This window comes from Dendrobates tinctorius, unplaced genomic scaffold, assembly GCF_039654945.1.
Source record: "Dendrobates tinctorius isolate UK_male_01 unplaced genomic scaffold, ASM3965494v1 ptg000018l, whole genome shotgun sequence".
Classification (NCBI taxonomy): domain Eukaryota; kingdom Metazoa; phylum Chordata; class Amphibia; order Anura; family Dendrobatidae; genus Dendrobates; species Dendrobates tinctorius.
In genome coordinates, this window is record NW_027361686.1 from 14420240 (window position 1) to 14561793 (window position 141554).

The 141554-nt window shown below is 47.4% G+C and overlaps 2 protein-coding genes across 5 annotated transcripts; one reads left to right on the plus strand and one right to left on the minus strand.

Annotated features, from left to right (window-relative positions):
* Window positions 1-3720: 3720 nt before the first annotated feature.
* DPAGT1 (dolichyl-phosphate N-acetylglucosaminephosphotransferase 1) lies at window positions 3721-37631 on the plus strand. Of its 3 annotated transcripts, XM_073566473.1 has the most exons (9): window positions 3722-3954; window positions 6491-6611; window positions 8287-8500; window positions 9274-9420; window positions 11460-11544; window positions 14353-14541; window positions 15140-15227; window positions 15316-15468; window positions 37331-37631. In XM_073566473.1, the coding sequence occupies exons 1-9, from the start codon at window positions 3809-3811 to the stop codon at window positions 37394-37396; spliced, it is 1209 nt and encodes a 402-aa protein (XP_073422574.1). In that variant the 5' UTR covers window positions 3722-3808; the 3' UTR covers window positions 37397-37631. The 3 variants fall into 3 exon arrangements, 2 of the variants coding, with proteins under 2 accessions (XP_073422575.1, XP_073422574.1); XM_073566474.1 differs by lacking the exon at window positions 37331-37631 and having other exon boundaries at window positions 3721-3954; window positions 15316-15504; XR_012230533.1 differs by lacking the exons at window positions 3722-3954; window positions 6491-6611; window positions 8287-8500; ... (3 more) ...; window positions 15140-15227; window positions 15316-15468 and adding exons at window positions 19945-23059; window positions 23183-23293; window positions 23741-25733.
* Window positions 37632-40337: 2706 nt separating this feature from the next.
* HMBS (hydroxymethylbilane synthase) lies at window positions 40338-76171 on the minus strand. 2 transcript variants are annotated; one of them, XM_073566476.1, is made up of 15 exons: window positions 75991-76171; window positions 70903-70928; window positions 67991-68032; window positions 67590-67662; window positions 66545-66594; window positions 66044-66099; window positions 65718-65795; window positions 63917-63994; window positions 63322-63397; window positions 58799-58912; window positions 58057-58095; window positions 57787-57906; window positions 50538-50591; window positions 50374-50460; window positions 40338-40960 (listed from the first exon to the last, which is right to left on the minus strand). In XM_073566476.1, the coding sequence occupies exons 4-15, from the start codon at window positions 67627-67629 to the stop codon at window positions 40787-40789; spliced, it is 966 nt and encodes a 321-aa protein (XP_073422577.1). In that variant the 5' UTR covers window positions 67630-67662; window positions 67991-68032; window positions 70903-70928; window positions 75991-76171; the 3' UTR covers window positions 40338-40786. The 2 variants fall into 2 exon arrangements, with proteins under 2 accessions (XP_073422577.1, XP_073422576.1); XM_073566475.1 differs by lacking the exon at window positions 70903-70928.
* Window positions 76172-141554: the final 65383 nt, after the last annotated feature.

A 141554-nucleotide genomic window follows, 5' to 3' on the forward strand; every position in this document is an offset into this window, starting at 1 on the left:
TATATATCGGGGACAGTGATGATAATGTGTGCAAAACTGTAAAGCGCTGCGGAATATGTTAGCGCTATATAAAAATAAAATTATTACTATTTTCCACAGGATATGTTGGCACTTTATTTTTTTTTTTTGTAATGTTTTTCATTTCTTTTTCAAACAGAACCTGGAGCAGCACCGCTGAACCTGGATCGTCCTCTGTTGGAGCATCCACTCATCGAACAGCCACCATACAGTCCCAGTCATCCACCAGCCATGCAGCAAGTGGGCAGGCTTCTTAGGCTGGAGAACAGGAAGCTGGTCATTTAGATTTTCCCCTGTCCCAGTCCTCTTCCACTGTTTTTATTTGCTCAGGTAAAATATACCTGATGAAGGCTTTTTTTAAGCCGAAACGCATTGTTGTTTTTACTGCTACACTTCAGAATAAAAATCTTTTAAAAAAACTTTTTTCAAGTAAACCGATCTCTCACATTTCACTTTTTTCGGGAGCACCGGCATCATACTGGATTTTTTTCTTTTATCGACGTAGCTGTGTGTGATGGATCCTCGGACACATTGCAGCAACTCATCGAAGCTCTGTTTCATCATCCTCGTGTAGTCGAAAAACCTCTGAGGGTTTTGCTGCAGCTCGGTGTATGAGTGGTAGGCTCCACGGCTCTCTCGGACTTCTTAGATGGGGTGTTGCCAATAGCGATGATGACGTCTTCTCCGTCTTTTTCTTTCTTCATAACAAGCCACAGCAAAGGCAGCAGTCAAGTTCAAATCCAGATTACGATATAAGCTCTCCATGCGTAGATCCATCTTGACGCAGGATACAGCAGCAAAAGTTGAGGATTTAATCTGTGCAGGGTCTATGTCATGGCTGTCATGCCGCTTGCGCTGCATTATCCCCACTGTCATGCCACTTGCACAGCATGATGCCCGGAGCCGGGTCCTCGCGGCCATTCCGGGGGCCCTCTCTAGTGCGCACGCGCATCTCACCTTGTGGCTGCGCACCATTGCTCATGCGCACGCTGATCTCCTGTGCTGGATCCTTCAGCTGGACGCCCAACGTGCGTGCGCTCATCTACATGCCACCTGCAACGGTTCCTCTTGATGATCCTGGAGGATCCGACCTAGAAGTCCTCTCTATCACCCTGGAGGACTCGACCTGGAAGTCCTTTCTATAATCCTGGAGGACCCGACCCAGAAGTCCAATCTATGATCCTGGAAGACCCAGAAGTCCTCTCTATTATCCTTGAGGACTGACCCGGAAGTCCTCTCTATGGTCCTAGAGGACCTGACCCAGAAGTCCAAGTGTTCATGCCCTATATCAGGCCGCCTCTTCCTATAGGAGGGGCCTGATTATTGTGTTGCTTCCCTGCTAGACCTGCTTGGTCTCTGCTCGGTCGCTCCCTGTATTTTGTTCCCCTGCACTCTGCCCTGTTGTGCTCTCTTGCACACGCTTTGTGCTTGTACCTTGCCTCATGTCTAGTCTCCTTTTCCTGGTTCATGTCCTTTTTTCTCTGTGCTCCCACACAGGCTCTGCTTTCCTATTCTTTTTCTCTCTGTGCTCTCTTGCACAGGCTCTGCTTTCCTATACTTCCTCTCTCTGTGCTCCCTTGCACAGGCTCTGCTTTTCTATACGCTTCCTTATTTCATTTTCTTCCTTGTCCCGACTCTGGGCACTAGCATACGTTCCGCTTCTCTTCCTTTTACCTGGCTCTGTACTTCAGCCTACGTTCCGCTCCTAGCTCTGTACCTAGTTTCTTCCTTGACCCGGCTCTGGGCTTTAGCATATGCTCCGCTTCTTTCTTTTACCCGACTCTGTGCTTCAGCCTACGTTCTGCTCCTAGCTCTGTACCTAGTTTCTCCTTGACCCGGCTCTAGCATACGCTCCGCTTCTCTTTCTTGTACCCGGCTCTGTGCTTCTGCCTACGTTTTGCTCCTTCCTCTGTACTCAGTCTGTACCTGTCTTTTCTTTGCGTGCCCTTTGCACGCGCTTGATCTTGCCTCGCCCGCCTGTTAGTGCCTCAGCCGTGCCCGCCTGCTTGTGCCTCAGGCGTGCTCGCCGGCCAGTGACTTAGCTGTGTCCGCCTGCTTGTGCCTCAGCCGTGCTCGCCGGCCAGTGACTTAGCTGTGTCCGCCTTTTTGTGCCTTAGCCGTGCCCGCCTGTCTGTGCCTCAGCCCGACCAGCCTGTCAGTGCCCCAGCTGTGCTCTCTGTGCTTCCTTGCACTCCCGCTGTCCCTGCACTGTACCCTGGCGTGCCTCCTGGAACGCGCAGGCCCTTGCCTGCACCCTGGCATGCCTCCCCTTGTTTCTCTAAGCATGCGCAGGTCCCAGCTAGAACCCTGGTGTGCCTCCTAGCACGCGCAGGCCTTTGCCTGCACCCTGGCATGCCTCCCCGTGCTTCTCTAAGCATGCACAGGTCCCAGCCAGAACCCTGGTGTGCCTCCTAGCACACGCAGGTCCTAGCCTGAACCCTGGCGTGTCTCCTAAACACTCACCATGCCTTGAACCCTGGCGTGTCTCCTAGCACACACCATGCCTTGAACCTTGGACCCTGGCGTGTCTCCTAAACACGCACCATGCCTTGAACCCTGGCGTGTCTCCTAGCACACACCATGCCTTGTACCTTGGACCCTGGCGTGTATCCTAACATGCACCTTGCCTTGAACACTGGCTTGCCTCCTAGCATGCACCATGCCTTGGACCCTGGCGTGCCCTCGCACGCGCCTTGCTATGTATCAGTGTCCTCGTAACTATGTCTTGTACCTGGTGAAACCCTGAGACCACGCTTTACTAAAGAAACCCTGTAACCACGCTTTGCCATGTCTTGTACCCTGCATGTTCCCTGTTGCCAGACCCTCACACTTGTCTTCCATGAGCCGGCCGTCTGGTTCCTGCCCCTGACACTTCCTGTATAGGGGATAGTCCTCACAAGGTCAGCTCGCCCTAGGTGGGTGGGTGCCACGAGCCAGAGGGTCCACTCTAGAAACCGACTCAGCAGACTCCGTCACAGTCTATAAATAGAATTTCCATGAGATATGCCCATTGGACGTGGCTTGTGTCAAGGAAATGCTCCTGGAAAAGCATTGTCCTATCGAACGCATGAGCATAAATAACGCAAATGCTCGAAAACACATGCACACGCAGCTTTTGTTTTTTACTTCATGCGTAAGATGATGCAGATAAAAACCGCTGCGTTGGCATGCAGATGATACGCTGCGCACATATACGCAAATGTGACCCTAGCCTCACTGTGATGCTCCGTGTCACCCATCAAGCGGTGTCAGTGCCACAAAACTGTGGTGTAACCGGCAAGACCCGAACCTGCCTCCTCGCTGCACCTGGGCCCTTGGACACTTCCACACATTATGTCTCAGCCTCTCAGGGAATGGGTGAGCTCTTCCCGTTGTCTGCGCCATCACCGCACCACTCTCACATTGAGAGCCACGTCTGCGTCCAGTACCACAGCACTATGGCATCTCCCCTATTCAGGAGTGCACCCGCCATTGCTACATCTCACACAGGGTCTCCGATGGTGACAGCAAGGAAATCTAGGATTAAAGTGCAAATACCAGGAAAATGACCACTGTGACTAGATGGAATGGCGCATCCACCATCCAGCTGTCTGTAAACGTACCTCCTCCCACCACCAGGGGGAGCGCTGCTCTGCTCTGTGGCTCTCGCCACAGTTGTGTCACTTTAATTCAGAACACGCCCTTCCCTCTCGCCAGCCAATCACAGGATGGAGCACGTGTCTTCCACACTACAGCAGTGACAGCGCTGAGCTGGGGAAGCCGGAAGTGTTGTGGTGCAAGCCCGGGGAAGATGCCGGCTATACCGCTGCTGGTGAATGTGCTCTTCTCGCTGTTGGGCGGCCTGGCAACGGCGGCTCTGATCCCCGCCTTCCAGAATCATTTCATAGCGGCCAGACTATGCGGGGTGGACCTAAACAAGCCGAGCAAGAAGGAAATGTACGTCGCTGCACTGGAGGACTGTGCAGTGCATGAGGAGCAGTGTGCAGGGCCGGGGGACTGTGCAGCGCTGGGGCTGTCCTATCCCGTGTGCCGGGGGGGGGGGGACTGTGCAGCGCTGGGGCTGTCCTATCCCGTGTGCCGGGGGGGGGACTGTGCAGCGCTGGGGCTGTCCTATCCCGTGTGCCGGGGGGGGGGACTGTGCAGCGCTGGGGCTGTCCTATCCCGTGTGCCGGGGGGGGGGACTGTGCAGCGCTGGGGCTGTCCTATCCCGTGTGCCGGGGGGGGGGACTGTGCAGCGCTGGGGCTGTCCTATCCCGTGTGCCGGGGGGGGACTGTGCAGCGCTGGGGCTGTCCTATCCCGTGTGCCGGGGGGGGACTGTGCAGCGCTGGGGCTGTCCTATCCCGTGTGCCGGGGGGGGACTGTGCGGCGCTGGGGCTGTCCTATCCCGTGTGCCGGGGGGGGACTGTGCGGCGCTGGGGCTGTCCTGTCCCGTGTGCCGGGGAGGGTCTGTGCGGCGCTGGGGCTGTCCTATCCCGTGTGCCGGGGGGGGGGGACTGTGCAGCGCTGGGGCTGTCCTATCCCGTGTGCCGGGGGGGGGACTGTGCAGCGCTGGGGCTGTCCTATCCCGTGTGCCGGGGGGGGGGACTGTGCAGCGCTGGGGCTGTCCTATCCCGTGTGCCGGGGGGGGGGGGACTGTGCAGCGCTGGGGCTGTCCTATCCCGTGTGCCGGGGGGGGGACTGTGCAGCGCTGGGGCTGTCCTATCCCGTGTGCCGGGGGGGGGACTGTGCAGCGCTGGGGCTGTCCTATCCCGTGTGCCGGGGGGGGGACTGTGCAGCGCTGGGGCTGTCCTATCCCGTGTGCCGGGGGGGGACTGTGCAGCGCTGGGGCTGTCCTATCCCGTGTGCCGGGGGGGGGACTGTGCAGCGCTGGGGCTGTCCTGTCCCGTGTGCCGGGGAGGGTCTGTGCGGCGCTGGGGCTGTCCTGTCCCGTGTGCCGGGGGGGGGGACTGTGCAGCGCTGGGGCTGTCCTATCCCGTGTGCCGGGGGGGGGGACTGTGCAGCGCTGGGGCTGTCCTATCCCGTGTGCCGGGGGGGGGGGACTGTGCAGCGCTGGGGCTGTCCTATCCCGTGTGCCGGGGGGGGGGGGACTGTGCAGCGCTGGGGCTGTCCTATCCCGTGTGCCGGGGGGGGGGGACTGTGCAGCGCTGGGGCTGTCCTATCCCGTGTGCCGGGGGGGGGGGACTGTGCGGTGCTGGGGCTGTCCTATCCCGTGTGCCGGGGGGGGGGGGACTGTGCGGCGCTGGGGCTGTCCTATCCCGTGTGCCGGGGGGGGGGGGACTGTGCGGCGCTGGGGCTGTCCTATCCCGTGTGCCGGGGGGGGGGGGGACTGTGCGGCGCTGGGGCTGTCCTATCCCGTGTGCCGGGGGGGGGGGGGACTGTGCGGCGCTGGGGCTGTCCTATCCCGTGTGCCGGGGGGGGGGGACTGTGCGGCGCTGGGGCTGTCCTATCCCGTGTGCCGGGGGGGGGGGACTGTGCAGCGCTGGGGCTGTCCTATCCCGTGTGCCGGGGGGGGGGGACTGTGCAGCGCTGGGGCTGTCCTATCCCGTGTGCCGGGGGGGGGGACTGTGCAGCGCTGGGGCTGTCCTATCCCGTGTGCCGGGGAGGGTCTGTGCGGCGCTGGGGCTGTACTTGCGGGCTGGAGGATTCTAGGGCTGGTCTGGCTGGCTGGCTGACTATGTAGGGGCTGGGGGTCTGCACTGGGCTGCACTGTTCTGTGGGGCTGGATGACTAGTCTCTGGGCTCTCCTGTGTGCTGGAGGAGTACTGTATGTTTACAGCAGTGCCGTCCAGTCTGCAGCTCAGATGCCATGATGCTGTGCTTCATTATGTGGGCCCTGTGCAGACAGTAACGTCCTCCCATACAGCAGTGTACATCAGCAGCACAGGGGGCGCTCCTGGGGCTTAGGCTGGAGACTACAATTCATGTCAGTTGTTTAGTCTCTAAGCTGTAAGACCGAAGCTATAAGGATTTCTTTTTTTATTTCATAAATTAATGGTGCACATGATAATAAGCATCTGTGTAATATCCTTGTTAGAGCAATCTGCTTCTTTTTCCTCTTGGACTGATTACTTCTCAGTTCATGGATAAAATGGGTTTTCAATCAAGGCAAACTGTCCCATTACTGAGATGGCAGGAGCTGAAGGAGGACACAGACATTCTGCTGCAAGTTCTCCTGAAACATCACTTACAGTTCTTCATAGAACGTTATGAGCACCAGCTGTATCTCCTGTGTCTGTAATGGGAAAGTCTGTATTCACTGAAGACAAATTTACATGTGAATTGAGAATTTTGAGAACTAAAGTGGATTTCTCTGATAAGAACTTTTCTTTTTCTTGTGTACTACTGATTTTGGAAAAAGAAATTAAAATACCAGGCACTCTTTCATATCTTTTTTTTCTAAACTGACTACCATGCTGACTGATGTAACAAACAATTGGTGATTGTGCTGTTCTTCACTTCTTGTTTCCACAGCCCAGAGTCACAAGGAGTGATCAGCGGCGCGGTGTTCCTGCTCATCCTGTTTTTCTTCATTCCAGTGCCATTTTTGAGTTGTTTCATTGAAGAGAAGTGTAAAGCGTTTCCCCATCATGAGGTGAGATTATTTTACCATTTTATAAGCACATATATGATCCCTGACTCCAGGGCATGCCTCCGCATGATGTAAATGATGAAAAAACAAGGAGAAGGGAACAGACCAAAAAGTCCAGAATCAAAGCAATTGCTAGAAATATACAGTGAAGGAAATAAATATTTGATCCCTTGCTGATTTTGTAAGTTTGCCCACTGACAAAGACATGAACAGTCTATAATTTTAAGATTGGTCATGTCTTTGTCAGTGGGCAAACTTACAAAATCAGCATGGAATCAAATACTTATTTCCCCCACTGTAGTTGGTTCCAAAACCAGGGAGGTAACAAGACGTACAAGAAGGAAGAGGAGCACATGCAAAGTGTAAATGGAGTAGTCAAATAATTTCAAGATTAGATGGAATATAGTAACGAAGGTTAACACGGAAACACGCGTCGGGGTGGGTCCATGCTTCCTGGGGTCCCCTGATTATCTAAGTGTTGTAAGTGTAGTTCACATTATTGCTTTACCATATTCTATTTCTAGGATCACTGCACCATGTATTTACTGGAGTTGTATACCTGAATCACATGCAATGTCGTAGATACATAATGTAGTATACAATATTTGCTATATTCCATCTAATTCCTAAGCATTGTCAATATCTACAGTGCAGTATATATACATGTCTGAATTGGCTCGCATGATGTGTGACTGCGTATTTTTTTTGTTGAAAATAACTGAATACTCCTTGCACGCGCGCCCCTTCCTCCTTGTACGTTTTGTTACCACCCTGCTTTTGGAATAAACTATATAGCAATTGCTTTGATTCTGGACTTTTTGTTCGGTTCATTTCTCCTTTTTTCCAGTGTTTTTACTGACTATCTAGGCTGCCATTACCATCCTACATAGGTTGTAGCCTGACACCTTTTTATTGTAGTTCTCACAATTGTTTTATACTGATTGCTAACTTTGTGTCATTAACCCATGTGATCCCTTGGCCTCATTTATCAGGAGGTAAAATGATATAGGAGATGAGGGTCCATACACATTAGGCAGCTGTTAGCCGAACCATTGATGACTCTTCCTCTTCCAACTCCCCCCTGCACAGAAACACTCAGATCTTATGTTCTCTACGATTATCTCTGCATGGAGCAAAAACATTGACTGTTGAAATTCCACTGACCACCTCTGTTGAGAGATTTGTGAGGCCCCATACACCCCAGACTGTCAGGTGAGACCCCCAATATAGGTGGGTTTGGCTAACTTTACGGTAATGCGTAGGTGGACAGTACTTTGTATTGCAAGGGTGAAAATCCCCTCCATTACTTTTAAAGGGCTATAAAGTTACGGAGGAAGCTGTGGGAGGGGGGGGGCTGTTTCTGTACCTATGTATAGATGTGGCGCTCGTGACACATGAGACCCATTGCTTTTCCTCCCCTGTGTGTTAAGATATGGTGTAAATCCACAGCTTAGTAAATCCACGGCCTGCCCTACATAGTGTGTGGGCCTCGCCTGCCCAGCCTCAGGCACTCGTGTTCTACTTTCGTGGAAGATTTTCAGTATAGAAATTTGATCTTTATTTGTCTTGTTCCATGACAAAGCCAGAGCCCCTCGTCAGAGCTCCATGTCTTCTGTGAGCTATCACCTACCTCCTTCATCACTGGCTTCTGTACTAAGATTTTTATGTCTTTTTCCAGTTTGTGGCCCTTATTGGATCGCTTCTTGCCATTTGTTGCATGATCTTTCTTGGTTTTGCTGATGACGTCCTAAATCTACGCTGGCGACATAAGCTGTTGTTACCCACAGCAGCGTCGCTGCCGTTACTGATGGTCTACTTCACCACGTTTGGCAACACTACTATTGTAGTGCCCAAACCCTTCAGGCCGATCCTCGGGCTTCATGTGGACTTAAGTAAGTTTATTCACCTGCATAATTGTGTGTGTGATAATTATACCTATAGATGTAATGTTGGGCAGGGATTTCTTTCAGTTCTATTAACATGGGACCAGAACTGCAGATTTGGAGGCATAGTGGGAGAAATTCTTTTTTTATTGCTTCCCTCCTATTAGGATTCCTGTAGAGCTGTGCAACATGCCATTGCCCTTTTTCTTGTGCTCTGGCACAGCTCAGGATAATTAATTGATGCCTCCCAATGGTTTTGTAACAAAAATAATTGCAATAATTGGTTGCAGGACTTGACTGTTATCAGCAGTCAGACTGCAGCCAAATAAACAAAAACCATCAGAGCAGCTGTGGATTTAGCAAAAAATTGTTGCTTTCCTTGCCCATGTTTTTGATAGCCCTGTAACCGTATCCTTTTGGTTAGCTGCGCCAATATGGATTGACTATGCTATGCAGGAGTGCCCAGTGCACCCCACCTTCCCTTAGAGGAAGCTGCAGACTTTTGCATTGGGAAACACTCTTATAATATCCCTCCAATTAAATGAAAATTGGTATGAGTTAATTTAGTCCTGTCGATGACTGGTGGCAGTCCGAGCTCTGTGACCTTCTGACATCTGTGACATGATACAACTACTGACCAGATACTTACCAATCAGTGTGAGCAGAGTATGACCACTCTACATTCCTGGGATATCAGCACTCAAGTTATTCCTTTCTCTGCTTTACAGTTTAGATATTTCTTTATTCTGATTAGCTCTGTTATATATCTTCTCCCTTCGTAGGCATCTTGTATTATGTGTACATGGGCATGCTAGCAGTTTTCTGTACCAATGCCATCAATATCCTGGCTGGAATCAACGGTCTGGAGGCCGGTCAGTCTTTGGTCATTGCTGGTTCTATAATCATCTTTAATATTGCAGAACTGAATGGTGAGTACTGGGGGGTCTTGTGAGTACAGGAGGTAGTCTCACTTTTTCATGTGTTTAGAGCTCCCTACTCCAGGACAGGAGGTGAAAGGGTCACACATACTTGGGGCTATATGCGTTAGAGGGTGTTCTGGAACTCCCATAAACTATAATAGAGAGACACACATCCTGGAGATACACCACAAATGTCTCATATACTGCTATAAATCAGAACTCTTCCTAAAACTGATGCACACGTTTTGCCTGCTGCACGGTCTAAGCAGTACTGTACAGGACTCAAGGAATCTGAGCACTAAAGAGAGAATGCCAGTCATGGCCTTACCAGGAATAACAAGACAGCAGCTTCTTTAAAATGTTAAAACTACAATTTATACAGCCTCACAATACCCCATTACAGTGCTCGTCTCGTGGCAGGAGCCTCACAGTATAATCATGGACCACAGGTTGCATACCCCTGAAATATTGGACAGCGAAACAACCTTAGCTAACATTGCAGGAAAAAATATTGCTTGGGAAGTCCAGAAGGATAGCAATCCACCGTACGCCATCACTATATGGAGCGGGTGAGCTGACTCAGTGGCTGAGCCCGCTCCATACAATACAGGTTTGTTACATAGCCGTCACCGAAGAGTATCTGATGAAATCAGAGCTAGCGCCTGTCGCTGCGGTTTAAACTTTTAAATGCCATTGTCAAGCATGATAGCAGCATTTAGACATGTGCCCATCCCTCCTGTCGGCCATTAGTCCTTGGCACAATGCCACAGCAGGGTCCCGACTGGTTTCCATGTCAGCCAGGGGATTACTGAAGGTCTCCCTACCCCAGTGTCTGCCATGATAGAACTCCTATAGAGCCCAAGCCATGCAAAAAAAATCCTGGAAAACTATATAAAGGTATCCTGGCTCTTTGAAGATAACCACTAACCATTATTACCATGCTTGTATATATTTATAATTCACTATTATTGCCGCAAATGATTGCGCTTCCTGATTGATGGGTGCCTTTATTTTATTTTTTTTTTTTTAATGGTCCAAAGTTAAAACCATAATTTAATGTCATCTCACACGTAGCATCGATCTTTTGTTACATCTCCTTTCTGAAAAAGACCTGAAATTACAAGACATAAAAGAGCAGGAAAAGGTCTGACTGGTTACAATATTAACAGTTTTGACACAGTGGAAATCACTGGGCAGAGTGGTGTCTTGCCTTATCTAGTGATTGGCAGAGGTGGCATTTCTCATGGATCGACACAGGTCCAGGTAGTGTAAACCTTGGAACGGCGGGAGCTGTGGCTGATCGGTGAGATTTGTTTACCAGTCAGACCACTTTAGTAATATTTAACCCTTCGACCACATTAGCCCCTTCACACCAGATAACGTACTATTACCTCACATGTCGGGTCCCTGTCTTTGATTTAGGCTCAGGAGATTGACCTTGAACAGCAGCAAATGGAGCTGAGCTCCTCTCGCTGCTGTTAACCACTTAAACGCTGCAGTCAATCTCTTAAATCAGGATTCCCCAACTCCAGTCCTCAAGGCCCACCAACAGGTCATGTTTTCAGGATTTCCCTTGTATTGCACAGGTGAAGCAATTATCAGCTGGGTAATACAAAGGAAATCCTGAAAACATGACCTGTTGGTGGGCCTTGAGGACTGGAGTTGGGGAACCCTGTCTTAAATGATAGCGGCATTTAAAGCACACTACCAGGGGCTCTTTGGTTTGTGCACTAATCACCCCCACAACACAATAGTGGGGTGCTGATGTCTAACTGCCACTGCTTCCAGGCAGAAAGAAACATAAAGGAGAACGGAGGCGTATAGAAATGGTAAGTAATCGTAAACTTACTTTATCTCTCACCGCCTATTGTTAGTTCTAATATTTAACATGAAAATAACCCTTCAAAGGGTGGAATGTTTTCCCAGGTTTCTGAGCTTTTTCATGTATTGCCATTTTCCTGCCATCTCATGTTTGTATATTTCGGTGTTTTTGGTGCTTGTTACTTCCCAGCGCCTCCAGCGTTTTCACCTCCCTTTCTGCTTTCCAGGTGACTGCCGTGATGACCATCTCTTCTCCCTCTACCTTATTATCCCTTTCTTTTTCACCACATTGGGATTGATGTACCATAACTGGTAAGAGCTGTTTTCTCTATAACTTGCACTACGCATTTTAAGAAAGTGCAAAGTCTGATTAGGATTGGAAATGATTGATGAAGTTTTCTGTATTGGTTTATGCTGAGTTCCCACAATGAGTTTTTGACGCTGCATGTTTTTGTTGCACAAAAAAACCGCTGAATCTTACAGTTGTAGGAAAGTGGAAGGAATTTATAGACGTCTCCTGCCCACTGTGCTTTTTAGTTTTGAAGAATAAACTCACATGTGGTGCCTGTTTCAAATCTGCAAGATTTTAATTTTTCTTGTGGATACGCTAAGTTTTATGTGTGGATTTTCTCCATAGAATTTCATTTGAAGCAGAAAATCTTACAGGAGCAAGGGGGGATCCCAGGGACCTTCCCCCTCTATTTTCACATTTTCGTTTATTAGCTGGAAGGGTGCCAAGCAGAAATAAGTAAATTATTCTTGTTGACTTGACCTTGAATTTCACCCCAAGTTTTGTGCAGAATGTCTTTTTCATTAATTCTGCAGCATGCTATGCAACTCTCACCATAAAAAGTAACCAAAGCCAGACAGAGCATTAGTAGGCTGTGTACACGCATGTATTATGTCCTGTACCTGAAAACCCATCTTTTCAGGAAAGCTTACAGCCTGCAATGCCCATTCTGCTGCCTCACCACCGCCTGAGCTGCCGCCTCATCACAGAGCTGCTGCACCCCCAACCTTCTGTCTCTTCCCCACTATCCCGTAGAATGTAAGTCCGCAAGGACAGGGTCCCCTCCCCTCTGCACCAGTCCGTCATTGTAAATTTGTTTACTGTTAACGATATCTATAACTTTGTATGTAACCCCCCTTCCCATGTACAGCAACATGAAATTAATGGCGCTATATAAATAAAAAAAAAATACCAATAGTCACCATTTTGATGCATTTAAAAGAGGCTAGAACGGGTTAAAAAATGACTCTCCTCTCACCCAGTCATCACAGTTCTGGTCATCTCTTCAGACCTTTGTTCTTCATCTTCACAGTTCCCATCCTCTCCTCCGGTGCTGACTAGACCTCGGGATGTCATGTCCTGCATCACCCCATGATGTTATTTGGTGAGGACTAGTTAACACCAGATGTGCTAAAGACTGGACCGGAAGCTGTGCAGGGAAGATGAGGACAGGGGAGAGGTTAATAGAATGAATATTTTTAAAACCATACATTTATTATGCTCTGGGTGTGGAGAGACCTCAGTGAAAATACTAGAGAATATTCAATTCTAAGTTGGTAGGGACCTTCTGGGTCGTCGTGTCCAACCCCCTGCTCAAAGCAGGATTCACTAAATCATCCCAGACAGATGTTGTCCAGACTCTGGATTAAGACTTCCATTATAGGAGAACTCACCATCTCTCGTGGCAGCCTGTTCAACTCATTGTTCAACCTCACTGTCAAATAGTTTTTCTAATATGTAATCTGTATCTTCTCCCTTTCAGTTTCATTCCATTGCTTCTCGTGCTTCCATGTGCAAATGAGAATAATGATGATCCCTATACTCTGTGACAGCCCTTCAGATATTTGTAGACCGCTATTAAAGAGGTTGTCCATTACTTCTACATTGATGCTTTATCCTCAGGATTGGTCATCGATGTCTGGCTGGGGTCCGACACTCAGCTGTTGTCGGCAGCGCCAGACGGAAGTGCTTACTTGCCGAGCTTGGCTGTCAACATGTAGTGGCCATCGCGGTGTACTCAGCCTTGGTGATGTGAGATCAGTGTGGGACCTACCACTGGCTTGAAGAGGCTGAGCATTGCAGGCATCTGTGCCATAGACATTGAGTGGAGCACAACCAGCCACTCCATTTATCTCCCTCTTGGCCTAGGTTTAAATCTTGAGGAGGAAGACACACATGATGTCTTAAGACCTCAGTGAGACCCACCAAGGTTTTCCTAGGCTAAGTTGCTGTAAGAAAACTTAAGTGGTCTTTTTCCTGAAGTGGCATTCAATGGTCATCTTGCCAAAGTGTTATGCTGCAGCTCCACCATCTTCTTACAACTATAGAGAGTGGGCGATTTCCAAATGAAGCTGCTTGAAAAATGAATGTTACTACTTTATAACCACTTAAAGGGACTCTGTCACCACATTCAACCTGTCTAAACTATTAGTATGGCCATACAGGTTATAGACTGCTGAGAACAGTCCTCCCTGTGTATCTCATATCAGATGTGGTGTTGATAAATCAACTTATCACTTTATATAAATGACCTCTTCCAGGCTACGGGGAGGACACTTCCTGGAAGATAACTCTGCATCCAGAGCTTATTATACATGAAGAGGGAGTCACCAGTGTGAGACAAGTAACAAACTCATTTTTTGCAGCTCTCACAGCTCTGCTGTATTGCAACAGTATTGCAGCCCTGTCTGCCCGGAAACTGAAGCCGAGAGGAAGCTGCAGATATGTCAGGTATGGTCCCACACAGCTCTGCAGTGAGAGCAGAGAGTGGCCTTCACACTGGGGAACCATTACACATCACACTGGTATCGTCCCCTTAATGTACAATATTCTCTGGGGGCAGAGTTATCTTCAGGCACCATCCACCCTGGAGTCTGGAAGATGTCACTTATATAAAGTGATAAAAGAGGATTTCTCAGCAACGCCACATCTGATATGAGACACACAGGGAGGACTGTTCTCATCAGGCTATAGCCTGTAGGCCCATAGTAATAGTTTATATAGGTCACATGTGGTGACAGTCCCTTTAAAGGTTCCCTAAGCCTGATATTTGATGTATGTGGCTCTGGAGTGTTTTTGCCTTTATGTAGATTTGTGTCCACTTTCCCCAGGTATCCTTCCCGAGTCTTTGTTGGTGACACGTTTTGTTACTTTGCTGGAATGACTTTTGCTGTGGTTGGAATCATCGGACACTTCAGTAAAACTATGCTGCTGTTCTTCATTCCTCAAGTACTGAACTTCTTGTATTCATTGCCACAGTTACTGCACATCATTCCTTGTCCACGTCATCGCCTGCCGAGGTAACACTTCATCCCTGGTGCACTCGTTTTATTATAGTTAACCCCATCATTTTGGGAGGCGCAGCTGTTTCTCCTCTGATCATGTGCACTGACAGGAGAGGTTGTGACAGAATATCGCATTTTAGGCCAGGTTCACATGAGTGAATTTGATGGTCCGAATGTGGACTGCAATGCCCAAACTGACTGGGGGTCTCTTATGTTTGGCTATGAGACTGAGTTTAGGTCAGGGCGTTGCAGTCCAGTTATGGACACTGATACGCTCGTGTGACCCTGTCCTTGGTCTCACTGGTGTTACAATCTCCATTTGTACACCAGTGATGAATGATAAACCTAACTCTTCATAGTGGATCATCATAGCTAAGACTATATTAGTTTTTTCTTCTCCATTGACTTATAATGGACCAGTCCGGTGTCTGTCAGCTACACTACTCTCACCATGTGTGTGGAGAGCTGAGGTCCTGTACCCATCATATGGACTGTACCCAAACTGTATACACAAGCTTGTTACACACAGGTATAAGATACGAGTGGTATCCAGCACAGAGGAGCATCCCCTTATACAGCACATGCCACCATTATTCCCTGTATATTTCTTCAGGTTTGACCACAGCACAGGAAACCTGAATATGAGCTACTCCAAATTCAAGATCAAACATCTGTCAGTAACAGGATCTCTTGTCATAAAGGTAACTACAGCTGTGCATTCATCTGCACCATGCAGTGAGCTCTGCCAGTACCTGATTTATGTCCTCTCCTTCCCATCATTATGTTTAGGTTGCCGAGGTTCTTTGTGTTGTGGACACCAGACGATATCAGGGCGATGAAGAATTCATGGAGATCAGTAATTTGACCCTCATTAACTTTGTGCTGAAGATCATTGGGCCAATGAAAGAGAAGTATCTGACCATGCTGTTACTTCTGATCCAGGTGAGCAGGGTTAGCTTCTGATTGTGTTACTCCCAATACACTACATGGATGCCCCCCAGGGTACAGTCAGATGGCCGCATCCCCTCTCATGACCTGAGCGCTGCATAGAAATCTATGCGGTCTCACTTCGGTCAGGAGAGCTACTGGCTAGTCCAAGGATTACGATGCGATCCCGGGCGAGTAATATGTCCGTCTTTCTGCGACCTTACACAGAAGCACACTGACCCGGGAGCACCTCATTGTGTCCGTTGTATTGTCACATGCGAGCCTGCACCAGGGATAGTAACACATTGATGTTACACACCCAGCACTCTACTTGAAAAATACTTTTTTAGCGATGTAGAATTGAATATCTGTCGGTGTCAACCCCTTCACCCACCCCCAGCCTGTTTTCACCTTCTTGACCAGGCCAATTTTTACCACTCTGACCACTGTCACTTTAGAAGGTAATAACTCTGGAACGCTTCAACGGATCCCACTGATTCTGAAATTTAGTTTTTTTTGTGACATTGTACTTTGTTACTGGTAAAGACAATATTATTTTCCGTTTATTTGTGAAAATATTAGAAATTTTGCAGTTTTCAAACTTCTAATTTTTATGCCCTTAACCCCTTACTGACCGCTGATGGGATAGTACATTAGCGGTCAGTGTCCCTTGCTTTGCGGTAGGCTCCGGCGGTGAGCCCACCTCAAAGCCGCGACATGTCAGCTGTTATAAACAGCTGGTGTGCCCACAATAGGCGCGGGCAGAATCGCGATCCGCCCACCCCTATTAACTAGTTAAATCCCGCTGTCAAACGCTGACAGTGGGCATTTAACTAGTACTTCCGGCGCCCGGCCGGAAATGAGTGCATTGCCGACCCCCGGTCACGTGATTGGGGGTCAGCGGCGCATTGCCATGACAACCAGAGGTCTCATAGAGACTTCTATGGTTGTTGCCGGCAGATTGCTATGAGCGCCACCCTGTGGGTGGCGCTCATAGCAATGCTGTATTTCTGCTACATGTGGGCGACCATCTCATCGCCTCTATGTAGCAGAGCCGGTCAAGTATGGCATGCTTCTAGCCTCCTATGGAGGCTATTGTAGCATGCCAAAAGTGTAAAAAAAAAAAAAAAAGTTTAAATCGCTCCCCTTTCACCCCAATCAAAATAAAAATCAAACCTACACATATTTGGTATCGCCGTGTTCAGAATCACCCGATCTATCAATAAAAAAAGGATTAACCCGATCGCTAAACGGCATAGCGAAAAAAAATCAAACGCCAGAATTACGGGGTTTTTTTTAAATTTTTTTAATAGCCACGACTTTGCATTAAAATGCAATAAAAGGCGATCAAAAGAACGTATCTGCAAAAAAGTTGTATCATTAAAAACGACAGCCTGGCACGCAAAAAATAAGCCCTCAGCTGACCCCAGATCACGAAAAATGGAGACACTATGGGTCTCGGAAAATTGTGCTTTTTTTTTTTTTTTTTTTTTTTTTTTTAGTTTGTATTAGCAAACTTTTGGATTTTTTTTTTTCACCATTTAGATAAAAGAGAACCTAGACATGTTTGGTGTCTATGAACTCATGACCTGGAGAATCATAATGGCAGTGTGGGATTGCACTTTTTTGCAATTTCACCGCACTGGGAATTTTCTTTCCCATTTTCAAGTACACTACATGGTAAAACCAATGGTGTCGTTAAAAAGTACAACTCGTCCTGCATAAAATAAGCCCTCACATGGCCATACTGATGGAAAAATAAAAAAGTGATGGCTCTGGGAAGAAGGGGAGCGAAAAACGAAAACACAACCGAGAAAAGCTCCATCAAGGGGTTAAACCACAGAAAATAGTTAACAAATAACATTTCCCACATGTCTACTTTAAATCAGCACAATTTTTTAAACATTTTATATTCTTTTGTTAGGTAGTTAGAAGGGTTACCCCCTTTCCGACATCAGGCTTAATAGTACACCGTTGTCAGACTCCCTTCCTTTGATGCGTGCTCCGGTGGTGAGCCCACATCTTTCCCGGGACATGTCAGCTGTTTTGAACAGCTGACATGTGACTGGAACAGCCACGGGTGGAATCGCGATCCACCCGAGCTGAATAACCCGTTAAATGCTGCTACCAAACTCATTTAACAAGCGCTTCCAGCAATCGCGCCGGAAATACCCACCGGTGACCTGCATCACATGATCGCGGGTCATCGGTGTGTCGGCATGACAACCGTAGGTCTCCTGGAGACCTCTATGGTTGTCAGTGCCGGATTGCTGTGAGCACCACCCAGTGGTCGGTGCTCATAGCAAGTGAGCAATTATACTACATAGAGGTGATCTGCCCATCGCCTCTATGTAGCAGAGCCGATTGGGTTGTGTCAGCTTCTAGTCCCCCATGGCCAAAAGTTAAAGAAAAATGTAGTTAAAAATGTAAAAAAAAAAAAAAAAAAAAAAATTTCAAATCGCCCCTTTTGCCCCATTCAAAACATAAAAAAAAAAATCAGACATACACATATTGGGTATCACTGCATTCAGAATCACCCGATCTATCAATAAAAAAAAGGATAAACCTGATCACTAAACGCTGTAGCGAAAAAAAAAATTAAACACCAGAATTAAACTTTTTTTTTTTTTTTTTTTGTTAAAATGCAATAACGGGCGATCAAAAGATTGTATTGGCACCAAAATGGTATAATTAAAAATGTCATCTCTGTGCTCAAAAAATAAGCCCTCACTCAACCCAGGATCATGAAAAATGGACACGCTACGGGTATTGGAAAATGGCACTTTTTTTTTTTTTTTTTAACAAAGTTTGGAATTTTTTATCACCACTTGGTTAAGAAAAAACCTAGACATGTTTGGTGTCTATGAACTCGTAATGCCTGGAGATTCATAATGGCAGGTCAGTTTTAGCATTTAGTGAACCTAGTTTAAAAAAAAAAAAAAGTAGGATTGCACTTCTTTTGTAATTTCACCACAGTTGGATTTTTTTTTTTCCCTTTTTCTAGTGCACAACATGGTAAAACCAATGATGTCATTCAAAAGTACAACTCATTCCGCAAAAAATAAGCCCTCACATGGCCATATTGACAGAAAAATAAAAAGTTGTGGCTCTGGGAAGGAGGGGAGCAAAAAAACGCAAACCGAAAAAAGCTGCGGTCATTAAGGGGTTAAAAGTTGCTTGTCAATTTCTTTTTTCCCAACAAAACTTACAATTTTTCTTTAAGGACCCAAAAGTGACACCATTCTAAAATCTGCACCCCCCCAAGGTGCTCAAAATCACATTCATGAAGTTTATTAACCCTTCAGGTGCTTCACAGAAATTAAAGCAATGTGGAAGGAAGAAATGAACATTTTTACTTTTTCCCACAAAAAGGTTACTTTAGCCCCAAATTTTGCAGGGTACCAGGAAAAAATTCACGAATCAACTTGTGCAATTTATCCTGAGTAAGGCCAGCTTCACACTAGCGTTTCTCAGAGCTGCGGACGTCCTCCTTGAAGCTCTGCCCATTGTCACACCTCCTCCGGTCAGCTCTGCATGCGGCCTGCGTACCCATCTTTAACATTAGGTACGCAGGCCGTGTGGATGCGTCCACATGCGTTGTTTTGACGATGCGGTGACCGCATCAAAAATTGCAACATGTTGCGTTCGATGCGGGTCATCACATTTTGGAAACTATGCATGCGGACGCATCCACATAAATTTGCACAGCCTACATACCCAATGTTAAAGATAGGTACGCAGGATGCATGCGGACGTAGGCGGAGCTGACCGAAGGAGGTGCGGCAATGGGCGGAGCTTCATGGAGGAGGTCCGCATCTGAGAAACGCTAATGTGAAGCCGGCCTAAGCTGACCCCCATGTGTGGAGGGAAACTACTGTTTGGGTGCACAGAAGGGAAGGAGCGTGAATTGTTTGCAGCACAAAATTGGCTGGAATTGATAGCGCACACCATGTTGCTTTTGTTGAGCCCCTGATGCTTATAAACAGCAGAAAACCTCCACAAGTGACCCCATTTATGGAAACTACACCCATCAAGGAATTAGCTGGAGGTTTAGTTATGGTTTTACTCTTCGCCACGACAGCACCCACTTGGAGAGAGGGATCCGCCCATAGGAACAGGAAACCTACAGAGATAAAAGAGGGCGGTCCGCCTCTCCTCCTCAGTTGGTTTCCTGTTCCTAAAGGAACCGCAGGATCTCTACAGAGACATACCTGGGCCAAGGAACCGCCTGTGCAGTGTCCATGCGAACAGCAGGGGCTCCGGTCCAGAAGCAGCGTCGGGGGAGTACTGGAATCCGGCTCCCCCCTCGTCTGAGATAGCGGCAGCGCAAGAAGAAACGCCGGTTCCGGATAGAGCCGACCGGGAGTTTTCTTATGTGGATACACGTCACCGGGATCTTGGAATACAGCCATCCCGGTCCGTGTGGGAGTGCAGAGCCGAGAGGAAACGGGGGTCTCTGGCGTCCCGGGGCTTCAGCGTCCTCATGGGCTTCAGCGTCCTCATGGGCAGCGCTGCCAGGAGGTAAGGAGGAACTTCCAGGTTACCGGAGGTTCCTCATTGTAAAGCGCATGCGCGGTCTCGCGGAACCGCGCAAGATTAGAACTGGAGCTGCACTCCCTGCCCCCTCCAAAGAAAAAAAAAAAGGTGTTTAATATGGCGGCGTCGGCGGCTGTATTGCAGGCCGGTTGAAGATTAGTGGCGCCGCAGGCAGGCGCACCTGGGAGGAGGGAGGTACCAGGTATAGAAGGGGCTATATAAACCGGTGGGGATAAGGATAAAGCGTGCAAGCATGTCTTCCCCAAGACAGGACACGCATCCCCAGGCAGGTGATACAGCGGCTGCTAAAGAACGTCGTGGCTCCTCGGATAGAAGCCATGCCAGCAGAGCCCCTTCTCAGCCTGAGCTGGTACCTACAGCTTCTCTGGGTGAGTGGACGACTCTCTGCCTATCAAGCTGTTAAATTCTCTCTCTCTCTCTCTCTCTCTCTCTCTCTCTCTCTCTCTCTCTCTCTCTCTCTCGTGCGCTGTAGGCTAAGAGGAAGGAGAAAGCAAAAAATAAGGAATGTGCCCTCTGTACGCGTCCCTTACCGGACTCTTATACAAAGAGGTTGTGCAAAAAATGTATTAACGAAACAGCAAAGCAGGCTTCAACATCAGCCACAGATACAAGGGTGTTGTGAGTTCATTTTCCCCTTCATTACTGAGGCCCGAGGAACTCCCTCTTCTGGTAAAGAAAGGTAGTGAGCCTGATTATCAAACACCTGAGGCTGATGATCATGACTGGATATAAGGCTGCCGATGCCCTTCTGCCCTGCGGGTGATTTCTCTGTGGGATCCTTGGAGACCAGTCTGAATTCCTGCTCCTCTAAAGCTAAGTTTGCTGCTCGGCCTTTTGCTTTTGTGCTTTGACTTTGTTTTGCTTTGTTTTTCTGGATTTCTGCCATTCCCTGCTGGGGTGTGCTGAATTCATTTAGCTCTGTCTTCTGAAATTACCTGAGTGCTGATTTTAGTTTTTGAAGCCTAGCTGCTTCAGGGCCTTTTTCATATCAGCTTGTTGGCTTATGTCTTTGATAGGGTTTTGGCAGATTGCAGACAGCAGCCTTCCTGTCCTTTCCTGTCTAGATAGTTGCGGGCCCCGTCTTTGCTCAGACTATCTTTCTGTCTGTGTTGGTATTTTCATCTTGCTTCACTGTCATTATATGTTGGGGGCTGCCTATTGCTTTGGGGTCTGCTCTGGGGCAGTTTAGATTTCCCCTTTCTTTCTTTGGGCCTATGTAATTCTCCGGCTGTGATCGAGGGGTCTAGGGCTTCGTAGGAGCCCCCCACGGCTACTGCTGTTTGTGTTGATGGGTTCAGGGGTCTGCAATCTGATGATTGCCAACTTCTCTGGTTTTCTGGACTTAGCTTGTATTTCTGCTTTTGCCTCCTACGGTGACTCATTCATAACATAAGGGCTATAATAAGGGAGGAATTACAGGCCCTAACCCGGTCAGGCGGCCTACCTAAGGAAACTAAGACTAACAAGCCAGCAACAGTTAGCTTAGATACGGACGAGGACGAAGCAGTGGTCTCGGACAGTTCCAATGCGTCCACATCATCATCTTCCTCTGATATTGAGGGGCATTCATGTTTTTCGTTAGATAACATGGACAACTTGGTGAAGTCGGTGAGAAACACCATGGGATGCACGGAAACTAAGGAACCGCAGACAACACAGGAGATTGTTTGCGGGATTAACAGGAGGAGGAGAGCTTTTCCTGTTATACCAGCTATAAAAGCCTTAGTGAAAAAGGAGTGGGAAAAGCAGGACCAGAGAGGTTATCTTCCCTCGGCGTCAAAAAGAAGGTACCCCTTCAGCGATGAGGAATTGTCAACTTGGTCTAAGGTTCTGAAGGTTGATGCGGCAGTCGCCTCAGCCTCAAAACAATCGGCCTTACCAGTGGAGGACGCAGGGATTCTGAAAGACCCACTGGACCGGAAAGCTGATGCCTCACTAAAAAGGGCATGGGAGGCAGCTACGGGCACGTTCAAACCAGCAATAGCCAGTACGTGCACAGCTCTCTCTATGCTGGTATGGATTGATCAGCTGGACCAGCAGATAGGACAAAAAGTCTCCAGGGACAAACTACGAGCTGCTATACCACTAATTCGGGGCGCAGCGGCATACATGGCGGATGCTTCGGCCGATTCCCTACGCATGGCAGCCAGAACAGCAGGCCTGCTTAATAACGCCAGACGTAGCCTGTGGCTTAAGAGCTGGAAAAGTGACACCCAATCCAAGGCAAAGCTATGTGCCATACCTTGTGAGGGTGAGTTTTTGTTTGGGAAAACCTTAGACGAAATCCTTACAAAAGCAAAAGAAAGGAAAAAAGGGTTCCCTAACCCCTCTCCCGTTTTATAGGAGGGCGTTTAGGAGACGACCATTTGGCAGGGGAAGACCAGCAGAGAATCAAAATCGCTGGGCCACAAAAGAAGAAAAAGGCAAAGGTGCTATGTTTAGAGGATCCTCCTTCCGCAGAGATCGGAACTAAGGAGCCGGTCCCTCCAGTAGGGGGGAGACTAAAATTGTTTCTTCAGGAATGGGAAAAAATCACAGCCAGCCCTTGGGTCCTAGGCATTATTAGGGAAGGATTAAAATTAGAATTCCATCACGTACCACGTAATTCAGTCATTGTAACATCCCTCAGCTCCCCAGTCTAACAGCGGGCCTTAGAGGAGGAGATTGTCAGTCTGCTGGACAAAAAAGTCTTGGTCCAGGTACCTAAAAGGGCAGGAAGGGAGAGGATTTTACTCCCCTCTCTTCCTGATACCTAAACCAGATGGCTCATTCAGGACAATAATTAACCTGAGGAAACTAAATTCATTTGTAGTAAATCATAAATTTAAAATGGAGTCCATTAGATCGGCAATTAAACTCCTCTTTCCCAATTGTATGATGGCAGGCCTGGATCTGAAGGATGCCTATTATCATCTTCCCATCCATTACAGATTCCAGAAATATCTGAGTGGCGGTCTTCCTCGAGGGCACCATACGACACCACCAGTTCACAGCCATGCCATTCGGCCTTTCCATCGCACCAAGAGTCTTTACAAAGGTGATGCTGGAGGTAATGGCTTTCTTACGCTAAAAGGACACACTGATAGTTCCCTATTTGGATGATTTTCTGATAATAGGGAACTCGGCTAGACAATGTAATAAGCGAGTGGCTGATGCAATCTTATCCCTACAGGCTCTTGGTTGGATAATAAACTTCAAGAAGTCCAGAATCGAGCCACAGTCAGTTCAGTCCTTCCTGGGTCTCCAACTAGACTCCATAAGCCAAAAATGTCTGCTGCCACAGGTAAAAATTACAGCAATTAAAACGAAGGTCAGGTCAACAATAGACAACCCACACATATCCTTAAGGGAAGCAATGTCCCTTCTAGGGTCCCTTACGTGCTGCATCCCGGCAGTTCGGTGGGCTCAATTCCACACGAGAGAATTACAACATCAAATTCTCTTAGAGGAAGCTGAGGACCATGGAAATTTGGGGAAAAAGATCACTTTATCTCACACGGTCCTAACCTCCCTAGCATGGTGGCTAGAGGAGGATAACCTATCGGGAGGAGTACCATGGGTGATAACACCCTCCCGTATAATTACTACTGATGCCAGCCCCACAGGATGGGGAGCTCATATGGGAAGTACCTTCGCCCAAGGCCTATGGGATATAAGTGAGAATCAGGATTCATCAAACTTGAAGGAACTAAAAGCAGTCAGTCATGCATTATATCATTTTCTTCCGCAGTTACAAGGAGAAAACGTGAGGATCCTGTCAGACAACACCACAGTGGTCGCATATCTGAACAGGCAAGGCGGGATTCGATCAGTCGCATTAATGTCTTCTGCAAGAGAGATCTTGTCTTTAGCCGAAAAACATTTTTTGTCTCTCTCGGCCATCCACATAAGAGGGAGAGACAATGCAGAGGCAGACTTTCTAAGCCGCCATACGCTTCGGCAAGGAGAGTGGTGCCTGAGCCAACAAATATTCACACGCATTGTGTCACTATGAGGTCTTCCCGAGATAGATCTCTTCGCCACCAGGGAGAACAGGCAGCTGCGAAGATTCGCCTCTTTAAAAATGGCAGACAATCTGGAAATTCTGGATGCCCTCCAAGTCCCATGGCGGTTCAAACTGGCATACGCATTTCCCCCAATCATACTACTACCCCAGGTGATCAGGAAGATCAGGGCGGAGAAGGCACGAGTTATCTTGATAGCGCCATTCTGGCCCAGGAGGCCATGGTTCTCTTGTCTCCAAGCAATGTCAGTGACCGACCCTTGGGTGCTTCCTTCAACCCCCAAGCTCCTCTCGCAGTGGCCATTCTTCCATCCTCAAGTGGACAATCTCCACTTGACGGCTTGGAACTTGAAAGGGAAATGTTGAGAGCAAGAGGATTCTCGGAGGGGTTAGTCAATACTCTCTTGCAAAGCAGAAAATTGGCTACGACAAAAATTTACACCAGGGTGTGGAGAAAATTCTTGGAGTTTCACACAGCTCCTGATTCCAGAGAAATTCCTATAACAGCAATCCTAGAGTTTCTACAGAAAGGGAAAGATTTAGGACTATCGGTTAACACACTAAAAGTCCACGTGTCGGCTCTAGGGGCCCTCTATAGTTATAACGTGGCAGGCAACAGATGGATAGGCAGATTCATCTCTGCCTGTGAGCGGCGTGAACCAGTACACATACCCAGAGTTCCTCCTTGGGATTTGAATCTAGTGCTGGAGGCCCTAACACGTCCGCCTTTTGAACCATTGGACTCAATATCCCTTAAACGCCTATCTCTTAAAACAGTACTGCTAGTTGCACTAACCTCAGCCAAAAGAGTTAGCGACATACAAGCACTTTCAATAGAACCCCCCTTTCTGTTGACATTTCAGGATCAGTTAATATTAAAACCAGACCCCTCATACTTACCAAAGGTAGCAGGGAAGTTTCATAGATCACAAGAGATCCACCTCCCTTCATTTTTTTTAGTAACCCTTCTACTCCAGAAGAAGAAAAGTTCCATACACTAGACGTTAGAAGAGCAGTATTACAATACATTGAGAGGTCTAGTAGCTGGAGGAAGAGTAGGGCTCTATTTATTTCCTTTCAGGGCCAAAAGAAGAGATGAGGTCACAAGGGGTACCTTGTCTCGGTGGATCAGAGACGCGATTAGTCTGGCATACTCTGAGAGCAATGAAGATCCTCTGGAGGGTATCAGAGCGCATTCCGCCAGAGCTATGGCTTCCTCTTGGGCAGAAAGAGGAGACATCGCAATCGAGTCTATATGTAAGGCGGCTACCTGGTCTACACCCTCTACCTTTTATAATCACAATAGGCTTGATTTATCATGCTCATCCGACCTAGCCTTTGGTAGAGCGGTCCTCGGCACGGTGGTCCCTCCCAGGTGAAGGTCTCTGAAAGTCTCTCCAAGTGGGTGCTGTCGTGGCGAAGAGTAAAAAGCCGGATTACTTACCGGTAATGCTCTTTTAATGAGTCCACGACAGCACCCGTTCACTAACCCTCCCTAGAAGTTAACATAATGTATATACACCTTCTTAGTGGTAAAATTAATAAATTTAGAATATTGGATAATAAAATGGCCTAATAATTGGCGGTCCTCTGAGTACTCTGAAATCCAACTGAGGAGAGGCGGACCGCCCTCTTTTATCTCTGTAGGTTTCCTGTTCCTATGGGCGGATCCCTCTCTCCAAGTGGGTGCTGTCGTGGACTCATTAAAAGAGCATTACCGGTAAGTAATCTGGCTTATTGACTGTAATGCTTTTTTTTTTTTTCCTCTGGTGTATGAATTTATAATGTGGCGTTATGTGTAAGTTGTGTGGAGTACATCTAATATATAAAGCTCAATGTGTGTATGTACTGTATGTATGTGTGTATGTCAGGGATTGGCATCCGCACCGTCGCAGCTACAGCCACAAAATTTGGCACAGTCACACGTCTGGACCCTGAGAGTGTCCTAAGCTATGTTGTGAGGCGAAATTTTAACCCCGTGCGTTCCAATTCACCAAACAATTTTGCCCCTATCTACATAATGGGGGGGGGGGGGGGAGTGTGTATCAAGCCCCGCCCCTCATTATGATGTCATAATGGTTGCCATGGCGACGCTGATGTCATCATAGGTTGCAAGCCCCGCCGCTCATTATGATGTCATAATGGTTGACTATGGGATGGAGGATGTGTGATTGGTATATGGGCATGGGACTATGGGATGGAGAATATGTATGATGGGTATATGGGCATGGGACTATCGGATGGAGGATGTGTGATGGGTATAATAGGCATGGGACTATGGGATGGAGGATGTGTGATGGGTATATGGGCACTGGACTATGTGATGGAGGATATGTATGATAAGTATATGGGCACGGGACTATGGGATGGAGGATAATAATTTGTTATAACTAACCACAGTTAGTTACTATGCCCGGGCAGCGCCGGGCTCTTCAGCTAGTCAGATTATGAAAGTGTGTTGTGTCAACAGGGTAAAACCACATTTTATGAATTTGTGGATGTGCTTTGAAGCAATCCTTAATGCAAAGGCCAGGTTTCTCAGTCCAGGTTTCACAATGGTAAATTGTGTCCTTTTTGATTCCCCTCTTGGCGCATACTCTGCACCTTTTCTGTGATTTTTCCCTTCCTTGTAGTTTGGGGAACCTCTCCTGAAATGGATGGTGTCTGTATTGTCCCAGGTCAGCATTTTCCCGAAGCACTGGGACCCTCACCAGCCTTAGTGCCAAACGTTACCTCCTGAAACTGAAGGAAGGTCCCCGTATTGCCTGCAGATCGGAACAGCACAAAAACATTGTACAGTGCCATCTGTACAGAATGCATGGCCAATGTTTTGTACCATACTTACCGTATTTTTCGGACCATAAGACGCACTTTGGGGGGTGTCTTATGGTCGCAATGTACTAACCTGTGAGGCTGGTGCGGGGGGCTCTGTAGTGCGGTGGTGGCAGCGGGCTGTGCTCCGGTGCAGGGGTAGCGGCTCTCTGTGCTCCGATGCAGGGGCGGCGGCTCCGCCGGCATTTCCTCCAAGCCCGAGGCCCCCGCACATCCCTTGCTGGCCGCCGTCATGTTGCGGTGGCCTCCGGGAACATGGATGTCGGGAAGATGGCCGCCGGTCCGGGGACGGCGCAAGCGCAGGTTCAGATCTCGTCCCGAGATCTCGGGGGACGAGATTCAAATCTCGGCAACGAGATCTCGTTGTACCTCGGACAGTATTAAGGGAGCTGTTGTCATGGTGTATGGTGGTCAGGATAAGGATATCCCTCTTGTCCTTATACTTGACCACCAGCATGTTGTCGCTGCATTGGGCTCTGCTTTTGCCTTTTTTCAGTGTTTGACCAATTAGCGGCTTAGGCTACTTTCACACTAGCGTTTTTTTTGCGCTGCGTGCGCAGTCCAAATGCATACAAAAAACGCATCAAGCGTTTTGCATGCGTTTGCTTTTTTTATGCGCATGCATTTTAACCAGTTTGTAGCCATATTGACTCTTAAAACGCATGCGATTTTTAAACGCTGACGTGCGCTTGTCCATGCGCACGTCTGCGTTCCCATAGGCTGTAATGTATTATTTTGTTGCATTCCATGCGCACGCGTTTTTTTGAAACCGGTCGGACGGACCAAAAATGCAACAGGTTGTGTCCGGTGCGCCTGGGTGCACACCACAAAATAGGGATTTTTGTGTACTCACCGTAAAATCCTTTTCTCCGAGCCATTCATTGGGGGACACAGAGACAGTGGGGTGTTATGCTGCTGCCACTAGGAGGACACTAAGTAATCAGAAAGAAAAAAGTTAACTCCTCCCTTGCAGTATACACCCCGCAGCTGGATGAGACATCTCCAGTTCAGTGAAAAAAGCAGTAGGAGCTTAAACAGTCAACAGTAACGAACTTTGTCAAAACCTAAGAATGCTACAAATGAGCCAGTAGGCTAAACAGGGCGGGTGCTGTGTCCCCCAATGAATGGCTAGGAGAAAAGGATTTTACGGTGAGTACACAAAAATCCCTATTTCTCCTACATCTCATTGGGGGACACAGACAGTAGGACGTCCTAAAGCAGTCCCTGGGTGGGGAGCATACATCTGCTAATACCCCATGTACCTCTGAGTTAAGACTGAGGTACTGCCGCTTGCAGGATGCATCTGTCGAGAGCTGCATATGCAGAGGCCTGAGAATGAATTTGGTAATGTTTTGAAAAAGTATGCAGACTGGACCAAGTCGCAGCCTTGTTCTGCCGTGGTCTGGTGCCGAATGGCCCACGAGGTGCCTACTGACCGGGTAGAGTGCACCTTAATCCCCGCAGGGACGGGCGCGTTCCTGACACGGTAGGATTCCTGAATCGCAGAGCGAATCCACCTGGCTAGCGTTGCTTTGGACGTGGCTAGGCCTTTCCTATGCCCCTGAGGAAGTATGAACAGGGCATCTGACCTGCGGAAGGGAGCAGTCCGTGAGATGTACCGGTCTCGGCGCCCTAACCACATCCAGGGTGTGGAGGGCCTTCTCAATGCGATGGACTGGTGCCGGACAAAAGGAAGGCAAAACAATTTCCTCGTTGAGATGGAAAGAGGAAACGACCTTGGGCATGAAGGACAGGGACGTTCTGAGAACCACCTTGTCCTGATGAAAGTTCAGGAACAGAGAACGGCAGGACAGAGCTGCCAATTCCGAAACTCGTCTGATTGACGTGATGGCTACTAGAAAAACAACTTTCCAAGAGAGGATGGTCAATGATACGTCCTGCAGCGGTTCAAAAGGATCCTCTTGTAAGGCCCCGAGAACCAGGTTAAGGTCCCATGGTTCTAATGGATTCCTATAAGGAGGTGCTACATGGGAGACTCCTTGAATAAACATCCTGACCTGAGGTTTGGTGGCAATTCTTTGTTGGAAAAGCACTGACAAGGCCGAAATTTGGCCCTTGAGCGAGCTAAGCGCGAGACCTGATCTTAGCCCGGATTAGCAATATTCTCGGAATGGAGAAAACCAGAGGGGAACGACCATGAACCTTGCACCATGAAAAGAATATTTTCCAGGTGCTGTGATGAATACGGGCTTCCTAGTACTAATCATGGTGGAGATGACGTCGGGAGAGAATCCAGCCTGTGCTAAAATCCAGGATTCAGCAGCCATGCCGTCAAGACAGGGCCCTGGAGTTCTGGTGGTAAATCGGGCCCTGAGAAAGCAGATCCGAGCGATCTGGAAGTCGCCAGGGAACGTCGGTGACTAGCTGTATTAGTTCCGCATACCATGCTTGGCGCGGCTAATCTGGCGCGACTAGGATTACAGGCACTCCCTCTGCTCTGATCATCTTGACGACCCTCGGAAGCAAGGGAAGAGGGGGGAAAGATGTACGGGAACCGGTGCCATGGCAGCACCAGGGCGTCCGCTCCGATGGCGCATGGATCGCGCGATCGGACAATGAATCGAGACCCCTTGTTGTTTAGCCTGGAGGCCATGAGGTCCACATCCGGAGTCCCCCAACGAAGACAGATCTGGTGACAGACTTCTGGATGAAGAGACCACTCTCCTGAGGCAATGCCTTGGCGACTGAGAAAATCTGCCGCCCAATTTTCCACGCCGTGGATGTGAATTGCTGAGATGGAGGAATGGTTGGTCTCGGCCCAATGGAGGAACCGCGAGCCAGGTGTGGCTGAAGGAAAGTAGACGGCCGCCTACTTTGTCGGCGTCCGCTGGATACCGCAACAAGTCATTGGGTAGATCTGAGACCTGGCTCCTTTGGAACCAGAAGCCCTAGGTCTGGGTTTCCTCTCTAAGATGTTGATGGGGAGACGTGATTCTTGGGTTGACAAACGACCCTGTGCCGTGTGGTGACGAAAGACAGCACCCCAGCCGAGAAGACTTGCATCGGTGGTTACTATCAACCATCTTACTGGGAGAAAAGACCTCCGTTGATTCAGGGAGGACTTCAGAGTCCACCACTTGAGGGCTTGCTTGACCCGCAGGGACAGGAGGATCCGACGGTCCGGGGAGAACGGGTTCTTGTCCCAAGCTGACAGGAACTGGTGTGTAAGGGACACAGATGGAACTGTGCAAACGGAACTGCTTCCATGGCAGCTACCATTTTTCCAAGGACTCTCATGCTGAAACGAATGGAGTGAGAAGCTGGACGGGAAAGAGTTCCCACTGCCTGTTGTAAAGCTTGCGTCTTTTCTGGAGGGAGAATGACCAACCCGTGGGAAGTGTCCAAGATCATTCCTAAAAAGATTTGCGGAGTCTGTTTCGGGGAAGACTTTTCGAAGTTTATCTTCCACCCCAGGCGTGAAAGTGTATTTACGGTTATCTCCACAGATTCTTCGCAAGCTGAAAGGGACGGACCCTTGATGAGCAGGTCATCGAGATACGGTAACACTACTACTCCCCGAGAGTGGAGAATGGCCATGACAGCCGCCATGACCTTGGTAAAGACCCTGGGGGCCGTGGCGAGTCCGAAGGACAAGGCCACGAACTGGAAGTGTTCCTCGTGAATTGCAAAGCGCAGGAACTGCTGGTGAGACGGGCAGATCGGGATGTGAAGGTAAACGTCCTTGATGTCGATGGATGCTAGGAACTCTCCATGGAAGCGACCACTGACCGGAGAGATTCCATTCGGAATCGCCGAACAGTGACGAACTGATTTAACAGTTTGAGATCCAGAATGGGACGCATCGAGCCGTCTTTCTTTGGAACCACAAAAAGGTTTGAATAAAATCCTCTGAACCTCTCGTGATGAGGGACCGGAATGATGACGCCGTCCCTTAAGAGAGCGTGAATAGCACGAAGGAAGGCTCTGTCTTTCCCTTGGGCGGAGAGGAAAGGAAAAAACGAGTTGGAGGGGGGAGAGGAAAACTCTATCTTGTATCCGGAGGATACTAGCACCCTGACCCACTTGTCGTGAACGTGCGCCTGCCCCGGACGGGAACTTCCATCAAGCATCATCTCCAAAGGTAGAGGAATCATCCCCAAAAACGTTGCAGGAAAGGTACGTGGAGGGTTACTCCACGTGCTTGCCTGTTGTTGGTTCGGAGGAGAGCGGGCCGTAGAAAGGAACCGTCGCCCCCTTCACTCCGTTAATTAAAAAAGAAAAACTTACAGAAAAATTCAAAGTTAAAATAAAAACGGTGGGGTCTGAAAACAGACCCAAGTGCCTCCTACAGACACTAAGCAAGAACTGGAGATTTCTCATCCAGCTGCGGGGTGTATACTGCAGGGGAGGAGTTAACTTTTTTTCTTTCTGATTGCTTAGTGTCCTCCTAGTGGCAGCAGCATACCACCCCACTGCCTGTGTCCCCCAATGAGGCGTAGGAGAAAAACCGCATGCGCATGACAACTCATACGAACGCGTGCAAACGCTAGACCATGCGCCCCCATGTTAAAGATGGGGGATCAGGACGCATGCGCATGTATGCGCACAATGCGCTGCGTTAAACGCTAGTGTGAAACCAGCCTTAGGGAGGCCTCGCTGATTTCTTTGCATGGTACCAAATGCAGCAGTTTTACCTCTGGCAAAGAGGGTCTTGAAGAGTGGGATGCTGGGGTAAAAGTTATCAATGTAGAGGTGATAACCCTTATCCACCAGTGGGTGCAGCAATTCCCACACAATTTTCCCACTCAATCCAAGGACTGGGGGGAGGGGGGCTTTCGGGCACGGTTTATCTGGGTGTCCTTCCCCTTGTAGACCATAAGTCTGTGGGTGTACCCTAAGGTACTCTCTGAGTTTGTATACTGTAATCCCGTGCCTGTCCCTCTTACTGGGAAGGTATTGTCAGAATTTTAGCCATACTTTGAAATGAAACAAGAGATTCATCTATAGCAATAACCTTTTCGGGGTTGTACGCCTCAGCAAACTTTCTGTTGAAATGTTTAATTACTGGCTGAATTTTTTTTAAAAATCAATAGAAGTTTGGATCGTCTCGGGGGAGGACACTGCACATTATCACTATAATGCAAAAATGTTGCATTTCTTCAGATCGTGTCCTTGTCATGACCATACGGAATACCCAGTGTGCTGGAGAGTATATCAGTACTCCAGTATTGCTGAATCTCTGGTTTTCTGACTCTGCCCATATGGAGCATAATGCCCCAAAATGTCATCATCTCTGCTACATTTACAGGGGTTCATCTGGTGTAGGATGACATGGGATCTTGGGTGAAAAATTGATGGGCATACAAGTTTGTCTGGGCCACCATAACGTTTATTATATCCTTGCTGAAAAAGAACTTTAAAAAGTCCATTTCCATGAGGCCGGTACCATCAAATTGGATTCCTGAGCTGATGATGAAACCCAGAATAACAGGCTGATAATTTTTGGGGGTGCAGTCCATATGGAGTTGATTGCTGTAGGTGTTGTCTTGGTTTTAGGGCGCCTTGCTAAGGAGCCATCCTCACTACATGAGGAATAGAGGAATGTGGGACAGCGTCTTCTTGACAAATGGGCCATTTTTTATTCTGTTCTTCAAAACACTGGGGCTGTGTGTGTGTTTAAGTGGTGATTTTACACTTGTGTTGTGTGGGGCTTGTGTAAAGGGTCCCTTCCCCCCCCCCCCCCCTCTACTTTTTATAGTAAATTTAATATTAAAAATGAACCATTTACAAACAAAAGAAAATTAGTAGAAGTAAACTCAGTACACTAATGCACTGTGTATAAAGCTTCTGTTTAACTTTTTTTTTCTGCAAAAGAAAAACATCCTCTCCACTGTGACCGCTCCCTGCCTATAACGCTACTACTACGAACTTTTTTGTCTACAACAAAACTGGATGTCACTTAAGACTGCCGCGTCCGCAAATAAAGAAAGTTCCTTGATAAGCAGTTAACCATACTGATAAGATCGCTACAGCAACAGGAAGTGAACATGTTAGGTCGGCTTCACATTTGCGTTCATCAGAGCTGCAGAGGACTGCATAGTTCTTCTGTGAAGCTCCGCCCACTTCTGCACCTCCTCCTGTCAGCTCCGCCTATGTCTGCGGGCGGCCTGCGTACCTACCTTTAACATTGGGTATGCAGGCCGTGCGGATGTATGCAGATGCATCCACATGCGTCGTTTTCACGATGCGGCGACCCGCATCGGACGCAACATGTTGCAATTTGTTTTGTTCGCCCCATCGTCAAAACGACGCATGCGGACGCATCCGCATGGCCTGCGCACCCAATGTTAAAGATAGGTACACAGGCTGCATGCAGACGTAGGTGGAGCTGACCGGAGGAGGTGCGGCAGTGGGCGGAGCTTCACTGATGAACACAAATGTGAACCTAGCCTTAGTGTTGCAAAAACAGTGCTCTAAAATGTGAGCAAAAATGCTTAGCGCAAAATACAATTTTAGTATGCTCGCAGGGCACACATGTAAAAGGCATCAAAAAAGTGCCAAAAAATGCAATTGTGGAGCAGGAGCTGAAACGGTGATTGGGGACCAGCTGCTGTGATCACAGATCGGTCACATAGTAAAAGCACACAGCAGGATCCCACTGGACACCAATGATTTTTCTTTCAGTTACCCCAGAGGATCTATACTACGGCTCTGCACGCCAGGTCTGAGAAAAAGCCGGTGTGCAGAGCGGTGATTGTTATAGTAAATCTGTTGGTGCCAATAGGTCAGTACCCATAGTTCAGCCAATGTTGCAATCACCCCATCCATTTTGACTGCTGTGATTGATGCTGTCTGAGACCGTGCCAATCACCACATATCACATTGATTTTGTTTTTTTTTTTTAAATCGCGGTGATTGGCTGGTGAATTATGATCAGTCAGTCACAGTGATCACCAACATGAGAGGGTTGTGGTAGACCTCAGCCCGCAGGGGCGACGTGCATCGCATGGTGACTCGAAGTAGCGGCGCTGTAGAGGTAATGCAGTTTGCAGGAGCAGAGGTCCTGCAGCGGCATACATGTACTGCAGATGTCTTGCAGGGGATGGTCATGTTCAGTCCTTTAGCAGACCTGACCACCTCCTCATTGTACTTTCATGGGGGTGAATGGGAAATCTACTTAAAATCATCATCTGATCTATAATACATATGTAAAAATAGACCATGAATGCCACTTCAAGAAGTAGTGCATGTAGCTGCCAATCACTTGACAGTTGGGGCAATGTGGGGTGAAACTTTTCGCCACCCTCCATTCTATTGTGCCGATTTTCCTGTGGGGTGCACAAGTCTGATGCTAATTAATGATGATGCTCATTTGAACTTGGCCTTAAAGTAAAAGGTTTTAGAATTGCAGTCGTACATGCCGCGTCCGGCTGTACGCACACAATCACCAGAAATGAACAGCCCAAAACCCTCAGTGATCACATGTAGAGTGGAGCGAGTTTGTTTGGATTCGGTTCCAAATACGAATATTCTTTTTTTCTATATTCATCAAACACAGCCGAACGTCATTAGTCACTGGGAGTAGAAGTTGCTGAATATGTTTGGAACCGCTGATCAAACATACATTTGGCATGAATCGGGTACCCATATGGTATAAATATGGCAAATTTAGATTCGGTGACTGAATCCGAACAAATTCACTCAACTGTAATCACATGCCAGAAAACATCTAATCGTCCAGGGGCCATAGATGCACAACTGCTCATTCACAATTCTCTTTTGTGGAGAAATTAAAAACTAAATGCTTGTCTAAATATTACAGCTTTATATTACAAATAGCATCTCCACGTGCTATAGTAGGAGAAACCCCATGTAATGAGAAAATCACTATGTATAAAGTAGAAGAAAACCGCTAAAGGAAAGAAAATGTATACGCACCCCTCCTAAAATAACAAATGGTAACTAGAACACCGAGCTCGCTCACCGGCCGGATCTGAACTTGAACTCTGCTACTTTCAAGTCCGTGATGATTCCGCACTAGCATTGAGAGGGGGCCATCTCTGCATCCGGACAGGTGGCAGCAGAGCTGGAAGGCCTTGGTGTTAGTTTATTTTGCCTAGTCTACTACCTGATGAGGCTTAGGGTCCCGTCACACCAAATGATGCACCAGCGATCCCGACAATGATACGACCTGGTCAGGATCGCTGGTGCATTGCTACATGATCGCTGGTGAGCTGTCAAACACGCAGATCTCACCAGCGATCAGGACCAGCGAGGACGCTAGTATGCAAGGTAAATATCGGGTAACTAAGCGCACCATACCCGGCGGGGAGGCTGGTCGCTGATGCCTGCCACACACAGCGAGATCGCTGATGCGTCACAAAATCAGCGATCTTGCTGTGTGTGACGGGCCTTTAGTCTAATCTATATTGTAAACATAAGGGTACCGTTACACATAACGATGTCCCAGCGATCCCACCAACGATCCCACATGGATGGGATCGCTGGGACATAGTGTGACCTGTCACATAGACTCACCAGCGAGCAAGCTGGTTTCCAATGTAAACAGCTGGTAACTAAGAGCCGCGGGGCTCTTAGATACCCGCTGTGTACATTGGAAACCAGCATCGCTGCTCTCCCGCTGCCACACGCAATGATGCGTGCTGGCCAATGGGAGACCAACGATCAAAAAACGGCCCAGGACGTTCGAGCGCTGTGGCGTCACCAAATCAGTGATCTCGCTGTGTGTGATGGTGCCTTAAGATCCCAACTGATTATTTGCAGGGGGAGTGGAGTCCCTTTTCCTTTTTTGTCTTAGTTGCCATTTTTTGGTGACAAATTACTTAAAATGGAGCAAAGGATTCATAAACTTGACACGTAGTAAGGCTACTTTCACACTTGCGTTTTTTTGCTGCGTGTTTTTTGCGCACACAAACGCATGAAAAACGCATGCATTTTTTTGCGCATACATGCGCATTACAGTGCGCTCGTATGCGCACCCATAGACTTTGGCTACTTTCACACATCAGTTTTTGTGCATCAGGCGCGATGCGGCGAAAAGTGTAAAAACCGGATCCGGCGCCTGTTGCCACCGGATCCGGTTTTTTCCCCATAGACTTTCATTATCGCCGCATCGCGCCTGATGCCTATGCGGCGTATCCGGTTTTTGCCAGATCCGGCAAAAACAGCCGGTCCGGCGTCTGGAAAAAACGTTCTCTGCAACGTTTTTTCTCAGCGCCGGACCGGCTTTTTCCACAGCGCATGCCCGGACTCTGTGAATGTTAACCCCACAAGTGCCCGGTGAGAGAGAGATCTCTCTGTCACCCAGACACTTGTGAGAGATCTCTCTCGCCGGGCACTTGTGGGGTTAACACTCAGTGTGTCTGGGTGAGAGAGAGAGATCTCTGTGGGGTTAACCCCACAAGTGCCCGGCAAGAGAGAGAGATTCTCTCGCCCGGACACTGAGTGTTAACCCCACATGTCTCTCTCTCTCTCTCTCTCCAACCCCCTCTCCTCTCCCCTCCCCTCTCCCCTCCCCTCCCCTCTCCCCCCTTTCAGCAGCTGTCTCTCTCAGCGGCTGTCTGTCCACCTCCTGCTGCGGCTCCTTTAAATCACGTCCGAGCCGTATCAGACGCCGCACACACATCCGGTGTCACGGCTGCAGGCCGGATCCGGCGGCCCGGCTTTTTGCCGCCGGACCCCACACACCGGATGTGTGAAAGTAGCCTTAAATGGGTGTTTTGCTGTAAAAAAAAAAAAACGCATTGCGTGCGCATGCATTTTTTTTGGCTAGTCGGACGCACAAAAAATGCAACAGGATGCATTTCGTGCGCCCACTGCAAAAAAACGCGTGCGCATATGTATGCGCACCCATGTTAAAGTATAGGGGGAAAAACCGCATGGGGTTTTTTTGCGCAGTGTGAAACCAGCCTAAAATATGTCTTTTTTTCTTGGTTTGAATTTTTTGTCAAAGCTGAACATTTCATGGCACAATTTTTCCTAAATACTGCCACACTCTACATCTGTTAGGGGAGGAATGGAGTAAACTTGTGCCATACTTTGCATCTTTTCACAAAATTTGCAATTGATTATTTGAAGGAAAACAATCGCTAAACTCCACCCACAAATATCATATGTACACACATAAAATAGACAAAAAAAGGTGCAAATAGAATAAATTGGGCACAGAAAAAGAAAACCCTCACAAGGGCAATGACGAATCGGGGCCAGCAAGAGTAGTGTAATCTCTTATATGTTCTTTGCTTTTACACTTTCCCTAGTATATGCTTAAAGGGATCCTGCTCAGTTCCCTTTAGGACAATGGCTATGTGGCAACACATGACAAGACACAGATTGTGATGTCTCAGCACATCTTAAGATTGTCAGTAGGGCTAGATCACAGCTGTAATACAATAATCCTATGCCTGAGATGTGACCTGTACCCCTCACCGTATTACAGAGACCAATGTAAGACTCTTGCAGTATATAGAAAGCAGTGGTCACAGCATGTTTGTTGCCTTGCAGGTTCTGGGAAGCTGTTGTGCCTTCTTAATCCGGTACCAGTTGGTTAGACTTTTCTATGATGTGTGACCTCCACCTCGGACTGTACATTACTCTCCTCGCTGCTGCTCTCAGGCCATCCCCAGGATCTGATGTGACCGTCACCAAAGGATCCATCTTTACATCGATGCACTAGCAGTTTTGCTGTACCTGCACTGGGTACCAGTTACAGATTATTTGTTTTGAAGGAACTAAAGCAGGATTATCATTTTAAATGTTAAATATTTAACATTATACACTATATAAAATTTATATTTTTAATTAACTTGACCTTTTATTTCACTTCACCCTTTATGTAAATGTGATATTTTTATGAGTGAAATTCCTAAGATCTAGTCCCTTCTAAGTAAAATATTTTATAAAGGTAATAGCTATTGCCATGCTATCAATATGATTATGGAGAAGACCCTGGTGGACCCATCTTCCTACAGATCGTTCATCCATCAAGTCACCATCGAGATCAAGCTGATAACTGGTAATATATGTAAGGAGATTTGGCTCTCCTGGGATCTATGCTTGAATACCAGAAATGGAAGTGGTGAAAGGATCCAGCGCTGATGGTGCTAGAGATACTGTTTGTACATGTTACCTAATCAGTTTAAGGCCACATTCACACTTTCAGTATTTGGAAGCCAAAACCAGGAGTGGGTGATAATACAGAAGTGGTGACGTTTATTATACCTTTCCTCTGATTGTCCCGCTCCTGGTTTAGGCTTACAGATACCGATCTAAAATACTGAACGTGTCCCTAAAGGTGTGACGTCTCATCCTTCTGACCGTCCTCTTACACATAGTGAAGGAACAGCACAACTGGGTTTTGTCAGTCACTTATTTATTCACGCCGATTTAAAAACAAAGTATACAGGCCCCAAACCAGTGTGGACTTTGTACATAAAAGGTTACTAAACTTTCTGAAAATTGACCAATTCTTGGGAGATCATCTCCATACTCTGGTGTCCAGGGACAGCTTCACAACTATCTGCCAAAAAAAAATCTACATTGGGGAAAAAAAAATGAATGAAAGGGTACCGCTTCATATGGAACAATAGGGGTACAGTAGGACCTCAGGCTTGTATGTGCCCTATTACCTCTCTGTACAGCTAGGAGCTGTAATACAGATGTGTGCAGTATCTTCTCTCATCACAGAGAACTGGACTGATTATCAAACCACACTCCGATCCAATTCTCTCTGATGAGGAAAAGATGGGGGAAAAAAATGTATCTACTCTATCCTGTCAGTCTGTAGAAATGGGATTGCACTCAGATGTCGTCTGACTGCAGTCTGATGGTGTCTGGGGGGGTGGGTTTATAAAACCTTGACCTGGGTGTGATCCCATGTTTTGTCAGATTGCACTCAGACCAAAGATACAATTTATGTGCACAAGCCCCAAGGAGAACCAGGTAGAGATAATTGTTCCTTGGACGAGGATAGTAACGCAAAGGATAGTGGCTCTGGAGTATGGCTGAATATTCACTACACTGACAGGAAACCAATGAGTACAATAGATGTGGGGCAAACTAATGCATATTTTCCAAGTAGGAAATCTCTCTCTGTGGCTGTGTCAATAAAATTCACTGTATGATGGCTAGCTGTGATGCGTCCCAACACCCTGTGTATGCTGCAGTAGTGAGGCACCACAATGGGCACAGCGTCTTGTATTTAGGAACAAGCAATCATTTTATTACTCCGTTCATTCATTAGTTCTCTTAAGGGGGCTTTACACATAGCGATATCGCTAAAGCGTCACCGATTTTGTGACGCAGCAGCGATATTGCCACATGTGATACTTGCCTCCGACCAGCTCCCCGCTGGCTATCGCTGATCGCGCGAGATCGTCCACGTCCATTTCTCGTCGGCTGCTTTCTTCTGGCGCTGACGAGCGACGCAGGATCGGTGCCGTGTCTGAAAGGTAAGGCCTGTTTCACACATCAGTTTTTTCTGTCAGGTAAAATCCGCTAAAATGGTGGACAACGGATCCGTTCCTGTACTGACCACAATGTTTGCCACCGGACCGTTGTTTTAACAGATCTGGTGACAGAAGAATTTTAAAGGAACTGCTGCCCGGGGAGGAGAGAGAATTTTTTTTCAGACGCCAGAACTGAGTTTAGGGTTAAATTTCCGACACAGGCATTTCTCCCAGGCATGCGCAATAGAAAATGCGGATCCGGCCGGGGAAAAAAAAAACGCTTCATTGTCCATCCTATCCACTCAGCGGACGGCAAAATCTTGGCGGATCCATAAAAAAAACGGATCAAACGGATGACCATCTGTCAAGATCCGCCGTTAATACAAGTCAATGGGGGAAAAAACGGATCCGCCAAGAAAAATGGCAGATCCGTTTTTTTGCAAAACGGCAGATTTTGACTGATGGGGGAAAAACGGATGTGTGAAACAGGCCTAAGTAACGACCGCTGCTGCATCGCTGTGAGATCTGCCACACTAGCGACCACTTAGCGATGCACCAGCGATCCTGACCGGGTCATATCGTGGTTGGGATCGCTGGTGCATCGCTAAATGTAAAGGGGGCTTTACCCTCCTGCTGCTAATTGATTGCTTTTTTTCTCTCTATGCATAGTATTAAGAAAAACAGTGAAGCTGCAGTTGGAGGCAGTAGAAGCCGACATATCGGGAATATTTCATGGATTCCTATTCCCAACTCTGCACTGCGAGGAAAGAACTGAGCTTTCAGTCCAGTGTGCAGTCCCAGCAGTGACTGACAGCTGTCTGTATGTACACCAAGAAGGCTGTCAGTCACCAGATCGAAAATCAGTGTTCACAGGTTATACTGAGTCTGTATATCAATCTACTCAGGCCGCCGCTCAGTGACAGGCACAGCACCTCTGAAATGGGGGGTGTCATCACTTCATACTGCCCTGAGTATACAATAAATGGGGGACAGATTTCCTTTTAATGATAGTAGAGTTTGACAGCCTCTATGTTTATGTTCATCTATTCACATTACCATAGAACTGGGATAAAAGTTTTATTAGGTGTTTTGAGCAAGGCCAGATGGTATACATGTAGTTTCTTCTGCATAGGTTGCTGAACCCTCAGTCATTCCGTTCACATAGAAATATGCTGCAGCCAGCAATATGGCACAATGTAAGCGTCTCCAGCCGTGTAACGGGTAGCAGCTTCTTCATTTTACAGGCTAATAACTGATCACATTCAGAAAGTGACAGAGTCCCACATCATAGCCACACATTAATACTGGTCATGTTCATCTGTGTTCTACAAGTGAATGCTGTCTGACGGCCGGGTTCAGTAATGTGTTAGCTTACTGCTACGCCTCCTATTGTGTAGGCTGCACTGTCTGGAGAACCTCAGAAGATCATGTAATTCTCTAAACCGTGCTACCTAGAAAATAGAAAGTGTGATTGAACTCTGTCCCTACAGAACCATTAGTACTGTGGTGAGCATTATCTGGCATCATTCAGCTGTCGGGCCACGGTCAGGATCTCTTTAGCACCTTTGCTCAGTAGTAAGTCTGCTAGTTCTGTTCCTAAATACTCTGCAGATGCCAAGGCCTTACGTGGTACACCAAGTGCTGTGATTCCTACATGCTGACTATCATCATTTGGTCCATCAACATCCTATATGGGAGGGAAAAAAAGAAAGAAAATTGCTCAGCATTAGCTAGTATTCAGCAGGAATTTCACAAAAGAAAGTGTCAACCAAAATTTTGCTCAGATATGTCAATTTGGCAAAAATTATGGAATCACCGGCCTTGGAGGATGTTCATTCAGTTGTTTAATTTTGTAGAATAAAAAAAAAAAAAGCAGATCACAGACATGGCACAAAACTAAAGTCATTTCAAATGGCAACTTTCTGGCTTTAAGAAACACTAAAAGAAAACAAGAACAAAAAATGTGGTAGTAATGGTTAATTTTTTAAAGTATAGGGGGAAAATTATGGAAGCACTCAAGTCTGAGGAAAAAATTATGGCATCACCCTGTAAATTTTCATTCCCAAAACTAAAACCTGCATCAAATTAGATCTGCTCATTAGTCTGCATCTAAAAAGGAGTGAGCACACCTTGGAGAGCTGTTGCACCAGGTGGACTGACATGAATCATGGCTCCAACACGAGAGATGTCAATTGAAACAAAGGAGAGGATTATCAAACTCTTAAAAGAGGGTAAATCATCACTCAATGTTGCAAAAGATGCTGGTTGTTCACAGTCAGCTGTGTCTAAAATCTGGACCAAATACAAACAAAATTGGAAGGTTGTTAAAGGCAAACATACTGGTACACCAAGGAAGACAAAGTATCAAGACCGGAAACTTAAAGGAATAGGTCTCCAAATCAGGAAATGTACAACAAAACAAATGAGGAACAAATGGGAGGAAACTGGAGTTGAAGTCTGTGACCAAACTGTATGAAACCGCCTAAAGGAAATGGGATTTACATACAGAAAAGCTAATCAAAAGCCATTATTAACATCTAAACAGAAAAAACAAGGCTATAATGGGCTAAGGAAAAGCAATCGTGGACTGTGGACGACTGGATGAAAGTCACATTCAGTGATGAATTGCGAAACTGCATTGGGCAAGGTGATGATGCTGGAACTTTTGTTTGGTGCCGTTCCAATGAGATTTATAAAGATGACTGCCTGAAGAGAACATGCAAATTTCCACAGTCATTGATGATATGGGGCTGCATGTCAGGTAAAGGCACTGGGGAGATGGCTGTCATTACATCTTCAATAAATGCATAAGTTTATATTGATATTTCTCCTACGCCTCATTGGGGGACACAGACGGTGGGTGTTATGCTGCTGCCACTAGGAGGACACTAAGTAAACCAGAAAAAAAGTTCGCTCCTCCCCTGCAGTTTACACCCTCTCGCTGGCTGGGATTTCCCCAGTTCTTTGCTTATTGTCTGTAGGAGGCACTTGGTTCTGGTTTCAGACCCCACTGTATTTTATTTTTGAATTTTCTGTAAATTTTTATTTTTGAATTAACGGAGTGAAGGGGGGCGACGGTTCCTTTCTACGGCCCGCTCTCCCCCGAACCAACAACAGGCAAGCATATGGAGTAACCCTTCACGCACACTTTCCTGCGACGAATGGGGCCGATTCCTCTGACGATGGTTCCCTTACGGTACTTCACGGATACTAGGGCTAGCGCAAAAGGAACGAAGCACAGGAGTGCATGGAGAAGGACTTGAGCAGCGCTTTCCGATGCCCTGAATCAGCCCCACAGCTCTCCATCCCCCTACCACAGGGTGGATCGATTGAGCAGTACCCCTTTAAGACCTCCTCCAGCTCTGCTGCATTGCCCGGAGGATGAGACCCTGCAGCTGGAAGAACGCGGAGCACGACCTGCCTGAGCTCAGGAGTCGAGGTATAGGGTCGGGTCCTTGCCCCGGGAGAAGGGCTGACTTGGCGTCAGCGGCGGTGCACCGGCGGCCCCTCTCGGCGCTCAGGTAGGCCAGAAATTTAGCCCCCGGCTTATCCGGCCTACTAGGCCGCAATTTGAATGGCTCCGCCCTCGACGCCTACCACGGGTAGACCAAAAATTTAGGCCCCGGCTTTTTTGGACTACTAGGCCGCAATTTGACTAGCGCCGCCCGCGCTAATGTCGCCGCCCCCTCCTCTTGGCGCCTAATACGAGACGCGCAATTCTAATCTTGGGGGCCATGTCCTTTTCCATCAGCGGCCGTTAACCCCTTCAGGAGCGCTAGGCCTGCTCTGGACAGCCGGATACCGGGTGACATTACAGGACCACCGCTATTCCTCCCGGGGGACACAGCACAGGACCGTGGGTAAGCTGCATATGCCCTCCGATTAAAGCTTAACCCTTTCCCGGCACATTCTCTGAAGCTGCAGACAGACCGCCATTAACCCTTTCAGGAGCGCTATGCCTCAATCTAAGGAGGCAAAACAGGCGGTTATTAAGCACACTGCGTTTTTATACCGTGTTCCATTTGCAAGTCTGCATTACCCAGTGGACAGACTAATCTGTTATACACGGACTGTGACCCGGCCTGCGCACCGACCTGCACTCCAACACCTCGCCGCTGACGGGCCTCCTGCACTTAGTACCCATGAAGGGGCCACGTCCCTCTCACGGTCGGTGGTCTTTGACCCAGGCTATATACTCCCTCCGGGAGGACTCAAGTCAGAACCACCAGTAGGGGCCATCGTCGTTCAAGGGATGGTCAGGTCTCTGGAAAGCTGATCCATGACGCGTCCAGTCACGTTCGCGCCTCAGCATCGGCGCCTGTCTCTCGCTCACCTTTTTCTGAGGTTCACAGCGAGCACGACTCTGAATCTGACTCGTCAGCCCCTCAGAATCCCACATCTGATCAGGAGTCGCTTGATTCTCTTATAGATTCAGTCAACAGGATTCTGAAGTTGGAGGAGGAAAATATTCCCGCTCCAGCACACGCTATCTCATTTAAAGACCAAGCGTGTGCGTAGGTTGTTTACCAGCTATCCAGAAACATAGGGACCAGCCACATAAATGGTTCTCAGGACAACAGTGTACTCAGACTAAATACCCTATTGATACAGACCTAATGAAGGATTGGTTACAGTCCCCTCTGGTGGACCCTCCTGTATCGCATCTTGCTTCTAAAACGCTCCTGTTTCTGAGGGTTCCTCAGTCAGAAACCCCTTCGATTGTCAAATTGACTATCTTGCCTTCTTTCGCGGCAATTTGGGTCTCTAAGGCAATGGCCGCTTGGGCAGAAGCTTTAATTACTTCCTTCCAGGGCACCATTCTTCTTCCACTGTCGCCAGGCAGATAATTCACACAGCGGACTTAGTAGACGCTTCTAGTGATGCCGCCAACTACGCGGCTCAAACTGCCGCTAATGCGACCTCCATTACAGGAGCCCTATGGCTCTGCGGCTGGCGGGCGGATGTCACATCTAAAAGAGAATTGTCTTTTCTCCCCTTTCAAACGGTTCATCCTTTTGGAGAGAAACTGGACCAGCTCTTTTCTGATACTACCGGAGGGAAAAGTAAATTCCTTCCTCAACACAAGGGCTGTTCAGCCGTTTCACAACCAACAGCAGACGCGTCTTCGATCTTCTCGCAACAATTTTGGTTGGTCCTCTACCTTCTCTTCGAGATCAGGCCGGTCCCCGCGACGAGACAAAGGCTCCCAGGTCGAATACAGACCTAACCACTCTTGGAAAGCCAGGTCTAGGGCTTCTGGATTTTGGGGAGCCAGATCTCATAGATCTACCCAATGACTTGTTGTGCTTTCCGATAGACACCGACAAAGTTGGCGGCCGCCTACTTTCCTTCAGCCACACTTGCCTCACAGTTGCCCACGACAAGTGGATCAGGTAGCTGGTGTTCTCCGGATACAAGATAGAATTTTCTCCCCTCCAACTCAGTTTTTTCCATCCCCCCCAAGGAAAAGAAAAGAGCCTTCCTTCGGGCTGTTCAGGCTCTGATAAGGGACGGAGTCATCATTCCGGGCCCTCATCACGAGAGGTTCATGGGTTTTTATTCAAACCTCTTCTTGTGGTTCCCAAAAGGACGGGATGATCCGACTCATTCTGGATCCCAAACTGTTAAATCAGTTTGTCAAAGTACGGCTACTCCGAATGGAATCCCTCCGGTCAGTTGTCACTTCCATGGAAAAAGGAAAAGTTCCTAGCATCCATCGACTTCAAGGACGCTTACTTTCACATTCCGGATCTGCCCGCCTCACCAGCAGTTCCTGCGTTTTTTTGCAATTCACTAGCAACGCTTCCAGTTCGTTGCCTTGCCCGTCGGACTTGCCAACGTCCCCAGGGTCTTTACTAAGGTCATGGCCATTCTCCACTCGCAGGGAGTGGCGGTGTTACCGTATCTGGATGACCTGCTCATCAAGGGCGTCCCTTCCAGCCTGCGAGGAATCCATGGACATAACAGTAATACACTTTCTCGCCTGGGCTGGAACATAAATTTTGAAAAGTCTTTCCCAAAACTGGCTCAGCAGATGTCCTTTTTAGGAATGATTTTGGACACTTCCTGCGAGATGGTCATTCTCCCTCCAGAAAGGCCCCAAGCCTTACTACAGGCAGCGCGGACTCTTTATCCACCGGTTTTTCACTCCATTTCAGCATGGGAGTTCTCGGAAAGATGGTGGCAGCGATGGATGCAGTTCCACCTCTGTTCCTTACAACATGCGTTGCTGTTAGCTTGGAACAAGAACCCGTTCTCCCTTGATTGTCGGATCCTTCTGTCCCTGCGGGTCAGGCAAGCCCTCAGGTGGTGGACACTGAGGTCCTCCCTGAATCACGGGAAATCTTTTCTCCCAGTAAAATGGTTGGTAGTAACCACCGACGCAAATCTTCTTGACTGGGGTGCAGTCTTTTGTCTCACATGGCACAAGGGTCGCTCGTCGACCCGAGAGTCACGTCTCCCCATCAACATTTTGGAAATACAAGCGATCAGATTAGCTCTACGGAGTTTCCACCATCTCCTCGCAGATCACCCCATCAAGATCCAATCCAACAACGCCACGGCTGTAGCGTATATTAACCGCCAGGAAGGTATCCGTAGCAGGATGGCCATGCACGAAGTGACTCACATCCTTCATTGGGCAGAGTAGAAAATTGGACAGCAGATTTTCTCAGTCGCCAAAGCATCGCCTCGGGAGAGTGGTCTCTTCATCCAGAAGTCTTTCAGCAGATTTGTCATTGTTGAGGGACTCCGGATGTGGATCTCATGGCCTCGAGAGTAACATTGCACGATCCATGCGCCATCGGAGCGGACGCCCTAGTTCTGCCATGGCACTGGTTCCCGTACATCTTCCCCCCCTCTTTCCTTGCTTCCGAGGGTCATCAAGAAGATCAGAGCGGAGGGAGTACAAGTGATCCCAGTCGTGCCAGATTGGCCGTGCCGAGCATGGTATGCAGAACTAATACAACTGGTCGCCGACGTCTCCTGGCGACTTCCAGATCGCATGGATCTACTTTCGCAGGGCCCAAGTTTCCACCAGAACTCCGGGGTCCTTTCTTTGACGGCGTGGCCGTTGAATCCTGGTTTTTACCACAGGCTCAGTTCTTTCACGACGTGATTCCACCATGATTAGTGCTAGGAAGCCTATGTCCATGCGCATCTATCACCGCACCTGGCAAAACCTTTTCGCGGTGCAAGGATCATGGTCGATCACCTCTGGTGGTTTTTCATTCCGGACATATTGGAATTCTGTCTGAATTAAAATCAAGCTTCGCGCTTAGCAGCTCGCTCAAGGGCCAAATTTCGGCCTTGTCAATACTTTTCCAACGCATAATTGCCATCAAACTTCAGGTCAAGACATTCATTCTGGGAGTTTCCCATGTGGCGCCTCCTTATAGAAGGCTATTGGGATCATGGGTCCTTAACCTGGTTCTTGGGGCCTTACAGGAGGCTCCTTTTGAACCGCCACAGGATGTGTCACTGTCCGTCCTCACTTGGAAGGTGGTCTTCTACTGGCAATTACGTCAATCAAGCGAGTTTCGGAATTGGCAGCCCTGTCCTGCCATTCTCCGTTCCTGAATTTTCATCAGGAAAAGGTAGTTCTCAGGACTTCCCGTCCTTCCTGCCCAAGGTCATCTCCTCTTTCCATTTCCATCTCGAAGAGGAAATTGTTTTGCCTTCCTTTTCTGTCCGGCACCAGTCCATCGCATTCAGAAGGCACTCCACACCCTGGATGTGGTTAGGGTGCTGAGACAGTATATCTCGCGGACAGTTCCCTTCCTTAAGTCAGATGCCCTGTTCATGCTTCCAGAGGGGCATAGGAAGGGTCTAGCCGCGTCAAAAGCACGCTAGCCAAGTGGATTCGCTTGGCGATTCATGAATCCTACTGTGTCAGGAATGCGCCTGTCCCAGCGAGGATTAAGGCGCACTCTACCCGGTCAGTGGGCGCCTCTTCGGCCATTTGGCATCAAGCCTCGACAGAACAGGTCTGCAAGGCTGCGACTTGGTCCAGTCTGCATACTTTTTACAAAACATTACCAAATTCATTCTCAGGCCTGTTCACAAGGCTGCGACTTGGTCCAGCCTGCTTACCTTTACAAACATTGCCTAATTCATTCTCAGGCCTCTGCGGATGCAGTTCTCGGCAGACGCAGCTGGCAATCGGCAGTACCTCAGTGGTACATGGGGTATTAGCAGATGTATGCTCCCCACCCAGGGACTGCTTTAGGACATCCCACTGTCTGTGTCCCCCAATGAGGCGTAGGAGAAATAGGGATTTTTGTGTACTCACCGTAAAATCCTTTTCTCAGAGCCAATCATTGGGGGACACAGCACCCACCCTGTTTAGCCTATTGGCTCACTGTAGCATTCTTAGGCTTTGACTTAGTTATGGTTATTGTTGACTGTTTATGCTCCTACTGCTTTTTTCACCGAACTGGAGAAATCCCAGCCAGCGAAAGGGTGTATACTGCAGGGGAGGAGCTAACTTTTTTTTCTAGTTTACTTAGTGTCCTCCTAGCGGCAGCAGCATAACACCCACTGTATCTGTGTCCCCCAATGATTGGCTCGGAGAAAAGGATTTTACGGTGAGTACACAAAAATCCCTATTTTGGACACTTTTCTTATCCCGTCAATTGAAAGGATGGTTGGGGATGATGAAATCATTTTTCAAGATGATAATGCATCCTGCCATAGAGCAAAAACTGTGCAAATATTCCTTGAAAAAAGACACAAGGTCAATGTCATGGCCTGCAAATAGTCAGGATATCAATCCAATTGAAAATCTTTGGTGGAAGTTGAAGAAAATGGTCCATGACAAGGCTCCAACCTGCAAAGCTGATCTTTTAGTGTTTCTTAAAGTTGCGTCACAGAGGCTACCATTTCCAGATATGATGGGTCTTTCAGGAGGGTCCACCGGGTCTTTATGTAATTTGGGAAATAAGTACAGTGTCGGTAATTTTGGACGAAGATTACGTATAGTCAACCATGTTTTTGGGTATAATACCTGATTCAAAAGCTTTTTCAACAACAGAAAGGAGTTCAGCTTGATATTTTGAAAGAGGATTATACGGAAGTTCACAATATCGAGGGGGTGTCAAGTAGTTTGTGTGCTTGTTTTTTGTATAATACTGTAGGCCATATAATACTGTTATCCATGCACCCCTTTTTCAGTGTATTGGATACACACAATTCTGTATTCATATACATTCCCCCTTTTTTCACTACACCCTGCATACTTATATGTTCATCATTGCCTTGTGTTTATGCACCTCGTGATATGCATCCACTCTCCCTCTCATTTATTATGCTGGCAATTGATTATTCATTACTTGCCCTTTAAACCACTGTGCAGCAACACGTCCTCCTTTTATGTATGCCCCATCCCCAACATGCTTTTCACGTTCACTTTGTTTCTTTCCCCCATTTTACACTCATACACAGCCCTCGCTTCATACATCCCCTGCTCCCATTCAATCACTTTTTTTTCTTGCGGTTTCTCCACCACACCCAGTCCTGTCCATGTTCACATTTCCAAGTGTCTAATGCGCACACGTTAGCCCTTATCCTCCTAGTGACCACTGGAAGTGCTCTTAACAGTGACACGCTGTGTATTTCACCTGCGTGCCACAGAGCGCAACTGCGGAAGTCCCCTTAGCAAAAGGAGGCGGGACTTTCTGACGTGCGCTACAACAGACCAATGGAAGTTCCTCCACACTCCTCCCCGGCTTCTCGCACCTCACTACAAATACCCGGCTGACACCTCCTTATCTCCACGCCCCTGGAAGAAGCTACATAGTGAAACGGCGCTCGTCGGGCGGGGGAGACTCCTGCGGCATTCCCTCAGCTGTTACCGGTGGACACTGCACCAAATCCGGCACATTCTTCTAACTCAGGTACTAACAACCAGTCCCCGGTTTATACCAGGCACTTTATTTCTATTATACTCTGTGCAGCTCCCTGGCACACTTCACTCATTAACCCTTTAGCACACACAGGACGCTAATAGTCACATAGGCAATGTGCAATACTGTTTCCTTTGCAGATACTCAGCAGTAACAAACAATGGCTTTTGTCTACTGAGGCATGTTGAACCCTGCAGTGATTAATTTGCATATCAATACCTCTTTATATTTACATCTACTTTTTCCACAGCCACACGGGCAACATGCAATATTGCCTTTTTTGCAAAACCTAGTAGTAATAAGCAATTTGTTCATTGTCATCTACTATGGTGCACTGACTCTGGCAGGAATTATTATTACTTTTGCATGCAAGAATCATTTTTGTATTTATATTTAAATCTACAGGGTTATTATTGTATACTGTTTTGCCGCAGCCTATCCCCCCTTTTTTTGGAGGCCTTTTGCCCTGTCTTTTTAAGTTCTCTTTTTAATATTTAATAAAGAATCATTTTTTAACAATCAATATTTTCTCTTATTTTCACTTTTTTTCCCACATGATATACCTTCTTGTGGAATATGTTGAGTTCAGTATTGAAGTGACTTTGCCTTTCTAAAAAAGGACCGAGATTCATTATTCTGCATGAAGCAATATATGAGGCTCATTATATGGAGCATTAGTTGAGGCTAACTATTCTGTACGGAGCAATATATGGAACTCATTATTCTGTATGGAGCACTATGTGGCAGCATGGTGGCTCAGTGGTTAGCACTGCAGACTTGCAGCGCTGGAGTCCTGAGTTCAAATCCCACCAAGGACATCGGCAAGGAGTTTGTATGTTCTCCCCGTGTTTGTGTGGGTTTCCTCCAGGTTCTTTGGTTTCCTCCCACACTCCAAACACATACTGATAGGGAATTTAGATTGTGAGCCCCATCGGGGACAGCGATGGTAAACTATAAAGCGCTGCGGAATATGTTAGTAATAATAATCTTTATTTTTCTATAGCGCTATGTGGTGCCCATAATACTACATGGAGGACTATAATGTCCGGTTTCTGAGCTATTGATATCACTCATGTAATGTAAGTAGTAAGTGAAATCTTTGGCATTGTACTATACCTATATTTCTATGTGTTAAAGGGGTCCATGAAAACCTGGAGCCAGCTCTGTTATTAGGCTACAGGTTGGGCTCCTGTCTTACCTCATCCGGGAACAGAACAGTTCTCTGCATCGTCTCCTTCAGACAGTCGGATCCGTCCAGGCTGTAAACAGCGCCAGTAAGATACAGCTAAAGAAACACAGCAGAATGAGAACGTATGCAATGAATAAAGCACAAAGAACCATGAAAACATGGAGATCCATTACCTGCGAATCCTGGATAAATGTGCACACTGCCACCGGCACACTGCAACCACCCTCCTAAAAGCAAACACAATAGGGAAGAATGTCAATCATCCCATACATTAATCCTAAAAGGAATCTGGCAGGTCACCCATGTCCTCCAAACAGCCAGAACGTGTACATCCCTAACAAGCCCTGCCTACTGTATAACTCATTAAAGGGTGTGAAAAAACTATTGGTAAATTCTGTTTTTAGTATAATATGCTTCAGGCTGGCCGATGGGGCGTTTCCAATATTACTCATCCCACTCACCATGTTATGGCACCTTTGTGGGAACGGCTGGTTAGGCAGGGTATTAATATAGGAGTGTACACATGGTGGTGGTTTGGAGGGCATGGGTGACCTGCCAGGTTTCCTTCAAGAGAGCCTGAAAATAAAGTCATGTGGAAGGATGAATGCTGCTTTATTGGGAAGTACAACACAATCGTGAGAATTTAAAATATAACTTAACCCCTTAACGACCACCTACACGCCTTTTAACGACGGCAGTTAAAGGTACTTATTCCTCAGCGATCCTTTTTAATGGCGCTGAGAAATAAGGGTATAGCACCCCCAGTGTCGGAAAATCTCCGGGGTCTCGGCTACCGGGGGGTAGCTGAGGCTGGTTTCACACTAGCGCTTTTTGCGCTGCGCCTCGTGTGCATTCCAAATGCATGCAAAAAAACGCATTAAGCGTTTTGCATGCGTTTGCTGTTTTTTTGCGCATGCGATTTAACCAGTTTGTCGTCATGTTAACTCTAAAAATGCATGCGTGCGCATGTACTAGCACACGCGTACGATCCCATAGACCAATTTTTTTTTGCGCATTACATGCGCATGCGTTTTTTGGCAGCAAGTGGGTGCACAGAAAAATGCAACGTGTCTGGCGCACCTGGGCGCACACCTGGAAAAAATGCAGCGCACGTGTACAAGCGCTATACCATGCCCCCACTATGTTAAAGATAGGGGAGCAATGCGCATACGTATGAGGTGCAGCGCTAAAAAACGCAAGTCTGAAACCAGCCTGAGACCCTGAAGAACATGATTCAGGTTGGTTTTTACTAACCCCAGTGTTGCAATCACCGTTATTCAACAAATTCACCGTTGGGTTTACGGTTGTGTTGGGGTTAGGGTTGGAGTTAGATAGAATTGGGGGGGGGGGGGGGATTTCCACTGTTTAGGTACATCAGGGGTCTCCAAACGCGACATGGCGCCTGCCTTTAATCCAGCCAATTTTGCGTTCAAAAAGTCAAACTGTGCGCTCTTCCTTCTGAGCCCTGCCGTGCACCCAAGCAGTGGCTTTTCCCCACATATGGGGTGTCGGCGTACTCATGAGAAATTGCACAACAAATTTTGTGGTCCATTTTCTCTTGTTACCCTTGTGAAAATAAAAGTCTGGTTCCAAAGTAAATTTTTTGTGAAAAAAGTAAATGTTCATTTTTTCCTTCCACATTGCTTTAGTTCTCGTAAAGCACCTGAAGGGTTAATAAACTTCTTGAATGTGGTTTTGAACACCTTGAGGGGTGCAGTTTTTAGAATGGTGTCACTATGCGGTATTTTCAGTCATATTGACCCCCCCCTAAAAACTCACTACAAATATGATGTGGTCCCTAAAAAAATGATTTTGAAAATTTTATTGTAAAAATGAGAAATTGCTGGTCAACTTTTAACCCTTATAGTGTCCTAACAAAAAAAAAATGTTTACAAAATTGTGCTGATGAAAAGGAGACATGTGGGAAATGTTATTTATTAAGTATTTTGTGTGACATATTTCTCTGATTTAAGGGCACAAAAAAAGTTTGAAAATTTTGAAATTTTTGCCAAATTTCCATTTTTTTCATAAATAAACGCAAGTCATATCGAAGAAATTTTACCACTGACATGAAGTACAATATGTCCCGAAAAAAAGTCTCAGAATCAGTGGGATCCGTTGAAGCGTTCCAGAGTTACCACCTTATAGAGTGATAGTGGTCAGAATTGTAAAAATTGGCCTGGTCATTAAGGACAAAATTGGCTGTTACTAAGGGGTTAATACTAAGCAGATAAAAATATTAACAGTGCAAATAAAAAAAACCTTCATTCAAATTGGGTTAGAATATACCAAAATCTGTCCATACACGCCACCAGAGAGCAATATTGCGGGCCTCTCATCCCATTTTTAGGCTAAAACTTATGGCTCTGGTACCCCAATGACTCCTGCCTTTACGAAGGCAATCCACAACTAGCCCTCCATTGGTAAGCCCTATTATCACCCCAAGTTTCATTTCCTTTCCGGGAACTGATAGATCTGCTGCAGAGAAAACAGATTTTATCTAAACTGCAGCAAGCAGCCCAGTAAGTGACATAGCAGGAATCAGGATCTATGCCCCTATATCATGCTGCTTCTCAGATGAGGCTTCAAATCCCAGTGAGCAATTCCCTCTAAAAGACTTCTTAAACTTGGCATGGTGCATAAATTTGCATTACAAAGTGCTCAAAAAGTAGAATTATTGCAGATCTTAAATGCTGTACAATACATCCTAGTAAAAGGGGCAGATGGGCGCAGCTGGTGACACCATTCATTCTGTTCTGGAAAAACAAGAGGGGGATTATTTTGGGGCCTACAATTGTTAGACAGTTGCTATGAGCTCCTGATAAGGACTCGTTCACACAGCCATAGTTACGATCTGCTATCCATGAGAAAATCAGACAGCACTTAGACCAATGTTACTCAATGGGACAGTGCACACAAGCATTTTCACTGACCAAGGCGAATGAGACTCACCTATTCAAGTCTTTAGGATCATAAAAAAAAAAAAAAATATCTGATGCTCCGTGGAGCCACAGTATAACATCCGGTTTTTATAGAATCGTAGAGTTGGAAGGGACCTCCTGGGCCATCTGGTCCAACCCCCTGCTCAAAGCAGGATTCGCTAAATCATCCCAGTCAGATGTCTGTCCAGCCTTTGTTTGAAGATTTCCATTGAAGGAGAACTCACCACTTCTCGTGACAGCCTGTTCCACGCATTGATCACTAACTGTCAAAAAGTTTTTTCTAATATCTAATCTGTGTCTCCTCCCATTCAATTTCATCCCATTGCTTCTAGTCTTTCCTTGTGCAAATGAGAATAAAGTTGATCCTTCTACAATGTGACAGCCCTTTAGATATTTGTAGACAGCTATTAAGTCTCCTCTCAGTCTTCTCTTTTGCAAACTAAACATTCCCAAATCCTGCAACCTTTCCTCATAAGACAGGGTTTGCAGACTGGTCACCATTCTGGTCGCTCTTTTCTGAACTTGCTCCAGTTTGTTGATGTCTTTTTTAAAATGTGGTGCCCAAAACTGGACACAATATTCCAGATGAGGTCTGACCAAAGAGGAGTAGAGGGAAATAATGACTTCACGTGATCTAGACTGTATGCTTCTGTTAATACATCCTAGAATTGCATTTGCCTTTTTTGCTGCTGCATCACACTGTTGACTCATTCAGTCTGTGATCTATTAGTATACCCAAGTCTTTTTCACATGTGCTGTCACTTAGCCCTATTCCTCCCATTCTATATATGCTATTTTCATTTTTATTGCCCAGATGTAGTACTTTGCATTTCTCCCTGTTAAAAACCATTCTGTTAGTTGCTGCCCACTTCTCCAGTTTATTTAAATCTTTTTGAATCCTCTCTCTCTCTTCTCTAGTATTAGCTATCCCTTCTAGCTTTGTGTCATCAGCAAATTTAATCAGTTTACCCTCAATTCCTTCATCTAAATCGTTGATAAAGATGTTGAACAATACAGGGCCCAGGACAGAGCCCTGTGGTACCCCACTTGAGACATTCTTCCAACTGGATGTGCAGCCATTTACGACCACTCTTTGGGTCCGATCACTAAGCCAGTTATGAATCCACCTAACAGTTGCCTTGTCCATTCCAGACTTAGTCATTTTTTCAATAAGGATTGTATGAGAGACTTTGTCAAATGCTTTGCTGAAGTCAAGATATACTATATCTACAGCATTTCCTTGATCCACCCAATCAGTGATACCGTCATAGAAGGAAATTAAGTTAGTCTGACATGACTTATTAGTTACAAACCCATGCTGACTCTGTTTAATCACTTCATTCTTATCCAGGTATTGACATACATGTTGTTTAATAATTTGTTCAAAGATCTTTCCTGGTATAGAAGTCAGACTCACCGGCCTATAGTTGCCTGGGTCCACCTTCTTCCCCTTTTTGAAGATAGGAACAACATTTGCTCTTCTCCAGTCTTCTGGCACTTCTCCTGTTCTCCAGGAATTTTCAAAGATTATGGAGAGGGGTTCAAAAATTTCTTCTGCTATCTCCTTCAGTACTCTGGGGTGTAATTCATCTGGACCTGGAGACTTGAATTCATTTAGGTTAGCTAAGTGTTTCCTCACTATCTTTCTGTTTATAGATATCCTGGATTCTTCTATTCCCTTAATAGGACAGTGAATAACAGTTGATGTTACATTTCCTTTCTGAGAGAAAACAGATGCAAAATAGGAATTTAAAAAGTTCAGCCTTCTCAACATCCTGTCTTACCATTTCATCATTTTCATCCTGTAAAAATCCTATAGCATCTTTGACTTTTCTTTTACTTTTGACATATCCCCAAAATCCTTTATTATTGCTTTTGACATCTCTTGCAAGCCTCAATTCGTTTTCAGCTTTAGATAATCTGATTTGTGCCCTGCAGGTTCTGCAGACAGCATTATATTCTTCTTTAGATATGCCTCCCTCTTTCCATTTTATTAACATTTTTTTCTTCCTTTTTAGCATGTGCTTAAGTTCTGTGTTCATCCATCCTGGTTTCCTTAAATGCTTCCTATTCTTCCCTCTTTTTGGAATTGTTAACAATTGTGCTTTGAGAATTTCATTTTTCAAGATTTCCCATCCTTCCTGGACATTTTTGTCTTTAAGGATATCCAGCCATTGGATCCCTCCAATTCTCTTTCTGAATCCCTTAAAATCTGCCTTTCTGAAATCTAACCTTGACGTCTGAGTCTTCACAGGTCTTCCGCCTCTAGTTATCCAAAATTCTAAAATAGCATGGTCGCTACCTCCTAGGGTCCCAGCCACTTTTACCTCCTCAACCATTTCCTCCCTGTTTATAAGGATTAGATCCAAGGTAGCAGTTCCCCTTGCTTTCTTCCCCTACCTTTTGGAAGATAAAGTTGTCAGCAAGAGAGGATAAGAATTTCCTTGACCTGTTAGATTTGCCTGAGAGAGATTCCCAACAAATGTCTGGATAGTTGAAATCTCCCATGACAACTATGTCATATTTTTTGGAGAACTTGGCCATTTGATGCATAAAGAGTTCATCCATATCTTCAGCTTGCACAGGCGGCCTGTAGTAAATGCCTACAATGGTGTCCTTTCCATTGTTCTGTCCTTGTATTCTTACCCAAACAGTTTCCACAGAACTCCCAGTCTCTGAAGTTTCAATCTCTGTGCAGATATACGCGTTTCTAACATACAATGCGACACCTCCTCCTCGTTTATCAAGTCTGTTTCTTGCAAATAAGTTGTATCCTTCTAGTCTTGTATTCCAATCATGTGTATTGTTCCACCAAGTTTCAGTGATTCCAATGACATCATATTTCTTTTCCTGTGTTAGTAGTTCCAATTCTCCTTGTTTGTTGCCCATGCTTTGTGCATTAGTATAGAAACATTTTAGTTTGTGATTGGTTTCTCTTTCTCCAATATTTTTATTAATTAGATTCTTTCGTCTTTGTTCTTCCTTTCCACTTCTAATAGCAGAGTTCTCAATAGCATTTGTCAGGTGTATGGCTTTTTCTGGTCTTTTGCTTCCCTTCCCATGTTGTTCTAGTTTAAAGCTCTCCTTACAAGTGTAGCAAGGCGACTTCCAAATACTTGTTTTCCAGTCTTCGTAAGGTGCACCCCATCTCTAGCAAGTAGTCCATCGTAAAGGTAATTCACTTCCGTGATCCAGAAATCCAAATCGTTGCTGACGGCACCATCGACGTAGCCAGTTGTTCACCTGCAGAATCTTATTCCACCTCCTTGTTCCATGGCCATCCACTGGGAGGATGGAAGAGAAGACCACCTGCGCTCCCAGTTCTTTCACTTTCTTGCCTAAGTCTTCAAAGTCTCTGCAGATGGTTTCCAGGTCGTTTCTTGCGGTGTCATTTGTCCCCACATGTAGTAGCAGGAATGGGTAGTCATCTGTAGGTCTGAAGAGTCCTGATATCCTGTCAGACACATCTTTAATTTTTGCACCTGGAAGACAGCACATTTCTCTTGAAGTTATTTCCGGTCTGCAGATAGCGGCCTCTGTTCCTCTCAACAGGGAATCCCCCATGACCACCACTCTCCGTTTCTTCTTCACAACATTTTTCTTTCTCCATCCAGGAGGTCTCTGAAGGTGTACAAGGTTGCTGTTTGTTGGCACAGTCTTATCCTGATGTATTTCTTCATTGTTTTCCTGCGTGAGAGCCTGGTACTGGTTCCTGAGAAGTATGGGTGCTGACTGCCTCCTGATCCTCCTGCTTCTCTGGGTCACATGTCTCCATTCCTCTGTTTCTTCAGGTGCACTTCGAATTTCTTCTCTTTCTGTAACATGAAGAGATAATTCTGCTCTGTCCAAGAACTCTTCACCTTCCTTAATGATCTTCAACGTAGCTAACCTCTCTTCGAGATTTTGCAACTTTTCCTCCAACAGGGACACAAGCTTGCATTTGTGGCATGTGAAGTTTGGCTTTTCCACTGGTAAGTCTGTGAACATGTAGCAAGAAATGCAGCTCACCAGATGGCTCCTGGCCTCTTCCATCTTGAGATTTCTTAAAAACGATGAAAGATGATCGGCGCGCGGTTTTTCCGATTTCCTCTTTTCAGCTGCAACGGCTAAAACCCAGTGATCGTTGAGCTCGCGGAGACTCTTCACTTATCCCAGAAGGCACTGGGAATATGCAAATGATCTCCTCAAGACTCTTCCCCTGGTTTTATAGATACAATACCGTTCTGTAACGTAGGAAACTAACTGGTCCTCTGTACGTGATATATAGCTGCTGACTGCATGCGGACCACACGTGGATGACAAGTGAGAAGAAATCGTCTGAGCTCTTTAGATGAAACGCTACTAATCTGGGATCCGCATGTGTGACCCTGACAGTCAGCGGCGGGCTCAGATCACACGCTGCGGTGCCTACATATCTAGGAATGGACTGGCGGTAACATTCTGTGATCACACCGATTTCATGGTGTTCGCGGGGTCTTACCAGTCTTCTCATGAATGCTCTTTCGGCAATGCAGCACAACACAGTCTGAGGGTCCTGTAAGGCACAAACCATCTGCAATATGTCCTGGTCTCGGGCTCGAACCTCTACAGCTAATGCACCCTATAGAAACAGAAGAGAAAAATGCTGTGACTACAAGCCTTACAATTTAAGATCGTAAACCTAAAGATATATTCCAATATTCATCCAGTATAATGCAAATAACTGTGAAAATGGAATGTCAGAAAAGTTGGAAATCCTCCCAATACGTACCTGACCCACCGCATACAGGCACTGCTCCGGTAACAGGATCTGAGAGGAGGAGAAGGAAAAAAAGGAACAATCAACAACTGAAGAGCTTCCCCATGTCACACGTAGTATATGACAAGTAGGATATCCACTGCACACTCCGCTGATACAAGAGACCGTGCACAGCAAGGAGAAGTGGACAGAGCTCCTTGGGGGCGAACACCGTGACGTTTCGGATTATATCTCTTGGGATTCCACTTGCACCCCGCATTCTACAAGTGCGCACTCTGTATTTTATACTAGAAATTTCTTATATGGCCTGAGATACCAGATCTGAGGGAAGATACGGTCATAGTCTTATCTGTACTCCCCATGGGGCAGATTTACTACTGATCCTGTCCCAGGTTTGGACAGTGAAATCTTAGACCTGTCTGAAGTTCTCCAACTGTGTGTGCCTCACGCTGGAGGAGAAGTTTGGCGCATCTGAGACACTTGCCCAACGTTACACCACCTTCTGGATGGCCTATTTCGTGCCACCTTGTTGCATTTGATGCCACACCACTTTCCAGCTCCTCCACGTGCCGCTCGGTCACCGGCTGGGAGCCGCACACAGTAATAAACTGGACTTCAAGCTTCACAAATATATGAAGGATTTTGAGCTAAAGACACGGTGCACTGACAAAAGAAAATCTGCCCTCATAACCGTGCAAAGCGAAGCGATAAACTGCGAACGTATTTATAGCAAGAGAACAAACCATTTACGTACCTGATCAATGCGGCTGTCCCAGCCCATGCGATGCAAACCTGCAGCAGCCAAAATAATGGCACTAAAATCATTATGGTCATCCAGCTTTTTCAATCGAGTGTTTAAATTACCTCGCTGAGGAGGAAGCATTAAGGATAAACGCAGCAAAAACAACAATACAGGACAGAGGAGCCTCTTAAAAGAAGAAGTTACAGGTCTGTGAGCCAGAAATCTTGAATGTTTTTAGGTGACCAAATACTTATTTTCCACCATAATTTGCAAAATAAATCTTGCCAAATCAGACAAGGTGATTTTCTGGATTTGTTTTCTCATTTCGACGCTCATAGTTGTGGTCTACCTATGATGTCAATTACAGGCCTCTCTCATCTTTTTAAGTGCCCAATTGGTGGCTGACTGAATACTTTTTTCCCAATGTTAAGTGTGCATGGGTGAGCCACGGGCATCTCCGGATGCATAGTGGACATGGGATTTCTAGAATTCCCATCCAATATGCGGCAACATCTGGACTCTGCGGGTTTGACGCTACATCAATATGCAGCATCACACCCGCAGCAATTGCTGATCATGGAAACATACCCTTAGGTGCAGTGAATATTCATGAGTTACACACAGCGCCACGCTCTCACAGTACTCGGACACCGGTGACATCTCCGGACCAGACAAGGTCAGTCTCCCCCCAGCAAAGTATATGGATTGGAAATGTTCATTAGACCTGCTGTACCTGTGGGGAAAGGCTAGTGTCATCACTCCCTTAGGCTGAGTTCACACTAGGTGGTTTTTGCAGCTTTTTTATGCAAATTTTAGGTTGCGTTTTACAGTACCAGCAAAGTTTATGAGATTTCAGAAATCTAGTGCGCACAGCTTTTTTTTGTCATCACAATTTTGTGCTTGAATGATTTTAGCACAATAGAGCGTGTCACGTCTTTCAGCGTTTTTTTCTGAACTATTCACCCATTGAAATAAATGGGTGATGAAAAAGCACACCAAAAACAAAAGGCATCAGGTTTTGCTGCGTTTTTGTGCCAAAATCGGATTCTATAGAATAGGACTTTTTTCCCCAACAATAAATTTATCAGCATGCACAAGAGACAAATCTAGCATGCCAAAACCACAGCAAAAAATGCAAGGAAAACATGCTTTTTCTCTGCCAAGAGATCGGGTTTTGCTGCAGAAAAAATGCCTAGTGTGAACTTGCACTTAATGAGCCAGACCCAGCACTACGGCTAATACAGAACTTAAGGTCCCGTTACATTTAGCGATGCACCAGCGATCCCGACAACGATACGACCCGGTCAGGATCGCTGGTGCATCGCTAAATGGTCGCTAGTGAGCTGCCACACAGGCAGATCTCACCAGCAATGCAGCAGCGGTCGTTACTTACCTGTCAGACGAGGCAATCCTGACGTCCTCCGCCCGCGTCCACGCGTCGCTTGTCGGTGCCAGCAGGAAGCAGACGACGAGAAACGTCCCAGGACGATCTTGCGCGATCAGCGATAGCCAACAGGGGAGCCGGTCGGAGGTAAGTGTCACATGTAGCGATATCGCTAGCAATATCGCTGCTGTGTCACAAAATCGGTGACGCTTTAGCGATATCGCTATGTGTGAAGCCCCCTTTAGACTTTGGAAGAGGAGGAAGCAGGCAGGGTCTCCCCCCAATAAGGACATGCTGAAAGGGATCAATAACCTTATAGAAGGATCCCTTATCCTCAGGAGATGCAGAAGGAAAAGCGGTCAATCAAAACAGATCTGTGTCTGGGAAGGAAGCCGTAATAGATCCTTCTGATGACTCACAAAGGGAATCGGATAATGATTCTGAAGACGCGATAGTTACTACTAATGGTGTGATGCACTCACCATTAGCCAACCGCTGCTTAGAACATGCCCTGGATAGATGTAGCTCGGATGAAGATTGCAAAAGATCTTTCCCCCTCATTCTCATTAATGACATTTAACATTTCTGAAGGGATATAAATACAGGATAACTCCTCTGTAGAGGGTAATAGAACATGACACCTCCACTTATTAATTCTTTTGGGAATGGTTTATATGTTTCCCAGACTATTTCTGAATTAAGATGCAAAAACGAAAAAAATACTAGAATTTTTTTTTTTTTTGCCACTGAAAATACCAGCCTCAGAACTGGTAGTGAAAGATGGGTGGCACTTTCACAACATCATTACAACAACATCTTCACCTTTAGTTTAATGTTTTTTTTTATGCTATAAAAGACCAAAAATCGGGAGAAAATCTGACATTACTCCTCTAGTAGCTCTTTAAACGAAGAAACCTCTTCTGAAATGGATATTAATGATGCAATTACACCTGTTTCAGAACTATAGCAAAAAAGTAATAAATACTTTGCGACTTTCTATTAAAAAAGCCTCGACCCTACAAGTGACACCAATAACAAATATAAAAAATCCATCAAAGTAAAGAAACCCTGACAAATTCTCAAGTCACTGCACAAGGAAATATTGGATCTAAAGCCACAAGTAGCCAACTAGGAAGGTAGCGCAAGAAAAACAACTTAAAAACCAGTGACATCCTTGGCTTCAGTGCATTACGTCACAAATGACTACACATCTGACCTCTCGGAGAATAACACAGTTGTTAATGCTTATAGAATACTGAAACCTCATTTTTTGCCCTAAGACGCTCCCAGAGACATGATCTACTCCTTCCTATCCTTCCAAACGAGGAATAAATTATTGGAGTGAACAAAAAGCACAAGGAAACTTCCCACTCCCTGTAACTGCATTTCTCTTTTTAAAGATCTAGCCAAGACAACACTGTCTGCTAGAAAAGCTCTGCAAAATATTACAAGCAAATTAATTCATGCAGGAACCAAATGCCGCTCTCTGACGTCCACAACCCTACAGATCCAACTGGAGACCCTTCTCATTACATCCATACCTGATGGAGGACCAGATCTCCTACGCTGGTTAAGTGTTGGACCTTCTGTAACGAATGCTCCTCTTTTTCCTACTGGATTACATCCTCTAGATCAGGGTTCCCCAACTCCAGTCCTCAAGTTCCATCAATAGATCATGTTTTCAGGATTTCCTTAGTATTACTCAGGTGATAATTGCATTACCTGTACAATAGCAAGGGAAATCCTGAAAACATGACCTGTTGGTGGAACTTGAGGACTGGAGTTGGGGAACCCTGATCTAGATTACAAGTGTTCACTACTAACTCGCTAATATCTACTAGACTGAATCCTCATCCATTCCTTCTGGGTTACAATGTCTCCTGATATACAACAGTCCACCACCGACCCGCTAATGTTTATCACAATGAATCCTCATCTATTCCTACTGGATTACAACATTTCTCAGATTATAATTTATCATTACTGATATATCAAGATAACCATTACCTAGACTCTCATGGGATTACAATCCCGAACTCTCGCCCCACAAGTTGGGCATTATCCCGCCCCTGACACGCGCAATTACAGCAACTGTTTGAAATAAAGTTTATTATGTTATACTTACCCTTAGAGTTGTCGCTTTAAATAAGCTACAATACCTCAATACCTTTTACTGTATATTTATAATATGGATCAAACACGAGTACTTACACCTGTCACCACCCCGGTGAAAGTTTTTCCTCCCTATTAAAACTTGTTTTCTTTGCTCCCCCCTTCCAATATGACCTTCCCTACCCTTTAGATATATAGGCTGTGTATATGTTTGTCTGTTAAAAATCAATAAAAGTTTCTTGGAAAAAAATAAATAACTAAAAAAGGACTGGCATTTATTTTCAATACTTACATCCAGGCAAAAAAGGCTTCTGTTTAAAGAACAATTCAGCTAAAAAACAATATAAACCTGAATTCCTAATATTATAATGTGCAGTTATCAGGCAGAATATAGCTTATGCGCATTTGTATGAGCTCGTAAACTACAGACAAAACATTATATTTCCCCTAAAACAACTCATTTAGTTGTGAGCACCTATTTTATATACCACATAGAGGAAGATCTCAGAGAATACAGGAGGTCCTGTGTTACGGAACCTCATATTTTGGCCCAAGAGGAAACTGTCACACAAAGCATTTTTATAGGAGCAATAAGCAGACAACTCATTGGTTGGAGTGAGCAGTGTAATACCGCCCTTCTCATGGAGAGGCACTGTAGGCAAGGCCGGTGTTAGGGGCAGGCAGACCAGGCAGCTGCCTAGGGGCCCCAAGCCAGTGGCCACTACTGTAAGAGGGTCTCAGTGCCACCCTTCCACATCATAGATGCCAATACAGTTGAAAGCAGTGATGGAGGAGTGTCAAATGACGATTCCTCTCCCATCACTCCCCCTCTGCCTCTGACTCAGCAGGCGTGTGATGACGTCACTTCATCGTGCGCCACGCTGTGAACCCGGATTCACATTGAAAATTGTACTGCAGGCTGTTTGTGAGGCCACAGGGGTTGGACGGGCTTCTTCAAGCACTTGCTTCCAGGTTTCTCCACATAACAGCAGATCGCTGGGTTTCACCAACACAAGCCCATTTATTGCCAAAAGGATACAATATCTTTAAACTGTAAATGAGGGTATCGCTTTTTCAGCTGAGCGGCCCTGCGAAGGGAGCTGGTCCCAATTGTGCTGAAAAAAAAAAAAAAATAATATTATAAATAGTAACATTTTATTAAATAAAATCTATAGTCTACGATTAAATAAAATCTGCCTGTACTGAGGGTGAATAGTCAAGATGACTGGAAGATCATTTACTCTGCTGACGAGAGTTACAGAGATCAGAATTCTGCCTCGATTTGGGCTAAAAAGCGGACACACGTCTCACACCACAGTAAGGCCTCGTTCACACAGCCATTCTTCACATACGAGTCCTGCGGTTTCACAGTCTAGGCACCCACCAAAAAGGGATGAATAAGGTCACTCGCTGAGGCACTGCTAATAATTAATAAGCAGATGTGTGAATGAGGCATTATTGGACTGCTCAATGTCAATTACATTCTGCGGTCCTGGTCTTCAAAGAAGATCCACCCTGGGCTGCACAAATCGCAGAGGTCATGCAACCAATACCCCACATTTTCTTTAGTGATCTGTAAGCTTCTGAACAGGTCATACACAAGGTTTACAACAATTTGCTGGCGCTAATCTCACCTGTTTTGGGGCAAAGTTTCCAATGTATTTCCCACATTCTTAGGGTGAAAAACAACTGCATCATACGGACTTTCACGCCTATGGGGGAAAAAAAAAAAAATACATGAGAATTACAACAGGGACAGAAAAGCACAAAATCTATAATGTCTACAGATAAGTCAAAGCTTTTTTCACCATGAAGGGGTTTTCTACTATTTGGACAACCCTACTTAAATGGGAATCTGTTACCAGGTTTTTCCCACCTAATCCGAGAACAGCATAATGTAGGGGCAGGGACCCTGATTCCAGTGGTGTGTCACTTACTCGGCTGCTTGCTGTAGGTTTGATAAAAATCAGTGTTTTATCAGCAGGAGACTATTACTAGAGGACTAATAAGTCTGCTGCTATGTAGTCTCCAGAGTGTCTCCAACTCTCCACTCTGCCGGCATCTTCCATTCCCAGTACTGCTTTGCGCCAAGGACCGCTGCTGACGTCCTCTTGCGAGAGCGTGACGTCATCAGCAGTATTTTGCACAAAGCAGTACTGGGAACGGAAGATGCCGGCAGCGTGGAGAGGAGGGACCGATTCCGGGGGCCGTCGGATGGTGAGTATATCACATTTTTTATTTTAATCTGCCGCTGGCCATATTCTAGGGAACCCGATGCTTTAGAATCGGACCAGCAGTTAGTGTGAGTGTATATATATATATAATTTTTTCTATTTCAGCAGTTGTGATTTGCCAAGTCTTTTCTTCTTGACACGAGGCATCCTTTTATTCTTGATTATTTATGTGTTAAATAAAATCTATTTTTGTCTTACACACTCCTTTTGCCTTCTGGTTTGTGTGAGGGTATGGTAGTCTTTCGCATTTAAGTGGTGAAAGTTAGTAAACAAAAAAATATATATAATAAATAATAAAGTTGCCATTTTCCGTGACCCTTAGCATCACCATTTTTCATGATCTCGGGCTGGGTAAGGGCTTATTTTTTGTGGGTCGAGCTAATGTTTTTACTGCTACCATTTTGGGATAGATCTTCTGATCGCCTGTTATTGCATTTTATTGCAATGACCAAAAAAAAAAAAAAAAACAAATTTAATTCTGATGTTTTGACTTTTTTTCTTGTTCCGATATTTACTGTCTGGATTAATTCTTTCCATATCTTGATAGATCGGGCGTTTCTGAACGCGGCAATACCATGTGTATTTTTTTGTTTGTTTTATTTCGAATGGGGCGGGGGGGGGGGGGGCAATTTGAACTTCTATATTTTTTAAAACTTTCTTTTTTCTCATGCGTCAATAGTCTCCATGACTGCTATAGGTAGCAAAAATATACACTTGCTATGAGCGCTGACCAATAGGCAGCTCTCATAGCAGTTCAGCAATGATAACCACAGGGGTCTCCTCCAGACCCCGGGCCGTCATACCAACCCATCGGCGACCTGAGATCATCAGAGATTGACAGCGGCATTTAACTGGTTATCAGCCGCAGGTGGATCGCGAGTCCATCCGCGGCTGTTTGGGGCACATGACAGCTGATGAGATATGCTGTCATGTGCCACAAAAGGTGAGGCCTTAAGGCTGGAGCCCGCAAAGAGGGGGATGTGACCTATGATGAATATACACGTTATAGGTTGTTAAGGGGTTAATGAGATTTGTTCAACCAAATGTGTTCTGTAGATTAAGAAGAGAATAACTAAGGAAATGTTGGGAAGTTTCCCCCCTCTTGGCATCATGTAGAGAGTTGATCTTTTTAGATTAACCATTTTGAATAGGGGAGCAGATGTCCTGGATGAGAGGAGCCTCAGGAGATAAAACCACTCACTTGCATACGGCTCCAATTGTAAAACCAGGAGGTAGAGTTGTTGGTAAATCTTTCAGCGAATGAACCACAAGGTCAACCCTGAAAAAAAAAAAAAAAAAAAAGTGGAGGACACACATTTAATTGAGGCTCACACCAACATGGCTTCCATTGTTAAAGGATCTGTGATGTGTAAATCCATTTTTTTATGAATCCTACTTCCCCAATTGACTTATGCTGGCCCCAACAGATCAGCACTGCAGGACTCGGCCATGTAATGAGCAGTAATGGAAGGCTGGCGTGTGATGGCAGATACCTAACATGACCACAAGCAGTTCTCAGCGACTTACTCATTTCTCTCCAGAGCATTCTCCAGCTCCTTCGTAAATAGACTTTTTTCACCTATCTGGAGACAAGAAAGTAAAATATATATAAAGGACATGCAGAGTCTTTGGCTTTGTAGACTGCTCTTTCTTGGATAAGACAACAGCTTCCTTGTATAGATATGAGGACAGGACGCTTCCCATGATCCATCTTGGTTGAATGTGATTTAACAGCACCACACTTGCCCACAGGTTGTGTGCGGTATTGCAGCTGAGCTCCACTCATTTAGAGCTGAGCAGTAACACCACACAACCTATGGACAGGTGTGCTGAAAGTAACCATGCTATTCTATTCCAGTACAATTGTTCTAGTAAAGGGCACATATGTTACCAAAGACGACTTTTGGTTACTTGCTGCAACTGTCCCCATGCAGCCCATAGAAAGCCTTACGCTCATGCTATACCGCGCCGTCCCTGAGAAACTGGTGAATTTCTGATGGCTTACTGGTAAATGCTCAGTACACTCACCTTAGATAATGCTGTATCTAAAATCTTGTCTCCTGTTGTAGACATGGCAACTGGAAAAAAATGGAATTGACAGAAGTGGGAGATAAGCTTTACTGGGTCACATAACCATTCTCACTAAGCCCTTTATTAGTCTAGTTCTGAAGAAACCATAGCTAAGTTCACACCTTGCATTTTTTCCCCACAACCAAAGTACTGTTTTACTGAGCCAGCAAACTGAATGAGATTTCCGAAATCTCGAGAACATGATGTTCCCTTTTCCTTGCAGATTTACAGCACTTTCCAATCCACATAATGGCAATTCTTGCCACGTTTTTCAAAATGCAGAAAAGATGCAGCAATGATGAGCGTATTTTATGCAGTTTTTCCTGCCAACACTCCAGTATTTGCAGATTTTATGCACCTCCTTAAAAGTCACAACCATCCGGAAAGTGTCACTTCTTGGAATGGTGGACACTAGAAATACCGTAATGTGCACATGATATAACGGTGGGTCACAGGAGCGTCCCTGCTCACACTGCTGCCGGGCCTATGTGGGGAAACAATAGTACTGTTCAATTCCTCCGACCCGAGATCAACGTGGACAATCAGGATGACAACCCTCCGAGACACTTCACATCCAGGATTCTCAACTTATAAAGGAGTCATAGAAGTGCAAATAAAGAAGCAGGACTTAAAACATTATCTCCTTCACCCTGACAAGAGAAAGAACAAAAGTCTCGCATCCTCAGTAGATCCCATTGTGAGAACATTTCACAACCACCTAATAACAGAAGGTTATTGCTTGGCATCACGAACTTCAGTCCATTTGACAACTTAAGATGGATTGGACCCAAGTATATTCTCAAACAGAAGGCGTCCAAGAGCTCCCTCATCTCTAAGCAGCCGACCACGGGGAGGTAATGACTGTTCCCCATGGTTGGCTGGGCATGTGATGCAGGGATATGCCAAGGACCTCCACACTCGGAGATGCTCCTCACAGTCACTGTCCACACGTTGCAGGAAAACGAGCACCCTTATCAAATCCTTATCTAATTTACCTACTTACCAATCTCGAAGTGAGCCTCCGGAAACTTGTTGGTCAGCATTTCCACAACGCTGTCCGTCTGGATACGTGCCAGCTGTGTAGAGAGAGGACATCACATGCTGGATGTAAGCCACATTTACAGACAGTTCTGCCAAATACTAATTAAACGCCCCTGGACGATATAACCTGTATGGTCACAGCATCTGTCGGCCCCTATACAGTTTCCACCAGCCTAGATACACAGGCAATAATGGGGATGGAGCGGATTATTGGGGTCTCATCTCAAAGGAGGGAAGACACAAGATTTGGTGGTATGACATAAAAGAGCTTATACAAGTTATTACAGCAGTAGAATTGTATTAGAAGTGGATGGGTCAAACATGGAGAAGATACAAAATGGCGCAGGGACAGTCCCGGCTCACCTGACTTTTCCTTGTACCAACTCGGATCACATTTCTTTGTTCCTGCAGCAAAAAAAAAAAAAAAAAAAAAAAAGTTGAGTACACCTGACTCCAATATTCATAGAGACATTCCAGATAGTAGACAAACGTTTCTACTCGATCAGTCAGGAAACATTGCTCGGGCCACGTTCACACCTCACTGACTAGGATTGGCTATTAACAGACTAAATGAGATAAGTTAATAAAAATACTGCAGAAAAGCGGCTTAATATAGCAGTAATTGTGTGATACACAGACATCCGGGTCCTCCAGCGTCACAATACATCACCTGCACAGTCCTGCTCTCCATTTTACCAGTCCTGATCTCCACGTGTCTTCTGTCTCTGGCAGCCCTTATTACAGTGGTGGCTCGGAGGATCTGTGAGGAACAATGTGCTCACCCTGATAAATGGAGGAGGCGGGGGGGGGGTGGGATAGATAGGACGCCTGCACCCCACCCCACCGGGTAATTCCTCCTGGAAGCCCTAATGTTATCAGCCGGGCTCAGGCCCAAATTTAATTCTTATAACCAAAGCGAAGTGTGTGGCACAGAGCGTCTTATCTGGGCACAGACGGGCGACTCCCCTGCTGAGCTGTCCCACCACCCGTCCCCGAGTGACGGCAGCGGTGGGGGAAAGTCACATACAAGAGTTGGAGAAAAGCAGTTCTTTTTTTGTAGCTGCAGCAAGTGAGTAATGACACAACACTACACCTCGTACTATAGGCGGTGTTCACACGCTGCATTTTCTGCAGCCAAAACCTGCTCTCTTGGCAGATAAATGTGTGGTGCTTTGGGTGCAGATTACAAGTGTGCTTTGTCTACTGTACATCTTTAATCAAATTAAAATTTTATTCAACAAAAACATTTGTGCTTTTTGCAGCGTTTTGTCTTTACTCATTGTTTTCAATGGGTGAAAAATGCTGAGAAAGGACAGGCTTAAGATTTCAAAAACTCTGCAGTTCTCAAACGAAATGCAGGAGATTTCGAAACTCTCACAGAGTTTGCTGGTACTGGAAAAAGCAGCTTTTACATTTGCATTAAAAGATGCTGAATGTGAACATAGCCTTACAGCTGTGGTCGCCAGCTCCTCTATACTGATCAGCAATGGGTGACGCTGGAGAACTGATGATTGAATGACCACCCTGCTGCCAATCCGACAGGGGTACTACCCATGGACCGTCACATAGAAGAAGCGGCAGCACTGGGTGTGGGGTGCACCTCGCTGTCCATGGAGATTTGTGTTGCTGATCCCAAAATGTGGCCACAGGCACACAGATGGAGCTGGTGAAATGCACGTGTTCAATCTCTAGAGGAAAATTCAGTATATATCTGCTAGTCAGAGACATACAAGTTACCAACGAGTGAGTACTTAGCCTCGTCTGACACGTGTGGGGCTCATGTGCCATTTTCTCCCCTCCCTGGTCTGATTCTTTATTTTAATGAAGTAGGCTTTGCAATAAATGTGATGTTAATCCTATTTCTCATCTTACCCCCTTCCTGTGTGGATTACTTACTTGCAGCAGACACAACCCTATTCACATAAAGTGAGCCGATCTTTATTCAGAGAAAATACTGCAGCACATTTACCCTGATGTAATCATACGAAGGGCTGTGCTGCCCGGTATGTAATCGAACAGCGCACAAACCCCCCGAATGCATCTTGATACTCAATATTGGATCAGACCAGGACATGCTCCGAGATTCCCAGATCTCATTCTCCGACCCATCATTTTCACAGATCTGAGACACTATAAATCCGAGTGTTGGCCAATAAGAAAAAAAAAAACAAAAAACACATGGACGCTTGAAAGCACCCATAGGCCAGGGTCAGACTTGCGAGAAACTCGCACGACAATACCCGGCACTCGGATCGGAGCGTTCAGCTGCATGTATTTCTATGCAGCCGCATGCTCCGATCCTGAGTGTCGGCGGTAGTGCCAGGTATTGACGCGCAAGTCTGACCCTAGCCTTAGGGTGGGTACGGAAGGGCCCAGGAGCTGAGCCTGCTCCATCCTGGACAGACGCAGGCTGTGTTGGAAAGCCAGCATCTGTCTGTAACAGCAGAGACCAGAGATGACTCTGATCATTACTTCTTAAAGGGGTTGTCCGATCCAAACTGAAAAGTTTGAAGTCACTCTGTGTGGCAGCAGACTTATAAATCCTCCCAGCACACACTATGCACTGCAGGGATTTGCCAACTTTTGACCTGGCACCAGTTCCACCTCAGAAACCAGGAATTCTCACTGCGCACAATGCATGCGTTGGGTAATTCATAAGTCTACAGTCACACAGAGTAACTGAAGACTTATCAATTTGGACCAGACAACCCCTTTGACCAAACAAATGCTGCACTCAAACATTGCCAGTTGTATATAAATAGTGTGGTTGTCACTGTGCTAGTGCACCAGCTATTGGCTCCCCTGCCACAGGATCATGGGGTGCCAATGGCTTATTGGCCCCCAGCTATAGGCTGTGTTCATAGAAAGACTTCAATCAAACTATATACTGCAATACTGTGGTAATGCAGAATATAGTACTCTATAATCAAACAATCACAGGTTTTAAAAAGTCCCCTAAAAAGGAACTAAAAAAAAAAAGTGAAAATAATAAGGTTTAAAGAATGTATATCTGTAAGAAAATATATAAAAGTTGAAAATCACCCCCATTTTTCCAGTTTAAAAAAACAAAAAACAAATATGTTTGTCATCACCATGTCCACAAAAATCCAATCTATCAAACTATAAAATAATTTAACCCATAAATGTTAAGTGCTGAAAGAAAAGAACCAAAATGGTAGATTTGCGCTTCGTCAGTTGCTGCACTTCCCCAAAAAATGCAATAAAAACATATCAACACATCATATGTGCCCATATATCTCCAGAATCATACTGACCTGGACTATCAACCGCACAATGGATGCTATAAAAAAAAAAAAAATCTAAATAAATACATGTCAGAATTGTATATTCTCTTCCACAATTTCAACTCATTTGGAACCGGATGTAACCTCTATGACGTCACCACCGGTCTCTGCAGTTCAGTCACTAGTGGCTCTCATCTTGGCACCGTCCAGGTTGAAAACTGTTTATCCCCCAGACATGGATTACTGCATTGGGCAGAACGACAGAGAGGTATGGTATATTGTTGTTTTTTATTTTACTTTTATTACAGGAGATCGAGGGCTTTGCTGGAATTAGGCATTTAAATAAAAATGGAAAACTCTGTTTAGTCTTATTTCTAATAAAGGACTGTATTCTGGCTGTGTGTATATTTACCATACAACTATAGGATTAGTAATGGAGGTGTCTTATAGACGCTTCTCCATTTCAAAGCCATGGCCTTGCTGTCACCTGACAATACAAAGGTGACATCAACCCCACAAATATGAAACCCACTTGGCAAAGCGCCAGAATTGGCACATTTAATAGATGCGCCTTTTCTGGGCAGCTACGAGCTGCTATTTTTAGGCTGGGGGGCAATATCCATGGCCCCTTACCAGTCTGAGAATACCAGCCCCCAGCTATCTGCTTAAGCAAGGTTGGTTGTAAAAATATGGGGGGGGTCCCCATGCCATTTATTTAAATAATTAGAAAAAAAAGAGTGTGGGAACCCCTCTATTCTTGATAACCAGCCTTCCTGAAGCTGACAGCTGAGGGTTGCAGCCCCCAGCTGTGAGTTTTGCTTGGCTGGTTATCAAAAACTAGATGGTGGCCTGATTCTAACGCATTGGGTATTCTAGAATATGTATGTAGTTTCTTTATGAAGAAGATGTAATAATAATGCACCCCCAATCCTAGTATGGATGGTCCTCCTCACCCCCCCCCTATTTCCTGGTACGCATGGTCCTCCTCACCCCCCCCCCCCCCATTTCCTGGTACGCATGGTCCTCCTCACCCCCCCCATTTCCTGGTACGCATGGTCCTCCTCACCCCCCCCATTTCCTGGTACGCATGGTCCTCCTCACCCCCCCCCTATTTCCTGGTACGCATGGTCCTCCTCACCCCCCCCTATTTCCTGGTACGCGTGGTCCTCCTCACCCCCCCCCCCCCTATTTCCTGGTATGCATGGTCCTCCTCACCCCCCCCCTATTTCCTGGTACGCATGGTCCTCCTCACCCCCCCCCCATTTCCTGGTAGGCATGGTCCTCCTCACCCCCCCCCCCCCCCCCATTTCCTGGTAGGCATGGTCCTCCTCACCCCCCCCTATTTCCTGGTAGGCATGGTCCTCCTCACCCCCCCCTATTTCCTGGTACGCATGGTCCTCCTCACCCCCCCCCCTATTTCCTGGTACAAAAGGTCCTCCTCACCCCCCCCTATTTTCTGGTACGCATGGTCCTCCTCACCCCCCTTTCGTGGTATGCATGGTACCCCTCACCCCCCTTTCGTGGTATGCATGGAAACTGCACACATACAAAAAAAGAATAATAATAATAATTTATACTCACCCATCTTTCCTGTGGTCCAGCGCGGTCCCGTTCTGCCGGAGGCTGGGGGAGGAGTGAGGCACTGGCGCCGGAGTATGCACATGCCCACACCGCGCTGTCCGGTGCCATTTTCCTGAAGACACACTGCAAATGTCTTCAGGAAAATGGCGCCTGATAGCGCTATGCGCATACTCGGGCGTCAGTGCCACACTCCTCCCCCAGCCTCCTGCCCCGGTCACCATAAGAGAAGCGCCGCGGCAACGCTCCTCCCGGTGAGGTAAGTATGGCGCCGGAGATCACGATCTCCGGCGCCATACCCATTATCATACAGTACCTGTCTGTCACAGAAATCCTGCGTCGCTGATTTGTCGCGGGCGGCCGGGCTCAACCAATCAGTGACGCAGGATTTCGGTTACAGGCAGACATAAGACGATTATGTATATACAGATACAGGAGAACCCACGAAGTTTTTTTAAATTATTTATTTATAGCGCAGGAGCAGCTAATGAATATTCAAATCCGCCGCTCCTGCTCTCACTGTAATTAGCGGTAGCAGGTGTCGGATGATGGGATCAGTAGCGTTATACCTCCAACCACAGCTGAGCGCTCCCAGTCTTTTGACAGCGTGGGAACTGCGGCTCTCTCGACCGGCGGGGATGATTTCACCGCCCATCAGAAGTGGTGTTTGCCGCGCTATCATGCACATTACAGCACAGCAACACACTGGATGTTCGGTCCCCTATTCAAGTAAATGGGGTCCGGGTACTGTTCTGGTACCCAAACTTTTTGTAACTGTTCGGCCGAACCCGAACATTCACGTGTCCGCCCATCTCTAATGTTGATGATCACGGCTTACAGCCAATGAAAGTCTACAGGTCCGTACACCATTCTGCGCACGTGCTCATGGAGGAGCTGTGCTTTTCTGAGCTGTCTTTTGTGCAAACGTTTGGGGTCTCAAGACTCAGACTCCACTGATCTGCAGGACGTGTATAGGAATGTAACATTAGAAAAAAAAAACCACACACAACATTAGTGATAGTTATACTTTGTCATTATAAAGACATTATCACTTTAGTCCACTAAAATGGCCGCTGCCGTGTTACATGGAGAGCGATGTCATACAAAGTTACTGGCACATCTGCCTGTGAGCAAGTGCAGTAAAAGATTTGCCGCACCTTATGCACGAGGATGTCCACCCAGTGGATATACTGATCTAATACTGGAGATATCAGGGGTGCTGAGGTAAGAAGAGGCTGCTCGCACTGCTGTCCACCATATCTATCTAATACTGAAGATACCCCTGCTCTGAGGTAAGATGAAGTTGCTCGCACTGCTGTCTACCATATCTATCTGATCTAATACCATGGTCCTGAGGTAAGAAGAGGTCACTCATACTGTTGTCCTCCATTTCTACCTGATCTAATACTGGAGAGACCAGGGTGCTGAGTTAAGAAGAGGCTGCTCACACTGCTGCCTACTACGTCTATCTGATCTAATACCAGAGTGCTGAGGTAAGAAGAGGCTGCTCACACTTCTGTCCACCATATCTATCTGATGTAATACTGGAGATATCAGGGGCACTGAGGTAAGAAGAGGCTGCTCACACTGCTGTCCACCATATCCCTCTGAATACTAAGTGGCTGCAGTAACCTGGAGATAAGCTTAGGCTGGTTCCACATTGGAGGACTGAACACTTCCTCCGTGAAGCCCTGCCTCCTCCGTTAGCTCCTCCTATTTCTGCATGAGGCCTGCATACCCTATCTTTAACATTGGGTACGCAGGCCGTGCCGCAGTATGCAGATGCCGCCGCCGCCGCATGCGTCGTTTTGACGGTGCGGCGATACTTGTAGAACGCATCATGTTGGAATTTTATGCAGGCGCCGCACTGTCAAAACGACACACGCGGCGGCGGCATCTGCATACTGTGGCACGGCCTGGGTACCTAATGCTAAAGATAAGGTACACAGGCAGCATTCAGAAATAGGCGGAGCTAACTGGAGGAGCAGGGCTTCATGGAGGAAGTCCGCAGCCCTCCGTCCGCAAATGTGAAACTAGCCTTAGTTATCTTCAGGTCACAGCAGTTTCCTATTACAGACATGCACCGATCGTAGTAACATTTTAGGACTGGTTTGTGTTAGTGTAACAAGATGGTGGACATGGTACTGGATGACCTTCCATGAGAATAGTGTTTGATGATACTGCTGAGAGGACTTTATTGATAATGATTCCCTTTATTTATGGATTTCTATTCTTGGAGAACCCCCTTAAACGAGCTGCCAGAGAGTCCTATCACACCTGGGGAAGCATACATAACACCTGCTCAGGACAGATACACAGCAGTACAGGGGCTGTCCTCATAGCCACTATTAATGGATGTGTCATCATTGTAGGACTCAGGTGCTCCAGCAGATGAGCTGTGTGCAGGAGGTGGCTGCAGTCCCATACTGGGCCTTTACATGGCGCTCTATTATATAAGGCCAGCATGACGACCCCTACACTACAGAGCAATGGAACATGCCAAGGATTGTGCTGACAGTCACAATGCATCCAACGGGGGAACCGTACACGTGTATGGAGGAGAACCGGGCCGTGGGAACCTGTCCTGTGCCAGGTCCAGAACTGTTGGGGCTGTCTCCCCTGTTGTCCGGGGGAAGGAGTAAGAGACCGGACAGACCTCTGCACTTGGAAGCAGGGGGCGTGGCTGAGGGGGAAAAGGGACAGCGCACGCAGAAGCGGGAGCTGGCAGCATAAAGTGAGGTGCGCTCTGTCCCTTGAGCACCGGCCCTGGGACTCCCATGGTCACCAGCAGGGATTACAGAGGGAGAAGCGCAGTGTGCCCAGGGACCGGCAGAGAGTGAGATGTGTGACCGTGAGTAGAGCGCAGGTGATAGCGACTCAGGTGCTGGATAGATGTCTGCGGCCCACCTTACCGGCATATCCCTACCTGCCCAGGGACCCCGATAGTGCTCCGGCCGCATACAATCATGGACTAGCGGCTGAGCGGAAGGTGCCGGAGACCGACCGCTGCCGCCAGAAGAGGGAGCGTCTTCGCCCACAGACTCTTCAGAACAAGCACCGCGCCAGCCATTGTTGGCGCTACCAACCCCCAAGTAGCACCTGCAGCCTGACACCATGGGTGCACAACTGCCATAACGTTATTAACTCTTCACATCCTTTATGCTTACTCTGCCATTCTCCCATTTAACCCTTCATCTCCATGAGAGGAGTTAACCCCTTAATAAAAACGGTTAATTTGTTAACCCTTGCTCTGCCTCCTGTCACTGCATCCCGCAACCTGCGTACACTCGTGCCTGTGTGAGAGGATTACAGGCCCCGGGTATAGGCCAGGTGTCCGAGGTGCGGCCGGCGCCTCCTGTGCACACTGGCGGAAGGAGCAGCGCCGCTGTGGCTACAGATCAGTGCGGCAGTCACACAACTGAACGCAACGTAGGTGACGCCCCCTTGTCCTGAGAGCAACCAATCACAAGACAGCTTTTCTCTCCCACAGCCCCGCCCCAAGTCAGCGGTCACCGGCACAAGACCTTGCTATTAGCTCACCATGATGCGGCCTCTACTGTGTGCAGCGTCCCGGGCTACGGCGGAGCAGGACCGACCGACACTGCGGCATATTCCGCAGCCGGCGCCTCCTTAGCCACACTCACCTGCGGCGTGCACTCACTGCGTCTGATCGTCACTTCCGTTTCCACCTGTCACTTTTTTCTTTTCAAAACTTTATTTGTTTTGTACATAAAGTTTCGAGTCTTCAGTAAAGATGATAGCGGGCGGGCGGAGGAGGCAGCGAGTGAGCGGGGCGCTGTGCTCAGCGCCGACTAGCGGCCAGACGGGTTCCCTGCACGGAGGCCAGAACCTCCGCAATACACGGGTGGAGACTGGCGGGGAGTGGGAGTGAGCTGCTCACAGTAGTGTACACATTTGTCACCATGATCATCACAGCAGCAAGTGTGACCCCGGCCTAACCCTGGTCACTCTGCTCTTTTATCACATCAGTCACAGACCCCATAACCCTGGTCACCCGCTCCTATATCACATCAGTCACAGACCCCATAACCCTGGTCACCCGCTCCTATATCACATCAGTCAGACCCCATAACCCTGGTTACCCTCATATATCACATCAGTCACAGACCCCATAACCCTGGTCACCCTCCTCCTATATCACATCAGTCACAGACCCCATAACCCTGGTCACCCGCTCCTATATCACATCAGTCAGACCCCATAACCCTGGTTACCCTCATATATCACATCAGTCACAGACCCCATAACCCTAAGGTCACCCTCCTCCTATATCACATCAGTCACAGACCCCATAACCCTGGTCACCCGCTCCTATATCACATCAGTCAGACCCCATAACCCTGGTTACCCTCATATATCACATCAGTCACAGACCCCATAACCCTGGTCACCCGCTCCTATATCACATCAGTCAGACCCCATAACCCTGGTTACCCTCATATATCACATCAGTCACAGACCCCATAACCCTGGTCACCCGCTCCTATATCACATCAGTCACAGAGACCCCCATAACACTGGTCACTCTGCTCTTATATCACATCAGTCACAGACCCCATAACCCTGGTCACCCGCTCCTATATCACATCACAGACCCCATAACCCTGGTCACCCGCTCCTATATCACATCAGTCAGACCCCATAACCCTGGTTACCCTCATATATCACATCAGTCACAGACCCCATAACCCTGGTCACCCGCTCCTATATCACATCAGTCAGACCCCATAACCCTGGTTACCCTCATATATCACATCAGTCACAGACCCCATAACCCTGGTCACCCGCTCCTATATCACATCAGTCACAGAGACCCCCATAACACTGGTCACTCTGCTCTTTTATCACATCAGTCACAGACCCCATAACCCTGGTCACCCTCCTCCTATATCACATCAGTCACAGACCCCATAACCCTGGTCACCCGCTCCTATATCACATCAGTCAGACCCCATAACCCTGGTTACCCTCATATATCACATCAGTCACAGACCCCATTACACCGGTCACTCTGCTCCTATATCACATCAGTCACAGACCCCATAACCCTGGTCACCCGCTGCTATATCACATCACAGACCCCATAACCCTGGTCACCCGCTCCTATATCACATCAGTCACAGACCCCATAACCCTGGTCACCCGCTCCTATATCACATCAGTCAGACCCCATAACCCTGGTTACCCTCATATATCACATCAGTCACAGACCCCATAACCCTAAGGTCACCCTCCTCCTATATCACATCAGTCACAGACCCCATAACCCTGGTCACCCGCTCCTATATCACATCAGTCAGACCCCATAACCCTGGTTACCCTCATATATCACATCAGTCACAGACCCCATAACCCTGGTCACCCGCTCCTATATCACATCAGTCACAGAGACCCCCATAACACTGGTCACTCTGCTCTTATATCACATCAGTCACAGACCCCATAACCCTGGTCACCCGCTGCTATATCACATCACAGACCCCATAACCCTGGTCACCCGCTCCTATATCACATCAGTCACAGACCCCATAACCCTGGTCACCCGCTCCTATATCACATCAGTCAGACCCCATAACCCTGGTTACCCTCATATATCACATCAGTCACAGACCCCATAACCCTAAGGTCACCCTCCTCCTATATCACATCAGTCACAGACCCCATAACCCTGGTCACCCGCTCCTATATCACATCAGTCAGACCCCATAACCCTGGTTACCCTCATATATCACATCAGTCACAGACCCCATAACCTGGTCACCCGCTCCTATATCACATCAGTCACAGAGACCCCCATAACACTGGTCACTCTGCTCTTATATCACATCAGTCACAGACCCCATAACCCTGGTCACCCGCTCCTATATCACATCAGTCACAGACCCCATAACCCTGGTCACCCACTCCTATATCACATCAGTCACAGACCCCATGACCCTGGTCACCCTCCTCCTATATCACATCAGTCACAGACCCCATAACCCTTGTCACCCGCTCCTATATCACATCAGTCACAGACCCCATAACCCTGGTCACCCTCCTCCTATATCACATCAGTCACAGACCCCATAACCCTGGTCACTCGCTCCTATATCACATCAGTCACAGACCCCATAACCCTGGTCACCCACTCCTATATCACATCAGTCACAGACCCCATAACCCTGGTCACCCTCCTCCTATATCACATCAGTCACAGACCCCATAACCCTGGTCACCCTCCTCCTATATCACATCAGTCACAGACCCCATAACCCTGGTCACCCGCTCCTATATCACATCAGTCAGACCCCATAACCCTGGTTACCCTCATATATCACATCAGTCACAGACCCCATAACCCTGGTCACCCGCTCCTATATCACATCAGTCACAGAGACCCCCATAACACTGGTCACTCTGCTCTTATATCACATCAGTCACAGACCCCATAACCCTGGTCACCCACTCCTATATCACATCAGTCACAGACCCCATAACCCTGGTCACCCGCTCCTATATCACATCAGTCACAGACCCCATAACCCTGGTCACCCACTCCTATATCACATCAGTCACAGACCCCATAACCCTGGTCACCCGCTCCTATATCACATCAGTCACAGACCCCATGACCCTGGTCACCCTCCTCCTATATCACATCAGTCACAGACCCCATAACCCTTGTCACCCGCTCCTATATCACATCAGTCACAGACCCCATAACCCTGGTCACCCTCCTCCTATATCACATCAGTCACAGACCCCATAACCCTGGTCACTCGCTCCTATATCACATCAGTCACAGACCCCATAACCCTGGTCACCCACTCCTATATCACATCAGTCACAGACCCCATAACCCTGGTCACCCTCCTCCTATATCACATCAGTCACAGACCCCATAACCCTGGTCACCCTCCTCCTATATCACATCAGTCACAGACCCCATAACCCTGGTCACCCGCTCCTATATCACATCAGTCACAGACCCCATAACCCTGGTTACCCTCATATATCACATCAGTCACAGACCCCATTACACCGGTCACTCTGCTCCTATATCACATCAGTCACAGAGACCCCCATAACACTGGTCACCCACTCCTATATCACATCAGTCACAGACCCCAAAACCCTGGTCACCAGCTCCTATATCACATCAGTCACAGACCCCATAACCCTGGTCACCCGCTCCTATATCACATCAGTCACAGACCCCATAACCCTGGTTACCCTCATATATCACATCAGTCACAGACCCCATTACACCGGTCACTCTGCTCCTATATCACATCAGTCACAGAGACCCCCATAACACTGGTCACCCACTCCTATATCACATCAGTCACAGACCCCAAAACCCTGGTCACCAGCTCCTATATCACATCAGTCACAGACCCCATAACCCTGGTCACCCGCTCCTATATCACATCAGTCACAGACCCCATAACCCTGGTTACCCTCATATATCACATCAGTCACAGACCCCATTACACCGGTCACTCTGCTCCTATATCACATCAGTCACAGAGACCCCCATAACACTGGTCACCCACTCCTATATCACATCAGTCACAGACCCCAAAACCCTGGTCACCAGCTCCTATATCACATCAGTCACAGACCCCATAACCCTGGTCACCCACTCCTATATCACATCAGTCACAGACCCCATAACCCTGGTCACCCTCCTCCTATATCACATCAGTCACAGACCCCAAAACCCTGGTCACCAGCTCCTATATCACATCAGTCACAGACCCCATAACCCTGGTCACCCGCTCCTATATCACATCAGTCACAGACCCCATAACCCTGGTTACCCTCATATATCACATCAGTCACAGACCCCATTACACCGGTCACTCTGCTCCTATATCACATCAGTCACAGAGACCCCCATAACACTGGTCACCCACTCCTATATCACATCAGTCACAGACCCCAAAACCCTGGTCACCAGCTCCTATATCACATCAGTCACAGACCCCATAACCCTGGTCACCCGCTCCTATATCACATCAGTCACAGACCCCATAACCCTGGTTACCCTCATATATCACATCAGTCACAGACCCCATTACACCGGTCACTCTGCTCCTATATCACATCAGTCACAGAGACCCCCATAACACTGGTCACCCACTCCTATTTCACATCAGTCACAGACCCCAAAACCCTGGTCACCAGCTCCTATATCACATCAGTCACAGACCCCATAACCCTGGTCACCCGCTCCTATATCACATCAGTCACAGACCCCATAACCCTGGTCACCCGCTCCTATATCACATCAGTCACAGACCCCAAAACCCTGGTCACCCGCTCCTATATCACATCAGTCACAGACCCCATCACCCGCCCCTATATCACATCAGTCACAGACCCCATAACCCTGGTCACCCGCTCCTATATCACATCAGTCACAGACCCCATAACCCTGGTCACCCGCTCCTATATCACATCAGTCACAGACCCCAAAACCCTGGTCACCCGCTCCTATATCACATCAGTCACAGACCCCATAACCCTGGTCACCCTCCTCCTATATCACATCAGTCACAGACCCCATAACCCTGGTCACCCACTCCTATATCACATCAGTCACAGACCCCATAACCCTGGTCACCCGCTCCTATATCACATCAGTCACAGACCCCATAACCCTGGTCACCCACTCCTATATCACATCAGTCACAGACCCCATAACCCTGGTCACCCTCCTCCTATATCACATCAGTCACAGACCCCATAACCCTGGTCACCCGCTCCTATATCACATCAGTCACAGACCCCATAACCCTGGTCACCCGCTCCTATATCACATCAGTCACAGACCCCATAACCCTGGTCACCCGCTCCTATATCACATCAGCCACAGACCCCATAACCCTGGTTACCCTCATATATCACATCAGTCACAGACCCCATAACACCGGTCACTCTGCTCCTATATCACATCAGTCACAGAGACCCCGATAACACTGGTCACCCACTCATATATCACATTAGTCACAGACCCCATAACCCTGGTCACCCTCCTATATCACATCAGTCACAGACCCCATAACCCTGGTCACCCTCCTCCTATATCACATCAGTCACAGACCCCATAACCCTGGTCACCCGCTCCTATATCACATCAGTCACAGACCCCATAACCCTGGTCACCCGCTCCTATATCACATCAGTCACAGACCCCATAACCCTGGTCACCCGCTCCTATATCACATCAGTCACAGACCCCAAAACCCTGGTCACCCGCTCCTATATCACATCAGTCACAGACCCCATAACCCTGGTCACCCGCTCCTATATCACATCAGTCACAGACCCCATAACCCTGGTCACCCGCTCCTATATCACATCAGTCACAGACCCCATAACCCTGGTCACCCTCCTCCTATATCACATCAGTCACAGACCCCAAAACCCTGGTCACCCGCTCCTATATCACATCAGTCACAGACCCCATCACCCGCTCCTATATCACATCAGTCACAGACCCCATAACCCTGGTCACCCGCTCCTATATCACATCAGTCACAGACCCCATAACCCTGGTCACCCTCCTCCTATATCACATCAGTCACAGACCCCATAACCCTGGTCACCCACTCCTATATCACATCAGTCACAGACCCCATAACCCTGGTCACCCGCTCCTATATCACATCAGTCACAGACCCCAAAACCCTGGTCACCCGCTCCTATATCACATCAGTCACAGACCCCATCACCCGCTCCTATATCACATCAGTCACAGACCCCATAACCCTGGTCACCCGCTCCTATATCACATCAGTCACAGACCCCATCACCCGCTCCTATATCACATCAGTCACAGACCCCATAACCCTGGTCACCCGCTCCTATATCACATCAGTCACAGACCCCATAACCCTGGTCACCCGCTCCTATATCACATCAGTCACAGACCCCATAACCCTGGTCACCCGCTCCTATATCACATCAGTCACAGACCCCATAACCCTGGTCACCCGCTCCTATATCACATCAGTCACAGACCCCATAACCCTGGTTACCCTCATATATCACATCAGTCACAGACCCCATTACACCGGTCACTCTGCTCCTATATCACATCAGTCACAGAGACCCCCATAACACTGGTCACCCACTCCTATATCACATCAGTCACAGACCCCAAAACCCTGGTCACCAGCTCCTATATCACATCAGTCACAGACCCCATAACCCTGGTCACCCGCTCCTATATCACATCAGTCACAGACCCCATAACCCTGGTTACCCTCATATATCACATCAGTCACAGACCCCATTACACCGGTCACTCTGCTCCTATATCACATCAGTCACAGAGACCCCCATAACACTGGTCACCCACTCCTATATCACATCAGTCACAGACCCCAAAACCCTGGTCACCAGCTCCTATATCACATCAGTCACAGACCCCATAACCCTGGTCACCCACTCCTATATCACATCAGTCACAGACCCCATAACCCTGGTCACCCTCCTCCTATATCACATCAGTCACAGACCCCAAAACCCTGGTCACCAGCTCCTATATCACATCAGTCACAGACCCCATAACCCTGGTCACCCGCTCCTATATCACATCAGTCACAGACCCCATAACCCTGGTTACCCTCATATATCACATCAGTCACAGACCCCATTACACCGGTCACTCTGCTCCTATATCACATCAGTCACAGAGACCCCCATAACACTGGTCACCCACTCCTATATCACATCAGTCACAGACCCCAAAACCCTGGTCACCAGCTCCTATATCACATCAGTCACAGACCCCATAACCCTGGTCACCCGCTCCTATATCACATCAGTCACAGACCCCATAACCCTGGTTACCCTCATATATCACATCAGTCACAGACCCCATTACACCGGTCACTCTGCTCCTATATCACATCAGTCACAGAGACCCCCATAACACTGGTCACCCACTCCTATTTCACATCAGTCACAGACCCCAAAACCCTGGTCACCAGCTCCTATATCACATCAGTCACAGACCCCATAACCCTGGTCACCCGCTCCTATATCACATCAGTCACAGACCCCATAACCCTGGTCACCCGCTCCTATATCACATCAGTCACAGACCCCATCACCCGCCCCTATATCACATCAGTCACAGACCCCATAACCCTAGACACCCGCTCCTATATCACATCAGTCACAGACCCCATAACCCTGGTCACCCGCTCCTATATCACATCAGTCACAGACCCCAAAACCCTGGTCACCCGCTCCTATATCACATCAGTCACAGACCCCATAACCCTGGTCACCCTCCTCCTATATCACATCAGTCACAGACCCCATAACCCTGGTCACCCTCCTATATCACATCAGTCACAGACCCCATAACCCTGGTCACCCGCTCCTATATCACATCAGTCACAGACCCCATAACCCTGGTCACCCACTCCTATATCACATCAGTCACAGACCCCATAACCCTGGTCACCCTCCTCCTATATCACATCAGTCACAGACCCCATAACCCTGGTCACCCGCTCCTATATCACATCAGTCACAGACCCCATAACCCTGGTCACCCGCTCCTATATCACATCAGTCACAGACCCCATAACCCTGGTCACCCGCTCCTATATCACATCAGTCACAGACCCCATAACCCTGGTTACCCTCATATATCACATCAGTCACAGACCCCATAACACCGGTCACTCTGCTCCTATATCACATCAGTCACAGAGACCCCGATAACACTGGTCACCCACTCATATATCACATTAGTCACAGACCCCATAACCCTGGTCACCCTCCTATATCACATCAGTCACAGACCCCATAACCCTGGTCACCCTCCTCCTATATCACATCAGTCACAGACCCCATAACCCTGGTCACCCGCTCCTATATCACATCAGTCACAGACCCCATAACCCTGGTCACCCGCTCCTATATCACATCAGTCACAGACCCCATAACCCTGGTCACCCGCTCCTATATCACATCAGTCACAGACCCCAAAACCCTGGTCACCCGCTCCTATATCACATCAGTCACAGACCCCATAACCCTGGTCACCCGCTCCTATATCACATCAGTCACAGACCCCATAACCCTGGTCACCCGCTCCTATATCACATCAGTCACAGACCCCATAACCCTGGTCACCCTCCTCCTATATCACATCAGTCACAGACCCCAAAACCCTGGTCACCCGCTCCTATATCACATCAGTCACAGACCCCATCACCCGCTCCTATATCACATCAGTCACAGACCCCATAACCCTGGTCACCCGCTCCTATATCACATCAGTCACAGACCCCATAACCCTGGTCACCCTCCTCCTATATCACATCAGTCACAGACCCCATAACCCTGGTCACCCACTCCTATATCACATCAGTCACAGACCCCATAACCCTGGTCACCCGCTCCTATATCACATCAGTCACAGACCCCAAAACCCTGGTCACCCGCTCCTATATCACATCAGTCACAGACCCCATCACCCGCTCCTATATCACATCAGTCACAGACCCCATAACCCTGGTCACCCGCTCCTATATCACATCAGTCACAGACCCCATCACCCGCTCCTATATCACATCAGTCACAGACCCCATAACCCTGGTCACCCGCTCCTATATCACATCAGTCACAGACCCCATAACCCTGGTCACCCGCTCCTATATCACATCAGTCACAGACCCCATAACCCTGGTCACCCGCTCCTATATCACATCAGTCACAGACCCCAAAACCCTGGTCACCCGCTCCTATATCACATCAGTCACAGACCCCATAACCCTGGTCACCCGCTCCTATATCACATCAGTCACAGACCCCATAACCCTGGTCACCCGCTCCTATATCACATCAGTCACAGACCCCATAACCCTGGTCACCCGCTCCTATATCACATCAGTCACAGACCCCAAAACCCTGGTCACCCGCTCCTATATCACATCAGTCACAGACCCCATCACCCGCTCCTATATCACATCAGTCACAGACCCCATAACCCTGGTCACCCGCTCCTATATCACATCAGTCACAGACCCCATAACCCTGGTCACCCTCCTCCTATATCACATCAGTCACAGACCCCATAACCCTGGTCACCCACTCCTATATCACATCAGTCACAGACCCCATAACCCTGGTCACCCGCTCCTATATCACATCAGTCACAGACCACAAAACCCTGGTCACCCGCTCCTATATCACATCAGTCACAGACCCCATCACCCGCTCCTATATCACATCAGTCACAGACCCCATAACCCTGGTCACCGGCTCCTATATCACATCAGTCACAGACCCCATAACCCTGGTCTCTCTGCTCTTATATCACATCTGTCACAGACCCCATAACCCTGGTCACCCGCTCCTATATCACATCAGTCACAGACCCCATAACCCTGGTCACCCGCTCCTATATCACATCAGTCACAGACCCCATAACCCTTGTCACCCGCTCCTATATCACATCAGTCACAGACCCCATAACCCTGGTCACCCGCTCCTATATCACATCAGTCACAGACCCCATCACCCGCTCCTATATCACATCAGTCACAGACCCCATAACCCTGGTCACCCGCTCCTATATCACATCAGTCACAGACCCCATAACCCTGGTCACCCGCTCCTATATCACATCAGTCACAGACCCCATCACCCGCTCCTATATCACATCAGTCACAGACCCCATAACCCTGGTCACCCGCTCCTATATCACATCAGTCACAGACCCCATAACCCTGGTCACTCTGCTCTAATATCACATCAGTCACAGACCCCATAACCCTGGTCACCCGCTCCTATATCACATCAGTCACAGACCCCATAACCCTGGTCACCCGCTCCTATATCACATCAGTCACAGACCCCATAACCCTGGTCACTCTGCTCTTATATCACATCAGTCACAGACCCCATAACCCTGGTCACCCGCTCCTATATCACATCAGTCACAGACCCCATAACCCTGGTCACCCGCTCCTATATCACATCAGTCACAGACCCCATAACCCTGGTCACTCTGCTCTTATCACATCAGTCACAGACCCCATAACCCTGGTCACCCGCTCCTATATCACATCAGTCACAGACCCCATAACCCTGGTCACCCGCTCCTATATCACATCAGTCACAGACCCCAAAACCCTGGTCACCCGCTCCTATATCACATCAGTCACAGACCCCATCACCCGCTCCTATATCACATCAGTCACAGACCTCATAACCCTGGTCACCCGCTCCTATATCACATCAGTCACAGACCCCATAACCCTGGTCACCCTCCTCCTATATCACATCAGTCACAGACCCCATAACCCTGGTCACCCACTCCTATATCACATCAGTCACAGACCCCATAACCCTGGTCACCCGCTCCTATATCACATCAGTCACAGACCCCATAACCCTGGTCACTCTGCTCTTATATCACATCAGTCACAGACCCCATAACCCTGGTCACCCGCTCCTATATCACATCAGTCACAGACCCCATAACCCTGGTCACCCGCTCCTATATCACATCAGTCACAGACCCCATAACCCTGGTCACTCTGCTCTTATATCACATCAGTCACAGACCCCATAACCCTGGTCACCCGCTCCTATATCACATCAGTCACAGACCCCATAACCCTGGTCACCCGCTCCTATATCACATCAGTCACAGACCCCATAACCCTGGTCACTCTGCTCTTATCACATCAGTCACAGACCCCATAACCCTGGTCACCCGCTCCTATATCACATCAGTCACAGACCCCATAACCCTGGTCACCCGCTCCTATATCACATCAGTCACAGACCCCAAAACCCTGGTCACCCGCTCCTATATCACATCAGTCACAGACCCCATAACCCTGGTCACCCTCCTCCTATATCACATCAGTCACAGACCCCATAACCCTGGTCACCCACTCCTATATCACATCAGTCACAGACCCCATAACCCTGGTCACCCGCTCCTATATCACATCAGTCACAGACCCCATAACCCTGGTCACCCTCCTCCTATATCACATCAGTCACAGACCCCATAACCCTGGTCACCCTCCTCCTATATCACATCAGTCACAGACCCCATAACCCTGGTCACCCGCTCCTATATCACATCAGTCACAGACCCCATAACCCTGGTCACCCGCTCCTATATCACATCAGTCAGACCCCATAACCCTGGTTACCCTCATATATCACATCAGTCACAGACCCCATTACACCGGTCACTCTGCTCCTATATCACATCAGTCACAGAGACCCCCATAACACTGGTCACTCTGCTCTTATATCACATCAGTCACAGACCCCATAACCCTGGTCACCCGCTCCTATATCACATCAGTCACAGACCCCATAACCCTGGTCACCCGCTCCTATATCACATCAGTCACAGACCCCATAACCCTGGTCACCCGCTCCTATATCACATCAGTCACAGACCCCATAACCCTGGTTACCCTCATATATCACATCAGTCACAGACCCCATAACACCGGTCACTCTGCTCCTATATCACATCAGTCACAGAGACCCCGATAACACTGGTCACCCACTCATATATCACATTAGTCACAGACCCCATAACCCTGGTCACCCTCCTATATCACATCAGTCACAGACCCCATAACCCTGGTCACCCTCCTCCTATATCACATCAGTCACAGACCCCATAACCCTGGTCACCCGCTCCTATATCACATCAGTCACAGACCCCATAACCCTGGTCACCCGCTCCTATATCACATCAGTCACAGACCCCATAACCCTGGTCACCCGCTCCTATATCACATCAGTCACAGACCCCAAAACCCTGGTCACCCGCTCGTATATCACATCAGTCACAGACCCCATCACCCGCTCCTATATCACATCAGTCACAGACCCCATAACCCTGGTCACCCGCTCCTATATCACATCAGTCACAGACCCCATAACCCTGGTCACCCGCTCCTATATCACATCAGTCACAGACCCCAAAACCCTGGTCACCCGCTCCTATATCACATCAGTCACAGACCCCATAACCCTGGTCACCCGCTCCTATATCACATCAGTCACAGACCCCATAACACTGGTCACCCGCTCCTATATCACATCAGTCACAGACCCCATAACCCTGGTCACCCTCCTCCTATATCACATCAGTCACAGACCCCAAAACCCTGGTCACCCGCTCCTATATCACATCAGTCACAGACCCCATAACCCTGGTCACCCTCCTCCTATATCACAATATCACATCAGTCACAGACCCCATAACCCTGGTCACCCACTCCTATATCACATCAGTCACAGACCCCATAACCCTGGTCACCCGCTCCTATATCACATCAGTCACAGACCCCAAAACCCTGGTCACCCGCTCCTATATCACATCAGTCACAGACCCCATCACCCGCTCCTATATCACATCAGTCACAGACCCCATAACCCTGGTCACCCGCTCCTATATCACATCAGTCACAGACCCCATCACCCGCTCCTATATCACATCAGTCACAGACCCCATAACCCTGGTCACCCGCTCCTATATCACATCAGTCACAGACCCCATAACCCTGGTCACCCGCTCCTATATCACATCAGTCACAGACCCCATAACCCTGGTCACCCGCTCCTATATCACATCAGTCACAGACCCCAAAACCCTGGTCACCCGCTCCTATATCACATCAGTCACAGACCCCATAACCCTGGTCACCCGCTCCTATATCACATCAGTCACAGACCCCATAACCCTGGTCACCCGCTCCTATATCACATCAGTCACAGACCCCATAACCCTGGTCACCCGCTCCTATATCACATCAGTCACAGACCCCAAAACCCTGGTCACCCGCTCCTATATCACATCAGTCACAGACCCCATCACCCGCTCCTATATCACATCAGTCACAGACCCCATAACCCTGGTCACCCGCTCCTATATCACATCAGTCACAGACCCCATAACCCTGGTCACCCTCCTCCTATATCACATCAGTCACAGACCCCATAACCCTGGTCACCCTCCTCCTATATCACATCAGTCACAGACCCCATAACCCTGGTCACCCGCTCCTATATCACATCAGTCACAGACCACAAAACCCTGGTCACCCGCTCCTATATCACATCAGTCACAGACCCCATCACCCGCTCCTATATCACATCAGTCACAGACCCCATAACCCTGGTCACCCGCTCCTATATCACATCAGTCACAGACCCCATAACCCTGGTCTCTCTGCTCTTATATCACATCAGTCACAGACCCCATAACCCTGGTCACCCGCTCCTATATCACATCAGTCACAGACCCCATAACCCTGGTGACCCGCTCCTATATCACATCAGTCACAGACCCCATAACCCTTGTCACCCGCTCCTATATCACATCAGTCACAGACCCCATAACCCTGGTCACCCGCTCCTATATCACATCAGTCACAGACCCCATCACCCGCTCCTATATCACATCAGTCACAGACCCCATAACCCTGGTCACCCGCTCCTATATCACATCAGTCACAGACCCCATAACCCTGGTCACCCGCTCCTATATCACATCAGTCACAGACCCCATCACCCGCTCCTATATCACATCAGTCACAGACCCCATAACCCTTGTCACCCGCTCCTATATCACATCAGTCACAGACCCCATAACCCTGGTCACCCGCTCCTATATCACATCAGTCACAGACCCCATCACCCGCTCCTATATCACATCAGTCACAGACCCCATAACCCTGGTCACCCGCTCCTATATCACATCAGTCACAGACCCCATAACCCTGGTCACCCGCTCCTATATCACATCAGTCACAGACCCCATCACCCGCTCCTATATCACATCAGTCACAGACCCCATAACCCTGGTCACCCGCTCCTATATCACATCAGTCACAGACCCCATAACCCTGGTCACTCTGCTCTTATATCACATCAGTCACAGACCCCATAACCCTGGTCACCCGCTCCTATATCACATCAGTCACAGACCCCATAACCCTGGTCACCCGCTCCTATATCACATCAGTCACAGACCCCATAACCCTGGTCACTCTGCTCTTATATCACATCAGTCACAGACCCCATAACCCTGGTCACCCGCTCCTATATCACATCAGTCACAGACCCCATAACCCTGGTCACCCGCTCCTATATCACATCAGTCACAGACCCCATAACCCTGGTCACTCTGCTCTTATCACATCAGTCACAGACCCCATAACCCTGGTCACCCACTCCTATATCACATCAGTCACAGACCCCATAACCCTGGTCACCCGCTCCTATATCACATCAGTCACAGACCCCATAACCCTGGTCACCCACTCCTATATCACATCAGTCACAGACCCCATAACCCTGGTCACCCGCTCCTATATCACATCAGTCACAGACCCCATGACCCTGGTCACCCTCCTCCTATATCACATCAGTCACAGACCCCATAACCCTTGTCACCCGCTCCTATATCACATCAGTCACAGACCCCATAACCCTGGTCACCCTCCTCCTATATCACATCAGTCACAGACCCCATAACCCTGGTCACTCGCTCCTATATCACATCAGTCACAGACCCCATAACCCTGGTCACCCACTCCTATATCACATCAGTCACAGACCCCATAACCCTGGTCACCCTCCTCCTATATCACATCAGTCACAGACCCCATAACCCTGGTCACCCTCCTCCTATATCACATCAGTCACAGACCCCATAACCCTGGTCACCCGCTCCTATATCACATCAGTCACAGACCCCATAACCCTGGTTACCCTCATATATCACATCAGTCACAGACCCCATTACACCGGTCACTCTGCTCCTATATCACATCAGTCACAGAGACCCCCATAACACTGGTCACCCACTCCTATATCACATCAGTCACAGACCCCAAAACCCTGGTCACCAGCTCCTATATCACATCAGTCACAGACCCCATAACCCTGGTCACCCGCTCCTATATCACATCAGTCACAGACCCCATAACCCTGGTTACCCTCATATATCACATCAGTCACAGACCCCATTACACCGGTCACTCTGCTCCTATATCACATCAGTCACAGAGACCCCCATAACACTGGTCACCCACTCCTATATCACATCAGTCACAGACCCCAAAACCCTGGTCACCAGCTCCTATATCACATCAGTCACAGACCCCATAACCCTGGTCACCCACTCCTATATCACATCAGTCACAGACCCCATAACCCTGGTCACCCTCCTCCTATATCACATCAGTCACAGACCCCAAAACCCTTGTCACCAGCTCCTATATCACATCAGTCACAGACCCCATAACCCTGGTCACCCGCTCCTATATCACATCAGTCACAGACCCCATAACCCTGGTTACCCTCATATATCACATCAGTCACAGACCCCATTACACCGGTCACTCTGCTCCTATATCACATCAGTCACAGAGACCCCCATAACACTGGTCACCCACTCCTATATCACATCAGTCACAGACCCCAAAACCCTGGTCACCAGCTCCTATATCACATCAGTCACAGACCCCATAACCCTGGTCACCCGCTCCTATATCACATCAGTCACAGACCCCATAACCCTGGTTACCCTCATATATCACATCAGTCACAGACCCCATTACACCGGTCACTCTGCTCCTATATCACATCAGTCACAGAGACCCCCATAACACTGGTCACCCACTCCTATTTCACATCAGTCACAGACCCCAAAACCCTGGTCACCAGCTCCTATATCACATCAGTCACAGACCCCATAACCCTGGTCACCCGCTCCTATATCACATCAGTCACAGACCCCAAAACCCTGGTCACCCGCTCCTATATCACATCAGTCACAGACCCCATCACCCGCCCCTATATCACATCAGTCACAGACCCCATCACCCGCCCCTATATCACATCAGTCACAGACCCCATAACCCTGGTCACCCGCTCCTATATCACATCAGTCACAGACCCCATAACCCTGGTCACCCGCTCCTATATCACATCAGTCACAGACCCCAAAACCCTGGTCACCCGCTCCTATATCACATCAGTCACAGACCCCATAACCCTGGTCACCCTCCTCCTATATCACATCAGTCACAGACCCCATAACCCTGGTCACCCACTCCTATATCACATCAGTCACAGACCCCATAACCCTGGTCACCCGCTCCTATATCACATCAGTCACAGACCCCATAACCCTGGTCACCCACTCCTATATCACATCAGTCACAGACTCCATAACCCTGGTCACCCTCCTCCTATATCACATCAGTCACAGACCCCATAACCCTGGTCACCCGCTCCTATATCACATCAGTCACAGACCCCATAACCCTGGTCACCCGCTCCTATATCACATCAGTCACAGACCCCATAACCCTGGTCACCCGCTCCTATATCACATCAGTCACAGACCCCATAACCCTGGTTACCCTCATATATCACATCAGTCACAGACCCCATAACACCGGTCACTCTGCTCCTATATCACATCAGTCACAGAGACCCCGATAACACTGGTCACCCACTCATATATCACATTAGTCACAGACCCCATAACCCTGGTCACCCTCCTATATCACATCAGTCACAGACCCCATAACCCTGGTCACCCTCCTCCTATATCACATCAGTCACAGACCCCATAACCCTGGTCACCCGCTCCTATATCACATCAGTCACAGACCCCATAACCCTGGTCACCCGCTCCTATATCACATCAGTCACAGACCCCATAACCCTGGTCACCCGCTCCTATATCACATCAGTCACAGACCCCAAAACCCTGGTCACCCGCTCCTATATCACATCAGTCACAGACCCCATAACCCTGGTCACCCGCTCCTATATCACATCAGTCACAGACCCCATAACCCTGGTCACCCGCTCCTATATCACATCAGTCACAGACCCCATAACCCTGGTCACCCTCCTCCTATATCACATCAGTCACAGACCCCAAAACCCTGGTCACCCGCTCCTATATCACATCAGTCACAGACCCCATCACCCGCTCCTATATCACATCAGTCACAGACCCCATAACCCTGGTCACCCGCTCCTATATCACATCAGTCACAGACCCCATAACCCTGGTCACCCTCCTCCTATATCACATCAGTCACAGACCCCATAACCCTGGTCACCCACTCCTATATCACATCAGTCACAGACCCCATAACCCTGGTCACCCGCTCCTATATCACATCAGTCACAGACCCCAAAACCCTGGTCACCCGCTCCTATATCACATCAGTCACAGACCCCATCACCCGCTCCTATATCACATCAGTCACAGACCCCATAACCCTGGTCACCCGCTCCTATATCACATCAGTCACAGACCCCATCACCCGCTCCTATATCACATCAGTCACAGACCCCATAACCCTGGTCACCCGCTCCTATATCACATCAGTCACAGACCCCATAACCCTGGTCACCCGCTCCTATATCACATCAGTCACAGACCCCATAACCCTGGTCACCCGCTCCTATATCACATCAGTCACAGACCCCAAAACCCTGGTCACCCGCTCCTATATCACATCAGTCACAGACCCCATAACCCTGGTCACCCGCTCCTATATCACATCAGTCACAGACCCCATAACCCTGGTCACCCGCTCCTATATCACATCAGTCACAGACCCCAAAACCCTGGTCACCCGCTCCTATATCACATCAGTCACAGACCCCATAACCCTGGTCACCCTCCTCCTATATCACATCAGTCACAGACCCCATAACCCTGGTCACCCGCTCCTATATCACATCAGTCACAGACCCCATAACCCTGGTCACCCGCTCCTATATCACATCAGTCACAGACCCCATAACCCTGGTCACCCGCTCCTATATCACATCAGTCACAGACCCCAAAACCCTGGTCACCCGCTCCTATATCACATCAGTCACAGACCCCATCACCCGCTCCTATATCACATCAGTCACAGACCCCATAACCCTGGTCACCCGCTCCTATATCACATCAGTCACAGACCCCATAACCCTGGTCACCCTCCTCCTATATCACATCAGTCACAGACCCCATAACCCTGGTCACCCACTCCTATATCACATCAGTCACAGACCCCATAACCCTGGTCACCCGCTCCTATATCACATCAGTCACAGACCACAAAACCCTGGTCACCCGCTCCTATATCACATCAGTCACAGACCCCATCACCCGCTCCTATATCACATCAGTCACAGACCCCATAACCCTGGTCACCCGCTCCTATATCACATCAGTCACAGACCCCATAACCCTGGTCACCCGCTCCTATATCACATCAGTCACAGACCCCATCACCCTCTCCTATATCACATCAGTCACAGACCCCATAACCCTGGTCACCCGCTCCTATATCACATCAGTCACAGACCCCATAACCCTGGTCACTCTGCTCTAATATCACATCAGTCACAGACCCCATAACCCTGGTCACCCGCTCCTATATCACATCAGTCACAGACCCCATAACCCTGGTCACCCGCTCCTATATCACATCAGTCACAGACCCCATAACCCTGGTCACTCTGCTCTTATATCACATCAGTCACAGACCCCATAACCCTGGTCACCCGCTCCTATATCACATCAGTCACAGACCCCATAACCCTGGTCACCCGCTCCTATATCACATCAGTCACAGACCCCATAACCCTGGTCACTCTGCTCTTATCACATCAGTCACAGACCCCATAACCCTGGTCACCCGCTCCTATATCACATCAGTCACAGACCCCATAACCCTGGTCACCCGCTCCTATATCACATCAGTCACAGACCCCAAAACCCTGGTCACCCGCTCCTATATCACATCAGTCACAGACCCCATCACCCGCTCCTATATCACATCAGTCACAGACCTCATAACCCTGGTCACCCGCTCCTATATCACATCAGTCACAGACCCCATAACCCTGGTCACCCTCCTCCTATATCACATCAGTCACAGACCCCATAACCCTGGTCACCCACTCCTATATCACATCAGTCACAGACCCCATAACCCTGGTCACCCGCTCCTATATCACATCAGTCACAGACCCCATAACCCTGGTCACTCTGCTCTTATATCACATCAGTCACAGACCCCATAACCCTGGTCACCCGCTCCTATATCACATCAGTCACAGACCCCATAACCCTGGTCACCCGCTCCTATATCACATCAGTCACAGACCCCATAACCCTGGTCACTCTGCTCTTATATCACATCAGTCACAGACCCCATAACCCTGGTCACCCGCTCCTATATCACATCAGTCACAGACCCCATAACCCTGGTCACCCGCTCCTATATCACATCAGTCACAGACCCCATAACCCTGGTCACTCTGCTCTTATCACATCAGTCACAGACCCCATAACCCTGGTCACCCGCTCCTATATCACATCAGTCACAGACCCCATAACCCTGGTCACCCGCTCCTATATCACATCAGTCACAGACCCCAAAACCCTGGTCACCCGCTCCTATATCACATCAGTCACAGACCCCATAACCCTGGTCACTCTCCTCCTATATCACATCAGTCACAGACCCCATAACCCTGGTCACCCTCCTCCTATATCACATCAGTCACAGACCCCATAACCCTGGTCACCCGCTCCTATATCACATCAGTCACAGACCACAAAACCCTGGTCACCCGCTCCTATATCACATCAGTCACAGACCCCATCACCCGCTCCTATATCACATCAGTCACAGACCCCATAACCCTGGTCACCCGCTCCTATATCACATCAGTCACAGACCCCATAACCCTGGTCTCTCTGCTCTTATATCACATCAGTCACAGACCCCATAACCCTGGTCACCCGCTCCTATATCACATCAGTCACAGACCCCATAACCCTGGTCACCCGCTCCTATATCACATCAGTCACAGACCCCATAACCCTTGTCACCCGCTCCTATATCACATCAGTCACAGACCCCATAACCCTGGTCACCCGCTCCTATATCACATCAGTCACAGACCCCATCACCCGCTCCTATATCACATCAGTCACAGACCCCATAACCCTGGTCACCCGCTCCTATATCACATCAGTCACAGACCCCATAACCCTGGTCACCCGCTCCTATATCACATCAGTCACAGACCCCATCACCCGCTCCTATATCACATCAGTCACAGACCCCATAACCCTTGTCACCCGCTCCTATATCACATCAGTCACAGACCCCATAACCCTGGTCACCCGCTCCTATATCACATCAGTCACAGACCCCATCACCCGCTCCTATATCACATCAGTCACAGACCCCATAACCCTGGTCACCCGCTCCTATATCACATCAGTCACAGACCCCATAACCCTGGTCACCCGCTCCTATATCACATCAGTCACAGACCCCATCACCCGCTCCTATATCACATCAGTCACAGACCCCATAACCCTGGTCACCCGCTCCTATATCACATCAGTCACAGACCCCATAACCCTGGTCACTCTGCTCTTATATCACATCAGTCACAGACCCCATAACCCTGGTCACCCGCTCCTATATCACATCAGTCACAGACCCCATAACCCTGGTCACCCGCTCCTATATCACATCAGTCACAGACCCCATAACCCTGGTCACTCTGCTCTTATATCACATCAGTCACAGACCCCATAACCCTGGTCACCCGCTCCTATATCACATCAGTCACAGACCCCATAACCCTGGTCACCCGCTCCTATATCACATCAGTCACAGACCCCATAACCCTGGTCACTCTGCTCTTATCACATCAGTCACAGACCCCATAACCCTGGTCACCCGCTCCTATATCACATCAGTCACAGACCCCATAACCCTGGTCACCCGCTCCTATATCACATCAGTCACAGACCCCAAAACCCTGGTCACCCGCTCCTATATCACATCAGTCACAGACCCCATCACCCGCTCCTATATCACATCAGTCACAGACCTCATAACCCTGGTCACCCGCTCCTATATCACATCAGTCACAGACCCCATAACCCTGGTCACCCTCCTCCTATATCACATCAGTCACAGACCCCATAACCCTGGTCACCCACTCCTATATCACATCAGTCACAGACCCCATAACCCTGGTCACCCGCTCCTATATCACATCAGTCACAGACCCCATAACCCTGGTCACTCTGCTCTTATATCACATCAGTCACAGACCCCATAACCCTGGTCACCCGCTCCTATATCACATCAGTCACAGACCCCATAACCCTGGTCACCCGCTCCTATATCACATCAGTCACAGACCCCATAACCCTGGTCACTCTGCTCTTATATCACATCAGTCACAGACCCCATAACCCTGGTCACCCGCTCCTATATCACATCAGTCACAGACCCCATAACCCTGGTCACCCGCTCCTATATCACATCAGTCACAGACCCCATAACCCTGGTCACCCGCTCCTATATCACATCAGTCACAGACCCCATAACCCTGGTCACTCTGCTCTTATCACATCAGTCACAGACCCCATAACCCTGGTCACCCGCTCCTATATCACATCAGTCACAGACCCCATAACCCTGGTCACCCGCTCCTATATCACATCAGTCACAGACCCCAAAACCCTGGTCACCCGCTCCTATATCACATCAGTCACAGACCCCATAACCCTGGTCACCCTCCTCCTATATCACATCAGTCACAGACCCCATAACCCTGGTCACCCACTCCTATATCACATCAGTCACAGACCCCATAACCCTGGTCACCCGCTCCTATATCACATCAGTCACAGACCCCATAACCCTGGTCACCCTCCTCCTATATCACATCAGTCACAGACCCCATAACCCTGGTCACCCTCCTCCTATATCACATCAGTCACAGCACAGACCCCATAACCCTGGTCACCCGCTCCTATATCACATCAGTCACAGACCCCATAACCCTGGTCACCCGCTCCTATATCACATCAGTCAGACCCCATAACCCTGGTTACCCTCATATATCACATCAGTCACAGACCCCATTACACCGGTCACTCTGTTCCTATATCACATCAGTCACAGAGACCCCCATAACACTGGTCACTCTGCTCTTATATCACATCAGTCACAGACCCCATAACCCTGGTCACCCGCTCCTATATCACATCAGTCACAGACCCCATAACCCTGGTCACCCGCTCCTATATCACATCAGTCACAGACCCCATAACCCTGGTCACCCGCTCCTATATCACATCAGTCACAGACCCCATAACCCTGGTTACCCTCATATATCACATCAGTCACAGACCCCATAACACCGGTCACTCTGCTCCTATATCACATCAGTCACAGAGACCCCGATAACACTGGTCACCCACTCATATATCACATTAGTCACAGACCCCATAACCCTGGTCACCCTCCTATATCACATCAGTCACAGACCCCATAACCCTGGTCACCCTCCTCCTATATCACATCAGTCACAGACCCCATAACCCTGGTCACCCGCTCCTATATCACATCAGTCACAGACCCCATAACCCTGGTCACCCGCTCCTATATCACATCAGTCACAGACCCCATAACCCTGGTCACCCGCTCCTATATCACATCAGTCACAGACCCCAAAACCCTGGTCACCCGCTCGTATATCACATCACTCACAGACCCCATCACCCGCTCCTATATCACATCAGTCACAGACCCCATAACCCTGGTCACCCGCTCCTATATCACATCAGTCACAGACCCCATAACCCTGGTCACCCGCTCCTATATCACATCAGTCACAGACCCCAAAACCCTGGTCACCCGCTCCTATATCACATCAGTCACAGACCCCATAACCCTGGTCACCCGCTCCTATATCACATCAGTCACAGACCCCATAACCCTGGTCACCCGCTCCTATATCACATCAGTCACAGACCCCATAACCCTGGTCACCCTCCTCCTATATCACATCAGTCACAGACCCCAAAACCCTGGTCACCCGCTCCTATATCACATCAGTCACAGACCCCATAACCCTGGTCACCCACTCCTATATCACATCAGTCACAGACCCCATCACCCGCTCCTATATCACATTAGTCACAGACCCCATAACCCTGGTCACCCTCCTCCTATATCACAATATCACATCAGTCACAGACCCCATAACCCTGGTCACCCACTCCTATATCACATCAGTCACAGACCCCATAACCCTGGTCACCCGCTCCTATATCACATCAGTCACAGACCCCAAAACCCTGGTCACCCGCTCCTATATCACATCAGTCACAGACCCCATCACCCGCTCCTATATCACATCAGTCACAGACCCCATAACCCTGGTCACCCGCTCCTATATCACATCAGTCACAGACCCCATCACCCGCTCCTATATCACATCAGTCACAGACCCCATAACCCTGGTCACCCGCTCCTATATCACATCAGTCACAGACCCCATAACCCTGGTCACCCGCTCCTATATCACATCAGTCACAGACCCCATAACCCTGGTCATCCGCTCCTATATCACATCAGTCACAGACCCCAAAACCCTGGTCACCCGCTCCTATATCACATCAGTCACAGACCCCATAACCCTGGTCACCCGCTCCTATATCACATCAGTCACAGACCCCATAACCCTGGTCACCCGCTCCTATATCACATCAGTCACAGACCCCATAACCCTGGTCACCCGCTCCTATATCACATCAGTCACAGACCCCAAAACCCTGGTCACCCGCTCCTATATCACATCAGTCACAGACCCCATAACCCTGGTCACCCTCCTCCTATATCACATCAGTCACAGACCCCATAACCCTGGTCACCCTCCTCCTATATCACATCAGTCACAGACCCCATAACCCTGGTCACCCGCTCCTATATCACATCAGTCACAGACCACAAAACCCTGGTCACCCGCTCCTATATCACATCAGTCACAGACCCCATCACCCGCTCCTATATCACATCAGTCACAGACCCCATAACCCTGGTCACCCGCTCCTATATCACATCAGTCACAGACCCCATAACCCTGGTCTCTCTGCTCTTATATCACATCAGTCACAGACCCCATAACCCTGGTCACCCGCTCCTATATCACATCAGTCACAGACCCCATAACCATGGTCACCCGCTCCTATATCACATCAGTCACAGACCCCATAACCCTTGTCACCCGCTCCTATATCACATCAGTCACAGACCCCATAACCCTGGTCACCCGCTCCTATATCACATCAGTCACAGACCCCATCACCCGCTCCTATATCACATCAGTCACAGACCCCATAACCCTGGTCACCCGCTCCTATATCACATCAGTCACAGACCCCATAACCCTGGTCACCCGCTCCTATATCACATCAGTCACAGACCCCATCACCCGCTCCTATATCACATCAGTCACAGACCCCATAACCCTGGTCACCCGCTCCTATATCACATCAGTCACAGACCCCATAACCCTGGTCACTCTGCTCTTATATCACATCAGTCACAGACCCCATAACCCTGGTCACCCGCTCCTATATCACATCAGTCACAGACCCCATAACCCTGGTCACCCGCTCCTATATCACATCAGTCACAGACCCCATAACCCTGGTCACTCTGCTCTTATATCACATCAGTCACAGACCCCATAACCCTGGTCACCCGCTCCTATATCACATCAGTCACAGACCCCATAACCCTGGTCACCCGCTCCTATATCACATCAGTCACAGACCCCATAACCCTGGTCACTCTGCTCTTATCACATCAGTCACAGACCCCATAACCCTGGTCACTCTGCTCTTATATCACATCAGTCACAGACCCCATAACCCTGGTCACCCGCTCCTATATCACATCAGTCACAGACCCCATAACCCTGGTCACCCGCTCCTATATCACATCAGTCACAGACCCCATCACCCGCTCCTATATCACATCAGTTACAGACCCCATAACCCTGGTCACCCGCTCCTATATCACATCAGTCACAGACCCCATAACCATGGTCACTCTGCTCTTATATCACATCAGTCACAGACCCCATAACCCTGGTCACCCGCTCCTATATCACATCAGTCACAGACCCCATAACCCTGGTCACCCGCTCCTATATCACATCAGTCACAGACCCCATAACCCTGGTCACTCTGCTCTTATATCACATCAGTCACAGACCCCATAACCCTGGTCACCCGCTCCTATATCACATCAGTCACAGACCCCATAACCCTGGTCACCCGCTCCTATATCACATCAGTCACAGACCCCATAACCCTGGTCACTCTGCTCTTATCACATCAGTCACAGACCCCATAACCCTGGTCACTCTGCTCTTATATCACATCAGTCACAGACCCCATAACCCTGGTCACCCGCTCCTATATCACATCAGTCACAGACCCCATAACCCTGGTCACCCTCCTCCTATATCACATCAGTCACAGACCCCATAACCCTGGTCACCCTCCTCCTATATCACATCAGTCACAGACCCCATAACCCTGGTCACTCTGCTCTTATCACATCAGTCACAGACCCCATAACCCTGGTCACGCTGCTCTTATATCACATCAGTCACAGACCCCATAACCCTGGTCACCCGCTCCTATATCACATCAGTCACAGACCCCATAACCCTGGTCACCCTCCTCCTATATCACATCAGTCACAGACCCCATAACCCTGGTCACCCTCCTCCTATATCACATCAGTCACAGACCCCATAACCCTGGTCACTCTGCTCTTATATCACATCAGTCACAGACCCCATAACCCTGGTCACCCGCTCCTATATCACATCAGTCACAGACCCCATAACCCTGGTCACCCGCTCCTATATCACATCAGTCACAGACCCCATAACCCTGGTCACTCTGCTCTTATATCACATGAGTCACAGACCCCATAACCCTGGTCACCCGCTCCTATATCACATCAGTCACAGACCCCATAACCCTGGTCACTCTGCTCTTATATCACATCAGTCACAGACCCCATAACCCTGGTCACCCGCTCCTATATCACATCAGTCACAGACCCCATAACCCTGGTCACCCGCTCCTATATCACATCAGTCACAGACCCCATAACCCTGGTCACCCGCTCCTATATCACATCAGTCACAGACCCCATAACCCTGGTCACTCTGCTCTTATATCACATCAGTCACAGACCCCATAACCCTGGTCACCCGCTCCTATATCACATCAGTCACAGACCCCATAACCCTGGTCACCCTCCTCCTATATCACATCAGTCACAGACCCCATAACCCTGGTTACCCTCCTCCTATATCACATCAGTCACAGACCCCATAACCCTGGTCACCCGCTCCTATATCACATCAGTCACAGACCCCATAACACTGGTCACTCTGCTCTTATATCACATCAGTCACAGACCCCATAACCCTGGTCACCCGCTGCTATATCACATCAGTCACAGACCCCATAACCCTGGACACCCGCTCCTCTATCACATCAGTCACAGACCCCATAACCCTGGTCACCCGCTCCTATATCACATCAGTCACAGACCCCATAACCCTGGTCACCCGCTCCTATATCACATCAGTCACAGACCCCATAACCCTGGTCACCCGCTCCTATATCACATCAGTCACAGACCCCATAACCCTGGTCACCCTCCTCCTATATCACATCAGTCACAGACCCCATAACCCTGGTCACCCTCCTCCTATATCACATCAGTCACAGACCCCATAACCCTGGTCACCCGCTCCTATATCACATCAGTCACAGACCCCATAACACTGGTCACCCGCTCCTATATCACATCAGTCACAGACCCCATAACCCTGGTCACCCGCTCCTATATCACATCAGTCACAGACCCCATAACCCTGGTTACCCTCATATATCACATCAGTCACAGACCCCATAACACCGGTCACTCTGCTCCTATATCACATCAGTCACAGAGACCCCGATAACACTGGTCACCCACTCATATATCACATTAGTCACAGACCCCATAACCCTGGTCACCCTCCTCCTATATCACATCAGTCACAGACCCCATAACCCTGGTCACCCACTCATATATCACATTAGTCACAGACCCCATAACCCTGGTCACCCTCCTCCTATATCACATCAGTCACAGACCCCATAACCCTGGTCACCCGCTCCTATATCACATCAGTCACAGACCCCATAACCCTGGTCACTCTGCTCTTATATCACATCAGTCACAGACCCCATAACCCTGGTCACCCGCTCCTATATCACATCAGTCACAGACCCCATAACCCTGGTCACCCGCTCCTATATCACATCAGTCACAGACCCCATAACCCTGGTCACCCGCTCCTATATCACATCAGTCACAGACCCCATAACCCTGGTCACTCTGCTCTTATATCACATCAGTCACAGACCCCATAACCCTGGTCACCCGCTCCTATATCACATCAGTCACAGACCCCATAACCCTGGTCACCCTCCTCCTATATCACATCAGTCACAGACCCCATAACCCTGGTTACCCTCCTCCTATATCACATCAGTCACAGACCCCATAACCCTGGTCACCCGCTCCTATATCACATCAGTCACAGACCCCATAACCCTGGTCACCCGCTCCTATATCACATCAGTCACAGACCCCATAACACTGGTCACTCTGCTCTTATATCACATCAGTCACAGACCCCATAACCCTGGTCACCCGCTGCTATATCACATCAGTCACAGACCCCATAACCCTGGTCACCCGCTCCTCTATCACATCAGTCACAGACCCCATAACCCTGGTTACCCTCCTCCTATATCACATCAGTCACAGACCCCATAACCCTGGTCACCCGCTCCTATATCACATCAGTCACAGACCCCATAACACTGGTCACTCTGCTCTTATATCACATCAGTCACAGACCCCATAACCCTGGTCACCCGCTGCTATATCACATCAGTCACAGACCCCATAACCCTGGACACCCGCTCCTCTATCACATCAGTCACAGACCCCATAACCCTGGTCACCCGCTCCTATATCACATCAGTCACAGACCCCATAACCCTGGTCACCCGCTCCTATATCACATCAGTCACAGACCCCATAACCCTGGTCACCCGCTCCTATATCACATCAGTCACAGACCCCATAACCCTGGTCACCCTCCTCCTATATCACATCAGTCACAGACCCCATAACCCTGGTCACCCTCCTCCTATATCACATCAGTCACAGACCCCATAACCCTGGTCACCCGCTCCTATATCACATCAGTCACAGACCCCATAACACTGGTCACCCGCTCCTATATCACATCAGTCACAGACCCCATAACCCTGGTCACCCGCTCCTATATCACATCAGTCACAGACCCCATAACCCTGGTTACCCTCATATATCACATCAGTCACAGACCCCATAACACCGGTCACTCTGCTCCTATATCACATCAGTCACAGAGACCCCGATAACACTGGTCACCCACTCATATATCACATTAGTCACAGACCCCATAACCCTGGTCACCCTCCTCCTATATCACATCAGTCACAGACCCCATAACCCTGGTCACCCACTCATATATCACATTAGTCACAGACCCCATAACCCTGGTCACCCTCCTCCTATATCACATCAGTCACAGACCCCATAACCCTGGTCACCCGCTCCTATATCACATCAGTCACAGACCCCATAACCCTGGTCACTCTGCTCTTATATCACATCAGTCACAGACCCCATAACCCTGGTCACCCGCTCCTATATCACATCAGTCACAGACCCCATAACCCTGGTCACCCGCTCCTATATCACATCAGTCACAGACCCCATAACCCTGGTCACCCGCTCCTATATCACATCAGTCACAGACCCCATAACCCTGGTCACTCTGCTCTTATATCACATCAGTCACAGACCCCATAACCCTGGTCACCCGCTCCTATATCACATCAGTCACAGACCCCATAACCCTGGTCACCCTCCTCCTATATCACATCAGTCACAGACCCCATAACCCTGGTTACCCTCCTCCTATATCACATCAGTCACAGACCCCATAACCCTGGTCACCCGCTCCTATATCACATCAGTCACAGACCCCATAACCCTGGTCACCCGCTCCTATATCACATCAGTCACAGACCCCATAACACTGGTCACTCTGCTCTTATATCACATCAGTCACAGACCCCATAACCCTGGTCACCCGCTGCTATATCACATCAGTCACAGACCCCATAACCCTGGTCACCCGCTCCTCTATCACATCAGTCACAGACCCCATAACCCTGGTCACCCGCTCCTATATCACATCAGTCACAGACCCCATAACCCTGGTCACCCGCTCCTATATCACATCAGTCACAGACCCCATAACCCTGGTCACCCGCTCCTATATCACATCAGTCACAGACCCCATAACCCTGGTCACCCTCCTCCTATATCACATCAGTCACAGACCCCATAACCCTGGTCACCCTCCTCCTATATCACATCAGTCACAGACCCCATAACCCTGGTCACCCGCTCCTATATCACATCAGTCACAGACCCCATAACACTGGTCACCCGCTCCTATATCACATCAGTCACAGACCCCATAACCCTGGTCACCCGCTCCTATATCACATCAGTCACAGACCCCATAACCCTGGTTACCCTCATATATCACATCAGTCACAGACCCCATAACACCGGTCACTCTGCTCCTATATCACATCAGTCACAGAGACCCCGATAACACTGGTCACCCACTCATATATCACATTAGTCACAGACCCCATAACCCTGGTCACCCGCTCCTATATCACATCAGTCACAGACCCCATAACCCTGGTCACCCGCTCCTATGTCACATCAGTCACAGACCCCATAACCCTGGTCACCCGCTCCTATATCACATCAGTCACAGACCCCATAACCCTGGTCACTCTGCTCTTATATCACATCAGTCACAGACCCCATAACCCTGGTCACCCGCTCCTATATCACATCAGTCACAGACCCCATAACCCTGGTCACCCTCCTCCTATATCACATCAGTCACAGACCCCATAACCCTGGTTACCCTCCTCCTATATCACATCAGTCACAGACCCCATAACCCTGGTCACCCGCTCCTATATCACATCAGTCACAGACCCCATAACCCTGGTCACCCGCTCCTATATCACATCAGTCACAGACCCCATAACACTGGTCACTCTGCTCTTATATCACATCAGTCACAGACCCCATAACCCTGGTCACCCGCTGCTATATCACATCAGTCACAGACCCCATAACCCTGGTCACCCGCTCCTCTATCACATCAGTCACAGACCCCATAACCCTGGTCACCCGCTCCTATATCACATCAGTCACAGACCCCATAACCCTGGTCACCCGCTCCTATATCACATCAGTCACAGACCCCATAACCCTGGTCACCCGCTCCTATATCACATCAGTCACAGACCCCATAACCCTGGTCACCCTCCTCCTATATCACATCAGTCACAGACCCCATAACCCTGGTCACCCTCCTCCTATATCACATCAGTCACAGACCCCATAACCCTGGTCACCCGCTCCTATATCACATCAGTCACAGACCCCATAACACTGGTCACCCGCTCCTATATCACATCAGTCACAGACCCCATAACCCTGGTCACCCGCTCCTATATCACATCAGTCACAGACCCCATAACCCTGGTTACCCTCATATATCACATCAGTCACAGACCCCATAACACCGGTCACTCTGCTCCTATATCACATCAGTCACAGAGACCCCGATAACACTGGTCACCCACTCATATATCACATTAGTCACAGACCCCATAACCCTGGTCACCCTCCTCCTATATCACATCAGTCACAGACCCCATAACCCTGGTCACCCGCTCCTATATCACATCAGTCACAGACCCCATAACCCTGGTCACCCGCTCCTCTATCACATCAGTCACAGACCCCATAACCCTGGTCACCCGCTCCTATATCACATCAGTCACAGACCCCATAACCCTGGTTACCCTCATATATCACATCAGTCACAGACCCCATAACACCGGTCACTCTGCTCCTATATCACATCAGTCACAGAGACCCCGATAACACTGGTCACCCACTCATATATCACATTAGTCACAGACCCCATAACCCTGGTCACCCTCCTCCTATATCACATCAGTCACAGACCCCATAACCCTGGTCACCCGCTCCTATATCACATCAGTCACAGACCCCATAACCCTGGTCACTCTGCTCTTATATCACATCAGTCACAGACCCCATAACCCTGGTCACCCGCTCCTATATCACATCAGTCACAGACCCCATAACCCTGGTCACCCGCTCCTATATCACATCAGTCACAGACCCCATAACCCTGGTCACCCGCTCCTATATCACATCAGTCACAGACCCCATAACCCTGGTCACTCTGCTCTTATATCACATCAGTCACAGACCCCATAACCCTGGTCACCCGCTCCTATATCACATCAGTCACAGACCCCATAACCCTGGTCACCCTCCTCCTATATCACATCAGTCACAGACCCCATAACCCTGGTTACCCTCCTCCTATATCACATCAGTCACAGACCCCATAACCCTGGTCACCCGCTCCTATATCACATCAGTCACAGACCCCATAACCCTGGTCACCCGCTCCTATATCACATCAGTCACAGACCCCATAACACTGGTCACTCTGCTCTTATATCACATCAGTCACAGACCCCATAACCCTGGTCACCCGCTGCTATATCACATCAGTCACAGACCCCATAACCCTGGTCACCCGCTCCTCTATCACATCAGTCACAGACCCCATAACCCTGGTCACCCGCTCCTATATCACATCAGTCACAGACCCCATAACCCTGGTCACCCGCTCCTATATCACATCAGTCACAGACCCCATAACCCTGGTCACCCGCTCCTATATCACATCAGTCACAGACCCCATAACCCTGGTCACCCTCCTCCTATATCACATCAGTCACAGACCCCATAACCCTGGTCACCCTCCTCCTATATCACATCAGTCACAGACCCCATAACCCTGGTCACCCGCTCCTATATCACATCAGTCACAGACCCCATAACACTGGTCACCCGCTCCTATATCACATCAGTCACAGACCCCATAACCCTGGTCACCCGCTCCTATATCACATCAGTCACAGACCCCATAACCCTGGTTACCCTCATATATCACATCAGTCACAGACCCCATAACACCGGTCACTCTGCTCCTATATCACATCAGTCACAGAGACCCCGATAACACTGGTCACCCACTCATATATCACATTAGTCACAGACCCCATAACCCTGGTCACCCTCCTCCTATATCACATCAGTCACAGACCCCATAACCCTGGTCACCCGCTCCTATATCACATCAGTCACAGACCCCATAACCCTGGTCACCCGCTCCTCTATCACATCAGTCACAGACCCCATAACCCTGGTCACCCGCTCCTATATCACATCAGTCACAGACCCCATAACCCTGGTTACCCTCATATATCACATCAGTCACAGACCCCATAACACCGGTCACTCTGCTCCTATATCACATCAGTCACAGAGACCCCGATAACACTGGTCACCCACTCATATATCACATTAGTCACAGACCCCATAACCCTGGTCACCCTCCTATATCACATCAGTCACAGACCCCATAACCCTGGTCACCCTCCTCCTATATCACATCAGTCACAGACCCCATAACCCTGGTCACCCGCTCCTATATCACATCAGTCACAGACCCCATAACCCTGGTCACCCGCTCCTATATCACATCAGTCACAGATCCCATAACCCTGGTCACCCTCCTCCTATATCACATCAGTCACAGACCCCATAACCCTGGTCACCCTCCTCCTATATCACATCAGTCACAGACCCCATAACCCTGGTCACCCTCCTCCTATATCACATCAGTCACAGACCCCATAACCCTGGTCACCCTCCTCCTATATCACATCAGTCACAGACCCCCATAACACTGGTCACCCTCCTCCTATATCACATCAGTCACAGACCCCATAACCCTGGTCACCCGCTCCTATATCACATCAGTCACAGACCCCATAACCCTGGTCACCCGCTCCTATATCACCTCAGTCACAGACCCCATAACCCTGGTTACCCTCATATATCACATCAGTCACAGACCCCATAACCCTGGTCACCCGCTCCTTTTGGAAGTGCATTGAGCAGCAAGGTGGTGTGCTGGTGAAAGGGTAAAAAAAAACAAAAACAAAAAAAAAACTTTTAAATCTTCTTCCTGAGCGAGTGTGAACGAGCTGAGTGTGACCTGAGCGTAAGTGCGAACTGTGGTAAGTGTGTGACTTGAAATTCAGTGACTTTAGATTCAGAGAGTTTCCAAGGGAGGTCTTACTGAATTGCTGTTATAGTAATACTTTTTTTTTATTTTTGCTTATCTTATTGTCTGGTGCAATCCCCATTAGGATGTGCTCCACTATTGCCAATGCCATCCAGTGCACGTCTTGCCGCATGTATGAAATCCTTGAACAGCCGGTCGAGGGTGCATACTGCTGTGCGAGATGTGAGCACGTTGTGCATTTGGAAGCCCAGATACTGGATCTAAATGTGCAGCTGGCAACACTGAGATCCATAGACTATATGGAAAGGAGTTTTCTACTCACTGAGCAGACGCTCAATGGGATAGATGAGGGGGGGGATGCTAGGTTGGAGCTGCAGGACAATGAAGCAGCTAGCTGGGTGACAGTTAGAAGGCGGGGTAGAGGGAAGAGCACCAGGGAGGCCAGTCCTGATCTGGCACACCCCAATAAGTTTGCTAAGTTGGCAGATGAGGGGAGTGTTAGTGCAGGAGTAGCACTGCTGCTGCAAGGCATGTCCTCTGAAAGCCGGAGGAATGTCTGCTCCAGTAAGGGGGGAAATAGGAGAGCAGGGCAGGCCAGACGGGTTCTGGTAGTGGGAGACTCAATTATTAGGGGAACAGATAGGGCAATCTGTCACAAAGACAGGGATCGTCGAACGGTGTGCTGCCTACCTGGTGCTCGAGTCCGACACATCGCTGATCGGGTTGACAGATTACTGGGAGGGGCTGGAGAGGATCCAGCGGTCATGGTGCACATTGGCACAAATGACAAAGTTAGAGGTAGGTGGAAGGTCCTTAAAGATGATTTCAGGGAATTAGGCTGTAAGCTTAAAGCAAGGACCTCCAAGGTGGTATTTTCGGAAATACTTCCTGTACCACGTGCCACGCTAGAGAGGCAACGGGAGATTAGGGAGGTTAATAAGTGGCTCAGGAATTGGTGTAGGAAGGAAGGGTTTGGGTTCCTGCAGAACTGGGCCGACTTCTCAGTTGGCTACAGGTTCTACGCTAGGGACGGGCTGCACCTCAATGGGGAGGGTGCCGCTGTGCTGGGGGAGAAAATGGCTAGAAGGTTGGAGGAGTGTTTAAACTAGGGACGGGGGGGGAGGGTATTCCTTTTATAGGAGGGGAAGACAGTGCAGATAGAGACCTGGGCACAAATAATGACATTGGGGGTGGAGGTGGCATGGGGGGTGGGGTTAGAACAGTTAATAATTTAAGAAAGAATAGAGGTACAGAGAGATACATAAAGTGCATGTATGCTAATGCCAGAAGTCTCGCCAACAAAATGGAGGAATTGGAGTTAATGTTGTTGGAACATAATTATGACATGGTGGGGATATCTGAGACATGGCTGGACGAGAGCCATGACTGGGCGGTTAATTTACAGGGCTATAGTCTGTTCAGAAATGACCGTACAAATAAGCGAGGGGGAGGCGTGTGTTTATATGTAAAATCATCCTTAAAACCCATCCTTCGTGATAATATACAGTATATGAATCTAATGAAAATGTAGAGTCCCTGTGGGTAGAGATAAGGGGAGGGGGGAAAAATAATAAATTACTGATAGGGGTTTGTTATAAATCTCCTAAAATAATGGAAGCTACAGAGAATATCCTCATAAAGCAAATAGATGAAGCAGCGACTCAAGGAGAAGTCATTATTATGGGGGACTTCAACTACCCTGAAATACATTGGGGAACCGAAACCTGCAGTTCCAGCAAAGGTAATAGGTTTTTGACTACTATGAGAGACCATTACCTTTCACAACTGGTTCAGGACCCAACAAGAGGGGGGGCACTGCTAGACCTAATATTAACCAACAGACCAGACCGCATATCAAATGTAAGGGTTGGGGGTCACTTGGGTAATAGTGATCACAAATTAATAAGTTTTCATGTATCCTTTAATAAGATGTGTAGTAGAGGGGTTACAAGGACACTAAACTTCAGGAAGGCAAATTTCCAACGGATGAGAGATGATCTTGGTGCAATTAACTGGGACGATATCCTGAGACATAAAAATACACAAAGAAAATGGGAGACGTTTATTAGCATCCTGAATAGGACCTGTGCACAATATATACCGTATGGGAATAAACATGCGAGAAATAGGAAGAAACCACTATGGCTAAATAGAGCTGTAAGGGGCGCAATAAGAGATAAAAATAAAGCATTTAGAGAATTAAAGCAAGTAGGTAGTGATGAGGCATTAACTAAATACAGAATATTAAATAAATTCTGTAAAAAGCAAATCAAGACAGCAAAGATTGAGACAGAGAGACTCATTGCCAGAGAAAGTAAAAATAATCCCAAAATATTCTTTAACTACATAAATAGTAAGAAACTAAAAAATGATAGTGTTGGTCCCCTTAAAAATAGTCTGGGTGAAATGGTGGATGAGGATGAGGAAAAAGCCAATATGCTAAATGACTTTTTTTCAACAGTATTTACACAAGAAAATCCCATGATGGATAACATGATCAGGGATAAAAATTCTCCATTAAATGTCACCTGCTTAACCCAGCAGGAAGTACGGCGGCGTCTACAAATCACTAAAATTGACAAATCCCCGGGCCCGGATGGGATACACCCCCCGAGTACTGCAGGAATTAAGCACAGTCATTGATAGACCACTATTTTTAATCTTTAAAGATTCCATAATAACAGGGTCTGTACCACAGGACTGGCGTATAGCAAATGTGGTGCAATATTCAAAAAGGGGACAAAAACTGAACTTGGAAATTATAGGCCAGTAAGTTTAACCTCAACTGTGGGTAAAATCCTGGAGGGTTTTCTAAGAGATACTATACTGGAGTATCTGGAGAAGAATAACCTTATGACCCAATATCAACATGGGTTTACAAGAGACCGTTCCTGTCAGACTAATCTGATAAGCTTTTATGAAGAGGTAAGTTCCGGACTGGACCAAGGGAATGCAGTGGACGTGGTGTACATGGACTTTTCAAAAGCTTTTGATACGGTGCCACACAAAAGGTTGATACATAAAATGAGAACAATGGGGATAGGGGAAAATATGTGTAGGTGGGTTAAGAGCTGGCTCAGGGATAGGAAACAAAGGGTGGTTATTAATGGAGCACACTCGGACTGGGTCACGGTTAGCAGTGGGGTACCACAGGGGTCAGTTTTGGGCCCGCTTCTTTTTAACATATTTATTAATGACCTTGTAGGGGGCATAGAGAGTAGAATTTCAATATTTGCAGATGACACTAAACTCTGCAGGGTAATTAATACAGAGGAGGACAATTTTATATTACAGGAGGATTTATGTAAACTAGAAGCTTGGGCTGATAAATGGCAAATGAGCTTTAATGGGGATAAATGTAAGGTCATGCACTTGGGTAGAACGAACAAGTTGTATAATTATGTGCTTAATTGTAAAACACTGGGCAAAACAGTCACTGAAAAAGACCTGGGTGTATGGGTGGACGACAAACTCACATTTAGTGGCCAGAGTCAAGCAGCTGCTGCAAAGGCAAATAAAATAATGGGATGCATTAAAAGAGGCATAGATGCTCATGAGGAGAACATAATTTTACCTCTATATAAGTCACTAGTGCGACCACACTTAGAATACTGTGTACAGTTCTGGTCTCCGGTGTATAAGAAAGACATAGCTGAACTGGAGCGGGTGCAGAGAAGAGCGACCAAGGTTATTAGGGAACTAGGGGGTCTGCAATACCAAGACAGGTTATTACACTTGGGGTTATTTAGTTTGGAGAATCGAAGGCTTAGGGGTGATCTTATTACAATGTATAAATATATGTGGGGACAATACAAAGACCTTTCTAATGATCTTTTTACTCTTAGACCTGTGACGGGGACAAGGGGGCATCCTCTACGTCTGGAGGAAAGAAGGTTTAAGCATACTCACAGACGCGGATTCTTTACTGTAAGAGCAGTGAGACTATGGAACTCTCTGCCATATGATGTTGTAATGAGTGATTCACTACTAAAATTTAAGAAGGGACTGGATGCCTTTCTTGAAAAGTATAATATTACAGGGTATATACACTAGTTTCCTTAATATTGCGTTGATCCAGGGAGCTAGTCTGATTGCCGTATGTGGAGTCGGGAAGGAATTTTTTTCCCCAATGTGAAGCTTACTGTTGCCACATGGGGTTTTTTTGCCTTCTTCTGGATCAACATGTTAGGGCAAGTTAGGATAGGATATGGGTTGAACTAGATGGACTTAAAGTCTCCCTTCAACCTTAATTACTATGTTACTATGTTACTATATCACATCAGTCACAGACCCCATAACCCTGGTCACCCTCCTCCTATATCACATCAGTCACAGACCCCATAACCCTGGTCACCCGCTCCTATATCACATCAGTCACAGACCCCATAACCCTTGTCACCCGCTCCTATATCACATCAGTCACAGACCCCATAACCCTTGTCACCCGCTCCTATATCACATCAGTCACAGACCCCATAACCCTTGTCACCCGCTCCTATATCACATCAGTCACAGACCCCATAACACCGGTCACTCTGCTCCTATATCACATCAGTCACAGAGACCCCCATAACACTGGTCACCCACTCATATATCACATTAGTCACAGACCCCATTACCCTGGTCACCCTCCTCCTATATCACATCAGTCACAGACCCCATAACCCTGGTCACCCTCCTCCTATATCACATCAGTCACAGACCCCATAACCCTGGTCACCCTCCTCCTATATCACATCAGTCACAGACCCCATAACCCTGGTCACCCGCTCCTATATCACATCAGTCACAGACCCCATAACCCTGGTCACCCGCTCCTATATCACATCAGTCACAGACCCCATAACCCTGGTCACCCGCTCCTATATCACATCAGTCACAGACCCCATAACCCTGGTTACCCTCATATATCACATCAGTCACAGACCCCATAACACCGGTCACTCTGCTCCTATATCACATCAGTCACAGAGACCCCGATAACACTGGTCACCCACTCATATATCACATTAGTCACAGACCCCATAACCCTGGTCACCCTCCTATATCACATCAGTCACAGACCCCATAACCCTGGTCACCCTCCTCCTATATCACATCAGTCACAGACCCCATAACCCTGGTCACCCGCTCCTATATCACATCAGTCACAGACCCCATAACCCTGGTCACCCGCTCCTATATCACATCAGTCACAGACCCCATAACCCTGGTCACCCGCTCCTATATCACATCAGTCACAGACCCCATAACCCTGGTTACCCTCATATATCACATCAGTCACAGACCCCATTACACCGGTCACTCTGCTCCTATATCACATCAGTCACAGAGACCCCCATAACACTGGTCACCCACTCGTATATCACATTAGTCACAGACCCCATAACCCTGGTCACCCTCCTCCTATATCACATCAGTCACAGACCCCATAACCCTGTTCACCCGCTCCTATATCACATCAGTCACAGACCCCATAACCCTGGTTACCCTCATATATCACATCAGTCACAGACCCCATAACACCGGTCACTCTGCTCCTATATCACATCAGTCACAGAGACCCCCATAACACTGGTCACCCACTCATATATCACATTAGTCACAGACCCCATAACCCTGGTCACCCTCCTCCTATATCACATCAGTCACAGACCCCATAACACCGATCAACCTGCTCCCATATCACATCAGTCACAGACCCCATAACACCGGTCCCCTTGCTCCTATATCACATCAGTCACAGACCCCTTCCTGCTCCCATATCACATCAGTCACAGACCCTTAACACCGGTTCCCTTGCTCCTATATCACATCAGTCACAGACCCCATCCTGCTCCTATATCACATCAGTCACAGACCCATAACACCGGTCCCCCTGCTCCCATATTACATCAGTCACAGACAGACCCCATAACACTGGGCCTCCTGCTCCTCCTATATCACATCAGTCACAGACCCCATAACACCGGTCACCCTGCTCCTCCTATATCACATCAGTCACAGACCCCATAACACCGGTCACTCTGTTCCTATATCACATCAGTCACAGACCCCATAACACCGGCCACAACAGTCATATATCATAGTGAACAAAATCCCACAAGTGAACCCATTTTGGAACCTAAACCATTTAAGCAGGTACAGACTGGGACTGAAATTCAGCCCTGGCATTTGAAATTACACAGGCCCATGTTGTCCTCATCCCCATGAACCAGATGGGATATGAGTCGCCCTCCCAGGGCTGTGGGGTACTCGGTACCGGGCCGGTGTCAGCGGGATGTGTCACAGCAGCAGTGACCCGGTCCGTGGCCCTGGGTGCCCAAGTAATAGGGAGATTGAATGGTGGAATGTAGTTAATTGAATGAATAGTTTGTGACGCCACCTGTGGTGTTCGGCAATTGAGATGTTAAGCCGACGCTGCATGCAGATTCACTGGGACGGGTAGTGTGGTGCAGCAAAGATGTTGACGCTCCCCACAGGTGGAGCTGTAGTCCCAGGGCAGTGTGGATGTAGGGGTCGAGGAGAGGCGCAGGCAGTGTAGAAGCTGGGACCCAGATGTAGTGTACAGGGTGTGTTAGCGCAGGAATAATTGGGGGACACCAGAGCATGTAGTTCTAAAGCTTTACTCACAGTCTGTAGTACACACAGGTGCCTGCCTCCATGCCGTGTCCTCCGGGTCAGGGACTCAGTCAACCTCCAGGCAAGATGGAATGCTCCCTTCCAACACTCCGCCAACATGTGTCTTTCTGAACGTCTCCTCTTATAGCGCCTTTAAGTGAAGTACTCCTAGTACTGCGTTACACTGGAGTTCCTCCTGATAGATGTTCTTATGAACTTTCCTTGTACGGCAGACAGCTGTAGCCTGCTTCGGGGACTCCTTACTCCTGAGTCCCGGCTCACTATCAATGTTGCTGTTGTGCTCCCAAGTCTTAGATGGGAGTAGTGCATTTACAGCCCACTACTCCACCGGTGTCTGCTGCAGGACCATTAGTGTCCATACAACCTCGGGGACCGGGCCCCGGCCTTGCGCTTAGAACTTCTAGGCAGGGTTCTCTCCTACCCCACGTCCTCTGTTCCCTTTTACTCCTACGTTCCGTACTAGTCTCTCCTTCTTATGGAAGATCAGGTTTCTGTTCAATGTCTGTCTCCTTCTTTCCTTTCCCGTGCCAGCAGACCCAGGTCACTGAGCTCTGCTGCAGCACCTCCTTCCTCCATCCCTCTCTCAGGGATCTTCTCTCCTCACTCTCTGAACACTGACTCTCTGACTGACTGACTGAAATCCTAAACCTTCCCGCTCTTTTATGTATTCTATCTTCACCCGCCTCCCAGCACGTTTCGTGTTCCAAGCAGGGAGCCACCAAAGGTGCTCTGCTACACTCCAAGCAGGGAGCCGCAATGTGGCTTTGCTACACTACTTTGTGATGATGGGTGCAGGTGTTGGAGCGTGGTTAGGAGCCTCCAACGTACCTGGATGGTGGGGCACCACACCTCAGGAGGAGGTGCAGTACCTCTGGGGCAACTGAACCCTCAGGGGCGCCACAGATATATCACTAATATTACCCTGGGTGGAGGAAAGGAAGATTCTCTACAAGACCATTATTTCTAATGATACCTGTGGCCTGCTGGGGTAAGTGAGTCAGCAACTTTGTGCTCCATCACAATTCTTAACAGTATGGGTGTCTTGAGAACACTGATTCTGTTAACAACGTAGCAGACCAGGCAGCCCATGACCAGACAGGCACTTCTGGCATTTGCCAGATGGCCAGTCCAGCCCTGCATTTAAAATATCTGTAAGTTTATAAAGTTGAGTTGTGAAAATGAAAATTCAGACTTTTGACAAAAATTTTTTGCTTTAACCCCAATTTTTCATTTTCACAAGGGTAATAGGACAAAATGGACCCCAAAATTTGTTGTGCAGGTTCTCTGGAGTACAGCGATACCCCATATGTTGTGGAAAACTACTGTTTGGACACACGGGAGGCTTTGGAAGGGAAGGAGCGCTATTTGACTTTTTGAGCTATTTGACTATGGATGCCGTGTCACATTTGAAGAGGTCCCAATGTGCCAAAAACAGCAGAAAACCCCCAAAAGTTACCTAATTTTGAAAACTACACCCCTCTTGGCATTTATCTAGAGGTGTGTTGAGCGTATTGAACCCACAGGTGCTTCACAGAATTTTAAAACATTGGATCATGAAAATTAAAATTACTCCATACAGTATAATACACACCTCATAGTCCTCCATATAGTATGATACACCCTATAGTCCTCCACATAGTATAATGTATTCCCCATAGTCCTCCATACAGTATAATACACCCCATAGTCCTCCACATAGTATAATACACCCCATAGTCCTCCACATAGTATAATGTGTTCCCCATAGTCCTCCATACAGTATGATACACACTTCATAGTCCTCCATATAGTGTAATACACCCCATAGTCCTCCACATAGTATAATGTGTTCCCCATAGTCCTCCATACAGTATAATACACACCTCATAGTCCTCCATATAGTGTAATACACCCCATAGTCCTCCACATAGTATAATGTGTTCCCCATAGTCCTCCATACAGTATAATACACACCTCATAGTCCTCCATATAGTGTAATACACCCCATAGTCCTCCACATAGTATAATGATCCCCATAATCTTCCATACAGTATAATACACACCCCATAGTCCTCCATATAGTGTAATACACCCCACAGTCCTCCACATAGTATAATGATCCCCATAATCCTCCATACAGTTTAATACACACCCCATAGTCCTCCACATAGCGTAATGCACCCCACAGTCCTCTGTATAGTATAATGTACACCACAGTCCTCCATATTGTATAATGCGCACCCCGTAGTCCTCCATATAACATAATGTGCCCCCATAATCCTCCATATCCAATTGAAGTAAGATGTGTCCAGTGAGCAGTGAAGGTATTAAAATTTAACTTTTAATCCACATAGATAAAAATATTCCAACATATGGTATTCAGTACTGAAAACACACTGGCAAGAAGCGTGAATGATCAATGCGCTTCGACTTTACGTCTTATTCATGATCTGATTTTAAAACACATTATCACCAGTTTTATAGTGTTTCCATGATATCTTATTGGTTGACTCATAGCATGTAATTAGTTGTGCCAATTAGGATAATACAAACATACATATGTGGATGCTAAGTAGTAAGAAAAACAATTATTTAGACAATTAAAGAAAAAAAAAATCCGTAACACTTAATACATTGTTTATTCTCCACAAAGTACAGTACAGAATATAAAGATATTGTAAATATCATAAAAAATATACACCTTAATCAAGATATAAAACTCAAAGAAATCTTAAAAACGATATTTGGCTTGTAGCCAAACGTGCACCCACCTTGGGCTCTATGTTATCTCCAAGTCTATTCTCCAGTCAATCGGTAGAATATCAGGTGAAAGAACGTAGCTAAATGCAAAAGTGGTGAGCGCCGCTGATCGCGGACGGGTGTCAGCTGATTATCACAGCTGACACCTGGCACAATGTGTCAGGGGTGGTCACGGACCGCCCCCGACACGTTAACCCCTTGTACACCGCGATCAAACACAATCGCGGTGTACCGGGAGTTAAAGGGAAGCTTCTGCAGGGAGGGGGCTCCCTCCGTGCTTCCCTGAGCCCCCCATGGCAGCGCAATGTGCAGCGCTGCAGCGGGGGGCTCTTTCCCTACAGGCCCCCGGATCCAAGATGGCGACGGGGGCCTTCGGGGGCCTGTAGGGAGCTGACTTCCTCACTGCCTGCAAAGCGCAGGCATGAGGAAGTCTGCAGAACTGCCTGTGACAGATTGCTGATCTGTCACAGTGATCTGTGATGTGACAGATCAGCGATATGTCACAGGACAGTGATGTCCCACCTGGGACTATGTAATAAAGTAAAAAAAAAATAAAACAAAAAGTGTAAAAATATTTTTTTAAAAATCGCTAAATAAATTAGTAAAAAAAAAAAAATATTCTCCAATAAATTCATTTTTTGAAAATAAAAAAAACAAAACAATAAAAGTACACATATTTGGTATTGCCGCGTCCGTAGCGACCCGCCCTATAAAACTGTCCCATTAGTTAACCCCTTTAGCGAACCCCTTAAAAAATAAAAATAAAAAACGAAGCAAAAAATAATGATTTATTATCATACCACCGAACAAAAAGTGCAATAACGCGCGATCAAAAGGACGCATATAAATATCCATGGTACCGCTGAAAACGTCATCTTGTCCCGCAAAATACGAGCCACCATACAGCATCATCCGCAAAAAAATAAAAAAGTTATAGCTCGCAGAATAAAGCGATGCAAAAATAATTATTTTTTATATAAAATTGTTTTCATTGCAAAAAACCGACAAAACATAAAAAAACGACCTAAATGAGGTATCGCTGTAACCGTACTGACGCGAAGAATAAAAGCGCTTTATCAATTTTACCGCACGCGGAATGGTGTAAACGCATCCCCTCAAAAGAAATTCATGAAACGCTGGTTTTTGTTCATTCTGCGTCCCAAAAATCGGAATAAAAAGCGATCAAACAATGTCACGTGCCCAAAAATGGTACCGATAAAAACGTCAACTCGTCCCGCAAAAAATAAGACCTCACATGACTCGGTGGGTCAAAATACGGAAAAATTATAGCTCTCAATATGTCGTGATGCAAAAACTATTTTTACAATAAAAAGCGTCTTTTAGCGTGCGACAGCCGCCAAACATAAAAACCGCCATAAATAGTAAATCAAACCCCCCGTTATCACCCCCTTAGTTAGGGAAAAATAATAAAATTTAAAAAAAAGTATTTATTTCCATTTTCCCATTAGGGTTAGGGTTAGGGCTAGGGTTAGGGTTAGGGTTGGGTTAGGGCTAGGGTTAGGGCTCAGATTAGGGTTAGGGGTGTGTTGGGGTTAGGGTTGGAGTTATAATTGGGGGTTTCCACTGTTTGGGCACATCAGGTGCTCTCCAAATGCAACATGGTGTCTGATCTCAATTCCAGCCAATTCTACGTTGAAAAAGTCAAATGATGCTCCTTCCCTTCCAAGCTCTGCCATGCGCCCAAACAGTGTTTTACCACCACATATAGGGTATCAGCATACTCAGGAAAAATTGCAAAACAACTTTTGGGGTCCAATTTCTCCTGTTACCCTTAGGAAAATAAAAAATTGGGGGCAAAAATATCATTTTTGTGGAAAAAAATGATTTTTTTATTTTCACGCCCAGGCGTTATAAACTTCTGTGAAGCACTTGGGGGTTCAAAGTGCTCACCACACATCTAGATAAGTTCCGTGGGGGGTCTAGTTTCCAAAATGGGGTCACTTGTGGGGAGTTTCAATAGTTTAGGTACATCAGGGGCTCTCCAAACGCACATGACACCCGCAGACCATTCCATCAAAGTCTGCATTCCAAAACGTCACTATTTCCCTTCCAAGCCCCGACGTGTGTCCATACAGTAGTTTTCTCCCACATATGAGGTATCAGCGTACTCAGGACAAATTGGACAACAACTTTTGGGGTCCAATTTCTCCTTGTACCCTTGGGAAAATGAAAAAAATTGGTGACTAAAAGATCATGTTTGTGGAAAAAATACAATTTTTGTATTTTCACGCACGGGCGTTATAAACTTCTGTGAAGCACTGGGGGGTTCAAAGTGCTCACCACACATCTAGATAAGTTCCTTGGGGGGGTCTAGTTTCCAAAATGGAGTCATTTGTGGGGGGTTTCTACTGTTTTGGTACATCAGGGGCTTTCCAAACGCGACATGGTGTCCGATCTCAATTCCAGCCAAAAACGTCAAATGGCGCTGCTTCCCTTCCGAGCTCTGTCATGCGCCCAAATAGTCATTTACACCCATATATGGGGTATCAGTGTACTCAGGACAAATTGCACAATAACTTTTAGGGACCTATTACCCTTGGAAAAATAAAAATTGGGGGTGAAAAGATCATTTTTGTGGAAAAAATATGATTTTTTAATTGTACCGCTGTACGTTATAAACTTCTGTGAAGCCCTTGTGGGTTCAAAGTTCTCACCACATATCTAGATAAGTTCCTTGGGGGGTCTAGTTTCCAAAATGGGGTCACTTGGGGGGGTTTCCACTGTTTAGGTACATCAGGGGCTCTCCAAACACGACATGGCGTCCGATCTGAATTCCAGCCAATTTTGCATTGAAAAAGTCAAATGGCGCTCTTTCCCTGCTGAGGTCTGCCATGCGCCGAAACAGTGGTTCCCCCCCACATATCAGGTATCGGCGTACTCAGGACAAATTGCACAATAACTTTTGCAGTCCAATTTCTCCTGTTACCCTTGGTAAATTAAAAAAAATTGAACCTGAAGTATTTTTTTATTGGAAAAAAGTTAAATGTTCATTTTTTTTTTTAAATATTCAAAAAATTCCTGTGACGCACCTAAAGGGTACATAAACTTCTTGAATGTGGTTTTGAGCACCTTAAGGGGTGCAGTTTTTAGAATGGTGTCACTTTTGGGTATTTTCTATCATATAGACCCCTCAAAGTGGCTTCAAATGTGATGTGGTCCGTAAAAATAAAATGGTGTTGCAAAAATGAGAAATCGCTGGTCAACTTTTAACCCTTATAACTTCCTAACAAAAAACAATTTTGGTTTCAAAATTGTGCTGATGTAAAGTAAACATGTGGGAAATGTTACTTATTCATTCTTTTGTGTGCTATATCTCTGTGATTTAAGGGCATAAAAATTCAAAGTTGGAAAATTGCGAAATTTTCAAAATTTTTGCCAAATTTCCGTTTTTTTCACAAATAAACGCAAGTTATTTGAATGAAATTTTACCACTAACATGAAGAACAATATGTCACGAGAAAACAATGTCAGAATCACCGGTATCCATGGAAGAGTTTCAGAGTTATTACCTCATAAAGGGACAGTGGTCAGAATTGTAAAAATTGGCCTGGTCATTAACGTGCAAACCACCCTTGGGGCTTAAGGGGTTAAAATCAGATCATGAATAAGACGTAAAGTCGAAACGCTTTAATCGTTCACATTTCTTGCCAGTGTGTTTTCAGTACTGAATACCATATGTTGGATTATTTTTATCTATTTGGATTAAAAGTTATCATCTTACTTCAATTGGATTCTGCTGTGGTTGCTTCGCCCTTGCGAGGTGTCGGTATGCAAGCAAGAGGTCAAGGCAAGACGAATTGGTGAGCTGACTCTTTTTGTGCCATATTACAGTCCTCCATTTAGTATAATACACTGCCCATAGTCCTCCATATAGTATAATACATTCCCCATAGTCCTCCATATAGTATAATATACTCTCCATAGTCCTCCATATAGTATAATACACTCTCTATAGTCCTCCATATAGTATAATACACTCTTCATAGTCCTCCATATAGTATAATACACTATCCATAGTCCTCCATAAACTATAATACACTCTCCATACAGTATAATACTCCCCATTGTCCTCCATACAGTATAATACACTCCTCATAGTCCTCTATATAATATAATACTCTCCATATTCCTCCATATAGTATAATACACTCTCCATAGTCCTCCACATAGTATAATGAACCCCATAGTCCTCCATATAGCATAATGTGCACCACAGTTCTCCATATTGTATAATGCACACCCCATAGTACTCCATATAATATAATGTGCTCCTTAGTTCTCCATATAGTATAATACACGCCCCATAGTCCTTCATATAGTATAATACACTCCCCATAGTCCTCCATATAGTATAATGCACTCCTCTTAGTCCTCCATATAGTATGATGCACCACTATAGTCCTCCATATAGTACAATGCACTCCCAACAATATAATTCCCCCATAGTTCTTCATATAGTATAATGCATCCGCCATAGTCCTTAATACAGTATAATGCAGGTCCCATATAGTACATGTAGTATAATGCACTGCCCATAGTCCGATATAGTATATTGCAGTCCCCATATAGTATAATTCAGCCAACCGCACAGAATATAATGTAGCCCCCTCATATAGTATAATGCAGCCCGCCACATAATATAATGTTGCCCCATAAAATATAATGTAGCCCCTCATAGAGTATAATGCAGCCTGTTAGGGCCTGCGGAACGCACCAAATAATTTAAAAGGAGATATAAGGTGCGTTCGCAGCCAGGGGTCCACCGTGCAGAGATGGAAACTGCTGCTGGGTAATGGCGAAACTAGATGGTGGATGAACGCTTCCTCACACGTGGGTTAACATCACCCAGTGTGACTGGAAGCTAACTCTGTTGCTCCACAGAGCCGCTAAAACAAACGCCGGAGCCTGTTGAACTCACAGAGCTCGGCTGAGTGAGCGCTAAATAGAGGTCACAGAGCTCTGTCCCAAAGGCACAGGACTAGAGCTCCTCTAGACCATCAGTGCTCGGAGCCGCAGCTGTGATGCCAACAAAAGCAGAAGATATATATAATCGCGCCAGGTGCACACAGTACCGCTTCGGCGGACGCCACTAACCACCCGGGGTGGGGAGGAAAGCGCTAGAGGTGCGCATGGCATTGCACTGGCTTTTACTGCTACCTGGCGCGGTATGACAGTGCCCAGAGCAGGGAGGCACAGTCAGACGCTAGATAGTGCAGAGGACTAGGATGTACTGTGGCATATAGCTTAGCCACTGACAGGCGCTGACTCTAACCACTAAGCCCTAACACCAGTCACAACCAAGGGTAGGGGTTTCATAATGAGTCATTCGCAGTCACAAACATCCGTCATCATACACACCATAAGCCACAAGAGTCTACACTAGCGCATGGCTGAGCGGCCATGTGACTCTTATAGCGGCGTTCTTCCGGGACCTTCCCAGTAGTGGACCAATCAGAGCAGGAACGAGACCTGTGCATGTGACCTCCGACCTCCAATGAGAGGTTGTCCCTCGGGCATGCTCAGTAGGCAGAATACAGGACTTAGTCCCTGGAGTGTCTGCTTGCTTGCTGCTGACTCAAGCATGGTGTTACAGCAGAGCCTGAAGGAACAACTGGATGCCTAGCATTAGCCTGGGCAAGACGCCTGGACCGACGTCTCTGCTGAGCAGGAATCTCTGCAGCCGCAGAGGAATGGGAGACCGCAGAGGACATGGCTTGAGATCCCTCCTGTACAGTGGGGTAAACTCGACACCTAACACAGCCCCCCATTGACTAATGTAGCCTCATCATAGAGTATAATGCAACCCCCCTCACAGAATATAATGTAGCCCCCAGAGTACAGTACACTCCCCCTCACAAAATATAATGCAGCTCCCCTCATAGAATATATTGTAGACACCTCATAGAATATAATGTAGCCCTCACAGAGTATAATGCAGACCCCTTATAGAATATAATGTAACCCCCACATGTAGTATAATGCAGCCCCCCATAGAATATAATGTAGTCCCCTCATATAGTATTATGCAGCCCCTATATAATATAATGTAGGCCCTTCATTAAATATAATGCAGTCTCCTTCAGAGTATATAATGTAGCCCCCGCATAGAAAATAATGCAGCCCCCATAGAATATAAAGTAACCCCTTCATAGCGTATAATGCAGCCCCCTTATAGAATATAATGGCTACTGGCTACCTATTCGCTACAGGGTCCAGTATAAACTCATCTCTCTCACCCACAAAGCTCTCCACTGTTCTGCACCGCCTTATATCTCCTCTCTCATCTCTGTCTATCGCCCTACACGTGCCCTCCGTTCTACAAATGACCTAAGACTAACATCCCCCGTAATCCGAACCTCGCACCTCCGCCTCCAAGACTTCTCTCGTGCTGCTCCAGCTCTCTGGAATGCACTTCCCCAGGCGATCAGACTGATACCTAGCCCTGACCTATTCAAGCGCGCTTTGAAAACCCATCTCTTCAAACAAGCCTACCACATCAACTACCCAGCAAGCTAACTTTGCCCTGTTCCCTCCTTCCAAATATTATTCTGAATCTGCACCCTACTATTCATCTGTCTCCACACCCTTCATGCACATGATAACTGCACTTGATACTTGTCTATTGCACTTAAACACACGGGCTGATGACCGGATCATGCAGCTTTATATGAAAATCCCTATTATAATTGCCAGACCTGAATTAACAAGCATTTTTCACCTACTGTGTCCCCCCATTTCCTTGTAGATTGTAAGCTTGCGAGCAGGGACCTCACTCCTAATGTCACTGTTTGAATTGTCTTAACTTGTATTGAATTTATTGTCTGTACATGTCCCCGCTTAATTGTAAAGTGCTGCGGAATATGTTGGCGCTATATAAATAAAAATTATTAGTATTATTATTATTATATAATGTAGCCCCCTCATATAGTATATGTAACGAATGGAAACGGAGGCACAGATGGTGAAGAGCACACTTGTTTATGGAAAATTTGGGGAATCACGGGACTACTACCCGGAGGGGCTCCGAAGGGGGCGTAACTAAGCGAGCCCTGGACTCCCGTAGTAAGACCCCTCAAACAGGGCCAGAATGGAAAGTTTGGGAGATGCATGTGCTACCTCCAGTTAGACCCTGGGAACATGGAAGTTGACTCAGCCGGACTGGCAGGCAGGTACTGCAAGTAGCAGAGAACCAGGCAGGAGAAAGGCGGCTCAAGCGGGTAGCGGACCACAGCTGACACAGACAAGCAGGTGGTACTGACGCAGTCTGGGAAGGCACACTGAGGAGACAAACCAGTATTAGCGAGGTGCAAGCAGAGCATAACACGCAGGCTCAGGGAACCTGAGAACTAGCAACAAGAAACACTTGTTGCTCAGGCACCTCCCTAAGGTATAATGCAGCCCTACATATAAAATATAGAATATGCAGCCCCCATCGACTATAATATAGTCCCCTATAGAACATAATGTAGCCCTCTCTAAGAATATAATGCATCCCCCTCATAGAATATAATATAGCCCCCTCATAGAGTATATGGCCGCCGCCCCAGAAAATAGAATACAGCCCACCCATAGCATATAATGTAGCCTCCTCATAGAGTATAATGCAGCCATCCATATAACATAATGTACCTCCCTCATGTAATATAATGCAGCCCCCTCATAGAATATATTTTAGCCCCGATAGAGTAAAATGCATCCCCCTCATAGAATATACTGCAGCCCCCCATGGAATATAATCCAACCCACCCATAGAATAAAATGTAGCTGTCATGCTACCGCAGTGCAGTATAGCGCAATAGGGGGTGCTGGTGAGGGAATAGAGGTTGCTCACACAACGTAGCAGCACTGAGCAGCAGCACAAACGCCACCAGGTGGCAAAAGAGTGGTCAGATGAACTGAGTAATAAACAGGAGCAGAAGTACCAGAGGTCAAAGCAGTACATGTGGTCAGAAACAAGCCAGGGAATCAGGAACGGTCAGAAGTGATAAGACAAAGACAAGATAGAAGCAGGTCCGAATGCAAGCCAAGTCAAAACCAGGGAGTCAAACTTACATGGAAACACTGAGTCAGGACAGACAGAGGGAATAAACAAACACAGGCCAAGTCAGGGATCACAGCAGGACAAATCAGGATATACCGGAGTCAGGTACACACACCAAAGGCAGAACTATAGCTGACACCGCCTGTAGGATGCAGCGGAGCTAAATAGCAAACCTGAGGCCAGACTGAGGCTAGGAAAAGTTAACTCCTGAAATGACCAGACCGGAATATGGAAAGACAGGATTCAAAACCCAGTCTGGATCATGACAGTAGCCATTGTGAGGTAGCGCTGTCATGTAAGTAGGGGATTCTCGCTTGGCAGCCACAAAAATCACATCCGGCACCAGGATTTTCATATACCATCACAGTCCATATGGTTTATTGTTCAGCATAAACCAGCGTAATCAACATACAAGTCATATCAGCATAGCGTCCATTGGATAGGCTAATCAGCCTCAGCATTATCTCACCAGTCAGGGTTCCTTTTGCGGCTTCACCATCGCATACATTAGTTCCCTCCAGGGAGCTCTCAGGCACACAACGCCATTGCTCCACAGGCTGTTAGTGAGGAGATCCTTCTCCTCACGGGACCTTCCAAACTGGATCAATGAGGTCCCAGCATTCACCCATGTGACCTACCCTGGCCACCATATATGGTCCGTTGCCATGCCCACCGGGTCACATGGCTATGACCTCATCACAGGTCCTTCACATACTCACATAGCCTTTTACTATAGGTGTTATCAGACACACCCCTGGGTGGATTTGTATGCAGCTAGAACCCGCCCATCTCTCCTGCTGCTTGAAGGCTTCTCCCTAACACATAGGCACGAAAGATCAGCTCTACTGATCAGCACATAACCAAGCCTTCAGCTCAAAGCCACCCACTTTGAGATACACAACGGCCACTCAGTATTCTGCCACTCATCCTCTCTCTTGGGACATCCACACAGTGCCCCCTAGCGGACACAGTAGTCATTACACCACACCCCCTTAAAGAATAATGCATCCCCCCTCATAGAATATAATGCAGACCGCCATCGACTATAATGTAGCCCCCTCATAGAATATAATGCAACTACCCATAGAGTATAATGCAGTCCCTCCACCCCCATAGAATATAATACAGTCCTACAGTATTTTGTCCACTAGTACTCACTCACTGATATGTTTTGTATCGGCATTTATGATGCTGATACAGTTTAAAGGGAATCTGTCACCCCATTTTTCGAGTATCAGCTGCCGGAACCGCTATCAGGGGCTAATCTACAGCGCTCTGTAATGCTGTAGATAAGCCCCCGATGTAACCTGAAAGATAAGAAAAATGAGTTACATTATACTCACCCAGGGGCGCTCCGATCTTGGTCTGATGGGTGTTGCGGTCCGGCGCCTCCCATCTAACCGTGACATCCACTTCTTTGCTGCCTGTCATGGCTCCTGCGCAGGCACACTGCTTTGCCCTGTTGTACTGCAGGACTCTGCTCTGCCCTCAACAGGGCAGAGCAGTGCGCCTGTGCAGGAACCACGACAGGCAGCAAAGAAGAGGACATCACCGTTAGAAGATGGGAGGCGCTGGACCGGACCGCGACCCCCATCCGACCAAAACCGGACCACCCTTGGGTGAGTATAATCTAACTCATTTTTCTTATCTTTCAGGTTACATCGGGGGCTTATCTACAGCATTACAGAACGCTGCAGATAAGCCCCTGATGGTGGTGCCAGCAGCTGATACTCGAAAAATGGGGTGATAGATTCCCTTTAATGCGGCGCTGGCTGACTCATGGGCCCCATAGCGGCCACTAGCTGGAGGCCCCTTGGTGAGCGAGGGCCATAGGCAGCTGTCTAGTTTGCCAGCCCCTTACGCCGGCCCTCGCTGTATAGGAAAGTGCAATCTGCTGTGCTTTCCTATACAGTTACATAAGTGCATGAAGACCTGAGAGGCTGAGAGGACACACTTTTAGCCTGTGTCTAGTGAATGGCCATGGTGACATTACTGTATACGTCTATACGACTTTTCCAGACGTATTCTGTAGGCTAGATGGACGAACACAGTGTGCAGCTAGCCTAAGCGATGTAGGGCTTGATATCCGCTGCCTAAATTCTGCAGTACATTCACTTCTATGGGAGATAAAGTTCGGTACTCGTGTACTAAGCAATGTGCAGTGTGCTGTGTTCTGCCCGTACATCCGGTTGCTCCACTTTTCAGCTGATAGGTGGGTGTGCTGGTGTCGGACCCCCACTGATTTCATATTGATAAACTATCCAGCTGATTGTCAATCTGGAGACCCCGTTTGAGTGTGTTCTACTGTGGCGCCCCTGAGGCTCAGTCGCCACAGAGGTACTGCACCTTCTCCTAAGGTGTAGTGCCCCACCAACTAGGTAAGTTGGGAACTCCTTTCCACACTCCAACACCTGCATCCCACACACAGGATAGTTCAGCACTGACCACATTGCGGCTTCATGCTTAGAGGGTAGCAGAGCACCTTTCGTGGGTCCTTGCTTCGTAACACGAGATGTGCTGGGAGGTGGGTGGCATTAGATATAAAAGAGTGGGAAAGTTTAGAATTACAGGTCAGTCTAACAGAAGGTCAGTGGAGTAGGAAGTCACTGAGACAGGATTGAGGATCCCTGGAAGAGGGATGGAGGAAGGAGTGCTGCAGCTGCCTCAGTGACCTGAGCCAGCTGGCACGGGAAAGGAACAGAAGGAGAAAGACATAGAACTGCAACCTAAGCTTCCATAAGAGAGAGAAGCAACAGCGCGGAGCGAAGGAGTAGGAGAACAGAGAGGAGTTGTGAGTTGGAAGAGGAACCCTGCCTATAGGTTCTCAGCGCAAGGCCGGGGCCCGGTCCCCGAGGTTGTATGGACACTTATGGTTCTGCAGCAGACACCGGTGGAGTAGCTGGCTGTAAATGCATTACTCCCATCCAAGACTTGGGGCACAACAGCATCTGTATAGGGAGCCTGGACTCAGGAGAAAGAGAGTCCCCGAAGTAGGCTACAGCTGTCTGCCGTACAAGGAAGAGTTGTATAGGAGTCATTCAGGATAGGTACATGTTGGCGGAGTGTTGGAGAAGAGAGTCCTGACTTGCCCGGGAGGTTGATTGAGTCTCTGCCCCGGAGGACACGGCACGGAGGCAGGCACCAGTGTGTACCACAGTGTGAACTGTGAGTAAAGCTTTGGAACTACAAGCCCTGGTGTCTTCCAGTCATTGTGCGCCAACACCGTCAGCACCGCTACATCTGGGTATGATCCTTTACACTACCTATGCCTACACACTGCCCTGGGGTTACAGTTTCACCTGTGGGGAGCTATACCATCTATGCTGCAACACACCATCAGCCCCAGAGGATCTGCATGCAGCGTTGGCTTAACATCTTGCTTGCCAAACACCACAGGTGGCGTCACGAACTATTCAATTCCATTAACCACACACCACCATTGACATTGGGCGCCCAGGGCCACGGGCCGGGTCACAGCTGCCGTGATACTTTCCCCCTGACACCGACCCGGTACAGAGTACCCCACAGCCCTGGGAGGGCGACCCACTACCCTCTTCAGTAATGCCATACATGTTGTAGCTTGGGCAAGCTGCTGGGCTCAGAGGAGGCCATTTGGCTTTTCAAGCTTCGATTTCATTGGATTGGTTTTTTGGGTGCCATGTTGCTTTCCCAACACCTGTTTTTTGTGGGATGAGTTGAAGCTTTTATTGGTGCCATAAGAGGGTACATAACATCTTTTATTTGATTTGATTTTCATTCCAATTTTTAAGAAACTGAATGAACAAATAAAAAGCAATTCAGGAACATGTCACGTTGTTCACCATACGGTAAATGTGATAAGGCGACTTTATTCTTAGGGTCAAGTGACGCCACGGTTATTTAGTATTTGCTATTTTTGCACATTAAATTACTGACTTGCAAAAAAATTATTTGTTATTGCATCGCCATATTCTGAGAGCTACAACTTTTATTTTCCCACTGAACGAGCTGTGTGAGGGCTTGTTTTCTGAGTTGATGTTTTTATTCTTACTAATTCTGAATACAAAATATTTTTGATTACTTTTTTTTATTTTTGAGTGACAGAGTGAACAAAAACCAGAAATACATAAATGATTTTCGTTATTTCTTCACGCCATTTATCAAGTAGTAAAAGTAATCAGGCAACTTTATTTATCAGGTCAGTATGATCGCAATGATACCAGATTTAGGCTATGTGCACACAGTGTGTATTCTGCTTTGGAATTTTCCACGCAGAATTTACTAAATCTGCAGGTCAAATGACCTGCATTTCTCCTGCGGATTTAGTGCATTTTTTGTGCGGTTTTCCACCTGCGGATTTCTAGAATGGAGCAGGTGGAAAACTGCAGCAAAACCGCACAAAAGAAGTGACATGCTGTATTTTTCATTCTGCACCAAATCTGCGCTGAAAAAAACGCAGCATGGGGGGCGTGGCCTGGATCGCTTGTGGGGAGGACGTGCTTTGCTGCAGCTCCCGCTGCCAGCCACAAAGTGTGCCCTCTTCGGACCCCAACGAGGGTGTCTGTGTGCCCCCCAGAGAGAGTTGGGCTTGGAGAAGGTGGTGGAAAAAAAGCGAGGAGGGAACCGCGGCTCTCTGTGAGGAGAGCGGTAGCGGGGAGCAGGCCTTGGCGCCAGAGGCGGTCGGTGCCATCTTTGCTGCTTCTTCCTGAGGAGGCCCGGACAGCAGTCTGCGGAGAGCCGTTGGAGGTGGTGGAGGGCCCGTGGCCTCTACCGGAGGAGAGACCGCTGACTAACAAGACAAGGAAAGGAAGGAACGGATTAGCTCACCGGAGGAGAGGGAGGTGAGCTGGTCGCACGTGCCTGGCTGGTGAACAGAGGGTGGCCGCAGTGCTGGGTGCTCCTGGTGCATTGCCCGGGGAATCTGAGGCGGTCGCTCCTGCTGCATACAGCGACTGGGGGTTTGGGGGGGTATCGCTCCCCCCTTTCAGAAACGCCAAGACCGGCCTAATTTTATACCACGGCAGTGTGAGACTTTCTATATAGTGCACCACATTAGAGCGCTGATACCGCCATATTCACTCATGCCAGCGCTCCACCTTTCAAGACGCATGGGGTTATCTTCATCTATGAACATGCATTAGTAGACTTTCCCTGAATGCACGAGGAGTGATTCAAATGCACGCTTTAATTCAGCATTATGGTTAAATCTAATAAAGAGCGTGCAAAATCGCTGGCTACTAGTGTACATCAGGGCAGGCAAAGTGAAATGGAGAAATTTCTGAAAAATAAACCTGGGTCGGCTAGGCCCACACCTAAAAAGCTGCATGCAAATGCTGAGGTGGAGGAACAGGTCGAGGACTCGGACTCAAGTGATGATGTCTCAGGCAGTGATATTACCCACTCAGACTCTGGGAAGTTATCTAGATCAGTCTTCAAAAAACTTCTGGCCCAAGCTTTAAAGCCTTTGGTTACAGCGATATCTGGTATGAGAGCAGATTTGTCACATATTGGTAATAGAGTGGAGTCCCTTGAATCATCTCAGTCCTCTCTCATTAGCCACTCCAACGCTATGAGAGATCATTTGGACTACCACAGAACACAGCTTAATAACTCTCTTCTGGCCTTAGAAGATCAAGAGAATAGGAGTCGCAGAAAAAATATAAGGATTAAAGGCTTGCCTGAAAGTGTCTCTACAGAAATATTAGAAAAATCCACGAAAGAGATCTTTGCCCTCCTAATCCCGCAAGAAAAATGAGACCAAATTGTAATAGAGAGGGTCCATAGATCACTCAGACCCAAGCCCAACCCTTCTGAACCACCGAGGGATGTGATCTGTGGCTTGTTGAGCTATGTGGACACCAATATTATTTTGTCTGCCTCAAGAGACGTTAAAAATCTCACCTATGAAGGATCTGCTATCCAGCTTTATCAGGACATTGCACCGTCGACTCTTGCAAAGAGAAGGATTCTAAGACCCTTATTGGAAGTACTACGCTCGCGTAAAATCCTTTATAAATGGCTATTTCCGTTTGGAATATCGGTAAATGGAGACGGCAAACAAATAACAGTGAGGAGTCCCGAAGATTTAACCAAAATATGGGACACATTTGACATTGCTCCTATTGATATTCCTTCATGGTTACCTTTAGATATGGATCTTCGCACGCCTCCTCCTATCAATGCTTATACAGGAGGTCAGGGGGATTGGGCCTCAGTGAAGAGACGCATGCCCCCTAAACGAGTGAAATCTGGGGCGAGAAAAGAGATGCCCCCCTGAGTTCTATTGTGCTCTGTCTAGCCGTATTTTCTTACATATAGACCCGGAAATTTTTGTATAACCCTGTAATGTTTTAGATCACTTTAGTTTGCCTTGATTGGCATCTGCTAATGTGTTGCTGCTTTCATTTAACTGCCTTATAAGCTAACATATACCACTCGTGTATTGGTGATGTAATTCCCTGCTCTGCTATGGGGGGTATGTTTGACCCCCTACCCCTGCCACAGGCAGGTAGTTGGTTATTGTTGTCTATCTGTTATTTTACCTTGTATTTTGTATTTTTTGTAGCTCGTCGGCATAGGGCACTTTATCATTTATTTTTTTTGCTCCATCTATTTTACTATGGGTGATAAGGACAATTTCGCCACTATAGTAGTGGCTTCATACAATGTAAAAGGCTTACGTTCCCCGTGCAAGAGAAGTCAGGTATTGAACCTTCTACACGCAAAAAAGGCTAGTGTGGTCTTCCTACAGGAGACACATTTTAAAGTGGGGAGAGTACCGGATATGTCTAGATCCCGTTACCCGACCTGGTATCATAGTACGGGTGGGTCGGCGTCTAGAGGAGTGAGTATTGCTATTAAAAAGAATGTTCCTTTTGTCTTGCACGATTGCCTCTCAGATTCCGAAGGAAGATATATTATACTAAAGGGCCTTATAGCCAATACTAAAGTTACTCTGTGTAACGCCCCAAATAGGAATCAGATTGGATGGCTGTGCAAAACAACGAATACCTTAAAACTATTTACTGAGGGTTTGTTGTAGATGGGGGGAGACTTTAACATATCACTCAACCCATCCCTGGATACTTCCACGGGCAGGTCAACCCTTTCTCAAAGGGCACTGAGAAAATTACACCTTTCTTTCCAAGAATTGCACTTGATAGACCCCTGGAGGACACTCTTTCCTTCGGGCAGAGACTACACTTTTTATTCCCACCCATGTGGTAGCTATCATAGAATTGATTATCTATTGACACAAACAACTAATCTCTCATTAGTTAAAAATGCGACTATAGACACTATCTCTCTATCGGACCATGCTCCTATTTTTCTTGACATAGGCATAGTAACCCTTCCGCGGCCAGCCAAGTCATGGTCACTTAATGAGACATTAATAGATTCAGATTCCCACATTACGAAACTGACTGGCACTCTTGAATTCTTTTTCCAGACAAATTTACACTCTGGCCCGCCCCTACCTGTGGTGTGGGAATCACATAAAGCGGTAATGAGGGGAGAATTTATAGCTTTGAGTTCCCATCTCAAAAAAGAAAGAACAAAACAGGTTGTGTCTATTTTGCACCAAATTAATTCCTTGGAAAGATTGCACAAGAAATCTCAAGTAAATAAGATACAAACTGAACTGACGGACCTAAGGAATTCACTAAAAAATCTTTTAAATATTCAATCGGCCAAAACCTATATGAGAAGTAAACAGAGGTTCTACCTCCACGGCAATAAAAGTAGTAAGCTTATGTCTTCACTGCTTAAAAAGCAGCAGGACAAGACGTTTATTAGACAACTCAAAGCTCTAGACGGCTCTTCAATTTTTGAGACCGCTGACATTGCCGAGGAGTTTAGATCCTTTTATGACAGTTTATACAATTTAAGCATTCCAGATAGCATGCAAGACCCAATAACAGGTATAGAAAAAATCAAAGAGTTCCTGATTTCACTAAATCTCCCTAATATAACCCCGGAAGGCCAATCTTTATTAACTGCTCTGGTTACCCCTAAAGAAATTTTGGATACCCTCTCCACCATCCCAAATGGAAAGGCCCCAGGCCCAGATGGTCTCCCCATTATATACTATAAAAAGTTCATAAAATCATTCTTACCCCATTTGGTGACCTTTTTTAATTCCTATTTGGAGGGCCAGCTTCCCCCTAAGCAATCCCTGGAGGCATACATTACGGTTCTCCCGAAGGAGGGTAAAGATCCCAACTTGTGCGCCAGCTACAGACCAATCTTATTGCTTAATGCTGACATCAAAATGTGGGCTAAAATACTAGCGGGCAGAATAAGCAACTTTTTACCCAAATTAATTCATGTGGATCAAGCGGGCTTTGTGAGGGGCAGGGAAGGGAAAGATAACTCCACTAGGGCCATACAGTCTATAATGTTTGCCAAGACCCGGCGGGTCCCCTTGGTACTCCTGTCAACGGATGCCGAGAAGGCTTTTGACAGAGTGTGCTGGAGATTTATGGAACAGGTATTGATTAAATTTGGCTTTCCTCCTCAATATATAACAGCAGTTCTCTCTCTCTCTCTACTCTCAACCGACGGCCAGGGTCAGGATAAATGGCACCCTATCAAACAGTTTTGAGATCCACAACGGGACTAGGCAGGGATGCCCTCTGTCTCCATCCTTGTTCATTTTAGTCATAGAAACTTTGATACAAAGCATCAGACAAGAACAACGCATAGAGGAGTTGTCGGTGGGTCCGGGGACACTCAAAACGCTTGCTTTCGCAGATGATCTGCTTTTCCTCATATCCAACCCGTCTCAGGCATTCCCGATCATCCTCCAAATTTTTCAACAGTTTGGCTCCCTTTCTAATTTTAAGATTAATCTAACCAAATCTGAAGCGTTAAATATCACTCTCCCTCATTCTCAACTTTCCACTATTCGTACACAGACTCCCTTCTCTTGGGCTAATAGCTCTATTAAATATTTAGGAATATTCATAACTAGGGACCCCACTAACCTATTTCAAAGTAATTTCATTCCCTTAATGAAAAAAGTTACAAACCTGATGCATAAATATAACCTACCCACTTTATCCTGGATGGGTCGCATCAATGTGTTTAAGACATATATCATGCCTATCATATTGTATGCCATGAATATGGTTCCGATTCAGATACCCCTGACCTTTTTCGGGTCATTAAAGTCACTAATAGTAAAATTTATCTGGAAATCTAAACCGGCTAGGTTGCCTTATAGGCTTCTTATCCAGTCTCCTCTGGTGGATTGGGAGTCCCAGACCCCTTTTATATTATAAAGCAATCCACCTTAGCAGATGGTTAAAGGTGGTGTCTTGCGCTGAAGATGGGGAGGGAACTTGTGTTGACCTGGCTCTATTGGGACCGAGGGGTTTGCCTTATCTCTGGACTAGGGCTAGGCCACCGGCCGCTCTTAGGCTAGACGAGATAACTTCTACTACATTACGTATCAAAAGATTGATGTTGGGGGAACTACCGGAGGACACTTTTCCCTCGACGTTAACGCCGATTGGCTCAATACCTTATCTAATAGATTTTGACTTTCAAGATCCACATAATCTATGGTCTACCCTCCCTAGAGAAACACTGAATAGCTTTTATGGTAATAAAATATTACAGGGAGGAGTTTGGCCACCAAGTGCAATGATTCAACCAACTAATTTTCTTCAAAGCCAGCACATTCGACGTACGCTTCTGCAGTTTAGGAAGAAATTCCCGACCAAATCCAATTGGTCCTGGCTAGATATTATGGTCAAACTTCCGCCTCCACGGCTAAAAATGTTATCTCGTATTTACTCACACCTTATCTCTCCGGGAGCACATTTTAAACCCTCATTTATTTACTCCTGGGAAATGGAACTCAACACTACATTTACAGAGAAACAAGTATCTAGAATGCTATCTAGTGCACGGGGATTCTCTAGGTGTGTACTTTTGCAGGAAAATTCTTATAAAATATTGACCAGGTGGCATTGGACTCCCACGAAGCTCTTTCAGATGGGTCTTACTGATAATGATGCTTGTTGGAGATGCCTCAACCCTGGAGGACATCACACACATATATTTTGGGATTGTCCCAAACTGAGACATTTTTGGGATGGTGTTGAGCTAGCTCTCAGGAAATTGCAACTAATAAAGACTAACCTTAGGGCTACGGAAGTTCTTCTTTCGTGCCCGTCAAAGGATTTCTTACCAAAAAAGCATGGTCTACTCCCACTGATGCTAAGTGCTGCAAAACAGCTGATAGCTGTACACTGGAAAGATGTTTCCCCCCCCACATTGGAGGAGTGGCACATTAAGATAAATCAGGTTTCGCGTCTGGAAGAGCTGTCTAGCTGGGAAATTTTTAACCATAAATCTTATGTGTCGACCTGGGCCCCGTGGACTGGATATCTAGAGGATGATCCTCTGGGTGAGAAATCTAATATCACATGAAGTCTTACTTGGACCTGATGGCCTTTATACTGGGGTAGCTGATCCCACGGTTGCTTACAGAACAGTCCACCCACTCTATTTTCCTAAATGCACCCATCAAATTCTAGTGTTCATGCTGACGGCTACTTTTTGTTGTTGTTATTGATATTGTTCATTATTATGTATCCCTCTTTACCCTTCCCTTCTTTCTTATCTCCCTTTCCCACCCACATTTCCCTCCCCCCTTTTCCTCCCTTCCACCTTGGACCGACTCCTAAGCAATACTTCGCCAACTGTACTTGTAAAATGGTGTTGTGTCTTATGGTGTGGTTTAAATTTGAAAATAAAGAATTTAAAAAAAAAGAAAAGAAAAAAACGCAGCATGTGCACTGCGGATTTTGCTTTACATAGCCTTTAATGCTACTGAACATCACATGCAGTTCTGCTGCGAATCCGCAGGGCCAAATCCGCTGCGGATCCACAGCAGAATCCGCACCGTGTGCACCTAGCCTTATATAGGTTTTTTTTATATTTTGCTTCTTTTGCACACTAAAATAATTTTTTTACAAACAATAATTAGTTTTTCCATAGTCATGCTGTAACTTTTTAATTTTTTTGACGCTGGATCTACATAAGGGCATCAGAGGGGTAAACACCCCCGATCGCCGCTAGCATGTCATGGGCATTACTGCACGGTGTCAGCTATGATGTATAACTGACACCTGCTGCTAATATGATCACCGCACTTACAGGCGGTTTGCAGGAACGCACTTCCCACAACACGATACATGTATAGCACATTTCGTCATGGGGTTAACCTGCATGGTAATAGCGTTCCGAGACCGTGCAGCTGCTGCACTGAAAATCCTGCTTTATTCCCCCGGCAGCCTCAGGCTTTCAGTCATGGAGGTGCAGCTTCATTCACCGATCAGTACAAGGCGAGTGGCGGCTGTAACCACTCTTCAGCACTGACTGACAGCCGGCTTTCAGTGTGGCGGTTGCACGACCGCTGAATGCTTTTACCGTGCAGATTATCCCCATGTCTGCATAGCATTTTTGTATTGTGAGGAAAGAGGGAGACACAAGCGCAATATAGGGTCTTATCCCACAAATAAAGTAAGCGGTTTGACAAAAAACTGCTCACCTGGTAGTAGGTATTCAAAGCATGTATAGATAAGGGCTGCTGCAGATCCACAAGTCGGTCACCGACTATCTGAAACAGAACTCTGCAAAGGAATACGTGGATTTCGTCCGCGCTGCCCAAATGATGAAATTCCAGAAGGTTAATAAGGTTTGACAGTGGTTTATTCTACGCGTTTCAAGGTTTTTTGCAACCTCTTCTTCAGGAGATACCACATGAAGCATACATAGGTGGTGCATTAAGTACACACAGGAAAAAAAAAAAAGAGCCCCAAACAGTCAGATGACACATGTCAAAGTTCATAGTTAGCAGACAGTATAAAAATTATAGTAATAGTTAGAAGCTGTTCTTAGGCTGGTTTCACATTCGCGCTTTTTAAGCGCACGCACGGCCGGGGGTAGCTCCGCCCCCGAGCCGGCTCTCTGCCCGGCGTGCCCGCCCCTTCCTTGTAGTGCCGCCTCCTAGCGGACAGCGGCGCCTGCGATCGGCGCACCCTATCTTTAGCATAGGGTGCGCAGATCGTGCGCAGGCCGTGCGCTAGTTGCGCTTTGACCTGCGCTGCGCACTTTTGACGGTGCGCCGTGCGCGCCAAAATCCGAAAAGTTTGATTTTGGCGCGCACGGCGCACCGTCAAAAGTGCGCAGCGCAGGTCAAAGCGCAACTAGCGCACGGCCTGCGCACGATCTGCGCACCCTATGCTAAAGATAGGGTGCGCCGATCGCAGGCGCCGCTGTCCGCTAGTAGGCGGCGCTACAAGGAAGGGGCGGGCACGCCGGGCAGAGAGCCGGCTCGGGGGCGGAGCTACCCCCGGCCGTGCGTGCGCTTAAAAAGCGCGAATGTGAAACCAGCCTTATATTGACATGTCTATTTTAATTTCACAGGTTGTTGAACAAAAGGAAAAAAAAAATATAAGGAAAATTAAAAAACACCTATATACTAAGCAAGAAAAGCAAATCTCGGACACGAACTCCTAGAAATATGCCTCAGCTTCCTCCAGATCTGCTGCCTGACAATTAGACCACTCAGCTATGCTAACAAGTTCCTGCAAGTGTATCCAATGTGGAAGAGACATATGTTGAAATAAACCATTAGTTAAAAATTAAATTACAAGAATCTAAATTTTAATCAATTAAGAATAAATGTTTTATTAATAAAAAATATGCAATATATATATGTATTTTTAAAAACTTTGGTTCGGCTTATTATTCCTATTTAATGATGAATTAGAATAAAGGGAAAAGGAGAAAAAAGAAAAAAAAGGGAATCAGTCATCTGCCAAAGCTCAGTGGCAGAGTTGGAAGGACAATGTGCTCCACACCTGCAATATTGCATACACCTTCAGGAGGCGCACACAGCGCTTTTCCAAATACCACATGGCTGTTATAAACTCCCGCACAGAGTCAGATTATACAGTGACCAGTGCTGGTATAGGTCACAAACAAAAACACTTCTTCAGCAGCGTTATTAACACCACCTGAGGATAGCAAATCATGTCAGAGGAGGATGAGCCTTGCGGATTGCTATATTGAGTTATAAAATTCATGCAAATTTATTATCAATACCATTTTTAACATTATTCTCTAACAGCGCTGTCTGTTTCAATTTCATAGAATTTTTATAGGCTCGTTATTTCTGTGGGAGTTTCTAAAGAATTTCACCATAAAATACCTGATGGGTTATTTAATTGGTACAAAAGATCTTATTCATGTTTTATAAGGGAAGTATTTTTAATGTGATTTTATTATATTTATTTCCATCATACTCCTTCATGTCTAGTAAGCCCTTTAAATTTAGAGACTTATTAACTTTTAGTAATTGGAATAAACCGATGGTGCTGTGGTTAGAAAATTAGGTGAGTAACCTAGACCCCGTTTTTTTTTGTTTTTTTTTTTCTTCTCTATTCTATCTCCACTCAGAGAAATCGCAGTTCTACAGAGCATTAATTCCTTTCCTCTTTCTGGACTTGTCTTTGGCCCCAGTAAAATAAATACTGGTATATTTATGTTTTTTTTGTTTTTTTAAAAGTTTGTTAATAATATTCCTCTGAGAAATAATTGTATATAACCAATCATTCCTTTGTCCTAAAGAAATCCTCCTCTGACATGATTTGCTATCCTCAGGTGGTGTTAATAACGCTGCTGAAGGAGTGATTTTTGTTTGTGACCTATACTAGCACTGGTCGCTGTATAATCTGACTCTGTGCGGGAGTTTATAACAGCCATGTGGTATTTGGAGAAGCGCTGCGTGCGCCTCCTGAAGGTGTATGCAATATTGCAGGTGTGGAGCACATTGTCCTTCCAACTCTGCCACTGAGCTTTGGCAGATGACTGATTCCCCCTTTTTTTTTTTTTTTTTCTCCTTTTCCCTTTATTCTAATTCATCATTAAATAGGAATAATAAGCCGAACCAAAGTTTTTAAAAAAATATATATATTCCATATTTTTTATTAATAAAACATTTATTCTTAATTGATTAAAATTTAGATTCTTGTAATTTAATTTTTAACTAATGGTTTATTTCAACATATGTCTCTTCCACATTGGATACACTTGCAGGAACTTGTTAGCATAGCCGAGTGGTCTAATTGTCAGGCAGCAGATCTGGAGGAAGCTGAGGCATATTTCTAGGAGTTCGTGTCCGAGATTTGCTTTTCTTGCTTAGTATATAGGTGTTTTTTAATTTTCCTTATATTTTTTTGTTTCCTTTTGTTCAACAACCTGTGAAATTAAAATAGACATGTCAATATAAGAACAGCTTCTAACTATTACTATGAATTTTTATACTGTCTGCTAACTATGAACTCTGACATGTGTC

Coding starts and splice junctions, on each gene's coding strand:
- DPAGT1 (XM_073566473.1), top strand. CDS start 3,809: ATGCCGGCTATACCGCTGCTGGTGAATGTGCTCTTCTCGCTGTTGGGC. Junction 8,501..9,273: donor CGGGCTTCATGTGGACTTAA/GTAAGTTTATTC, acceptor CTCCCTTCGTAG/GCATCTTGTATTATGTGTAC. Junction 15,228..15,315: donor CAGGATCTCTTGTCATAAAG/GTAACTACAGCT, acceptor CATTATGTTTAG/GTTGCCGAGGTTCTTTGTGT.
- HMBS (XM_073566475.1), bottom strand. Junction 67,663..67,990: donor TTGGTACAAGGAAAAGTCAG/GTGAGCCGGGAC, acceptor CTCTCTACACAG/CTGGCACGTATCCAGACGGA. Junction 63,995..65,717: donor ACAATTGGAGCCGTATGCAA/GTGAGTGGTTTT, acceptor TTTCCCCCATAG/GCGTGAAAGTCCGTATGATG.